The sequence below is a fragment of the Stomoxys calcitrans genome, chromosome 3 (assembly GCF_963082655.1).
Source record: "Stomoxys calcitrans chromosome 3, idStoCalc2.1, whole genome shotgun sequence".
Lineage (NCBI taxonomy): Eukaryota > Metazoa > Arthropoda > Insecta > Diptera > Muscidae > Stomoxys > Stomoxys calcitrans.
Window position 1 is genome coordinate 120,420,606 of NC_081554.1, and position 144,179 is coordinate 120,564,784.

At 36.3% G+C, this 144,179-nt stretch overlaps 1 protein-coding gene and 2 long non-coding RNA genes across 6 annotated transcripts; 2 read left to right on the top strand and 1 right to left on the bottom strand.

The window, feature by feature from the left end:
• Positions 1-282: 282 nt before the first annotated feature.
• On the bottom strand, positions 283-96,696 carry LOC106086902 (ATP-binding cassette sub-family G member 4). Of its 2 annotated transcripts, none has more exons than XM_059366124.1 (10): positions 96,468-96,696; positions 40,665-41,040; positions 24,464-24,634; positions 24,266-24,402; positions 24,055-24,200; positions 8,839-9,077; positions 8,357-8,767; positions 1,218-1,318; positions 787-1,148; positions 283-721 (listed from the first exon to the last, which is right to left on the bottom strand). In XM_059366124.1, the coding sequence occupies exons 2-10, from the start codon at positions 40,981-40,983 to the stop codon at positions 580-582; spliced, it is 2,028 nt and encodes a 675-aa protein (XP_059222107.1). In that variant the 5' UTR covers positions 40,984-41,040; positions 96,468-96,696; the 3' UTR covers positions 283-579. The 2 variants fall into 2 exon arrangements, with proteins under 2 accessions (XP_059222107.1, XP_059222108.1); XM_059366125.1 differs by lacking the exon at positions 96,468-96,696 and adding an exon at positions 96,211-96,444.
• LOC106088738 (uncharacterized) lies at positions 64,823-66,198 on the top strand. The gene is made up of 2 exons (XR_001221496.2): positions 64,823-65,364; positions 65,447-66,198. It is a non-coding gene; the product is annotated as an uncharacterized LOC106088738 (long non-coding RNA).
• A 32,649-nt stretch (positions 96,697-129,345) lies between the features above and the next one.
• LOC106088739 (uncharacterized) lies at positions 129,346-131,449 on the top strand. 3 transcript variants are annotated; one of them, XR_009397858.1, is made up of 3 exons: positions 129,346-129,410; positions 129,467-130,176; positions 130,239-131,449. It is a non-coding gene; the product is annotated as an uncharacterized LOC106088739 (long non-coding RNA). The 3 variants fall into 3 exon arrangements; XR_009397859.1 differs by having other exon boundaries at positions 129,467-129,854; positions 129,921-131,449; XR_001221497.2 differs by having other exon boundaries at positions 129,467-131,449.
• The last annotated feature ends 12,730 nt before the right edge of the window (positions 131,450-144,179 follow it).

A 144,179-nucleotide genomic window follows, 5' to 3' on the forward strand; every position in this document is an offset into this window, starting at 1 on the left:
GCCTCACAAATATTGCCAGCATTAGGAAGGGAAAACTACCGCTGAACATTTTTTCTGATGGTCCCGCCAGGATTCGAATCCAGGCGTTCAGCGTCATAGGCGGACTGCTAACCTAACGAAGTCAGCCTACCAAACCACATAGAGAAAAAACCCACCGGTTTGGGTATGAAGCTACAAAACCGGCATCACTGATCGTGCTCTTGTTCCATTTATGTAAAAATTTATAAAGAATTGTATTGAATTGTTTGCATATCGGATCACCAATGTATTTACATATGCATATTAAATTATATATATTTATTGTCCCAGAAATTAAATAGAGAACATAGTTTTCATATCTTAGGAATGCAATTCCTTATATTACATACATTAGACATATTTTTATAAGAGTTGGAATGTAAAAAGTGTTCAGCATACCAACGAAAAAAGCAATTTGGCATTAAAAATAAAAACTACTAAATACAGAAAAATACATGTTGTAAACTATTAACTTAGTTAAAAGAAAATTAATTACTCGTAGTACTAATACAACTTGAAATGGTTACTATTGCACAAAGATGAGGATCAATACTTTCTAAACTATTTCACAGACTTGATCTTAGCTTTTAGAATAACGTACGCAGCTATTCTGAAGATTAAGATTATTATGACCAAGGCTATAACATCATTCCAGAATTGATCCCCGGTCATGGTAATTTCCTCCAAAAATTTCTTTGGGTATCTATGGGAATTAAGGTGGTATTAGACATCTGAAAACAAATCTATCATATCGAAGAAATTACTTACCTGTAGTGGCAGTAGGGAGCTTCTTCACATTCTAAGGTACCGCGATCATTTCCGTATATAGCTGCGACGAAGCCTTCTAGGCCGTAGCGCAGGTATGATATGTGACTTCCCCATTTCAAATAAACAGGCAAGTCACGCAACGTTACTCCGAAACCTGCAAACATCATCATTGGAATAGTTAATACCGGTGCCAAAAATGTACCATTGACCACGTTGAACCAAGCCCCAATCATTAAACCGAAACTCTGGCCAACAAATACAGTTAATACACTAATGGCGAAGAACATCCAGAAACGACTCCACTCCATGGGCTGATAACTCCACAAATATATAATTATGGTAAAAATAAGACTTCCTAAAATCTAAAATGATGCAAAAAACATTTAACTAAGGTTTATTTTATTAGCTACAATATAATGCCTTATTCTTACCGATAATGGAAGATCAAGGAGTGTAATTGATGTGTAATACGCCTTCAGTGAATACCATCGATTGAAATGTTCTTTCAACAGTATGGACATTTCTATGGGGACTACAAGTAAAAAGAGAGGTATACAAAAATAATTATTTCTGTAGTGTTTACACAGAACGAAAGGTGTTTTAGGACATTTTATCCTTTAATTTTAAGCGTACATAGCATAGATCATTGCGAATTTTCGATAGTTTTTTTTTCAATGAATTCATTACATGAATTATGCTTTACAATAAAAAATTCAAACAAGAAAAAGCCTTCACCATAGATCGCATTTGTCGAGTTCTTTTCTTTTTAGGCTAACAAAGGATAAAAGGAGAGAATTGATTTAATATTGGAGCTATATCAAGTTATGGATTGAATTGAATGTTGGAGACCATAGTTGTTGAAGTCATTGTGTAAAATTTCAGCCAATTCGAGTAAGAAATGCGACCTTTAGGGGCTCAAGAAGTAAAATAGAGAGATCGGTTTTTATAGGAGCTATATCAGGCTATAGACCGATTCGGACCATATTTAGCACGTATGTTGAAGGTCATAGGAGAAGCCATTGTATAAGATCTCAGCCAAATCGGATAATAATTGCGCCCTCTGAAGGCTCAAGAAGTCAAGATCCCAGATCGGTTTAAATGGCAGCTATATCAAGTTATTGATTGATTTGAACCATATTTAGCGCAGTTGTTTACAATTATAATAAAATACGTCATGCAAAATTTCAGCCAAATTGGATAGGAATTGCGCCCTCTAGAAGCTTAAGAAGTCAAGTCCTCAGATCGGTTTTTATGACAGCTATATCAGGTAATGTTCCGATTTGAACCAAACGTGGCACAGTTGTAGTATATCATAACAAAATATTATGTGCAAAATTTCAGTCAAATCAGATAAGAATTGCGCCCTCTAGTGGCTCAAGAAGTCAAGATTCAAGATCGGTTTATATGGCAGCTATATCAGGTTATTGACCGATTTCAACCATATTTGACACAGTTGTTGGATATCATAACAAATCATGCCGTGCAAAATTTCATTCAAATCGGATAAAAATTGCGCCCTCTAGAGGCTCAAGAAGTCAAGACATAAGATCGGTTTATATGGCAACAATATCAAAACATGGACCGATATGGCCCATTTACAATCCCAACCGACCTACACTAATAAGAAATATTTGTGCAAAATTTCGAGCGGCTAGCTTTACTCCTTCGAAAGTTAGCGTGCTTTCGACAGACAGACGGACGGACATGGCTAGAACGACATAAAATGTCACGACGATCAAGAATAGTAGTTACAGGCATATATAAAGTAGTTACAAACAGACTGACGAATTTAGTATACCCGCACCCTATGGTGGAGGGTATAAAAATGCCATTCTAAAACTGGCGTCATTTGTGAGATACTATTCTGTGCATAGAAGCCATGTAAAACTTCTTCCCAAACAGGTGTTGCGCTGCACTGCCGTTCGGACTCGGCTATAAAAAGGAGATCCCTTATCAGTTGAATCGGAGAGCACTCATTGATATATGAGACGTTTACCCCTGTCGCTAAAATGAATGTTCTGGGAAAATTTGCAAGGCATCACATTAACATTATTTTGTTATTTACTACAATGTATTTCTATTACCAAACTATCAAAGGCAAAAAATTTACATAAGTTACATTAAGGATAGTATACCGATCGACTCAGATTTACTTCCTAGTTCTATCTAACCATGTTCGTATTTGTCCGTGTCCGTGTTTTGTAATCAAGGTAGGGACAAACGCTATGAATTTTGGTGAAAATCGGTTCAGATTTAGATATAGCTCCCACATATATATCGTCTGATTTTCACTTAACAGTTCGCAATGGCCCCAATTTTTTAACCGATTTCCATGAAATTTGTTTTGGAGTGGTCTACTACCCATCTGAAAATCTCTGTTAAATTTCATCCAAATCGGTTCAAATTTAGATATAGCTCCCATATATACACCTCTGCTCAATTTTATCAAAATCGGTTCAGATGAGCATATAGTTCCCATATATACAATAATATAGTTCGGGTTTCACTCATGTGACGATAGTTACTAAAAATATCCTAAATTTGTTTAGTGTGTGCGAAGTGATCGTTCAGTTAACATTTCAATGGAGTTACGTAGTTCAGAAACGGAAATATTTTTAATTAGGCACCCAAAGCATCAAATAAATGGGTCGAAGCCCCTCTAATGGCGAAGTATTAGCCGTTCTATTTCATAATATTTGCATAGTGAATTCAAATTTAAAAAAGTGCAAATCTAACCATTCGTGATTGCATTATTTTTTGGGAAAAAGCTAGAAAATCCACAAAATCTTTTCCAAATTGTGTTAAGAAGTTAAACAGAAGAAAATTTATCCAGTTGTAATGCAGCAGATATTGAGCGACTGATCGAATCTTACCGACTTGAATAAACCAAAGATATTACAAGGGGGGGGGGGGGGGGGGGGGGGGGGGGGGGGGGGGGCTATCGAGAATTAATTGAACTTTCGATAATATTTCTTGGAGGAGACTCAGATAATACATTCAAGATAAGACCACCAAATGTCATAAGGCGCGGTGGATGGCAAGAGCAATTTACTACTTAAAAGTATCACTACTCAACTCTCAGTTCGAAATTAGTGACACAGTGATGTGGACCATGAAACTAGGAAGCAAGGATGGTTGCGAATTTAAGCTTAGAAAATGATTCACCCAACTGCAAACGTTACATTTCTACGAAAGGAGAACTCTTTAAGTCACTTTATGGTGTCTGAGAAATTTATATATTTTGTGGATTATTTTTATACCCTCCACCAAAGGATGAGGGTATACTAATTTCGTCATTCTGTTTGTAACACCTCGAAATATGCGTCTCAGACCCCATAAAGTATATAAAGTCCCGTCGTTCATCCGTCCGTCTGTCTGTTGAAAGCACGCCAACTTTCGAAGAAGTAAAGCTAGCCGCTTGAAGTTTTCCACAAATACTTTTTATTAGTATAGGTCAGTTGGGATTGTAATTGGGCCAAATCGGTCCATGTTTTGATATAGCTGCCATATAAACCGATCTAGGGTCTTTACTTCTTGAGCCTCTAGAGGGCGCAATTCTCATCCGATTGACTGAAATTTTGCACGTGGTGTTTTGGTATCACTTCCAACAACTTCGCTAAGTATGGTTCAAATCGGTCCATGTTTTGATATAGCTGCCAATAAACCGATCTTGGGTCCTGACTTCTTGAGCCGCTGGAGGGCGCAATTCTCATCCGATTTGGCAATTTTGTGCCACGGCTTCTCCCATGATCTTCAATATACGTGCCCAATATGGTCTGCATCGATCTATAGCTTGATAGGGCTCCCATATAAACCGATCTCCCGATTTTGATTTTTGAGCCCCTACGAGGCGCAGGAGGCCACCGTAGCGCATAGATTATCATGTCCGCCTATGATGCTAAACGCCTGGGTTCGAGTCCTGGCGAGACCATCAGAAACATTTTCAGCGGTGGTTTTCCCCTCCTAATGCTGGCAATATTTGTGAGGTACTATGCCATGTAAAACTTCTCTCCAAAGAGGTTTCGCACTGTGGCACGCCGTTCGGACTCGGCTATAAAAAGGAGGCCCCTCATCATTGAGCTTAAACTTGAATCGGACTGCACTGTGAGATATGTGAGAAGTTTGCCCCTGTTCCTTAGTGGAATGTTCATGGGCAAAATTTGCATTTGCATTTTACAAGGCGCAATTCTTATCCGAATGAACTGAAATATTACACAATGACTTCTACAATGTTCAGCATTCAATTCATTTATGATCCGAATCGGACTATAACTTGATATTGCTCCAATAGCATAGCAGTTCTTATTCAATATTCTTTGTTTGCCTAAAAAGAGATACCGCGCATAGAACTCGACAAATGCGATCTATGGTGGAGGGTACATAAGATTCGGCTCGGCCGAACTTAGCACGCATCATCCCTTTTATAATGAAGCAGCAGTCATTTTCAGCAAACAACAGACTTTTCAGCAATACGCTTACTACTCCGAAATTGCAGTTCTACTGCTACAATAGCAGCAAAATTAACAACTATTATTCAACAGACAGTGTTTGCTATTTTCAGCAAACTTTTCTCTATGAATGCAGAAAAAATTAGGATGTGAATAAGTGCAAATTCAAATTTCCACATGAACATTCCATTAAGGAAGAGGGCCCACTTCTCACATATAAATGAATGCTGTCCGATTCAAGTTTAAGCTCAATTATAAGGGGCCTCCTTTTTTAGCCGAGTCCGAACGGCGATTTTGAAAAAATATGGGGAGCCCCCCAACCAAATTAAAATCCTTGCTACGTCCCTGATCAGTAGATATGACTTCTTTTGCTAGTAGAGAGCGCAATTTTTATCCGATATTGCTGAAATTTGGCACAACGAATTCTACTACGACCTCCAACATTCGTGCCAAATATAATGTTGTAGAACTAAAAATCAGAAGAGATTTCTATGTTATTGCAGTTGTAAACTTTTTTCTTTCTTTGTGAATTTTATTATACCCTCCACCATAAGATGGGGGGTATACTAATTTCGTCATTCTGTTTGTAACTACTCGAAATATTCGTCTGAGACCCCATAAAGTATATATATTCTTGATCGTCGTGAAATTTTATGTCGATCTAGCCATGTCCGTCCGTCTGTCCGTCCGTCCGTCCGTCCGTCTGTCTGTCGAAAGCACGCTAACTTCCGAAGAAGTAAAGTTAGCCGCTTGAAATTTTGCACAAATACTTCTTATTAGTGTAGGTCGGTTGGTTTTGTAAATGGGCCATATCGGTCCATCACCTGATATAGCTGCCATATAAACCGATCTTGGGTCTTGACTTCTTGAGCCTCTAGAGGGCGCAATTCTTATCCGAATGGAATGGAATTTCGCACGACGTGTTTTGTTATGATACCCAACAACTGTGCCAAGTATGGTTCAAATCGGTCCATAACCTGATATAGCTGCCATATAAGCCGATCTTGGGTCTTGACTTCTTGAGCCTCTAGAGAGCACAATTCTTATCCGATTTGAATGAATATTTGCACCAAGTATTTCGTTATGATATCCAACAACTGTGCCAAGTATGGTTGAAATCGGTCCATAACCTGTTATAGCTCTCATATAAACAGATCTGGGGATTTGACTTCTTGAGCTTCTAGAGGGCGCAATTCCTATCCGATTTGGCTGAAATTTTGCATGACGTATTTTATTTTTACTTTCAACAACTGTGTCAAATAAGGTTCAAATCGGTTCATAACCTGATATAGATGCCATATAAACCGATCTGGGATCTTGACTTCTTGACCGCTAGAAGTCGCAATTATTATCCGATATGCCTGAAATTTTGTACGACGGATCCTGTCATGACCATCAACAAACGTGTTTATTATGGTCTGAATCGGTCTATAGCCCGATACAGATCCCATATAAATCGTTCTCTCTATTTTATTTCGTGAGCCCCAATGGGCGCAATTCTTATATGAATTGGCTGAAATTTTACACAGGTCTCCAACATATAATTTAATTGTGGTCCGAACCGGACCATATCTTGATATCGTTTTAATAGCAGAGCAACTCTTTTCTTATATCCTTTTTTGCCTAAGAAGAGATGCCGGGAAAAGAAGTCGACAAATGCGATCCATGGTGGAGGGTATATAAGATTCGGCCCGGCCGAACTTAGCACGCTTTTACTTGTTAGATTTATTTTCGTCAACTAATATATAATTTATGTCCTCCTCAACAATGATAATTTTCAAATATTCTCAAAACGACGCCCAAGGTGCCCAGTAATTGATGTTAAATATCCTAGTGGCAAAAATAGGTGTTATATAAAACTAGCGCATGCGGAGATGATGATGAGACGTTGGAGCATTTACTTTGTCATTGTCCGGCTTTTGCGTCTAACAGATGCCGGCACTTAGGTGGGGACGCAATACCACACATGAAGCAACTTAGGGGCGTGGCATGAAAAACATTTATGGATTTTGAAAGTAGCACGGAATTCCTTACTTAGATTTTCTTTACGGGGTTACCTACCTACCTTAGGTGATAGCCCATAGTGGCATGGAGCGGATTAATATCCGCACCCTCGTTCAACCTAACCTAAATTCAATTAGCTTTAATACTGATACCGTTGGTAAATCTCCATTTGATTTTCAAAACCACATGTCATTAACATGACATTTTTTGGTAATATTTGGGAATATATTGGGTTGCCCAAAAAGTAATTGTCGGTAATATAGTAGTAATATAGTCGGCGTTGACAAATTTTTTCAACGGCTTGTGACTCTGTAATTGCATTCTTTCTTCTGTCAGTTATCTGCTGTTACTTTTAGCTTGCTTTAAAAAAAAAGTTCGTGAAATTTTGTTTACATTTGTTTGTTTGGCGTCAATTTTAATATGGGTACCACATATATTGAAAGAAATTCATTTAACAAACCGAATCAACGCTTGTGATATGCACCTTAAACGCAATGAATTCGATCCGTTTTTAAAACGAATCATAACTGGAGATGAAAAATGGATTGTTTACAACAACGTTAGTCGAAAACGATCATGGCCCAAGCATGGTGAACCAGCTCAAACCACTTCAAAGGCTGATATCCACCAAAAGAAGGTTATGCTGTCTGTTTGGTGGGATTGGATGGGTGTGGTATATTTTGAGCTGCTTCCAAGGAACCAAACGATTAATTCGAATGTTTACTGTCAAAAATTGGACAAATTGAATACAGCCATCAAGGAGAAGCGACCAGAATTGGTCAATCGTAAAGGTGTCAAATTCCACCAGTACAACGCTAGACCGCACACATCTTTGGTCACTCGCCAAAAACTGAGTGAGCTTGGCTGGGAACTTTTGATGCATCCACCATATAGCCCTGACCTTGCACCATCAGACTACCATTTATTTCGATCTTTGCAGAACTCCTTAAATGGTTAAACTTTCTGCAATGATGAGGCTATAAAATCGTACTTGGTTCAGTTTTTTGCAGATAAAGGCCAGAAGTTATATGAGCGTGGAATACTAAATTTGCCAGGAAGATGGCAAAAGGTTATCGAACGAACAATTACTTTTTAGGCAACCAATAACTATAACTTACATGTGAGCACAGTTAACATCATTGTCGTCATGGAGTGATGCATAAGAATGGCAAATAATAAATTGTAGTTATCTATAACACGGGAACCTTCTTTGCCCGAGTTAGCATAGACTGCTCCCAAAACAACGGCCACGAACACATTGACGCCTATGCGCAAATGTGTCAGTGTTGTATCACGTTTGGCTTTGAGGTATCCTCGATGCATTAGAACAGACAGTTGGTTCATGTAGCTGGTATCTTCCAAGGAACGTTTGTTTGTTTTCTTTGCAACGGGATATTTTCGCATCAGTTCGGATGCTTTGAGTATACTTTCTGGATTATTGAACCATGTCAAACTGCTACCATTTTCCGAAGCCGATTTCAGAGTGTCCACCTTATCTTGACCATATTCGCCGCATGCTAATTCAATAACTAGAAACAACATCGAAAAATATATAATGAATAATGTTATGTACGAGTTTTGTTTCTGCATATTTGCTTACTGTAATCGGCGGGATTGTGATACATCGGACAAGGCAAATCAACTGCCTGTAGAAAGGGAACCAGTTTCTGCGTACTTCCCTGATAGACACAATTGCCAGCTGCTAAGACATAGACTTGATCGAATATTTGGAAAAGTTTTGCTGTTGGTTGATGTATAGTGCAGATGATGGTACGTCCTTGTTGGGCAAGCATTTTGCACAATTCTAGTACTTTGGTACATGAACTGCTGTCAAGACCCCTGTAAGAAAATATGAATACAGAACAGTGCTATGAAATATACATTAAAAATATCACATTTGGACAACATCTTAAAATGTAGTAAACTTGAACTTATGTTCTCCAAAGAAATATGAACCTTTTCCCGAAATCGTGTTTCGATCTATTCAAAAAACCCGGTTTATGTTGAGATTTTTAAGGAGCTGGTTAAACCCTTCGTTATAAAAGAAAACCTTTATACTATGTTCAGACCAAAGTTGTTATGAGCAAACGACTCGTTTTCCCCTTAAAATGAATAAGGGCAAAACGACTCGTTTGACATAAAAACGAAATAAAACAAGAAAAAATAAATCTTAACCATTGTGCATCATAACATTTATGTTGGAGTGTGAAAAAATGCAATAACCAAAACATCTCAACAAATGGGAACGGTTGAGATGATTTGCAAAACGATATAAGCGAGTCAATGTAGACATAGCGTTTGATGCAGTCAAACGTCGAACATTGGGATGGGTAAAAGTTAGTGGAAATGAGTCTGCCATTGGTGAACGGATAGAGATATCTTCACAAGATGTTATATGTTTATAGCTGAGGTGTTATCCAAACTATGTGCAAAACAGTCCTAGAAGACCCTTCAAAATTTTGTTCAGTTTGCACTCAGCAAAATGTGCATATATAATGAAGTAAAAAACGTAGTACAAATAAGTTAGCCAATTTTAAGGTAATTTGGTTAAATATTGATTAACTCAAGGAAAAATTGCAAGTTTTTAGTAAGTTTTACTCATCTGTAATTTTTGCCAAATAGTTCATAAATTTGGATTTGGGAAGTTATTTTATTTAACCAAGTTTTTATTTAAGCAATATAGACATTTTGTTATTTTTAGTTACAAGCCTATTTTCTGCAAATTGAATAAATATTCGTTCTAAATAGTTAACGAAATTCCCACATTTGAGTATAATTTAATAAATTTAAGTCAAATACCAGTTTTAACATAAAGCGTTTTTAAAAATAAACTAAGGTTGACAAATGTTATAACACAGATTATTAAAACCATTACCTTCTCAGTAATACAAACAAAACAGTCGTACAAACAGTCATTCCAGCGCTCAGTCTGATGTATGCATTCTCCGAGAGAAGTCGAGGTCGGCAACAAGCAAAACGAGTGAAAAGGCATTGGGTTCGTCCGGACCTAACTTTGGATACCCACCACCTCGGGTATATATATAAACCACCTTTCGTCAAAATCCGGTGAAAAATGCATACCTTATGCCCCATAGCTGCTATATCGAAATATGTTCCGATTTGGATCAAATACTAATAAGTACAAGTTAGTGTTCAATTGTGTATAACAAAATATTGATCTTTTAGTAGCTATATCTAAAAATAAACCGATCTGATCCGAGTGAAATCGGATTATAAATGCGCCTTTAATGGGGCCAATATGAGCCAAGCTATAACCCAATATGGACCGATTTGGGCCAAGTTGCAGAAAAATGTCGAAGAGCATAACACAACTATCTGTTCCAAATTTCGGCGAAATCGGACAATAAATGCGTCTTTTATGGTCACAAAACCTTTAATCGAGATATCAGTCAATATGACAGCTATTTCCAAATCTGTACTGATATGAGCCAAATTGAACAAGAATGTCGAAGGGCCCAACACAACTCACTGTCCCAAATTTCGGCTACATCAGACAATAAATGCGCCGTTTATGGGCCCAAAGCTTTAAATCGAGAGATCGGTCTATATGCCAGTTATATCCAAATCTGGACCGATCTGTGCCATCTTGCTGAAATATGTCAACGGGCTTAACTGAACTCACTGTCCCAAATTTCGGCTACATCGGACAATAAATGCGCCTTTTATGGTCCCAAAACCTTTAATCGAGAGATCAGTCTATATGGCAGCTATATCCAAATCTGGACCGATCTGGGCCAATTGAAGAAGGTTTTCGAGTGGCCTAACACAACTCACTCGCCCAAATTTCAGCAAAATCGGATTATAAATGTGGCTTTTATGGGCCTAAGACCCCTAATTCGGCGGATCGGTCTATATGACAGCTACATCCATTTCTGGACCGATCTGGGCCAAACTAAAAAATAATATCGAAGGGCCTAACGCAACTGACTGTCTCAAATTTTAGCCAAATCGGATAATAAATGTGGCTTTTATGGGCCTAAGACCCTAAATCGGAGGATCGGTCATTTATCAAGATATAGTCCGATATAGCCCATCTTCGAGTTTAACTTGCTTATGGGCAAAAACTTGTGCAAAGTTTCAGCTCAATATCTCTATTTTTAAAGACTGTAGCGTGATTTCAACAGACAGACGGACGGACGGACATGGCTAGATCGTCTTAGATTTTTATGAATATCAAGAATACATATACTTTATAGGGTCGGAAATGGATATTTCGATGTGTTGCAAACGGAATGACAAAATGAATATACCCCCATCCTTCGATGGTGGGTATAATAATATAAAAGTGCAGAAATGTGAAATAAAATTAGCAAGTTAAATTTTCTTTCTGTTCAAATAATGTTTTTCTTTGCCGTCTCAAAGAAATTCAATATGCAGCAACTAAATTGGTATAGCATAAATTAGTTATCATCGATACTGTTCAGCGCGAACATACAGATGAAACGTACCACGGCCCGATATGTTGGTAAGCATTCGAAATTAAAAGAAACCAAAATTATTCTGTTATTTTTTTTCTATTTATTTAACTTTGTTTGCAGGAATTTTTAAAATTGAAATACTAACTACGATGTATGCAGTGATGTATATTTTAACGCTTGTGCTTTCGCAAAGGATTTGTACTACTGATTATCGACAGCCGTGCACCGTTTTTGGTAAGTATTAGACTGAAAATAAAACTATGTACTCGTATCTATACTTAACACCTTAATTTCTTTTTTAACAATCTATAAAAGATTGTGGATATGGCGTAACGGAAATTCTATGATACGAGGGTTGCCTCTTATACTTCCCGATTAGAGAACACAAAAACAAATGTTAATCATCAAAAATCGCTTTAATATTTTTCAAAATATTCCCCATTTAGATCTATACACTTTTGCATGCGTTTGAACCAATTGTCGAAGCACTTTTGCCACTCTGATTGAGGTATCTCCATTTTGAACGCATCGACCGCATCTTCAGGTGTCGAAAAACGTTGACCTCTCATATTATTTTGATGTACGGTGCCATTGGCGGATCACTCATCAAATCGATATTTTGAGTGCTCAAAAACGCAGTTGTTTCGTATTTTTGGAGCACTTTTTCGACCAATCGACCCGAGCCTTTTTTTGAGGGATTGAAAAATTCATGCAATATTGAATGTATGCTGGTCCCACTAATGCCTAAGGTTGTCTCAACCTCACGATAGGTCACATGACGATCTTGCAATATCATTTGGAGCACAGCATCAATGGTTTTTTGGAACAAAAACTGATTTTGGACGACCTTTACGAAATTCATCTAGGAGTGAACTACGACTTCGGTTGAATTCACCATACTATTGATACCATTGATAAACATCGATTGAATTCACCATACCTTGATGGAGCTTCATCGCCAAAAATTGAATTAAGTTCACTGTTGTTGAGTTAATCCACATCGAAAGTTGTAAAAAATAATCGCACGAAAATGTTGATATGAGAAGGCGAGTTATTGGCGCCTTTAATTAACCAATGACCAAATTGTTTCCGCGGCGATTCCGGAACGATCTTGCTCATCTATGGAGCTTGACGAGGATCGCCACCTCCACGTACAGACATGTGGCTACAACAATAACAACCACGAGGCACAAATGAACAATTTTTACTTTTGGAGCTCCTGGAAGCTCTAATTTGCATCGTATCAAACCGGTACGTACAACTAACCGGCTGCCATGGGATTGCCATAAATTGGTATAGACAATCTTTTTTGGTCCCATATTTCTATCATATGTAGAATCATTGGTGGGCACCTAACCAAGGTTCTTTAATGCTAAAATTTGTATAATTTTATAGTTTCACACGTTTTTTTGCTTTGCATTTTTGTTAAAAAATCTCGCTCGAAAGCAAATTGTCAAAGACATTTGCTTCGTATTGTTCACAACTGTTACGATATACATGAACCCATTTTTGTATGGGAATGCTTACGTTTTTGTTCGGCTTGTCGTTCAATAAAGTCTTTGTTAAAAATGAGATACACAAACCGAAATTAGTTTTTTTTGTTTGCATTCCGACAAACGCCTGCGATCGACGACAATACAAAAATGGGTTCATGTATATCGTAACAGTTGTCAACATTGCGATGCAAATGTCAAAACCAGTCACTTGATAATTTGCTTTCGAGCGAGCATTTTTTTAACAAAAGAGGAAAGCAAAACAATTTATATTAAAAATTGTACATATATTAACATTTAAGATCCTTAGATGCCCACCACGGATTCTATGATTTTATCAAGGGACCAAAAAAGGTGGTTTATAAAAATTTACTCATATTTTTCTTAACAGTACTTCTGCAAATTTGGACACAAATTAGAGCTTCTAGGAGCTCCAAAAGTAAAGATTGTTCGTTTGTGCCTCCAGATGTTGTTGTAGCCACATGTCTGTATGTGGAGGTGGCCATCCTCGTCAAGCTCCATAGAAGAGCCAGCTCGCTCCGGGATTGCAGCGGCGCCAAAAACTCTCCTTTCATAACGAATATTATTGGCACTCAGTATTTATGCAAGAGCCGGTGCCGTCAAGTTTCTCACTAAGAATCTTCATTCGAAACCGCTGATTGTCCACGACTGTAGTTGCAGCTACTCCGTATGGAGCACTCCACTATCCGCAACCTGTGGACGCACCCGGTAACTCGCAGCTAAGCTTCTCGTGACAACGAGGAACACTACACAGTTTGGAGCTCGAAGTTCTAGCTTGTATGAAGCTAATTGTTACCCCGTGCCCGGTTGCCCCAAAAAAGTAAACGCCAATGGATGAATCCATTTGTTATACCTTCCACCATACGATGGGGGTATTCTAATATCATCAATCTGTTTGTAACACCTCGAAATATGCGTCTATGACCCCATAAAGTATATATATTCTTGGTCGTCATGACTTTTTAAGTCGAACTAGCCATGTCCGTCCGTCCCATTGTCTGTCGAAAGCACGCTAACTTTCGAAGAAGTATAGCTAGACGCTTGAAATTTTGCACAAATACTTTCAATTAGTGTAGGTCGGTTGGAGTTGTAAATGGGCCAAATCTGTCCATGTTTTGATATAGCTGACATATAAACCGATCTTGGATCTTGACTTCTTAAGCCACTAGAGAACGCAATTCTTATCCGATTTGGCTGTAATTTCGCACGTAGCGTTTTGGTATCACTTCCAACAACTGTGCATGGTTCAAATCGGCTCATAACCTGATATAGCTGTCATATAAACCGATCTGGGATTTTGATTTCTTGAGCCTCTAAGGGGCGCAATTCTTATCCGCAGAAATTTTGTACCATGGCTTCTGCCATGACCTCCAATATACATGTCCAATATGGTCTGAATCGATCTAAGCTTGATAAGGCTCCCATATGAACCGATGTCCCGGTTTCGATTCTTGAGCCCCTACAAGGCGCAATTCTTATCCGAAGGGACTGAAATATAACATAATGACTTCCTCAACTCATTTATGGTCCGGATCGGACTATAACTTAATATAGCTCCAATAGCATAACAGTTCTTATTCATTATTCTTTGTTTGCCTAAAAAGAGATATCGCACAAAGAACCCGTTAATGCGATCCATGTGGGGGTATATAAGATTCGGCCCGGCCGAACTTAACACCCTCTTACATGTTTTTTATTAAACACATCACAATTTTTATTCCCACCACCGAAGGATGGGGATATAATAATTTTGTCATTCCGTTTGCAACACATTGAGATATCCATTTTCGACCCTATAAAGTATATATATTCTTGATCAGCGTAAAAATCTAAGACGATCTACTGTTGAAATCACGCTACAGTCTTTGAAAATAGAGATATTGAGCTGAAACTTTGCACAGATTCTTTCTTTGTACACAAGGCAGGTTAAATTCGAAGATGGGCTATATCGGACTATATATTGATATAGCCCCCATATAGACCGATTCTCCGATTTAATGCCTTAGGCCCATAAAAGCCATATTTATTACCCGATTTCGCCGAAATTTGAGACATTGAGTTGTGTTAGAACCTTCGACATCCTTCTTCAATTTGGCTCAGATCGGTTCAGATTTGGATATAACTGCCATATAGACCGATCCGCCGATTTAGGGTCTTAGGCCCATAAATGCCACATTTATTATCCGATTTTTTTAAATTTGGGACAGTGAGTTGTGTTAGACCTTTCGGCATATTTCTTCCATTTGGCCTAGATCGGTTCAGATTTGGATATAGCTAGCGTATAGACCGATTTCAAGATTTAAGGTTTTGGGCCCATAAAAGGCGCATTTAATGTCCGATTGTACCAAAGTATAGGGCAGTGAGTTGTGTTTGGCCCTTCGAAATCCTTCTTCAATATGGCCCAGATCGGTCCAGATTTGGATATAGCTGCCATATAGACCGATCTCTCGATTTAATGTTTTGGGCTTATTTATTGTCCAATGTCACCGAAATTTTGAACAGTGAGTTAAGTTAAGCCCCTCGACAAATTTCTGCAATTTGTCTCAGATCGATCAAGATTTGGATATAGCTGACATTAGACCGATCTATCGATTTAAAGGTTTGTGGCCATAAAAGACGCATTTACTGTCCGATTTCGCCGAAATTTGGGACAGTGAGTTGTGTTAGGCTCTTCGACATTTTTCTGTAACTTGGGTCAAATCGGTCCAGATTTGGGTATAGCGACATCCGTGTCGTAAATGGTTCAGATCGGTTTGATGTTAGATATAGCTATTAAGAAGACCAATATTTTGTCATATACAATTGAACAATGACTTGTACTTATTAGTATTTGGTCCAAATCGCAACATATTTCGATAAAGCTGCATTGGGGCATAAGGTATGCATTTTTCACCGGATTTTGGCGGAAGGTGGTTTACATATATACCCGGGGTGGTGGGTATCCAAAGTTCGGCCCGGCTGAACTTTTGAATTTATGTATGTGAATTGAAATAACGAAAATCACAACTTAGTTGCACAATCGTATATAGAAATTGGTAGCAGTTTAGAAGGAATCGAAAAAAATCCTTATGGTAATCCGAAAATCGTAACCATGTGAAAATTAAAACATTGACTTACGTATGTGCAAGCGAAAACTTGAATTCGATATACACAAACCGAAAAGATTCGATTTCGACCGATTGTTGTTTGTTTGTCTGGGTTATAGTTCGTCATTCAAAATCAAGCTATTAGTTTTGTGAATAAGACCATAAAAGTGTGAACATTTCTATTTTAATAGATAATATTTATATGTGAAATGTATTTTAGCAACTGAAATATATTAATAAAAATGGATTATTATGAGATTAATTAGTATATCTACAATTAAATGAATTATTTTATACGTTTTAGTTAAAACTAAACGAAATAGAAGCAGAGAATCTGCAAAAATTTTGTATTAACACGCAGTAAAAATTTCAATCATTTTCTTTCATCAGTTCTTTTGCTTTCAGTTGAAAGTGTCTTTCACGATTGGTCGTGATATGCACTCAATAAAGAATAATTTAGTTCCATCTAGTTAACGCTGGACCACAAGGAAGTTCATTTGATGAAATTCTATTTTAGATCTGCGTTAACTAAAAACGAATAAAATGTCTTTAGCGCGAAGTTCAACTTTAGTTTAATTCAACCATTGGGTATTTTTTTTTTGTGTGCCAAAAGCACATTTATGAAATTCAAAATTCATAAAGACAAGCCCAATTAGGATATCGTTCTAGTTTTTCAGTATTTTTTATAATTTTTGGATGGCGCAAAATTTTTTTGTATGTATTTAGGTACCACCTGGGGCAATAAAATATGTTATCAAGTTGGGGGTTTCAGATTTGCGTTTTGAGAACTCAAAGGGTTTTCGACTTTTTTTTCCGTACAAAATTCTAATATTGTACTTTACATGTCTCCTATTAGAGTCAACACAAATTATTAAAATTTCATTTAAACGCATCTACGTTAAACCACGTTTACAATAGAGCCTAAATCCGCTTGATTTGAGATAATCTCAAACCCCCATTTACACTAAAGTGCTTTGTATTTGAACCAGGGATGTTTTTGACAGCGTTTTTTTACAGTGATCGACATTTTTATTGTGTTCAGCATATACCGTGGTCAGCATTATTTATAGTTTCAATAAGAAATTTTCAGATGTTGAGAAAATGTGCTTTAGAAAATACGGAAAGTAACCGGTATTCAATAGAAAGGCAGGGTTGCATTTGAATTTCGAAGGAGATTTGCTGCAAATCTCCTCAAATAAATAGATTTGCTCACACTGAAAATGTATGTGAAACCTCGTTGCAAATCTAGATTTGCTCCAAGTTCAAAACACTGTTTACACTGCTCCTTAAATCCGGATTGAAAGGCTCTCGTCAACTCTAAAGGGAAAACAGATGATCGAGAAATTAAATCCGGATTAAAAGAGCAGTGTAAACGGGGTTTAAACATGGTTTTGTGTTTTCTTTGCAGTATAATAAGCTGAATTGAAAGCATTAGGTGAAGTTTTCTTTATAGAGACGAAACAATGATATTACCTTTTTTCACCAAATATGCCAAAAATATCCCTTTTCACATTTTTTGATTCGTAACTTTCATAACTTTTGACTGAAGAATCAAACCATGGCATATGTAAAGCAAAAATATAGTAAACTTTCTGTTTGTTTCTCTTTCGAGACGAGCTGAATGATCGAAGATGCAAATGGAAAAGCAAAGCCAAAGGTAGCAACACCCACCAACCACTATGGGACGCGTTTCGTCTTTGGTTAGAAGACTTTTCAACCATATTAGGTGTGTTGACTTCAAGGGCCGTGCGTTGGTATGTTGTATTTAAATCGTATTTAATTGCGAAAACGCATCTATGATACAATTACCACATTAACCAAGTTCGACAACCCTGCTTATTAGCTGTACCTTTTCCAATGCATTTATATTTGTGTAATGTAACATTCTGTCTGTGGTAAATTACACTTTCTTCCGTACCACACATGATTTTGTGCATCTGTTGGAAGTTGTATTGATGGTTTCGAACGCTAAGACAATGGCAATGGCTCTCGCCATTGCTCCGTGGTCGCAGGTTTGAATCCTGGCAGGGATCTTCCGAATTTTTAATTTTTCAAGTTTTTTTGCCTGTTAGGCTATCTCAATCAGTTGACAAATTGGAAGTCAGTTCAAAATGCCTTCACAGACAATAAATTAATAAATTAGCCTCTGCGAAAATTAAAAAAAAAAAATGTTTGTTCGTCGAATTTCTTGGGCACTTTCAAAGATTTCCCGCACATCAAAGCATGTTTTTGGTAGGGTTTTTCGAGAACTTTTCAGCAAATAATTTTGAGAAAATATTGAAAATTGGAAATCAGTTCAAAATGACTTCAAATGCAAATTTTTGCCCATGAACATTTTGCCCATGAACATTCCAGGAACAGGAGCACATTTCTCACTTTTAAGCTCAATTACAAGGGGCCTCCTTTATACAGGCGAGTCCGAACGGCGTGCCGCAGTGCGACACCTCTATGGAGAGAAGTTTTACAAGGCATAGTACCTCACAAATGTTTCCAGCATTAGGAGGGGAAAACCACCGCTGCAAATTTTTTCTGATGATCTCGCCAGGATTCGAACCTAGGTATTCAGCGTCATAGGTGGACATGCTAACCTCTGCACTACGGTAGCCTCAAAATCCCTTCACAGACAATAAATTAAGAGATTAGCCTCTGCGAAAATTAAAAAAAAATTTTTGTTAGTCGAATTTCTTGGGCACTTTCAAAGATTTCCCGCACATCAAAGCATGTTTTTTGTAGGGCTTTTCAAGAACTTTTCAGCAAATAATTTTGAGAAAATATTGAAAATAGGATAATAAATGCGCTTTTGGCTTTTCTGAAGAAAAAAATAGTATAACATTTGCAGCAAAGACAACATTTTGAATTAAATTTCTCTTAAGACAAAATTTCAGTGAATATTTGTCTTAAGACTAAATCGATCAAGTTTAGTTATAATTTTTTTTCTTCAAATTTTCAAGGAAAAGAATTCATAAAATTTTTCTTAAAGCAAAATTTTTTAAAGGAAATTTTTTCATAACCTTCTGAATTGAAAAAATTCGATGTAACTTTTAAGGCAATATTTCGACAAAAATTTTTAAAGGTAAAAATTAAAATTCGATAACAATTTTAAAAGGAAAAAGATTTAATGGAATTTTCCTTAAAGACAGAATTTTCATAAATTTTTTAAGGCATTTCCTTTAAAGGCGAAACCCCAAGTAAATATTTTCACAAAACAAAATTTTAATGAAAATTAGTAATATAGCTATATATTAAAAACAGCAAAATGGGAATTTCCAAGAAACCGTTTATAAAAACCTGTAAGAATAATAAACGACGAAATAAAATGTTTAAACGAATCTAACAAAATTGAGTTTCTTTATTCAACCACTATCCGCATCCTGTGCACGCGACCGGTAGCTCGCAGTTAAGCTTCTCGGGACAGCAATGAACACCACACAGATCGGACCTTAATGTTCCAGCCTGTTTGGTGCTCACAATTATCCCGCACGGGTGTATCTTCCATGAAATCTGGTTTAAAAAAAATTATCTTCCATTAAATCTGGGTTAAAAATATATGCTGGCTTGAGTCCATCGATAGATATAACTTTTTTCTGTGCATTTATATTAAGTGTAAATAATTTGTCTGATCTTTTTAAGACTCGAAAATGTCCATCTTATGGTGGTTGTAAACTTTTTCTTACAGCATCCTGTCGAACAAATACTTATACGCATTTTTCCATGTCTTGAGATACGAACACCGACAGATTGGATTTGTATTTTGTGAGTACAGGTTTTAGTGAGTTCATTTTGTTTTTTAAAGATTGCACATATTCATCCGTTGACATATTTTCAGGCTGATCTTAATAAGTCGCCTGGCAGTCGTAATGATGTGCCGTAAACAAGTTCTGCAGGAGTACATTTCGAGGTTTCTATGAAGCTTGCCATCTTTCAATTATTCTATTTGCTGGTGGGTGATATGGAGATGTGCGTATATGCTGAGCTCCCATAATATTCGGTAATTGCTTAAATAGATGGGATTCAAATTGCCTTCTTGATCTGTTGATATTTTTAAAGATATTCCAACTCTCGATATCCATTCACGATAAATAGCCCCCGGCAATGTTACAACCCTACAATCCTTAAATGAAATGGCCTCCGTCCTTCGTGTAAATCGATCAATGCAGGTTAAAAGGTATGTGTTTCCATTGGATGGCGGAAGTGGCCCAACCAAGTCGGTATTGATGTGGCTGAATCTGTCAGTTGGTAGAGGATATGGACGTAATTCGCTATATGTCTTTATATTTTGGATCGCTGACAAGGAATGCATAGTTTTATCCATTTTTTAATATCCTTACTCATTTTGGGCCATCGTGTTGTAGGTTGAGTTGAATCCACCGTGTGAAAGTCCATGTAACGTGTTGAAAATATCTTCACGCATGATTTTAGGAACGAATGAACGAACATTTGATGTATCACAAAAGATAGGTTTTGAGTCTTGCTCGATTTTAATGGGCTCCAAAAGAAGTGAAGTTTTATCTTTATTTTCCAAGAAATGTTTTAGTTCTTAATCGTAGTAGTGTATGTTGTTGTAGTAGTGTGTTGTTCTTCGTAGTGCATAGTGTTCTTCTGCCAACTTGTCATAATTTATGCTTGATTTCCCGGATATAGAAGAAATGCGTGAAAGTGTGTCTGTTGTATTATTGTCGCTATCTTTTATGTGACGAATATCCGTTAAAAAATGTGATAGAAAATCCAATTGTCTAAACTGACGAGGGTTAGCCTTACCATGATTTTGTTTGGAAGCGAAGTTCAGCGGTTTGTGATCCGTAAATATTATGAAATGCCTTCCTTTTATTACAGGCCGATAATATTTCACCACTGTATACACAGCTAATAGTTCCCTTTCGTATTTAGTGTACCTTTTTTTGTCTCTCAATTAGCTTCCACGAGAAAAAGGATAATGGTTGCCATCCGTTTCTTATTTTCTGTTACAGTACCCCTTCAATGGCGACATCAGATGAATTTACGCATATGGGCAAAGAGTCACACGGGTGCGCGAGAAAAGCTAAGTTTGACAGATCTGTTTTACATATTTCGAATATCGCAATGCTCTCCGGTGTCCATGTAGTTGGAGTACGATCATATTTCTTGTTTCTTTTTGTAAAGCTATAAGTGGTATTTGAGCTGTAGCCACATTTTTAATAAATCGCCTGTAAAAGTTAACCATTGCGAGCGATAAAGCGACGTAGTTGTTTGACCATTTCAGGTCTTAGGACATTTCTTGTAGAAGAGAATTTTTTCAGGTATGGGACTGATACGAAATGAAAATTAACGCTTGATTGGGCAAAAATTCATTTGTCAATGTTTATCACGACACCATATTCTGGGAGACGTTGAGATTCTTGATTTAAAGGATGGAAGTGCATTTATTTAGTTTCTGATGCAATAAGGATATCGTCGATATAAACAAAACAAAAATCAAGGCCTCGTAGCACTTCATGAATAAACCGTTGAGAAGTTTTATCAGCGTTGCATAAACCAAAGGCCATGAATTGAAATTCATAGAGATTAAATATTGGGTTGCCCAAAAATAATTGCGGATTTTTCATATAGTTGGCGTTGACAAATTTTTTCACAGCTTATGACTCTGTAATTGCATTCTTTCTTCTGTCAGTTATCAGCTGTTACTTTTAGCTTGCTTTAGAAAAAAAGTGTAAAAATGTATATTTGATTAAAGTTCATTCTAAGTTTTATTAAAAATGCATTTACTTTCTTTTAAAAAATCCGCATTTACTTTTTGGGCAACCCAATAGTTTTACCAATAAGACCATGCGTAAAGTCGTGAATATGAGGAATTGGATACTTATCCGGAATTGTTTGAACGGTGATAATTGATAAACGGTGATAACGGTGTCTTCTTTGACACCATGTGCAACGGGCTCGACCAACAACTGTTAGATGTGCACAGAGTCCATGTTGCATCACAAACTCAAACGCTCGCTTCCCAATTTCAAGTTTTTCCGGTGTTTGACGACGTGGTTTAGATATCACAGGTTGTCCTCTGGTTTCAATTACATATTGGATGTTGTGGCCTTTTTTACCACAGCCTGTTGATGGATTTGTGTTTTCAGGGTATCCCGAAAGTATTTCGTGATATGGTGTTGATGTATTAACAATTTTCAATTCCAAATAGTTAGGAAGATAACCTGGTTTTCCTTTTGCTGTTAAGCCAGTTGTTGAATCGAATAGTTGGGCGTTTTTAATATCAACAATGAGACCGAATTCATTAAAAAATCAGCACCGATTATTGGGTGTGAAATGTCTTCAATTAAAAATTACCATGGAAAATTTCTATGGAGACCGAACGATGGCGTTAACATTTTTTCTTCTTATATATGAATAGGAGAGTTATTAGCCGCAAAAAGTTGATATTTCGAACTTTTATTTTTTTTTGGTTTTCTGATCATGCATGACAGAAATATCCGCGCCAGTATTCACAAGAAAAAACTTACCTATTGACTTGTCGTATATGAAGAGGCGATTTGCTTTGCATTCCCGATCGCATGACGCCTCTAGTTAGAAGAAGAGTGGCTTGCATATGAGCATGGAGATAGGCACTTGCGTGCTTTTTTTTAAATCTGCGGTGGTAGTAGCATATTCTATTCTCTCTTGAGGCTCTACTCGAATGTGAGTCAGCAGATCTACTTCGGGGCCTACTTTTTGAAAACCTTTTGTGTTTCTCAAGTTTTCGTTATTTAAAATTGATGCCTTTGCTTCAAAGCGTGATTTAGAGTAAAAACTTCGGATATTGACGAATTCTTTGTTGACAGGATGTATGCAATTTTGTCTGCCATTTTAATTAGGTTGTGCGGCGTTTCTGATGATGCAGCTAGAATTGCCTGCGTTTGATGTGGCAACTGTTGCCCCGTTTGCAAGGATTTTCATTTGGCGGAAAAGAACGCTTGTTTTGGTACCTCTTATTTTCGAGTTGGAAAAAAGAGGTTTCATCAAGTGCTCTTTAGAAATGGAAAATTGATCGATGAATCGGGCTTTTAACTGTGGAGGAGGATTCGTAACTACGTTGCTTACGTGAGTAAGGATTTCATGGCCCAGCTCAGCAAAAACGATGAAAAATTTTGATTTTTCATTTCCGATTCGGTGGAGTTGAAATTGGGCTTCAAGTTGTTCAAACTTTATTTTCGGATTAACCTTCCAAACTTTCCGAATTTTGATTGCTATTGTTGGATTAGAGACAAATTTATTGCCTGTTGTAGCACTCGCATTCGGCTGAAGAATCAGACCTTAGCATATATGCCGACAAAAAATAGTAACTTTTAAAAGCTTTCTAAATCAGTTAAAATATTTGAAATCGGTTCAGAAATACTTTGACAAGCAACAAAATAAGAGACCAACAGCTGCGAATTTCAAAACAAAAAAACTTGTTAGTCAAATTTCTTGGATACTATAAAAGATATCCCGCACATTTAAGTCTGTTTCTTGTAGGGCTTTTTAAACACTTTCCAGCATCGGACCATAAATGCGCTTTTGACAGCCCTTACAAAATTTTGTAGGGCCGAGGGGACCAACTTTGAAGACCCACCAATGGGCTCCTGGAACTTTTAGGACCCTGCATATAAACTGGATAACACCTCAGCTATAACCATGTAAAATTTTATGAAGATATCTCTATCCGCTCCAAAATTGCAGACTTATTTCCACTTATTTTTTTCCCATCCCACTGTGGTAAACATGGTGCTATCTTAATACGCGTACTGTAATATCTGAATAAAACAAAATCACTTACGTAGTTGGCTCATCTAAAAACATCACAGTAGGATTATTAATCAGTTCCATAGCAATAGAAAGACGCTTCTTTTGGCCGCCAGATAAACGATTAGTCATGGTTTGGTCATGGTCGTAGAGACCCAACATTAATAGAATATCTTCGATCTGTTGAAAAACAAGTTAATGAAGTAGTTACGAAGCGTTCTCATAATATTAGGTAAATTACTTACTCTTGATTCTTTTTCCTCAAATGACACATTTGGTCCTAACTTTAGGTCGGCGGCAATATGCATATTTTCATTTACTGTCAAAAGTGGTTGCAAACGATCGTCTTGTGTAATGTAGCAGGACATACGCCTGAAAGCAGCTGCAAAAAATATAAATCATTTTTAGAAAGTTGAAAAAGCTGTTATTCTGCTGGTACCTACTCAAATCTCTGCGTCTTCCATTGAGTAAAATTGAACCATCCACACCGGTTGTTTTGAAACCTGATAATGCGTCTAAAAGTGTAGATTTGCCTGCTCCTGAGGGACCCATTATGGCAATCAATTGGCTACCAGAAAATTTGCCACTTATATCGTGTAAAATTTCTTTGCTGCCTGCAAATAAAGGTAGTAAAACGTAGAACTCTCAATTATTTTAAGAAAAACACTTGAAATTCTCCTAAAGTCTTAGGGCCTGTTTCACAAAGCTGAATATGGGTTTCACTATCTAATGTATAATTATTCGCATCGCCTTACGTTTCGTGTATGTTTACAGTTTAAAAAAAGTACATTTGGCAAAGAAAATCGCTAAAATACGCAAAAAACCGAAAGGCGAAATGCTAATTTGCCCATGAACGCTAAATTTGGAAAAATTCACATATCAATGAGTGCTGCCCGATTTATGTTTAAGCTCAATGATAAGAAGCCTTCTTTTTATAGTCGAGTCCGAAGGGCGTGCCGCGACACCTCGGTAGAAGATCGATCGGTATATATGGCAGCTGTATACAAATATAGGCCGTATTGAACAGGGGTGTCGAGAAGCCTAAAACAACTCGCTATACCAAATTTCTGCGAAATCGGACAATAAATGCGCCTATTGTGGGGCCAAGACCTTAAATCTAGAGATCGGGCTATATGGCAGCTATATTTAAATCTGGACCGATCTGGGCTGTATTGAGGAAAGGTGTTGAAAGGCCTATCACAACTCACTGACCCAAATGTCAGAGAAATCGGATAATAAATGTGGCTTTAATGGGCCTAAGACCCTAAACCGAAAGATCGGTCTATATTGCAGCTATATCTAAATCTGCACCGATTTGGGACAAATTAAACAAGGATGTCGAGGGGCCTAACATAAGTTACTGCCACAAATTTCAGCGAAATCGGACAACAAATGCGCCTATTGTGGGCCCAAAACCTCAAATCTAGAGATCGGTTTATATGGCAGCTATATCCAAATCTGGACCGATCTGGGACATATTAAAGAAGGATGTCAAGGGGACCAACAGAACTTATTGCCACAAATTTCAGCGAAATCGGACAACAAATGCGCTTTTAATGGGCCCAAGACCTTAAATCGAGAGATCGGCCTATATGGCTGCTATATCTAAATCTGGACCAATAAGGGCCGTATTGAGGAAGGATATTGCAAGGCCTAACACAACTCACTGTTCCAAATTTCAGTGAAATCGGCTAATAAGTGTGGCTTTAATGGGCATAAGACCTTAAATCGGCAGATCCCTCTATATGGGATCAAGATATAGTCCGCTATATCAAGACATAGTCCGCTTTAGCCCATCTTCGAACTTAGCCTGCATATGGACAAAAAAAAGAATCTGTGTAAAGTTTGAGCTCAAGATCTCTATTTTTAGTGACTGTAGCATGATTTCAATAGACAGTCGAATAGACGGACTGACATGGCTAGATCGTCTTAGATTTTTGCGTTGACCAAGAATATATATACTTTAAAGGGTAGCAAATGGATATTTCGATGTGTTGCAAACGGAATGACACCATCCTTCGGTGGTGGGTATAAAAAAATAAACAAACCCCAACCCATTTGTTTTATTTACGAGTCTATCGGAAGCGCACAAATAGGTAAAATACATAGTAACCGACAAAATGCTAAGGATTTTAAAAAAACCACTATTATGAACTCCGAGGAAATGCCAAAGTTAAAGTACGGGAAGAGCGTTTTATTTATCCATAAGCTAGGATAAAAAAACGCTCTTCCCGTACTTTAGCTTTGGCATTTTCTCGGAGTTCATAATAGTGATTTTATTAAAATCCTTAGCATTTTGCCGGTTCCTATGTATATTACCTATTTGTGGATATATTTGGAGAAAGATTTTGATGCTTTGGTCGACTTGTGGCATGGTAGTGGGTCTGGGTGCGTTTGGAGCATATATCTTTTACGCAAAAACTATTGACCTGCCCAAATATTCATTTGTGCCCCTGCTACAAATGATGTCTGTGGTTTTTGTTGGTAATTTGGGTCTGATCGCTTTAACTATCGCTTTAAATTCATAAAGATTATATTTCTTAAGCCTCCAGAGTGCAAAATTCATATCCTATTTGGCTGAAATTTTGCATAATGATTTCTGCTATACGTATGCAAAGTTTCATCAAAATTTAATCAGATTTAAATAAAACTCCCATATATATCTTTTATGCGTTTCGACTTTTAAGGCTGTAGGAGCCACAATTTTCGTACCATCGTAAGAAAATCGTAAAAGGTTCTATTCGATATTTCAAAAGGAATGCAAAACTTAAGTCTGACTAGTTTAAGCTTAGTTTTGTTTTAATCGAATAAAACACTCTAATCTGCATCTTATATTAAAAAAAAATAATTTCGTCGATAAAGAGGCCTTTTTCATGTGCTTTTCATAATTTACTTTCTATAAATGTTGCCCGCGTCTGCGGTTCCAATGGTCCATTCGGTCTTATTTTGTATCAATGCTAGTGACGGTAACGTTCTTCCGCGGTCATCACTAAAGAATAATAAACCTAAGAACCACACCATACTGTCGGTTTTTCGGGATGCATCGGTAACTCTTGTATGGTATGTGATTGTTTTTCACGCCAGATGTATCCATTTATCCAGAAATGACTATCATCGCTGAACAAATTTTTCCGATTAAATAGTGGATATCCATTAAGCTGTGGCCACAGAGCACGAATTTTCACAAAAAATTTTGGTGATTTGCAGTCGTTGTTTATTTATGAGTTTGTCCACGTTGAAATGGCAGAGTATGCTGAATATTTTTCATTTTCACAGATGACGTCTGGGCACAATTATTAACCATTAATGCCACCCCTTAAAACTTAACTCATTAAACATCACCCTCTATGTAGATGATGCATAAAGTGAGCACAGTCAATTGGATGCCTTGATTTGACTTCTTAATATTTCAATATCATGTATGTATAAAAGCGTAAAAAGCCTCGAATGAAAGCATCTATTGTGTTTAAGCCCAAAGTGTGGAATCTATCTTTAATTCTTTGCAAACAGTTCGTGTAAGGAAGATTACATTTTCTGCACACAAAAAAGAAAAATTTTTGGAAGATTTTTTTTTTCAAGTCAATTAAATTAAATGTTTTGAACTTTTCAATAAATCCATTCGAAATGTTTGAACTTCGAAATAACAATTGAGGTATTTGCTATATATTAGTAAAAAAAATTGGCAATTTTGGAAGTTATTTTATTTTTAAAGCATATATTAACAAGTAAAAAGGCGTTAAGTTCTTTAACTTTAGATACCCACCACCTCGGGTATATACATAAACCACCTTTCCGGTGCTAAATGCATACCTTATGCCCCATAGTAGCTACATCGAAATATGTCATTGATTCATTGTGTATAACAGAATATTGACCTTTTTAGAAGCTATATCTAAAAATAAACCGATCTAAACCATATACGGTACGGATGTCGAGATGGCTAATATAAGTCACTGTGTCAAATTTCAGTGAAATCGGTTTATAAATGCGCCTATTATGGGGCCAAGACTTTAAATCGAGATATAGGTCAACATGGCTGCTATATCCAAATCTGGATCGATCTAGACCAAATTGCAGATATGTGTGGATGAGCTTAATTTAACTCTCTGTCCCAAATTTCATCAACATCGGACAATAAATGCATGTTTTATGGGTCAAAAATCTTAAATCGAGAGATTGGTCCATACGGCAGCTACATCCAAAGCTGAACCGATCAGGGCCAAATTGAAGAAAGATATCGAGGGGCCTAAGACAACTTACTGTCCCAAATTTCAGGAAAATCGGATAGTTAATGCGGCTTTTATGGGCCTATGACTCTAAATCGGAGGATCGGTCTATATGGCAGCTATATCCAAATCTGTACCAATCTGTGCCATATTGCAGAAGTATGTCAAGGGACTTAACCTAACTCAACGGCCCAAATTTCGGCGACATCGGACAATAAATGCGCCTTTTATGGGTCCAAAACCTTAAGTCGAGAGATTGGCCTAAATGGCAGCTATATCCAAATCTGAACCGATCACGGCCAAATTGAGGAAATATATCGAAGGCCCTAAGACAATTGACTTCCCCAAATTCCAGCAAAATCAGATGATGAATGTGGCTTTTATGGTCCTCAGACCCTAAATCGGGGGATCGGTCTATATGGCAACTATATCCAAATCTAGACCGATCTAGGCAAAATTGACGAAGGATGTCGAAGAGCCTAACACAACTCACTGTCCCAAATTTCAGCAAAATCAAATAATAAATGTAGTTTTTATGGGCCTCAAACCCTAAATCGGGGGATCGGTCTATATGGCAGCTACATCCTAAGCTGAACCGATCAGGGCCAAATTGAAGAAAGATATCGAGGGGCCTAAGACAACTTACTGTCCCAAATTTCAGGAAAATCGGATAGTTAATGCGGCTTTTATGGGCCTATGACCCTAAATCGGAGCATCGGTCTATATGGCAGCTATATCCAAATCTGAACCGATCTGGGCAAAATTGACGAAAGATGTCGAAGGGCCTAACACAACTCACTGTCCAAAATTTCAGCAAAATCGGATAATAAATGTGGCTTTAATTGGCCTAAGACCCTAAATCGGCGGATCGGTCTATATGGGGGCGATATCAAGATATAGTCCGATATAGCCCATTTTCGAACTTAACTTGCTTATGGACAAAAAAAGAATCTGTGCAAAATTTCAGCTCAATATCTCTATTTTTGAAGACTGTAGCGAGATTTCAACAGACAGACGGACGGACATGTCTAGATCGTTTTAGATTTTTACGCTGATCAAGAATATATATACTTTATAGGGTCGGAAATGGATATTTCGATGTGTTGCAAACGCAATGACAAAATGAATATACCCCCATCCTTCGGTGGTGGGTATAAAAAGGTGTTATTTTGTCCGATGTTAATTAAATTCGTTCGAAAATTAGCAAATTGTAGAAAATTTGAAAAAGTGGTTAGTTATATGCTTGTAAAATAGTAAAATAAGTTGGAATATATATATATTTTTTAATATTTATAACATGTTTGAACTTTTTTTTAACTTTTCAAAATTGAAAAACAGCAGAAAATGTTTGCAACAAATTACTGCTTTTCCATTTTCAGCAGACTTTATGCTTTTTCAGCAAACATTTTTGCTATTTTTAGCATTACGTGTTTCGTTATGACTTCCAATAACTGTGCCAAGTATTGTTCAAATCGGTCCATAACCTGATATAGCTTCCCACTAGAGGGCGCAATTCCTTTCCGATGTGGCTGAAATTTTGCATGAGTTGTTTTATTATTACTTCCAACCGCTGTGCCAAATATGGTTCAAATCGGTCGATAACCTGATATAGCTGCCATATAAACCGATCTGGGATCTTGACTTCTTGTTTTTTAAATTAATAATGGTCGGAGCTACCGTGCCGCAGAGTTCAGCATGTACTTCTATGCCGCTGAACGACTGGACTCGAATACTGGCGAGAACTTTGCAATAATTTTCTGCGGTTGTTATCCCCTCCTAATTATCCATTGGTGAGGAACTTCTCCCCATGGAGATGTCGCCAGGCGGCACGCCGTGGTCGCGGGATAATTTGCAATTTGGCAATACCTTGTTAATGGTTGTTTTTTATACCCTCCACCATAGGATGGGGGGTATACTAATTTCGTCATTCGTATTGTAACTACTCGAAATATTCGTCTGAGACCCCATAAAGTATATATATTCTTGATCGTCGTGAAATTTTATGTCGATCTAGCCATGTCCGTCCGTCTGTCTGTCTGTCTGTCGAAAGCACGCTAACTTCCGAAGGAGTAAAGCTAGCCGCTTGAAATTTTGCACAAATACTTCTTATTAGTGTAGGTCGGTTGGTATTATAAATGGGCCATATCGGTCCATGTTTTGATATAGCCGCCATATAAACCGATCATGGGTCTTGACTTCTTGAGCCTCTAGAGTGCGCAATTCTTATCCGATTGTAATAAAATTTTGCACGACGTGTTTTGTTATGATATCCAACAACTGTGCCACGTATGGTTCAAATCGGTCCTTAATCTGATATAGCTGCCATGTAAACCGATCTGGGGTCTTGACTTCTTGAGCCTCTAGAGTGCGCAATTCTTATCCGATTGGAATGAAATTTTGGACGACGTGTTTTGTTGCGATATCCAACAACTGTGCCAAATATGGTTCAAATCGGTTCATAACCGGATATAGCTACCATATAAACCGATCTTGGGTCTTGACTTCTTGAGCCTCTGGAGGGCGCAATTCTTATCCAATTTGAATTAATTTTGGCACGTAGTATTTTGTTATGATATCCAACAACTGTGCCAAGTATGGTTCAAATCGGTTCATAACCTGATATAGCTGTCATACAAACAGATCTGGGGACTTGACTTCTTGAGCTTCTAGAGGGCGCAATTCCTATCCGATTTGGCTGAAATTTTGCAAGACGTTTTTTATTGTTACTTTCAACAACTATGTCAAATAAGGTACAAGTCGGTTCACAACCTGATATAGCTGCCATATAAACCGATCTGGGATCTTGACTTCTTGAGCCTCTAGAGGTCGCAATTATTATCCGATTTGCCTGAAATTTTGTACGACGGATTCTCTCATGACCATTAACATACGTGTTTATTATGGTCTAAATCGGTCTATAGCCCGATACAGCTCCCATATAAATCGATCTCTCTATTTTACTTTTTGAGAACACAAAGGGCGCAATTCTTATTGGAATTGGCAGACATTTTTCACAGGTCTCCAAAATATAATTTAATTGTGGTCCAAACGGGACTTTATCTTGATATCGCTCTAATGGCAGAGAGAGAAATCTTTTCTTATATCCTTTTTTTTGCCTAAGAAGAGATGCCGGGAAAAGAACTCGACAAATGCGATCCATGGTGGAGGGTATATAAGATTCGGCCCGGCCGAACTTAGCACGCTTTTACTTGTTATAACTTAGCACATTCGATTGAAGAGAGACAGACCTACTTGCAAGTATACGGTTCGTTTCTAATTACATTTAGCTATATTCTTCCGTCTGTGAGTCCGGCTTTCTGTCCATTTTAGTTTGTGTGTGAATGAAATCGGCTCAAATTTGCATATAACTCCAATATATATGTTCTTCTGAATTTGAGTAATTATGCAGTAATGTGGTTCCTCACGAAATTTGACTTTTGACAAATTTTGGCCGATATTGACATTTGCTTTTGTTCAACTTATGTCCTTATCTTTTAGTATTAAATTGTGTTTTTTCCACAATTTAACAACATTTTCATTTAAATGAACTTTGTTGTATGAATATAAAGAGAAGCGGAATCCCTCGATCTAATAAAAGAGACTTCGACCTCTAATTAAGTATAATTTAATTTGTTTAACTTTGCCTGATAAATTACCACTTGTTTGTTTTTCTTATCAGCTATCAATTTATGAAGCACAATTTAAACTAAGATTAGTAAAAAATATTTATTATTGGCTGGTTTCACTCAATGCTAACAAAATTTCAGGTGACCATGAATGACAGTGTGTATGTCAGTAAATTTTAAGAAGATAAGATATAAATTCATAACATTGTTATAACGCATCGATACACATGTCGCATATCATTTTAACATGAATAAAATGTTGCTATAGTGGATGACTGATTTAGTGTATAGAGTGTTCAAATGTAAACGTAGTTCAAGTAAAGTCAGAGTTTTAGGGAACTCCCATAACGGGTTTTGAGATGTAAAATCTAGGCTGTGGTTAGGATATATCTTACCCCAATCGTACACGCAAAAAATAAGACGTTTGGAATATTTTTCCGACAAAAAATCCATTTTATTAGAGGAGTACTATTTTTATAGCAACTGTGTAACATTTCCCGCCAAAATGAAACTCTAGCCGTTAATTTGCAACTTCTCGATATAAACGACACTTCGTTTATGGTAAAACCTTTAGGAACTTTTTCAGTTGTTAAGCATTGCTCTATTACGCGAAAATTCAAAACTTCTTTTAAGACAATTTTTTTTTACAAAAAAAAAGATGCTATGTTATTAAAAAAGATGAATCGCCAGCTTTGTTTATCTCTTGTATCTGTTTCGTTTGGCAGAGAGTTCGAATTGGCTGACATTTTACACAGGTTTCCAACATATAATTTAATTGTGGTCCAAACCGGACCATATCTTGATATCGCTCTAATAGCAGAGCCAATCTTTTCTTATATTTTGTTTTGCCTAAGAAAAGATGCCGGGAAAAGAACTCGACAAATGCGATCTATGGTGGAGGGTATATAAGATTCGGCCCGGCCGAACTTAGCACGCTTTTACTTGTTTGAGTTATAGTCAGTGTTGCCGTTTTTGGTAGGTTCCTACCAAAATTGGTAGGTTCCTACCAAAATTGGTAGGTTTTTATTTTCTTGGTGGTTGGTAGGCTGACCTCAATTTGTGCTAGATTTTTCATGATATAAATTCCAAGTTAATTACTGAAAAAATTATCGATGATAACTCGAAATTCGTTCCTGTGTAATAGTTAAGAGTGCAGAACAAAACCGTGGATGGGGGCCAAATACTGTTACAAGGGGTGTCACTGGGTAGGAAATGCGACTTTGTGCGTTGAATGCCTCCAATCGGAAAGCAGGGCTATGTGGCAGCTACATACAAATATGGTCAGATCTAGTCCATACTCAGATGTTGAGGTGTCCATGCAACTCACTGTAACAGCGAATGTGGGAAGTAAAGCGAATTTTTGGGCCCAAGCATTTATATCGGGAGATCGCTTTATCCAAACTCGTTGTGGTTGTTCATTGAAATCGGTACAAAACTACGACTTTATAAACTCAAGATTTCTTACCGGGAGATTGGTGGAAAGGGTGCTTTATCAAAATATAGGCCGCCTTTGAATATAAGGCTATAGAGTGATTTCGACAAAAAGAACGACGGACATGTCTAGATCCTATGTGAATATCGCCGATCTAGTACTATGTAGCATTGAAAATGTGTGATTGAATGTGTTCCAAATGGTATAAAAACGTTTGCCACATTTTTGGCTTGTATAACATTTGGTAGGTTTTGGTCGCGTTTGATAGGATTTTTCTTAAATTTTGGTAGGAAATAATTTTCTTGATTAGCAATATTGGTAACGGTCGGTGTCAGTTTGTCCATGATAATTTGTATGAAAAGTACAGATTGCAATTGTCATTCAATCATTAAATTTGGCAAGGCATTTTTTAAGCCTAGAGACGAGTAACATTGGGATAAAGTGAAATTTTTTTAAACGATCCTACAAAATTTGAAATATATGACATTTTGCCCTTCATTTGAACATCTGAGCAAAAAAAAATTTGTAATCGGCACAAATTCTTGCATGAATTAATCATAAAGTTCTAGCAATTTGTCGTAAACAAAGTCCCAACGTATTTATAAAATTTCGTTTATTGCTAATGATTTTTTTATCTTTTGCGTGTGCGACATTTTACTGGGAACTTAAGAAGTCAAAGAGCTAAATCAAATAACTTGCTTTTCAAGACCGAACTTCAAAGTGTAAGGCAATACTTAAGCCCCTCATTGGCTTAAATGGGAGCTAGTCCCCAAAAAACTACATTGCGAAATTTACTAGGAGGCTATGGTAACTTCGACAGTCGGAAAGCCTTGCCTAGAGCCACTAAAAATATCAAAGCAATAATATTTTAATTTCCACAACCAAAGGTATATATACAGTGAAGAACAAAACAAAAGCACGGACTTTTGCCAGCGAACATTTCCTACAGTAAAAATTGAATATTGTTAAAATCTATTTTTTGTTACCTATATATAGCATAAGCACTTCACTCTATAAATTTTTATTTTTTGTATTTGGAAGAGTAGACGAGATCTTAAACTGGAACGACAAACCAAAAGCACATCCTGTCCTTTCCTTTTTTATTGTTTCGTAATTTTAAACAACAAGAACGAACGATTAAGGACAGATTGTTGATGATAGTTGTCGACAAGAGAGAAGGGATGCATACGTAGGACCAATTGGAGTGGAATAGTCAATGGACTATCATCTGTAATCCCAATCTTTCAACCACCAACTGGAAGATCGGTAGATTGGATGCGGCTGACGGCGATCGGAGACATCCAGTATTCGTACTAAACTCCGGATGTCTCGCAGACCTCAACAAGTATGAAGGAGTTGTATTCCACGGATTAAACAAGTTGAGACTGAAGGTGTATAAAATCGGTGTGGTTGGGGAATCAGGAGGCGACTCAGTAATTATTCATCAACACTTGTCTGATAAACTATCGACCACTTCTCTAAAGCCTGGCGGATTGGAGAAGACTGAAAATTCCTCTGCCACGATTGAAACAGGAGGGGAAGGTGTCGAAACGCGCCCCGACAAGTACTGTGTGGGGGTGTGTTATTCGCACGTCAGGGGAGAAGGACTGAACTCCAAAGGTTCATCGACAACAGCAGCTAGTGAAGCATCTAAGGAGGAATCGTCCACACCGCAAGTGTTCACTGTCCTGAGGAAGAGTGGTTCTCAACTGCCCCTGGATGCGTAAGGATGCTCATCATGATAACATCGAACGAATCTTGTGGGGATGAAATCCTGGCGGACTCAGAAGACGAGGCTAACGCAACAGTTGTGGAAATTCTGAATCCTGGCTAAGGTCCGGTTTCAGCAGGTAAATCTCCACCATTGTAAGGCCGTTTCGGTGGCACTAAACCTTCTGATGGCAGGAGGATTTGACGTGTTTCTTATCCGGGAACCATGTGGAAGAATGGTTCGTAGATTAAGTAGTCCTGGATTTAAACTACTCAAGGTCACAGGGAATGTAAGATACAGATCCTTTATTCTTGCAAATAATAGTCGAAATGTTTTTCTTCTTCCGTCGCTAAGCACTGAAATTTTTTTTCATCGTTGTATTAGTTTCAGTATTGAAGAGGATGCTGCAGAAGTGGTCCCTCGGCTAACCAGAAGAATGGCGGATTGAGATAAATTTCGGCACACATTATGCTAGACTATCCCTTCTAGAGTAAAAAAGGAAGTGGAAACTGCGGAGGATATACACATAACGCTCAAGCGGATCACGAAGGCCCCGAACGACTCGCTCTAGGCTAGGATATATACAGAAGTCGGAGAATGAATGGACAATGTCTAGTGAAGAAATACTAGAAGTAGAGGTTATCAATGGTATGCATTCATCGGAGGTAATTGAGAAAATTGTGTCTGAGTCGAAAATCTTTTGGGCGATACAAAATTTCGACTCCTTTAAGGCCCCAGGCTCTGATAATGTAATACCGGTTGAAATGCAAGCTGAGTCCAACAGACTGGTTCCTTGGCTTAGGGAAATATTCTCTGCTTGTACCAGGAAGTCGTATATATCTGTGGAATGGAAGGACACAAGGTAATTTTCAAAAATAGTAAACCTTACCAAGATTTTCGTCCTACTAGTCTGTCATACTTTATGCTAAAGACTCTAGAGAGGTTGATATAAACATATCTTAGGGTAAAGATTCCTGAAAATCACCTGTCCCGGCAACGGAATTCATGTAATAAGAGCAAGTTCACTGAAACAGCTCTTCTCGACCTAATCGCCTACATAGAGGGTTTTCTCGCTGTCAAGGAATATACAATGGTAGCAATTCTTGATATTGAAGTTGCTTTCAATAATGTAAAGCCGATGTCAATATTAAAGGAGCTGGAGTTTTTAGGCATCAACACTACCGTGAGAAAGTTTATTAATAACTTAGTTACTAAACCATGCATTACGGCAGACAGGGATCTGCGGATCTAAAAAGATGGGTCAGGTGCCATTTACTGAAAGCGCAAAATACCTGGGTGTTCTGCTGGACGGAAATTGAAATACAACATTTTGGAAAGGGCAAAAAAGGGAACTCTTTGGGGCTTAAACCCCAAATGCTATATTGTGTTGTGGTCTGTTGGATGGCGCCCAACTGTTTAATACTAAGTCGAAACCAACGGCTAGCTTATTTGTGCTTCACGACACCATCTGATGCACTGAATTTAATGCCACACGTAATACCTCTGGACATTGTGGCTAGACAAATTGCTGCAACCACTGCTGTGAGGCTAAGGGAACTTTCCCTTTGGTCATGCGGCACCTACGGACATTGTTTTATCCTTGATACAATGCTCGATGTTCCAGGCAGTGTGGATTTCATATTTTTTCTGAGCCCCTTTGTAATAAAAGGTACTGTACGCACTATTCCTCATAGAAAGCATTGGAACTACAATATCCATGGAAATAGAAGTTACATAGACTTCTATACTGATGGTTCTAAACTAGACGACCGGGTAGGCTTTGGGGTGTACTCTGAAGAGCTAGGACTGGTCATATCGATAAGGATAACCGACCACTGCAATGTGTATCAAGCGAGATAAAGAAGTGGTGAAATGGCTCATGCCAGTTATCGTTATGATCTTCTCAGACAGCCGGTATTTCTGAATTCAAAAACCGCCCTCGACTCTCACAGATCTCTCAACGAGATGGATGAACAGTTCAATATTCACCTGTTCTAGGTGCCGGGCCACGGAGATATTCCAGGACGAACTTGCGACACTGGGAACTACCTTACACATTCCAGGTGATCTCCCAGCAGTCAAAAGGAGTTCCGCTTTAGGTTCTAATTTCTTTGAGAACTTGTCTTATTTAGATTGTCTTATTCCTTCTTCTGATCGTGTGGTATTACAATGGACAAAAACGTCTAATTGAGTCTGATGGCAGACTGCCACTTAAATCTACCTAACAACATTTTATACATTTAGAGTTTCTAAGTGAAGAATAAAATGTTTTTATTCTTATTCAATAAAAACAACTAACAACATGTTTTGTTACCATATAATGTCATATTCTGTGGAAAAATTGGATCGTCAAAAACCAGTAATTCTACATAATTTTAAAAATTCAACAAAAAATGTTTTGAAAATTTTGGTAAGTGAAATTTCTGTCAACCATTTCAGTGTTTAGTACCATTTGAAGCTGTCTTCAAAAAAAAAAAAAAAAAAAAAAACTATGGCGCTTAATCCACTGTTGTGGTACGATTTTATGTCATGAGTACTAAAATTCGATAAATGGTAACATAATGCCAATATTTTGCAGTAAAAACTTTGTAGCTAAAAAAATTTAAATATTTTTTCCGTTTTTTTTTCAATTAATTTAAACAAAAATTATCAACAAAATTAAAATGATACTACGTCACTATAAATGCCTTAAATAGCAAATATATGAAATTTCATCAAAATTGGACAATAGAATCGATGGGTTGATATTAATGGGTTAACTTTTTCTTTAATTTTAAACCAATTTATTTGGACAGAGACTAACTTTGAGCATATTTGTAATACAATTACAAACCTAAAAAACTACTACCGTTTTTAAATACATGGCTAGTTGTAATAGATGAAAAACACGCACAGATTCTACATCAATATGGGCCATAATATAGTACCATAAATACCGAACAAATTTGTAATTGTTTCTTAACAGCTATTTGCAGTGCCATAAAAATCCTTAATTACAGAATAGGGATCAGGGTTTTATGATGTATTCACCCTTTTTGTCAAATATTCGTTTGACGCCATCATATAACAGACAAACTAATATCTTTAAGATTTTTCTTAACTCAAAATAAATGCGATCCATGGTGGGGTATATAAAGGGTGATTTTTTTGAGGTTAGGATTTTCATGCATTAGTATTTGACAGATCACGTGGGATTTCAGACATGGTGTCAAAGAGAAAGATGCTCAGTATGCTTTGACATTTCATCATGAATAGACTTACTAACGAGCAACGCTTGCAAATCATTGAATTTTATTACCAAAATCAGTGTTCGGTTCGAAATGTGTTCAAATTTTGACAAATTTTGTTCAGCGATGAGGCTCATTTCTGGTTGAATGGCTACGTACATAAGCAAAATTACCGCATTTGGAGTGAAGAGCAACCAGAAGCCGTTCAAGAACTGCCCATGCATCCCGAAAAATGCACTGTTTGGTGTGGTTTGTACGCTGGTGGAATCATTGGACCGTATTTTTTCAAAGATGCTGTTGGACGCAACGTTACGGTGAATGAACACATTTCGAACCGAACACTGATTTTGGTAATAAAATTCAATGATTTGCAAGCGTTGCTCGTTAGTAAGTCTATTCATGATGAAATGTCAAAGCATACTGAGCATCTTTCTCTTTGACACCATGTCTGAAATCCCACGTGATCTGTCAAATACTAATGCATGAAAATCCTAACCTCAAAAAAATCACCCTTTATATGTCTCGGTACGGCCAAACTTAACCCTTTTTTACTTGTTATTATTGTTCATTAATCTCATATCGCTCGTAATTATTATAACTCAATAATGTTTGTTTACAGAATTGCCAAAATTTTAATTTAGTAGATTACACAAATATTAATTTTTCTCTGAAGGAACAGGTGGAGGGGGATACTTCTCTCATATCCAATAGTGCAAGTTTTAGCTGAATGATAGGGGGGCCTCTTTTTTATGCCGAGTTCGAAGTTTCAACGGGGCTGGATACCTTACCGCTGTTTTTATACCCTCCACCATAAGATGGGGGGTATACTAATTTCGTCATTCTGTTTGTAACTACTCGAAATATTCGTCTGAGACCCCATAAAGTATATATATTCTTGATCGTCGTGACATTTTATGTTGATCTAGCCATGTCCGTCCGTCCGTCCGTCTGTCTGTCGAAAGCACGCTAACTTTCGAAGGAGTAAAGCTAGCCGCTTGAAATTTTGCACAAATACTTCTTATTAGTGTAGGTCGGTTGGTATTGTAAATGGGCCATATCGGTCCATGTTTTGATATAGCTGCCATATAAACCGATCTTGGGACTTGACTTCTTGAGCCTCTAGCGTGCGCAATTCTTGTCCGATCAGAATGAAATTTTGCACAACGTGTTTTGTTATGATATCCAACAACTGTGCCACGTATGGTTCAAATCGGTGCATAACCTGATATAGCTGCCATATAAACCGATCTTGGGTCTTGACTTCTTGAGCCTCTAGAGTGCGCAATTCTTATCCGATTGGAATGAAATTTTGCACGACGTGTTTTGTTATTATATTCAACAACAGTGCCAAGTAGGGTTCAAATCGGTCCATAACCCGATATAGCTGCCATATAAACCGATCTTGGGTCTTGACTTCTTGACCCTCTAGAGGGCGCAATTCTTATCTGAATGGAATGGAATTTCCCACGACGTGTTTTGTTATGATACCCAACAACTGTGCCAGGTATGGTTCAAATCGGTCCATAACCTGATATAGCTACCATATAAACCGATCTTGGGTCTTGACTTCTTGACCCTCTAGAGGGCACAATTCTTATCCGATTTGAATGAATTTTTGCACGAAGTATTTCGTTATGATATCCAACAACTGTGCCAAGTATGGTTGAAATCGGTCCATAATCTGATATAGCTGTCATATAAACAGATCTGGGGATTTGACTTCTTGAGCTTCTAGAGGCCGCAATTCCTATCCGATTTGGCTGAAATTTTTGCATGACGTATTTTATTTTTACTTTCAACAACTGTGTCAAAAAAGGTTCAAATCGGTTCATAACCTGATTTAGCTGCCATATAAACCGATCTGGGATCTTGACTTCTTGACCCCTAGAGGTCGCAATTATTATCCGATATGCCTGAAATTTTGTACGATGAATCCTCTCATGACCATCAACAAACGTGTTTATTATGGTCTGAATCGGTCTATAGCCCGATACAGATCCCATATAAATCGTTCTCTCTATTTTACTTCGTGAGCCCCAAAGGGCGCAATTCTTATACGAATTGGCTGAAATTTTACACAGGTCTCCAACATATAATTTAATTGTGGTCCGAACCGGACCATATTTTGATATCGTTTTAATAGCAGAGCAACTCTTTTCTTATATCATTTTTTGCCTAAGAAGAGATGCCGGGAAAAGAACTCGACAAATGCGATCCATGGTGGAGGGTATATAAGATTCGGCCCGGCCGAACTTAGCACGCTTTTACTTGTTGATATTCACGCCGGGATTTGAACCCCGGAAGTAGACTATAAATTTGAAATATTAAAAGTCCGCCCAAGCGTCGGAAGCGGATCCTACGATATTGAATATATTTATGAAGTTTTCATATTTCGCAATGCGTGGTCGTTCAGAAAACTTACCCTTTCTAAAGCCCAAATTCACTGTTAATGACAAATTGTTGAATTCCATGTCTACTGGTTCACGTGAAGGCAAATTTGAAAAACGCTCCATATCCTTTTCTCTCAACGATTTGCCATTCAATGCAGGTACATGTGAGTCATTTGTGGAATTTGGGGTTGTCTTACTTTCGCGCCTGCTGTCATATCCGTTTGTGGCCGTCAGCGGCATAGTTGTTGAATGGTAAACCGGCTGCATTTCACCCACAACTTCGATGCCAAGGCCAACAGCAGCTGCAGGAGAAGCTGCATTGCTGTAGAACTGATCTCTTGCCGATAGCATGGAGGAAAATGTAGGTTTCTATAAGGCGTTAATCGTGCAAGATTAGGAGTCCAAATTCTAAAAATAGAATATAAAAAATTTTTATTTGATTAAATTATTACAAGCATTAAAGTTTCCTATTGTTTCGAAATTCAGTAGGAAATAATGTGGACGTAGGCATACATATATATGTACATATCAACCGTTTGTCGTTGTATGACATCGAAATCATTTTATATAGTAATCGACGAATAATGCATGTTGTCCTGTTTGTCGTTCTAGTTGGATGCTATTCAGTTTCTACGACATTGGAAGCTGATATGGGGTTAATGATCTTTTCCTATTGTTATTGCTAACGCAGCACTGACAACAATTGAGTAATTTTTAATACATTGGCGATGGTTGCAATCACGTTCTTGATAAGCATTTGATTGAAATGAGATGTGACAGACAGGACAAATTTTTGAAATTCAGTCAAAGTCATGGAAAAAAGTGAAATAGTACCATATAAATCACGTGTGACATAAAGGTACTCTAATCTTTCGTATAAGGTTAATAATTTGAAGGCGTGATTGCAACGCCCAATTATATATTGAACATTTATAAAATCCATGTTGTATTTGCAAAACACATGAAGCACAATAAAAATGTTAAGTATCTACTTCAATAAATGTCTGTCTCGACAATTCTGAAGGAATGCAATTTCCAAATTATAAAATTTCAGAAAATCGTTTGTTTTTGTTACTTTATTCATTAACCATTATTTTTTTTTTAACAATAAATAAGTGTGTATTGATATGCCCATTGTGATAATTATTTATTTCGATATTTAAAATGTTGCCTGTTAGCTAAACCAAACGTCGAATGGTTCGTACATTACAAGGGGATGATTCGCAATTTTCTACTTGTTTGTTGTCAGAACCAGGATTCGAACTTTGTAATTATCCTTTTTGACATTAAAATTGTGGATTTCATTTATTTAATTAGCATTTTAGCTTAGCATTTTTATGCTATTACGTTAAAATATGATTAGAATTTCCCCCTAGTATATATAATAAATATATTCTAACTAGTTGAATCCGGCCCGCTGCGCTGCGATTTTTTTTTACAGGAAATATAGTTTTCTTATCATATCTGAAATTACGCTTCTCTGCATTCACTAGGTGCCTATATATTTTCTCGGTCAACTTTATTATAAGTAATTCCCATGGTGGGTAGCGCAGAGGTTAGCATGTACGTAGAGCATATGTACGTATGAGGCTGAACGCTTCATGCTGGCAACATTTGTGAGGTACTATGCCGTGTAAAAAATGCCATGTGTCGCACTGCCGCACTCCGTTTGGACTTGGCTATTAAAACGAGGCCCCTTCTCATTGAGCTTAAACTTGAATCGGACTACACTCATTGATATGTAAAAAGTTTGCCCCTGTTCCTTAGTAGAATTTTCATGGGCAAAATTTGCAATTTAACACTTTGGTCTCTTTTGTTTATAGATTTGTATACCCTCCACCATAGGATGGGGGTAAACTAATTTCGTCATTCTGTTTGAAACACCTCGAAATATGCGTCTGAGACCCCATAAAGTATATGTAATCTTGATCGTCATGTCATTTTAAGTCGATCCAGCCATGTCCGTTCGTCGGTCTGTCTGTTGAAAGCACGCTAACTTTCGAAGGAGTAAAGCTAGCCGCTCGAAATTTTGCACAAATACTTTTATTAGTACAATGTTCAGCATTCATTTATGGTCCGAATCGGACTATAACTTGTTATAGCTCCTTATTCTCATTCAATATTCTATGTTTGCCTAAAAAAAATACAGCGCATAGAACTCGACAAATGCGATCCATGGTGGAGGGTATATAAGATTCGACCCGACCGAACTTAGCACGCTCTTACTTGTTTTTTTCTTTTCCCAATACTTTTATTTATAGATTTTGTTTCAAAATGTATCGCATGTTTGCCCCTTCTTAAAGTTCGACCTAGAGTGGGAGGGTTAAAAAAATACAACTGCAAATAACTGAACTATAATATCTGTTATTTAATTTATTCGAAGGACGGACAACTTGCCAAAACATAGCATATGATCAACTTTGAGCACTATTTTCTATTCCCCAATAGATGGCGCTGATGTTACTATTAGTGATGCTCGCTGTTGATTCCAATCACAATGTCATTATTTAGCCTATTTTTAAATCCAGCAAATACCCACAAGGATCTTTGTGAATAAATAAGACATGTAAGACTTCAGTGCAAAATAAGACATGTAAGACTTCAGTGCAGCAGTTCACCAAGGAGCCTTTTTATGGTTTCCACATAACTGTTTGCAGCCCGTTCCACTACGGTTTCAATTTCACAACGCGGGAAAAATTTCGCTTACAAACATACATGTGAATTTTTGGCTGCTCTTCTTCCCACCATAAGCACAAACTTGGGTTTTAGGTTCGTACTCTAAAACTGTCTACTAAAAACTGTCATGGTCGGTCAATTAACCCATTTGGGGTGGTTTTGGACAGAGGGCCACCTACCAGATCGTTGCTACAAAAATTGAATGTCATACCCTAAGTCTTCTCACATATACTTTTCATTTAACATTCTTGTATTTCTTTGTCCAGCTGAAGCCAATAGGCTTTGATTTCGCAACTTTCATTGAAGTACCAAAATGTTATAATCGGCCAATAAGTCTGCTGAGGACTTTTTTGGGGTTGAGGTAGCCGCCTATACACTCGGAGCCAAAATTTACTTACAGATTCGTACTTTACTACTAAAAACCTTCCACTTGAGTCCCATATTGTCATGATGGGTCAATATACCAGTTTGGAGGTTTTTTGCGGAATGGGACGACTCCCCCGATGTTTGGACCCCATTTTTACTTCTACTAAGACATCCAACACAATTATGATCCAAAATGGTCGTTAATCTGATATAGCTCTCATATAAACCGATCTCACGTTTGACTTCTTGGGAACTTGTACAATGGTACAATTCTTACCCGATATGGTTAGATTTTTAGTTGCGTTCTATAAATATTAAATAGAAATCGTTCAATGAAATTGACAAATGCGATCCTTGATGGAAGGAAAACATTGGGTGCACTTTACCAAATCTCTCAAATGATTCGGATGAAATGTAAATCCTTTTGATATTCTCACCAGGAATTCTGTTTGCAAATTGTACAGAACAAAACTATATCAAAACGATTTGTTTGGCTTCAAAGCTAAAACGAGAAGTTTATGTCCTTGTCTGCAAGAGTCAATGGTTTTTGATTCGTATGTAATATTGACTCAAAAGAAAATTTGATGGGACGTTTCTTAATTTATAGAGAAGTAGGCTTACATTAAAAATACTCTTTCCTAATGTTTAAATGAAATTTTTGATATTTAAAAATATAAATTTTTTAAGTATTTATACATATTAAGGGGTTATCACACGGCATGTATATGTCTGTGTCCACATTACTTTCCTTATGTACGCTAACAAGAGCTAGCTTAAATCGAAAAAAATTGCATATTTATTAAAAAATTCGTTTTTCGTATTAAATGTTTCCTACATATCACCATCGTGTACAACTTTCACATATACTAAATTTGACATATCTTACGATAAATTTTTGCATTTATGTGGTGTGATAGCACTAAAGTCAAATTGTGAACATCTGAAAGCACGGAATATTTGTATTCCCTTTTGATATCCACCACCATAGGGTGGGGGTATACTAATCCAGTCATTCCGTTTGTAACACACCGATATATTCGTTTAAGACCCCATTCGACGTTCTGATTCCCTCTAGCCATGTCCGTCCGTCCTTAGGTCGAAATCCCGATAGCGGGCGAACGCGTAAAGCTAGCCGCTTGAAATTTTTTACATATACTTAATATTGATGTAGCTATTTAGAAATAGCTCCGATTTAAACCGATCTCCCAAATTATTTCCTTGAGCCCTTACAAGCCGCACTTTTTGTCCGATTTGGCTGAATTTGGGAATGTAGTGTTTTGTTATGACTTTCAACAACTGTGCCAAGTAATGTCCAAATCGGTGTATAACCGAATATAGCTGCGATAAAGAACCGATCTTCCGATTTGACTTCTTAAGTTCCTATAAGCCACAATTTTTGTCCGATTTGCACGCGGTGTTATGTTACGACTTCCAACAACTGTGCCAAATACGGTCCAAATCATTCTATGACCTGATATAGCTCCCGTATAAACCGTTATCCCTATCATCCTTGTTCGGTTCCTAGAAGCTTTAATTTTGCTGGTTTAACACAAGCTTGGTATGCCCTTCAACTAAATTTATTTTGTATACATTTTTAGCGGAATCCATGGAGGTGGGTTCCCAAGATTCGGCCCGGCCTAACTTAGCACGCTTTTACTTGTTGTATTCTGCTTTTAAGCCGATTTTCTTATTTTTATGCAAACATTTTTGTTGTTTATGTTTATTAGCACACTTCGATGAGTACATTTAGTCAACCAAACTGCTTCACTCAACCGTCATTTTTAGCCAAAAATTTTCGTAGAATCAACAATAACTGAGCATTTCCTCCACTGAAGCCATTATCTCTCAAATCCAATAGCATATACTAGCTCTAGCTACTAGTTCCAAACTTCTAGATCGCCTGTATCAAATTTTACAGAACTCGTTCTATTCTCGATTATTGTACTTTCAACGTTAATTACAGGCAAATTTAACTCATACTTGTCATTAATTGACCTTTCATAGCAGTTCCTTAGTAACCAATTACACACGTGTGTTAGTACAGTCAAGAATAAAACTACCTATGGTTTATACTATTGTATTGTAGTTTATTGAATTTAATGGTTAATTATTATATATTTGACATTTTTAAAATGCTCATAGAATTTTTTAATCACTATGACTATTGAACAAGCATGATATAAGTCTTTTGAAAGCTTTTTGCTCTATTACAACCCGGTTGTCTTAATGAATACTTTAAAATAATTATTAATTTAAGGTTCTAGAAAAGCATGGGCTCGTTGATAAAAAACATCAATTTGGAATACTTCTTTGTCTTAAAAAGCGCTTACAACGTTTGCGAAGAGGACTCAATTCTGCAAAGAATTTCTCGATGAGTATTTGCTACGTTCAAAAATGGATTTAAGCCTCCATCAACTTCGGAAATTTTTGAAAAAGCACAGGCCTCAAACTGACCCCTCGGCGGTAAAAAATACACAACGATCAGAAGAGAAGCTCCAGCTATTCTACTTCCATTGGACTGGGAGCTTGGATGCGGAAGTGATATTTTTACTTACATACATATATTGGTTATGGCAGAACATTTTGTACCATTAGCCGAACGTAGAATAGCGTTCCAAGAGCCTCGATCTTCTGTGTTCCTTCTAAAATTTTCGACAACAAGTTTCTAGGTGTCTGACGTCACATGGTCTTTCCATCGGGTAATTAGTCGTCCCGGTTTGTGTATACCACCGTGATCGCCTTCAAAAGACTTCATCGCTGGGGCTTCTTCATCCATTCTGACATCATGACCTAGCCAAGGCAATCGTGGCCTTTTGATGCGTTTAACTATGCTATCGTCGTCATACAGCTCGTGGTTCATACGACGCCTATATTATCCAAACTTAACGAAGGATTTTTCTCTCAAACACTCCAAGTTCTTACTCATCTGCTTTCGCAAGTGCCCATGCTTCGGAACCATATAACAGCACGGCCACACTGATAGAAAAATGACGATACTTTGCCAATATAGCCTGGTTCTATTTTGTCTGAGTCATTGGCAAAGATTTTTAATTCCATTTGGTATCAATTCAATACTAGACAAAGGAGGCAAAGTGTTGATGAGCTTTGTACTTAAAATATTGACGCCATTATAAAATATTTGTTTAATAAGTAAATAAAATGTTTTAATACAATTTGAGCGCGTAAAAACCTGCCCAAATACTCAAAAGCGGCGGAAATGGAAATAGTTCAAATTCTAAGGACATTCTACATCAAAAACATGATAGTCTCTTGTGTGAAAAACGATGGTGTGTTGGTGTATTCATATGAAAACCACTTCTATGAATAAATGGATATGGAATCAATTGCTGAATACAAAAAATTGAGGTTAGTCACGGTGAAACATTACTTTCTGTAATTATTAACATAAATAATCAAAATAAAATTAGATTCAATTTATTTCCAATGGATTTTTTTTATTCATTAGGGGGCGGAATAATCAATAACGGTTTGGTACTAAATCCAATAACGGTCTGGTGCTAAAACCAATAACAGATTGGTATTAAAACCAATACCAAACGGTACTAATCATTTTATGTTTCATCCATACCATCCGGTATTATTTTTGTACCATACTATGTTGCTTTACTATCAATACCTTATTTTACTGTAATGAGCACGTTTGGTATCAACTCATATAGTGTTATTAGTGTCCAGAGGCGGATTTGCTCCTCTGCTGCTTGCTCAATCCAAAGTAGCATCTGTTAATCAGTATTATCCTTCGTTTTATTTCTAAACTGTTGTCATTTGTTTCGGTTTCGGTACAATTGCTTCTATCGGTGACCGACCCATAATATCGATGTCGTCGATATTATATTCTCTTGTGAGTAGTGTGCCATGCCTATTCATCTGCACCTGCATCTCGTAAAGTCTTCTCCAGCAGGATATTAAAGAAATCTGAAACCTAGTTTGGTATTGAACGGTTTGAAGAGAATCTTTCCTATTTTAACTGAGGAGCGTGTCAAGTGTCATCCTCCAAAGTTGTATCAGTTTTGCAGGGATACCAAACTCAGACATGGCCTGAAATACCTTTGAACGTATACGGCTGTCGAAGTCGGCTTTGTAGTCAACGAAAAGATGGTAGGTGTTGATTTGTCCTTCTCGGGTCTTTTCCAGGATTTGGCGTTGTGTAAATACCTGCGCCAAATCCTGTCTAAGGCCACACTGATAGGACTCAATTATTTCGTTAAGTTTAGACTTGAATCTTTCACTAAGTACTTCCGATAGTATCTTGTACGCGATGGGGGGAGACTTTCTCCTCTGTAGTTGACACATACCATCTTGTATCCTTTCTTGTGTACGGAACATAGTATGCTGAGGATTCAATCATCGGGTATGCGTTCTTCTAGTTAAATTACGCAGACGAGCTGATGCATACGCCTGATCAATATGTTGCCTCCGGTCTTAAACAATGCAGCCGGCAACCTACTTATTGGTTTTCAGCCTAGTTACTGCTACGTGGACCTCGTTTTGACTAGGTGGTACACATTCTACACCATTATCAGGGATTGGTTCTATGGTATACTCATGGCCGCCATCATCGGATACCATCTGTATCTGTATCAGTTACCAGATTTCCTTCTTTGTCTCTGCAGGAGGATTTGGCTGTACCAAAGCCATCGGTTTGATGGCTAATTTTTTTGGTAGGATTTTTGGACTTCATTCTAGCTCCTGAATAACTTAATTCGCTAACAGTTTCCATTTTCCTCTTTTTTCTGCGGAAGAGACGTTTCTCCTCTCTCCTTTTCTCCCGATATCTCTCCTTCATCTGGCTCATTGCTACTGACTGTAATGTTGCCCTGTATGCCGCATTCTCGGCTTCAGTTGTTTTTTGGCACTCCTGGTCATACCATGAGTTCCTTGGGGGAGGCCTTTGGTACGCAAGTACGGATGTAGCGGCTTTTTCAATGGAGTGAGCAATGGTATGGAGTATGCCGTTGCCACCTGTTGTGTTTGCATCTTCCGTGGAGTGTCAGATCGTACTTTTCTCGCCACGCTTAGACGTGTGCGAACCTTTGCTGCATCAATGTAATGATTCGAATCGATGTTCGCCCCTCGGTTTGATCGTACATCTAACACTCTGTTTGAATTCCTTCCATCCATTATGGTATGGTAGCAAATAGGGCTGATGTTGAAGAATTTGATTTTTATACGGATTGTGGCTAGCCTCTCGGTCACCGTAGCGCAAAGGTTAGCATGTCCAACTATGACGCTGGACGCCTGGGTTCGAATCCTGGCGAGACCATCAGAAAAAAAATTTTCAGCGGTGGTTTTCCCCTCTCCAAAGAGATGTCGCAGTGCGGCACGCCGTTCGGACTAGGCTAAAAAAGGGAGGCCCCTTATCATTGAGCTTAAACTTGAATCGGACTGCACTCATTGATATGTGATATGTTTGCACTTGTGCCTTAGTGGAATGTTCATGGGAAAAATTTGCATTTTTGGCTAGCCTCTCGTCCACCGGAGTAAAATTGAGACAAGGTGTTTCAGTCTCCGGCTTCCCACAAATCCACAGCCAAATTCCTGTCTCGTTGCATGGCAGCTACAAAATAGGACGTCATCTTTCGGTTGTGGAGCCCTTCCCGAGCCATCGCACTTCCTGTATGGTAGTAATGTCTTCTCTGTATTTCTCCAATACATCCGCCAGTGCGTATACTCCACCCTCTCTATAAACAGTGCGGATCTTCCACGTGCAGATGCGCAAATCATGGTCTTTAAAACTTTTGCGGGGGTCCTCATCATAGTCGTTTTAATCTTCTTCGTTTTTCAAAGTAATATCTTCAAGTTTTACGGGTGATGGGCTACTAACCCGACGCTTCAACCAATCTTTTCATCGTTCTGCACATTTTAGCTTACTACCTTAAACGGTTGTTAATGGTAGCTACCCAGGTGCCACCGCGGGGAGAATTGTGTCCACATTTGAGATGAAGGAAGATCAAGATAAGTCTGGATTTTTCAAAATCAAAACCAATCAGAACCGTTGCTTGGTTTCCAATATTCCCAGGTCACCCCGTTTGCTTATTTTCACTTTGATGGGCTATATGGGACTATATCTTGATATAGCCCCCATACAAACCGATCCACCGATTTAGGGTCTTAGGCCCATAAAAGCCACATTTATTATCCGACATTTTTCTGCAACTTGGCTCAAATCGATCCAGATTTGGATATAGCTGCCATATAGACCGATATCTCGACTTAAGGTGTTGGCCCCATAAAAAACACATTCATAATCCGATTTCACTGAAATTTGACACAGTGACTTATGTTAGGCTTTTCGACATCCTTGTCGTATATGGTTCAGATCGGTTTATTTTTAGATGTAGCTACTAAAAAGAGCAATAATTTGTTATATACAATTGAACAATGACTTGTACTTATTAGTGTTTGGCCCAAATCGGAACATATTTCGATATAGCTGCTATGGGGCATAAGGTATGCATTTTTCACCGGATTTTGACGAAAAGTGGTTTACATATATACCTGAGGTGGTGGGTATCCAAAGTTCGGCCTGGCCGAACTTAACGCCTTTTAACTTGTTTCATAAAGGGTTATTTCATTTTTGCTTTGAAATAATGAAATAATTGGGGCTTGTATCGTAGCGCTCAAATATTTTATTATTAGAAAATGGTCAAAACACCCTATGGACCTTGCGACTGCTATATGGGCGGTGTTAACACTCAATTACATTTGGATGGTATGAGCGGTTCGTTACTTTCGAAATCCTTTTCTGTACTGTTCTTTGAATAGAAAGCATTGCAACTAGTTTGGTTGGTATATAAAGCACCATGATCCATTTGACAAATTCTGCAGATGAAGATTCTTGTCAAATATGAGATCGCGATACAGATAGACGGTCAAATACATTTAAGCGACATTACACATTTTGCCTTACTTTTGAAAGTTCTTTGCTGTGCTATTCTTTGAATAGAAAGTATTAAACGAAATGATCTATAGCCGGACAATATCCCGCATTGAAATCTGAATAAGATTTTAAAACCAAAAGAAGAAGGCACGAACAAACTTAAATAAGATATTTATTCCTAAATGAGTTTTTCAAATAAAGTGTTTCATATGTATCAGACGATGTACAATTGACAAGACATACGACAAATACATAATGCTTGTCAGATAACAGCATTATTTTATCATGCTCAAAACCTAAAATGTCCAGTAAAAATTTTTAACCTTCTCTGTTTCGTAAATTATTTGCACAAAAAAGTTAATTTTTATAAAACAACTAGCTGACCCGAGCCCGCTCCGCTGCGCCTTCTTTTACTTTATATTGAACAAAAGTTTCCTTAGAATATTTACTTTCGACAATTAAGGAGCTTTTAGTGAAATACCATGCTACGAAAATAGTATATCACGATGAGGCGTCCCCCAAACACATGGACCCAAAATAGGTTATCAAATTCGTTTTCTAATCTCAAATACCTTTCATTTGAGCCACATATTGGCATGGTCGAAAAATGTTTACCCTTTGGGGGTGTTTTGGGGAAGGGGTGATGCCCTAAATATTGTACATGGTCCTACATTTGGATATCAAATTCGTATTCTACTCCCAAATACCTTTGTTTAAGCCCCAACATTGCGATGGTCAGTAAAAAATTGTTGTTTGTGGGGTATTTTGGGAAAGGGGTAGACCACCAGAAAATTGGTTCCGAAAGTGGGTATTAATTCTTACTCCACCCCTCAATATCTTCCATTTAAGCTCCACTTTGAAATGGTCGGTAAATATGCCCGATTTAGGGGTGTTTTGGGGATTGGGGTGGTCTCCCAAACACTAAGCCCTGAAAATATATCAGCAACGTGCTCCATTCTCATATAACTATATATCATTTATTTGAACCGCATATTGCAATTGGCCTCAAAATTGGATATTAAATTCGTTTTTTAGTCCCATTTAAACTCCTTATGTAAAAGTCACCAAATATGTTCTTTTTGGGGTATTGGCCCTAAAAACTATAAATATATAGTTCCACTCTCTTTAAGACCCAAATTGTCTTGGTGAGCAAATACGTCCTATTTGGGGGTTGTTATGGTGGTGGTACGTTCCCTTGACAGTTGGTTCCTAATGTTGATATCAGATACGTGGTCTACTCCCAAATACCTTTAATTTGAGCCCCATATTTCCATAGTCGGCAATCATGACCGGCTAAGGGGGTGTTTTTGGGGATGGGCGGCCACTCAATGAGTTGGCCTTGAAAATATATATCGGATTCGTGTTCTACTCTAAAAACCATATTATTTGAGCCTAATATTGCAATAGTTAGCAAAAACTTCCTATTTGGGTGGTGTTGTGGGGGTGAGGTGGCCCCATAGACACTTTTCCCGAATATTCATATCAGATTCGTGCTTTACTCCCAAAGACCTTTCATTTGAGCCCTATATTCTTATGGTCGTAAATTTGTCCCCTTGGGGGATATATTCGGGGAGAGGCGGCACCCCAAACACTTGGTCCCATATTTGGATATTAGATTCGTATTCTACATTCAAATACCTTTTATTTAAGCCCCAAATTCCCATGGTCAGTAAATAAGTCCTGTTTGGGGGGTGTTTTGGGGAAGGGGTGGACACCCAGAAACGTGGTCCCACATTTGGATATCAGATTCGTATTCCACTCGCAAATACCTTTCATTTGACTCCCATATTGCCATGGTCGGTAAATATGTCTGATTTAGGGGTGTTTTGGGGGTTGGGTGGTCCCCCTAGCACTTGGTTCGACAAATGGATATCAGATACGTTTTTTTATCCTAAATTCCTTTCATTTGAGTCCCATATTGTCGTGATTGGTCTAAATATGTGTTTGGTAGGTTTTAGGGTGGGGCGGCGCCCCTAGGTACCCCATCCGCAATTTGGATACCAAATTTTTATTCCTGGGGTACTATATGAGAGCACACAAAATTTCGCTTAAATCGCACCACTCATCTTCGAGATCTGGCGTTTCTGAAAATTAGGGTAAGGGGGAGGGTCCGCCCCCCCTTCAGATATCAAAAAATTTAGTACCCTATTATCACCACGTGGTCGGTTCAGCCGTTTCTGAGTCTATAAGGAACACACAAACATACAAACAAACAAACCTACAAACAAACACAAATTGATTTTTATATATAAGAAGAAAGATTAGTATAGGCTACAAATTGTTGGCGGTAAAAAAACCTTGAGAAGAAATTTTCAGCCTTCGTCATATTGAACACACTGTGCATTAGGGTCCCATACCAACTATCAAAAGAACCGAGCTCTACCAAATTTGGTAGGTGCTATCGAAAACGCCAACACTGATTACGACAATCAGAATCAAGAAATTTGTATCGTATTGGAAAATGAATTAAACTCTGTGACAAAGAATTGGTTGGTTGCTCTGCACAATCTTTAGCAACATAATTAGATATGAGCAAAATACAATAGATTTTGCAAACTGTGTCTCGTAAACACTACCAGTTTTTGTAGTCACCATTGTAATTGCATACATTTAAATGCAAAATTTAAATAAGTGTGTGAATTCTTATCGCTTATTTCAAAACCAAAGTGTATTTATAATTCTAGCTGGTTAATAAATTGGCAAGATTACAATTCTGTCCGTCCTGTTCAGAAAGTGTAAATGTTTAAATTGAAAATAAATATTACCCTCGTACTCAAGATGAATTTTTTTGCGAAAAAAAATTAAAAAAGCATCTCTTAAGTAGATGCATTCAATTACATTCATTTCCATAATTTACCCGAAGCTTATTTTCATTCCTTTCTCTCATTCTTTTCAAATGAATATATTTAATGACTTTTTACTATTAGCAACACATATTTTATTTATCTTTGATGCGGTCGAAAAGAAACAGCATTACAATTTTGGGGAATGGTTGGAAATTGCACAATATTTTTTTTGGATTATTGATACATTTTCATAACGTACTGAAGTCATTGTACAATATTTCAGCATAGATCAGGATTTTTAAATTAAAAGATCGGAATTAATTACAACGATCTCCGCTTGATACACACTGCAGTGGTCGGGTAACCTTCTCGATAGGACCATTCCAAATTCTTCAAAACCAACCTGGTTGCCTAGTTTGGAATCATCCGTATAGAAGTCTATGTAACTTCTATTACCAGGGGTATTGTATTGGGTTGCCCAAAAAGTAATTACGGATTTTTTAAAAGAAAGTAAATGCATTTTTAATATAACTTAGAATAAACTTTAATCAAATATACATTTTTTACACTTTTTTTCTAAAGCAAGCTAAAAGTAACAGCTGATAACTGACAGAAGAAAGAATGCAATTACAGAGTCACAAGCTGTGAACAAATTTGTCAATGCCGACTATATGAAAAATCCGCAATTACTTTTTGGGCAACCCAATAGTTCCAATAGGTTCTATCAGGAATAGTTGTATAGTATTTTTTATCAAAAAGAGGCTCAGGCATTGTGTAATCCACACTGCCTGGCATTGTATCATGGACAATTCAGTGTCCGTAGGTGCCGCATAACCAAAGAGAAAGCTCCCTAAGCCTCACAGCAGTGGCCGCAATTTGTCTAACCACAATGTCCAGAGGAATTAGTTGTGGCATTAAATTCATTGCATCATATGGTGTCGTCCTCAGTGCGGCTGCTATACACAAACAAGCCATTCTTTGGATCCGGCTGAGTTTCGAACAGTAGTAGCGCCGTCCACCAGACCAAAACACCATATAGCATTATGGGTCTGACAACTGCAGTATACACATGCGGTTTAAACCAGTACTCCGGAGTCGAGCAATTTTTACTCGGGAAGATTGCTCGACTCCGGAGACGTCTCCGAGCACTTAATTTTTTCAATTACTTTTTTCAACAAAATTTAAAAAAAATAGTAAAAATTTTTGAAAATAAATTACAAAGAAAATTCTTCTTATTTCCTAAGCTTATTTGCTTACATAACAAAAAATTTTTTTTCATATAATTTTATAACCATTTCGCACCTGCTTTTCAAGGGCCACTAAGTTATTGTTTTTAGTAAAGGCACCATCAAAGGCAACAAGACCCTAAAATTGGTTTCCATAAATCTCACTCCTAAGAATTTTGAGAACTATTTTTGTTGATTTTTTGAGAATGTACCCTCCACCATGGATCACATTTATCAAGTTCTTTGAATGATCTTTTCAATATATATATGAGCTACATCAATAACTTGACCGATATGGACTAACTCAAAAATTGCCAGTAAATCGAGTAAAAGTGGCTCAGAGTGTCAAATTGGGAGATCAGTTTCTATGGCAGGTATATCTGGTTATCAACCAACTTTAACCATACTTGGCACAGTTGTTGGAAGTCATATCAAAACGACGTATGCAACCAAATTGGAGAAAAATTGCGCCCTCTAGAAGCTCAAGAAGTCTAATCGGGAGATCGGTTTATATGGCGGCTATATCAGGTTATGGACTGATTTAGACCACACTTAGCACAGTTGTTGCGATATATGGAACATTTCAGACAAATGTGATTAGAATTGCCCCCTTTAGGAGCTCAAGAAGTCTAATCGGGAGATCGGTTTATAGGGCGGCTATGGACTGATTTAGACCATACTTGGCGCAGTTGTTGAAAGTCATTCCTCAACGCCATGTAAAAAATTTTAGCGAAATCAGATAAGAATTGCGCTCTCTAGAAGCTGAAGAAGTCTAATCAGTAGATTAGTTTATATGGCGGCTATTTGAGGTTATGGACTGATTTAGACCACACTTAGCACAGCTATTGCAAGTCGCCCCTCAAGAGAAATGCGCCCTCTAGAAGCTCAAGAAGTCTAATCTGAAGATCGTTTTAAATCAGTCCATAGCCGCCATATAGGCTATGGACTGATTTAGACCATATTTGTCGAAGTTGTTGGAAGTCATTCCTCAACGCCATGTAAAAAAATTTAGCCCAATCAGATAAGAATTGCGCTCTCTAGAAGCTCAAGAAATCTAATCGGAAGATTAGTTTATATGGCAGCTATATGGGGTTATGGATTGATTTAAATCATATTTGGCACACTTGTTGTTGGAAGTCATATCAAAACAGCACGTGCAAAATTTTAGTCAAAAAGTCAAGATCCAAGATCGGTTGATATGGTAACTATATAAATGAGCCGATTTTTCCCATCTACAATCCCAACCGACCTACACTAATAAGAAGTATTTGTGTAAAATTTCAAGCGCCTAGCTTTACTCCTTCGAAAGTTAGATTGACTTGACAGACAGACGAACGGACATGGCTAGATCGACTTAAAATCTCATGACGATCAAGAATATGTATATTTTATTTTGAGGAGTTACAAACGGAATGACGAAATTAGTATACCTATGGTGGACGGTATACAAATTGCTGACTTTCGACAAGCCAAATTTTCCCCCAAAAACATAACCTTATATGACAGGAAAAAGTTTTTAACTAGTTTCATTCGTCCACTTTACCCCAATTCAAGTTTCGTTAGATTACTCGAGCGAGACATTTTCTTGGGTATTTTTCTACCCATTCGTCGTTATTGGGTTAAGTAAGTCTATTCGTTGGTCGGTCTCCCGTCCGTCTGTCTGTCTGTCTCTCTTTCTGTCCATGTTAATTTTTGTACAAATTCGTTACAGGCATTTTTTTTTGGCCAGGAGAAAGAAAATGAAAGAAATCGGTTCAGATGTACAATAGATATAGCTCCCATACATATGCTAGTCCGATTTGGACTAATTCTGCAATAATATCGTCATTAAATAACCAATCTTCGTCATTAATTAATTGATTATCCAATCTGACTCTTCTGATATCTAATTAATTTCAAAGAAATCGGTTCAGATTTAAATATAACTCCAATGTATATGTGCCGCCAGATTTTCACTTTTAGGGCGTTTTCAAGTGCATTTATCAACCGATCTTATCATAATTTTTAATCATAATATGTTATTTTTTTAAAGAGAAAACTTTAATGCAATTTTTTCTAAAAACAAAATTTCAATTAAATTTTTTTCTAAAGACAAAATTTGAATGAAATTTTTTCTGACAAAATTTTAAAAGAACTTATTTCTATTAAATTACAATGACATTTTTGTGAAAAAATTATTGAAAGTTTCTTTAAAAACAACACATCAATAACATTTTCTCTAAAAACAATATTTTGATAAAAGTTTCTTAAATAACAATTTCTCGGAAATTTTGACAGTTTTATTTTTTCAATTCAAGCTCGGGGTCTTTCTGTTTTTTATTTAATTTATTTATTAATATTTCAATGGAATGAATGCATTTTCAAGATATGATATATCCAAGTGAAAAACAAAACACGATTTTTATTTACGTAATATTGACAAAAATTTAAATAAAAACAAAAAGACCTCGAATAAAACAGCAAAACTGAATATAACGGTCTTCTATTAAAATAATAAAAATTAAATTCTAAAAAGTTTTTAGAATTTAATTTTTTTTGTTGAAACCTTTTTTACTACTTTGTGAGATAATTTTCTCGAATTCTACTCCAGGCAAAATTACTCGACTCCGCAGCCCTGGTTTAAACCACCAATTTTTGCTCTTGCAGTCGTCTTTCAATCTCTTTCAATCGTCGTAATTACATTACATCTTAGTCATTCCACCACTTCCTTAATTTCAAGGATCTCCGCTTGATACACACTGCAGTGGTCGGGTAGTCTTTTCTATATGACCAGTTCTATCCCGATAAGTATTGAGCAGTAGGTGGACTTCAATTTCCAGTCCAGCAAAACACCCAGGTATTTTGCGCTTTCTGTAAATGCAACATTGCCTCCTTCTAAGGATGCAGGTTCCACTGTGGTTAATTTGTATCTCCTGCTGCAAGGTACTACCTCTGTCTTGCGCGGATTTACGCCTAGTCCATTTTCGGTAGCCCACTTAGCAATCGCACGTAGAGCTCCCTGAAGTATATCACTAAGAGTGCTTGGAAACATTCCCCTAACCGCTACAGCCACGTTATCACCTCGTTTACAATTTTTTCTTCCGGAGACAATAATATATTGTTAATGGCTATATTCCAAAGTAGAGAAGACAGTACAAATCGTTGAGGAGTTGCTCTGCTGGCCCATCTTTTTAGATCTACAGATCCAAGCCTGCCGTAATGCATCTTTTAGTAAGTAAGTTAAAAAACTTGGTTACGATAGTGTTGATGCCTAAAAACTCCAGCTCCTTCATGATTGACGGCGGTTTTACAATATTGCAAGCACATTCTATGTCAAGAAATGGTACCACTGTGTATACCTTGACAGCGAGAGAACGCTCTATGTAGTCGACTAGATCGCGAAGAGCTGTTTCAGTGGACTTGCGCTTACTATATGCATGCTGTTGCGAAGACAGGCGATCTCTTTGCAATAAGATATATGATATGCAGATACAAGCAAGGTACATTTCCCTAATCAATGTGCCAGTCTATCGTGCACAGCTTTTAATTCAACCGGCGATACATCATCAGGGCCTGGAGTCAAAACTTTTTATCGCTCAAACGATTTTCGACTCAGACACAATTTAACCAATAACATCCGACGAACGCATATCAATTACCTCTTCTGGCGGGCCACCGTGGCGCAGAGGTTTACATGTCCGCCGAACGCCAGGGTTCAAATCCAGGCGTGATCATCAACAAAATTGTCAGTGGTGCTTATCCCCTTACTAATGCTGGCTATATTTGTAAGGAAGCCCCTTATCATTGAGCTTAAACTTTAATCGAGAGATTAAATGGGATGTTCATGGGAAATTTAGTATTTACACCTCTTCGGGCGCCACGTTGGCCGTTGGAGAGTTTGCAGGGAAATGTGTATCAACGAGTGGTTCTTGTGTTTCCTCACTAGACAATGTCCATTCTCTGACTTCTGAATATATCCCACTGTAATATATCCTCCGATGCAAAGGTAACGTCTGGTACCTCCTGTCTGTTCCTGGGAATAAATGCCGGTTTTTTTCTTTTATTACAAATCGCCATATTGCATCTTGTAATATTTTCGATAAGCAGCTCACATGGGTGATTTTGTTACGAAAATAAATACCTATTACGAGTTACAGACTATTCTCGCGGAGCGAAATAACAAAACGTCTACTGCACTCAACGGATCGAACACAATCAAGGCTTACCACAAACAAATGTGTACAATTTCATACCACAGCTGGACGTCAATAGTAAATTTGCCACTTTTTGGTTTAAAAGCTTCGTTTGCTAGAAACTTAAAAATATTTATAGTGTGTATCAGAAATGATAAGCGTGGATCACATTCTAAATTTCAAGTCAATCGAATAAAAATCGAGGATCGAACGATTTAGAATGTCGAGATTATTAAAACATTATATACTTCTTTGAGTCGCAGTTGGATAACAACCGACCATTTTACCAGGTTACATAAAAAGACAGACGGAGGGATGGCTTAACCGAATTAGGAAGTGTTTCCGTGTCGATCGACACACTACAATTACACGATACCAGTCGACGCCTATGCCAAATATGCTGTTGCTTGGACTTCATTTAGCAGTCATACTGGCCCATCTCCCAATTTAAGACCTCGAGCCCATATTTAATTAAATGTTTAACAGGGACTTGCACTAGAACCTTGTCTTTATTGCCGACTTTGGTTCAGATTAAACTATATTTGAGGGTATCTATCAAATGGATCGATCGGCCGTAAAGGATTTTTGTGTGATTTCTATGAAACTTGGAAGAGCATGTTTCTCTTTGGGAGAATATTGGAATATAGCTACTTTATGGACCCATCTCCCAATTTAAGGCCATGAATTTTTGTGGCTCCTCGATATCCGTGTCCGACATAATTAATACCGTTTTATAAAGATCAATTTATTGAGTTCAAAAAGGGCATACTTTGTATTCGATTGTAATGCCTTGTAACTTGTTTGATTTCCATCAATGCCAATCGTTTTCCCGGAACTTGCAATGACTTTTCTAATATCGTCATTAGAGTTTAATTCTATACGTCGCTTGGTCATTTTGGTATAATTCATCTCAACAATGTTATTAATAATCAAAAACAATGTCTACTGTCATAAAAATGACTTTTATAGACTCACTTGCGATTTTCGTAACGAAACTAAATGCTTGTTAAATCTAATGCTTGCAACGTCAATGCTCTATCATATAATCTGAGTGAACTGACAAATAAATAAGACAATTAATCACTATAGACAACAGCATGAAATGTGGAAAATGGAGGAATATTTAAGGTTTGAACTTTGGCAAACTCATATCTCTTACGTATTTGTCAAAACCATAAATTAAATGTTGTAATTAGTCATTAAACTTGATACTTTTACAAACTTAGTAAAAATTTACTGAACTTTTTTAAGTATGCTTTAAAATACGGCCGGTATTGTTCCTATATTTATATAAAGATTCGAGTATGGAAAATATTTTGCTTATTTTTATACCCACCACCGAAGGATGGGGGTATATTCATTTTGTCATTCCGTTTGCAACACATCGAAATATCCATTTCCGACCCTATAAAGTATATGTATTCTTGATCAGCGTAAAAATCTAAGACGATCTAGGCATGTCCGTCCGTCTGTCCGTCTGTCTGTTGAAATCACGCTACAGTCTTTAAAAATTGAGATATTGAGCTGAAATTTTGCACAGATTCTTTTTTTGTCCATAAGCAGGTTAAGTTCGAAGATGGGCTATATCGGACTATATCTTCATATAGCCCCCATATAGACCGATCCGCCGATTTAGGGTCTTAGGCCCATAAAAGCCACATTTATTATCCGATTTTGCTGAAATTCGGGACAGTGAGTTGTGTTAGGCCCTTCGACATCCTTCGCCAATTTGGCTCAGATCGGTTCAGATTTGGATATAGCTGCCATATAGACCGACCCTCCGATTTAGGGTATAAGGACCATAAAAGCCACATCTTTTATCCGATTCCACTGAAACTCGGGACAGTAAGTTGTGTTAGGCCCTTCGACATCCTTTGTCAATTTGGCCCAGATCGGTTCAGATTTGGATATAGCTGCCATATAGACCGATCCTCCGATTTATGGTGTTAGGCCCATAAAAGCCACATTTATTACCCGATTTTGCTGAAATTTGGGACAGTGAGTTTTGTTAGGCCCTTCGACATCCTTTGTCAATTTGGCCCAGATCGGTTCAGATTTGGATATAGCTGCCATATAGACCGATCCTCCGATTTATGGTGTTAGGCCCATAAAAGCCACATTTATTACCCGATTTTGCTGAAATTTGGGACAGTGAGTTTTGTTAGGCCCTTCGACATCCTTCGTCAATTTGGCTCAGATCGGTTCAGATTTGGATATAGCTGCCATATAGACCGATCCTCCGATTTATGGTGTAAGGCCCATAAAAGCCACATTTATAACCCGATTTTGCTGAAATTTGGGACAGTGAGTTGCGTTAGGCCCCTCGACATCTTACTTCAATTTGGCCCAGATCGGTTCAGATTTGGATATAGCTGCCATATAGACCGATTTCTTGATTTAAGGTTTTGGGCCCATAAAATGCTCATTTATTGTCCATGTCGCCGAAATTTGGGACAGTGAGTTAAGTTAAGCTCCTTGACATACATCTGCAATATCGCACAGATCGGTCCAAATTTAGATATAGCTGCCATATAGACCGATATCTAGGTTTTAGGTTTTGGGGCCATAAAGACGCATTTATTGTCCGATGTCGCTGAAATTTGAGACAGTGAGTTTAGTTAGGCTCTTCGACGTCCTTCTTCAATTTTGCCCAGATCGATCCAGATTTGAATATAGCTGCCATGTAGACCGATCTCTCGATTTAAAGTCTTTGCCCCATAAAAAGCGCATTTATAATCCAATTTCAATGAAATTTTACATAGTAACTTATGTTAGGCTTTTCAACATCCGTGTCGTATATGGTTCAGATCGGTTAATTTTTAGATATAGGTACTGTACTTATTAGTATTTGGTCCAAATCGGAACATGTTTTGATATAACTCATATGGGTCATAAGGTGTGAAATTTTCACTGAATTTTGATGAAAGGTGGTTTACATATATACCCGAGGTGGTGGGTATCCAAAGTTCGGCCCGGCCGAACTTAACGCCTTTTTACTTGTTATAATTGGCATATTAAAAATCGGTAATGTAAATAAGTCATTTGTGAAAGGTGCACTGTCCTTGTTCAATGTAAAATACAAATGTGGAACTTGAGAGTCAATTAAGTAATTCATTTCCTGTTGGTGATAGAGAGGCTTTGTTGGCCATTTGTTCAAACCACGTGTTAATTATAGGGTATGTTAGGAATGCTTGGTATGTCGTTGGCTATGTTCCAGTCGAAAAAGTTGTAACTCCCATAATTTGGCGAGAATCTCTGACATGGCATTAACCAATGTAGTCCAAAGCCTACCTGGGGGGTCAATTTCATAATAAGGAGGAAACTATAAATTATTTTTAAAAATCAATATGTGCAAAATGGTCCCATGGTGAAATTGGGATATTCCATTTGTAGATATCTGAAGATGGGCGGATCCTCTTTACCCCAATTGCCAGTAAAAAAGCAACCGTTTTTAACCGTTTCAATATAAATAATCCGAAAGAATCATTGAGATTATAAAAAATCTAGCTGCCACTCTGCGACTAAATTAAAGCATGAAAAAGAACTGACTCATTATTATAAACCACATCTATATAATGACCGATTTAGACGAAATTTGACACATAATGAAATTTTGACAACACAAAATTGTGTATTTAATTTCGTTGATATCAGTTTGGAGTTGCAGGTTTTATGATACATTTTCCAAATTGAGTGATACATATGTATTGAACATATGTATAAAATAACTCGCGAAAAAAGTGCTGAATTTCATATATGTTAATCGATGAAGTTACAACATAAGCCCAAACTGTTCTTTGTTGGATCTAAATCTTAATGTAAACCAAGTTGAGAATATGAGAATTACACACAAATTATAAATTTATTAATTTTATTAGTAAAATTGAAGGTGACTATACAAAACTTAGAACAGTTTAGGCTTTTTCAAAGCTCGCATGATGAACAATCATTCAAATCAGCTGTTTTGAATGCTTTAAGCAATTTTGACGATCTTCAGCTTCCAAATAAAGTAAATATAAATGAATATGAAACGATTAAAAACTTATTTTTGAAAAAAGCCGTAAATGGCTGAATTAATGCACAAAATTTTAAAACACTTCGAAACCATTGAAAACAATGAACCCAATCGCAGGAAGATCTTCAAAACCTAGAAGAGTGTTCAACATACACAAAAAAGCGCAAACTTCTAGAGCTTACTAATACCATTCTTCTCAATCAATTAGCTGAAGCATTATCGGCCAAGTAAGTAAAAATCCATGAAAAGGCAAAAGGCTACAGAAAGTCCAGCTAGCCTGCTAAGATTTAAAGAAAGTATTTCAACACTACCAGATAAATTTCCAAAAAAAAGTACATGGCAGACAAGGCTTTTGCACATTTTGTGGGTTTGGAATTATCTAATACTATGTTCAAACCAAACGACTCGCCGTTTCTTTACAATTTATAAAGGCAAAATGACTCGTTTTCCACAAAAACTAGTCATTCAAAGAATGTGAACTTAAATTGCAAATTTTGCCTATTAACATTCAAAAATTCTAAATAAACCAAAATTTTACAGATATAGCAAAAGAAAATAAATCTTAACAATAATACTATGTTCAGACAAGAGCTGTTGTCTGAGCAAACGACTCGTTTTCCCTTTATGATGCTCTGAAAACCACTCGTTTTTCCTTTACAATTTATTTAGGTTAGGTTAGGTTGAAAAGAGGGTGCAGATAGTAATCCCCCCCATGCCACTATGGACATACCCCTAGCCAGTAATCGGCTTGTTGTGCGCCTAACCTCTCTAACCTCTAAAAAGAAGATTTTAAGTTAGGATTTCGTGCTACTTACAAAATCCAAGTAATCGGCTTGTTGTGCGCTCTAAAAAATAGAAAGTAACCTATAAAAAGAAAATCTTAAGTTAGGATTTCGTGCTACTTACAAAATCCTTAATTGTTTTCAATACCACTCCCCTAAGTTGGTGGTTACAATTTATTAAGAATGAAAAAAATTTACAGATAAATCATGAAAAATCATAATAATCATAATCATCATAAGTTTAATTTTCGAGGGTGGAAAAATTCATTTTACTAAACATCTCAACTAGCTTAGAAATTGCATTTTTTCGCACAGCAACATAAATGTTATGATGCACTATTGTTAAGATTAATTTTTTCTTGCTTTCTCTGTAAAATTTTGTATATATTATACATTTTTTTTTGGAAAAATAGAATTTTTATTTTTTTACTAAAGACTGTGTTTATTAAGCACAATTTAGGCATTTGTTTGGGCTCACATGCTTTTAATGACCCGTTTTTGTGGCAGACGAGTCGTTTTGCCTTATAAAATGTATTGGGTTGCCCAAAAAGTAATTGCGGATTTTTTAAAAGAAAGTAAATGCATTTTTAATAAAACTTAGAATGAACTTTAATCAAATAAACCTTTTTACACTTTTTTTCTAAAGCAAGCTAAAAGTAACAGCTGATAACTGACAGAAGAAAGAGTGCAATTACAGAGTCACAAGTTGTGAAAAAATTTGTCAACGCCGACTATATGAAAAATTCGCAATTACTTTTTGGGCAACCCAATAAAAGAACAACGAGTCGTTTCCAGAGCATTATAAAGGGAAAACGAGTCATTTGCTCAAAACAGGTTTGGTCTGAACATAGTATAAGCCACCATAAAATTTAAATTGGATTGTCAAAAAATAAAATTATCCAAACCCATTGAAGCAAAACAAGTCAGTACAGACATAGCACAAGTGAAAATATAATATTGTGAGAAACTCCTTAAAGTGTCATACATAACATTAACATATTGCCACCATAGAACAAAGTTACCTCTGCAAAGAAAGGAACAATTCCAATTGACTTAGACGTGACTGAAGTATCGGTGGAGGTATATCTTGGAAATACCATGGATCATACTACAAAGAGTCTAATAAAGAGTTTGCCTACAGGCCAGAAAAGACTGCTTTAGGGTAATCTAACATTTATTGAGCAAATGTGGATGCGATGGTTCATCAGGTTACAATGCTTATAAATAGAAAATATATAGTTATGATTTAAATACCAGTGTGCAAATATATGTATGGCTTCAGTGGTACCTTTAAGAGTGAGAAGTGAAAACTTGGAGTAGTATTGAAAAAATCCTCGACCATCTTCAGTTCACTTTTGTCGCCCTATAATGTTTAAATATTCAAAGGAATCGTTCCAAGTGATACAATCTGTAATACGGCCTGGTTATGCTCTCGTAAATGTAGAATAAATATATCGTAAATGTAAAGTGGCAATTATGCTCATTATAAAACGTAGCATTTGACATTAAAATCGAAATAATTTTGTTAACAAACAATAATTGATGGTGAGGGAGGGTCTGACGTCGTAAAACTTCAGGTATACTTTAAGGGTAGGTCGGAGTAAACGCCCCTCCATGAAGTGGTGCGACAAATCGAGACGTCTCTCCTGCTGAAGGAGTACACGATGGCGGCTTTCCTGAATATTGAGAGGTCAGGACGACAGTTTCCGTCCTGAACCGCACGGGGTCCAACTTAGTTTCTCCTTGTGTGAATGTATGCTACGTGACAGGGCTATCAAAGCGAACATCGGAGATAATGTAGTCAGAAGGTGAGTGATAAGGGGAACGCGTCAAGGGTGGGGTGTTCTCGGGATTCTGTGTTTGAAGAGAATGATACCTCGGTCTTTATAGATAGCTCTATGATGGAGACAGGAACTGGATTGGGCCCATACTCCGACTCACAAAATATCGGTGCTTCGGTGAGACTTCCGGATGAGCGTATTTTTTTCGGGCATAACTCTGTGCCATAACGTTATCCGTAAAGGAAATTTTAGGAAGGGATTTACAGGCCTCAAGACCGTGGCTTCTAGGACAGTGAGGTCGAAGTTCTTGACGGAGTGTATGGAATCCCTGAATAGATTACAGTTTCACGACATAGTGCTAACATGAATTAGCGCATACGACGGTGCTGTATTGGCGCTTACCCCCTACTCTCTTGTAATTTCTTTTTATCACATATTTTAAATTTTTTCATTTTCTTATCACCACAGGTCAGGCTGGCCACCGAGTGAACTCACCTTCTCATGATGAGCAATCCTTTCCACCTAAACCTAAACTATTAACAATAAATTGTGATAAATTCCACAGAGAAATCATAACATAGGAGAAAAGCTGTTTTATAAATTTTTGGTTTTGAAATTTATTCAAACTTTAAAATTTGTCATCTGAGACGAAAACGGAACGTTAAATTTTGTTTTTACTGAGTTCTACTTTCCGGTTACGTTCGACTGGCGTTCGGTAATCATTTGTTTTCCTATATTTACGGTATGTTAATGAGAGTATAACCAGGTCTATAGTTTATAGAATTTATTGTAGATTTGGTCCCTTGTCAAATCAATAGAAATAAACCATACATTATGGAATGAGAAAGTTACCATTCTTTACACGTTCTTCTTTACAATGACTGTAGGAAATGCCTTGAATGAAGTAATAAACACTGCGTCAAGCTTAAATGCCCAATTTGCAAGAGAACATGGACATGGACTTTCTCCATTCTCCAAGAATAATATTTATGGAATTCATTTTGAAGCCGTCATACACACTTCTACGGAAAGGAGAAAATTATATATCACGTTCTACTAAGGAAATAAAAAAACACATAAAAACATTATTTAAAACAATTTTGTTCAAAAACTGGGACTTAAACCAGATTGCCCAAAGCAAGAAAATTGCAACACCAACGATGGCAATATGTCACGAACATCTTTTTACAATGTCGAAACTGTTGTGGAAGTTTCTGGTGTCGATGTAAACATCATTAGACGATTTTCTGTTATTCTCAACATTTTGAATTGTTAGGAACCTTTTGATGGAGACAAATTTAACGATTACTCATTGAAGACAAAGAAAATTTTCTAAGAACTTTATCCAGAGAAGAAACTGAAACCCACTCTACATTAGATTTCTGCCCATGGAATAGAAATAATCAAATTTCAATATTTGCGATAGGGGAACTATCAGAGGAGGTACAAGAATCCAAAAATAAGGATTACAGCAGTCGTATGTTGGGGGGTATAAAAATTAGATATGTAAGTAAATAAAAAAATTTAAGCAAATAAAATATGCTATTTTTATGCAGAAAAAAAACTTGAGTTGTTTTATTAATTCTTAAGGTAAGATACATCGTAAGACTTTAAATGGTATGTTGTTTGTGAACATTGAACTCAAATATACATAAACAACATACCATTTGATGTCTTAATATATCTTCTCTCAGGCAAATTTAAAATTGTTAAAATCCTAACGCAAGTTCAAGTGTTATTAAATTTGCAACGAAAAAAGCCACTGTGGGCCCTCCATCCCAGAAACAACCCCCAACTGATCTTATTTACTGACTACGTCAATATGATGCTCAAATAAAAGGAGACTCACGGTACAGCACGTAACTGACATCTATTTCCATAGCCAAGTATTTGAACAGCAACCCCACCCCCTAAGAACCCCAAAATGGGATATATTTACCGACCATGACAATATGGAGGTCAAATGAAAGCCTTTTGGGAGTAGTTCACAAATTTGATAGCCGCATTCGGGATGAAATGTCTGAAGGGGAGTCCCAACCCAAAAATATCACCAAACTATACATATTTCCCGACCATGGCAATTAAGCACTCTAATAAAAGCTATTAGAGAAAGAAGGAAGACTTTGCGGAGTGGGCCCGATTCGCCTAGTTTATAATACAATGGGAATCGAAAGTGATTCTTAATGGCTCTATGACATAATTTTGTCTGTAATGGAAAAGTCAAACATTGAGGGACATTGAACCCATTCCGGTTTGAAGTATATTAACTTTTACCTCAAACTGGAATGGATTTAAGTATACAAAATAACTATATATAGTATAAATGTAACTAAATATATTTTCATGCTATGCGGATATAATACCAATTGAAGAATAATACCAATTGGTCAGAAATAGGCAGATGCCTTTGGGCAACATTAACTTTTCGTTTGGTATTAAGTTTTCTCTGTGTGTATACTCGAACGTTGCCATGATCGGTATTGGGCAAATGTTAAGCAAAAATACCTGTACTTATCACTAAGTGCCATATCATCTACCCATTCAATTTATGATAGCAGTTTCAAATTTCATTTTTAAGCTGGCATAAACTATATGTTAGTCATATTTGTACGATAACAGGACTTTGAGGTAGTTTAAAAGTATTTATACTTTGATAATGATAATGATTTTTTTATGACTATCATGATTAATCGTTCTCTAGTCAGATATGTGTCTATCAATTTGTTAACTTAAAAACATGGAAGATAATTATAGTAGCAAGTTTGTATAGATCTTTCACCTGAGACATACATTTAGAAGGCAATTTGCGTGTAATACAAAGTAGCGGAGAATATGTAGCATGCATGACGAGTTAGCAAAAGGGGTATGTAAAGATTAGGTTTTAAACTTTATTAGTTCTTATTCTAATAACATGTGTTCTAGATGCGACAGTTTGAAATAAGATATAAATCGAATAACTCTAATCGATTATTTCGCAATTGATTTATCAATTACGAGGTATAATAATAATAATAAATATAAAATGCATTAAATTTGGAGTAGAATTTTGCTAAGTATCAAGAGTACCAAATATGGGAACATGTACTGACTTGATAGATTAGCATGCTCTTTTTTTGTCAAAGAGATAGGGTGTAGTCCAGATTCCAATGAAGCTTAGAACATGAACCTATAGTGCGGGAACATGAATCCCTAGTCCGGTATTTAAAAGAAAATTGTCCAAACCTTTCTAATATGGTTATCAAATAAACGGCATTGGCGAGTAGATTATACAAGAAAAACAAATTTTAAGTCGGTAAGAACTTGTAAAAGTCTTGAAATTTTTGGACCCCTCAAACTTGGGCAGTATCTGTAACAAATGAATGGATTAATAGGACAACACTAAAGTCGGGCTGATCTGAGCAGCCAAGTTTACCTATTACATTTAAGCAGTTTCGTGAGCATACCAAATTTACGATGGCAATAATGTGTATTGTATATGTCAATTCTATGCTGCATGGCAGTAAGGGCCAGAAGACTACCGTCAATAAACTTGGTTAACTCAAAGCCTTTCGGGTCTGCGCTGTCCGAGTTAAGAGAGTGGGCGACGCATGCGCATGCAACCCTCTGGAACAGCGAAACGGTCGGTAGGACGGCGAAAATCCTATGGGGGGATCTAGATCGTGAGAAGACGAGGCTATTACTGAAAGGAAGTAAAAAGAAGCCCAGTATAGCTATTGGTATCATAACGCGACACATAGGACTACGAGCTCACTTATGTAAAATCGGTGCGGCAAGTGATGGCATGTGTTGGGCATGCGGGGAAGATGATGTGACGTTAGAGAATTTCCTATGTCATTGCCCGACTTTCGCGTCTAACAGATACCGGCACTTAGGGCACACAATACCAGACATGAAATAACTAAGGGGCGTGGCCAAGTAGCACGGAATTCCTGACTTAAATTTTTTTTCGAGGTTACACTTTTTTTAGTATTTAGAGCACACAGCGAGCCGATTACTGGGTCAGGTGTATGTCCATAGTGACATGGGGCCGATTAACATCCGCACCCACTTTTAAACCTAGCCTATATGTTTCATCTCTAGGGTACAGACGTGACGTCACCATGACGATTATTTAGCCAAAATGTATACTTATTGTAGATTTGAAATAGGTTTTTTCACAGTTCTATGAAGAAAATCTGTCAAATAAACTTATTTCACATCAACATTAGCTTTTGTGAATACCAGTGTATATATATCGTCATAAAGAGCTAAAACGATCTAGCCGTGTCCGTCCGTCTGTCTGTTGAAATCACGCTACAGTAGAGGTGTTGAGCTGAAACTTCGTACAGGGTTCTTCTTGGTTCATAGGTAGCTTAAGCTCGTAGATGATCTGCAAATGTAAATTTTTCCCATGAATATTCCACTTAGGAACAAGGGCAAATTTCTCACATATCAATGAGTGCAGTCCAATTCAAGTTTAAGCTCAATGACAAGGGGCCTCCTTTTTATTGCCGAGTCCGAACGGCGTGTCGCAGTGCGACACCTCTTTGGAGAAAGGTTTTACATGGCAAATTACCTCACAAATGTTGCCAGCATTTGGAGTTGAAAACCACCGCTGAGAATTTTTTCTGATGGTTTTGCTAGGATTCAAACCCAGGCGTTCAGCGTCATAGGCGGACATGCTAACCTCTGCGCTACGATGGCCTTCCAAGATGGTCTACATCGGACAATATCTTGATATAGACCGATCTGCCGATTTAAAGTCATAGGTCCATAAAAGCCACATTTATTACCCGATTTTGATGAAATTTGAAACAGTGAGTTGGGTTAGGTCACTCGATATTCTTCTTCAATTTTGACCAGATTTGAATATAGCTGCCAAAGGAGGCGCATTTATTGTCCGATTTCGATGAAATTTAGGACAGTGAGTTGTGTTAGACTATTAGACATCGGTGTCCTATATGGTTAAAATCGATATATATATTTGTATATAGCTGCCAAAAAAGACCAATATTGAACCAAAATTGAACAGTCCGTACCGAATTTGGTCCAAATCGGACCATATTTCGACATTGCTGGTGTGGGTGAATAAATAATGTATTTTTCATCGAATTATGACAAAAGGAGGTTTACATATATACCGGAGGTAATGGTATCCAAAGTTTGGTCCGGTCGAACTTAACGGCTTTTTACTTGTTTTTTTTTTTTAATTTTTGAAGTTTCGTCCCTAACATACTTGTTATTAAACTTTTTTACAGAAAAATTCACTGAATTTTTGTAGTTTTTGTTATTCAAAACAGCAAAATGTTTGCTAAAATAACAGTTTTGTTTGCTGAAAAAGAGGAAGCAGATAATACTGCTGTTTCAGCAAACATAGTGCTGCTGTTCTAGCAAACTTTTCGTACTGCTATTTCAACTTATAAAAAACTGATGTTTAAATACAAAAATGTGCTGAAATATTGGAAAAAAGTCTGCTTATACGATTTTTTCTATTTTCATTAAATGCTATTATTTTTGTTTGCATTTTACGGCCTGTCATGTGATTACTTAGCTCATTTTTTCCACAATTTAATGACCATGTGGAATGTTTATGGGCAAAATTTGCAATTTATAATGACCACGACAAACTATGTTGGAAGAAAAGATTTTATCTTGAGGAATATTACTAAAAGAAAATTACCTGATCAGCAGATCCTTGTGCTGCCATTGGAATGAAGGTATCGAAATGTCCATCGCCAATTATATTGCTCTGCTTATATCGTTATTAAATGGAAAAAAAACCGAATGGAATGTAAACAGCCCCTGAGACACACATCTGCATTTGGCTACTGGCCAATAAATTATTGAAAAACTTCCATAAAGCTGGCTGTGCCAACCCTTTTTTTTGGTCTACTACACTCATAGAAAAAATTTTGCTGAAAATAGCTAACACTGTCTGCTGAAAATTAGTGGTTCATTTTGCTTCTATGGTAGCAGTAGTTCTGCTATTACAGCAGTAGTTCTACAATTTTAGAACAGCATGCTAACTACTGCAAATCTGTTCTTTGCTGAAAATGACTGCTGCTTAATTATGAAGGAGTTGTTAGATGAAAAAATAAAAAAAGTAAATGTGTGTCTCAGTGGATGTTTATAATCACCACTGAATGTATTACTTACAGTAAGTAATATTCTACAAATTAAAATCATCTCTTTCCACAAAATTTCTAAAAAATATGCCTAAAGCTATCAAAATAAGTAACAGGCAAACATAAAAAATAGCATAACATTTTTTCAGGTATTGCCCTTTCTTACTTTCTTTCAAATTCGTTGTGTTTCTTTTGAACATTTTGATGTTGATTTTTTTAATGTTTGTCCTTTTTTCTTTATGAAATCTGAGGGGTCCTTTATATTGTTATTGGGAAAATCATTTAAATAGATTCCACTAGAAAAGTCCGGCCCGTTACGCCTTCTATGTATCATATATATTCACTTTGTATCATATATAATTGCCAACTATCATTTGTGTGTCCGGGATTGTTCGTTTTATTCTATCTTCAGTCGCCTTGAAATTAAACGTCATGTGGGTTCAGCGTTCACAAGTTCGGCGAAAACGGTAACCAATGAATGGTATTGTGCAGGCCTTTGTTTCGTACTCTACTCCCAAATATCTTTCATTTGTGACCCATATTGTCTAGATCGGTCCACTTTTGTTTTTTGGCGGTGCTGTTGGATAAGGAGGAAGGTCCGCCCTGTTTCCGATATCAATAAATTATACAGCCTATTGCTCCTTCCGAACCGACCTACACAAAAGGTATAGATTTCAAGCAAATCAGTTCGTCCTTTTCGAGTTTATACGGACCAAAAGCATAAATTAATTTTTATATATAGGGGGCCACCGTGGCGCATAGGTTAGCAGGTCCGCCTATGGCGCCCAACGCCTTTCATTTGCATTAATTTGTATCCCTCTTAGATTGTTCGAGTAATAATTAATTAATCTCCCAGATGTTGTCCTTTTTGGTAAAGGACGCCCATGACCAAATTTCTTCTTCCTGTAAATCTGTGCGTTCTAACATTCTGTGAACCTTTATTAAATATTCTTGTTTCGTTCCGAAGCGAACCAGTTCCAATGAACTAGTTCCATCCCTTTCACTCTTATGATTCCATAATTCCTTTTCCCTTTTAACTTCATTCCATCAGTTTTACTCACTCTTTCAGCTGTTTCGCCACTTAAAATATCGATAGCTCTTTTGATATTCAAGTTAACTATAGTTTTTATTAAACACAAGTAAAAGCGTGTACACCCTCCACCATGGATCGCATTTGTTGAGTTCTTTTCACGGTATCTCTTTTTAGGCAAACAAAGGATAACAAAAACGAGTTGCTATGCTGTTGGAGGTATTGTATATCAAGTTATGGTCCGATTCGGATCATAATTTAATTAAATGTTGGAGACCACACATCGATACGAATTGCGCCCTTAAAGGGCTCAAGGAGTAATATAGGGAGATCGGTTTATAGGAGAGCCGTATCAGGCCATAGACCGATTCAGACCAAACCAAAACAAAAAAAAAACATTTTGTTTTGAACCTTAAATGAGTGGTTTTATTTGTACATACAGATACAAACGTTCAGACTGTACTAGTAATGGGATGCCACCACATTTCTTTAATTGTGGTACCACATTCATTTAATGTGGTTGCCACAAGTAATTTTTTTTCAGTTCACCTAATTAACAACGAAAACAATTGTTGCCTATTGAAAAAGTTGACGCTTTTTTTGAGTTGTTGTATGAAAACTATGGCTGTCAATCAGCAGGTCTACAAATTAACAAAAGGGAGTTAAAGTGTACATGCAATAAAAAGAAACTATGGAGCTGTAAGAAAGAAAGAGATATAACTATTCCAGCAGTTCCTTACTTGAATAAATTTCAATTAACTAGTTTCATCCGGAACTACACAACTTTATGGTTGTGTATCAGATTCGGCTGAAATTTGCACAACGACTTCTACTAAGGCCTCCAACATCCAAACCATGTATGATCAAAATCGGTCTATAACCTGATAGCTCCAATAGCATGGACATTTTTATCCACCATACTTTGTATACATATAAAGAGATACCAAGCAAAGAACTTGACCAATTCGATACATGGTGGAAGGTAGGTAATCATCGGCTCGGCTGAACTTAACACACTTTTACTTGTCCATATTTCACACCCATTCTTCTAACAATCCAATTTTTACCTATAATAAACAAATTTCTTGCAAGGTGGAGGAAGTTTCTTACTCTCCGTCAATTGTGTTTGTGTTGTTTAAAATTTTCTTGCTTTGGCATAAGAAATAATGGAACAAAAGGCGATTTTTAAGAGCTATAGGAAAGTTAAAAAGAAAACAAATAAAATTTAGAAAATGCATGAAATCTTTATTTGAATCGATAGTTCGGTCCTTATAATTTAATGTTTGAACATAATTTCATGCAAATGTTGACCGTGACTGCGCCGCAAATGGTTCATCCTTCCAATTTCGTCATACTCTTTCCAACATTTCGGCCGGTATCTCACGAATAAATGAATAAATGTCTTCCAATGCGTCAATTGAAGGGGGCTTGTCTGTATAGACATGAGCTTAAACATAGCCCCACAAAAAATAGTTTAAAGGCGTTAAACCGCACGATCTAGGCGGCCAATTGACCAGTCCCGAATGTGAAACAAAATGTTCATCGAACTCGCCTCTCTATAAGTCCATTGTTACGCGTGCTGTGTGGCATGTGGCACCGTCTTGTTGAAACCACATGCCAAGCAAGTCAAGATCTTGCATTTCGGCAAAAAAAGTTGGTTACGATTCGCATCATCTTTGAAGAAGTATGGCCCAATAACGCCACCAGATCATAAAACGCACTAAACTGTGACTTTTTCCGAATTTATTGGTAGCTCTTGCAATGCTTCTGGCTGATCTTCACTCCAAATGCCACAATTCTGCTTATTAACGTACCCATTGAGCCAAAAATGGGCATCGTTGATGGAATGGAAGATACGCGCTATAAACTTTCTTAACAGAGCAAGCATTTTGATAATAAAATTCTATACTTTGCAAGTGTTGTTCGTTTGTAAGACGATTCATGGTAAAATTATAGACCATACTGAAGATGTTTAACAGTGAACCAAAACTCGAAACGTGCATGAGCTGTTTAAACCAGTGTTGCCAAAAAGATAATAGCAAAAAAAAATCACCCTATATGTTGTTATTGTAGCAATGTGTTGTATACTGTGGCGGCAGCTTTTGCTGATGAAGGGTTAGTTCGGTACGTACAACCGGATCCCATGGGATTGATGGAACGATAAATTGCAACTAGTTCCTCTATCGAAACGAACTGAAAGGGATCGATAACCGATTTTACCCAAGACTATTATTAAATCACTAGTGCAACGTCTTGTAGAGGCAGTAATATTTCCTTATTGGAAGTTGGATTACTCGTTCACAGGTGTGTTTTAAATATATATTTTAGTTGAATATGTTTGATTAGTGTGTACCTCAACATAGCATAACGATCAATGTTTATTTTGTAATTAGATCTCAATAAAGTAGATCCCAAACCAGTCGAATAACATTTAGGCTGTATAATACCAAAATAGAATTAAATTTTATCCAAGGAGGAAAAAAAGACAAGTTGGCTTAGTTTTCGCTAAGCTCTTTATTCAAAGGCAGTTTTTTTTCGAATGGCATGCCTATGACGCTGAACGCCTGGGTGCGAGAACATCAGAAAAAATTTCAGCGGTGGTTATACCCTCCTAATGCTGGCGACATGTGGGAGGTACTATGCAATGTTCAAACTTCTCACAGAGGTGTCGCACTGTGGCACGCCGTTCGGACTCGGCTATCAGAAGGAGGCCCCTTGCCATTGAGCTTAAAATCTGAAAAGGACAGCACTCAGTGATATATGATAAGCTTGCCCCGGGTCCAGATTTGAATGTTCATGAGCAAATTTGCATTTGCTGTGCCTTCTCGAATGGCACAAATGATAATTTGGTTCTTATATTTAAACCGTTTCAATTGAGTTCAAAACATTTTTGAGTATTTTGAGTGTTACAATGACAATTGAGCGTGAGAGTACACGCTACATTTATGAAAAATAATTAAATCAAATGCGTTAAACATGTAAATTAGTACTAAAATTAACAAATAATGACGATCAAAAAATTTATCTGCTACAATCTACCTAAGAAGGTGCGTAGAACTTGCTTCTTGCTTGGCCTGTTGCATTTTATTTCATCTGTTCTTTTTCAATCAATTCGGGAGCATTCCTAAAACCTATACTCCACTTACAGCCAATTTGTACGTGCTAAATTTCGCCGGGCCGAATCTTAGAAACCCATCACCATTGATTCTGCGTAAAACTGGTACAAAATAAAATTAATTTTACTCTACGTATCAAATTTTTGTCAAACCTGGTAACCATGAAAGCATCTAGGAACCGAACAAGGATAATGAAGAGATCGGTTTATATGGGAGCTACATCAGGCTATAGACCGATTTCAACCGTACTTTGAACGGTTATTGGACGTTGTAACACTACGTGCAAAATTTCAGCCCTATCGGATAACAAGTGCAGCTTCTAGGGTCTAAATATGTCAAATCGGGAGATCGGTTTATATGGGAGCTATATCCAAATCTGAACAGTTATGGCCCATTTGCAATATTCAATGACCTACATCAATAAAATGTATATGTGCAAAATTTATGCGTTCGACCGCTACCGTGATTTCGACGGACTGTCGGATGGTCGGACGGACATGGCTAGATCGAATCAACGTGTTCAGACGATCGAGAATATATATACTTTATGGGGTCGCAGATCAATATTTCGAGGTGTTTCAAGCGGAATGATTAGCTAGTATACCCCCATCCTGCGGTGGTGAGTATAAAGCGGCCATAGAAATCTATATCAATGTGTGGTTTATAGCAGATTATAAGTGATCTTAGGGTGGATGAAATTAGCGCTTTGGGATGGTTAGGATGGTTAGAAACGCATTTCATTTTAAAAGATAAAATTAAGCAATGGAATATTAATTTTAAACTGTTGCCCTATACCCAATTGAGTACAAGGTATTGTTTCATATTCATTCATTTTAAATTCTTATCACTAAATAGGTAAATATTATAGGGATTTGCAGAATGTTCCTTTTAATTTTAAGACTTTTACTTTCGTTATAGCACATCAATTTTCCTAAGTGCTGTACATGTATTAATTATTGCCTTACAAAAAAATTATTGCAAATATTTGGCTTTTAATTAGCACTTCATATTTACATGCATAACATTTTATTGCTTTCGTCGTTCTACAAACAAAGCATCTGCTAAGATTGTTTCGAATCACTTTATTAGTAGTTTTGCATTCGGTTTCGTCAAGAGATTAATCAGCTGCTGGGGAAGGCGGGAGTTCACCAATGCACATTGATTGTAGATTACTTCAATGACGGATTGTACCTTGATCTCTATTTACCCCATATCGTGGCGGCAATAAATCAAGTCGGTAATTTCAATTGCCGCAAATGAGAAGATGGCCTTTGGACTCTTAGGCTTGCCGTGGTAGAAAGACATTACATTTTATGAATGCCATTTTGCAATTGCTTTTGCTGATTTGTTTCTAAGTTTTTTTTTTTGTTTTGCTGTAAGATGTATCAACATTTCTTTTTTTTTGTTCTGCCTCGGCAATGCCTTAACAATCTAATTAACAGTAATTTTTGTAGTTGTGTGACAGACTTCCATATTTTTTAGCAGAAGTAGTACTAGCTGGTAAATTTGTTTGATATAAACAAGGATTCGAATTTAATTTAAAATATATTTAAGAAAAAATCAAAGTCTATTTGCGCTTTCTTTTTTGGTCTTAAGCTCACATTGAGATTCCATTGCAGGATATTGTCCGGCTTTAGACCATTGTTTAATGCTTTCTATTCTGTTCTATTCTGTTTCTGTTCAAATTCAGATATGTGCTTTACAACTTACTCAAGTTGGAATGGTTGTAAAGCACCACGATCCATTTGACATCTCCTTCTGATGATTTTCCTTGGTTGAAAATGAAATCGCGATAAAGGAAACCATTCAAATGCTTCTAGCAACAACACACTTTTTGCAGACTTTTTAAATGTTTGTTTTCTATACTATTCTTTGAATAGAAAGCATTAAACAATGGTCTAAAGCCGGACAATGTCCTGCAATGAAATCTCAATAAGAAAAAAAGCAGTCCTAATATTATTTCTGGACATGAATGGTAATAGTCAAAAATTCCATTTATAAAATACGCTGCCCCTTCTTTCACTCTCTTATTTTATCTGAGCCCTATACTGACACGAGTAGGAAATAAGTCCTGTTTTGGGGTGCTTGGACGACCTTTCAGATATTTCACCCCAATGTGGATATCATGTTCGTGCTCTACTCCCAAATACTTTTCATTTGAGCCTTATATTGCTGTGGTCGGTAAATAATGGATACCGGTATCCATATATCAGATTTGCGATCTAGTCTCAAATACCTTTCATTTGAGCCCCATATTGTCATTATTGGTTTATATTTCCATTTGGCAGGTTTTGGAGGTGACGCGGCCTTCCTAGATATTCCACCCTAAATAAAGATACAGAATTTCTGTTTTTGAGTTTTTATAAACAAACTGAATTTGGCGTAAATCGCCCCACCGATCTCCGAGATGTGATGTTTTTGAAAACTTTACCCCGAAAGTGGATATCAGATTCATACTCTACTCCCAAGACCACATTTAACCTACATATTGCAATAGTCGGTATATATGCATGGTTTAGGGGGAGTTTATGAGGCGAGAAGTCCTTGAAACATTTGGCCATAAAACAGATACCAGATTAGAGCCCATTTTTGCCATAATCCACAAATATGTCCAGTTTGAGGGGTATGTAGGGTGCGGCGGCCACCCACGCACTTAGCCCTGAAAAAATATCAGCATCGTGCTCTACTCCAAAATTTCTTTTATTTGACCCCCAATTGCCATTGGTTTAGGGGGAGTTTATGGGGTGAGACGACCCCCAAACACTTGGCCTCAAAATTAGATATCAAATTCGTTTTCTACTATCAAATACTTTTCAACTATCAAATTTATTGCCATAGTAGTCAAACCTGGCCGTTTTGAACGGAGTTTAGTAGGCGGACTTAAAATAATATCAGCATCGTGCTAGAGTACGATTTTGTTTGGCCAAGATATTCAGGGCAACGAATCTCGTTCAGATCCACACTAATTAATTTTTTTTGTTTTGGTTATCTACATTCAAAATCGTATTGTAAAGCTACCACTAGGGATACCACATTTTTAAAGATCCACAGGTCCTCCTGTGTCTATTCCAATTTGAGGGTAAATAGTGTACTCTACTACCAAAGACCTTTTATTGCTGCCCTATTCTATCCTGATCGGCCTTCATATATTATTTTTAATTTAATTTTGTGCCAAGTATGGGTGAAATCGGTGCATAACCTGATATAGCTGTCATATAAACCGATCTGGGGGCTTAACTTCTTGAGCTTTTAGAGAGCGCAATTTCCATCCGATTTCGTTCGAATTTTGCATGACGCGTTTCGTTATGACTTTCAACAACTGTGCAAAGTAAGGTTTAAATTGGTCCATAACCTGATATAGCGCCCATATAAAGCGATCTGAGATCTTGACTTCTTGAGCCTCTATAGGGCGCAGTTATTATCTGATTTGGGTGAAATTTTGCACAACGGCTTCTCCCGTGACCTTCAACATGACCTGAATCGGTCTATCGCCTTATACAGCTCCCCCATAAAACGATCTCCCTATTTTACTTTTTGAGCCCCCAAAGGGCGCAATTCTTATTCGATTTGGTTCAAATTTTATACAGTGACTTCTACTATGTTCTCCAACATTCATTCCATTATGGTCCGAATCGAACCATAATTCGGTATAGTTCAAATAGCATAGCAATTATTTTCTTTTATACTTTCCTTTCCTTTCGGCCCGGCCGAACTTAGCACGCTTTTACTTATTTTTGGGTAAGATAGAGGGAGGGGGCTGCCTTCTGACACATCCTTTTGTATGAGTACAATATATTCTCAGTCGTCCTTTATGACAGTTTGGTGTTTTTTTTATCGAACTACACGTCTTATTGAAGGGTATTTAGAGGGTGGGCCGGTCCCAGACTCTATACCAAATATGTATACCAGATTCATAGTCAACTCCCAAAAACCTTTGATTTGATACCCATTTTCTATACATGAGATATTGTTAAAGTATTCACAAATAGATGTGTTATTATTAATTAATAATTATCTACAAACTTAGTACCTTCTTTGTATTGTCAAATGAATTACACAATCATCATACATACTATAATTATCCATTTAGATAACGAGTTGGGAAATGCGGTGTAATAATAAAAAATTGTACGCTTAATTTAAACGATGAATAAGGAGTTTGTAAAAGAAATATAGCATGATTTTCAATATCCACAACAATTTTTGTGAGCTTAAAAAAAACATCCAAAACTTTTTTTCAATTCATTCATTTTATTAAGTGACGGTGAGCACTGAATGCTTTTTTAAGATTTAAAAATACCTAAGCATTGAGGTTAGCTTAGCAGAGTCCTGCATAACCATCACCTCGTATAGCTAGTTTCCCGCAGTATGACTGTCCTTTGGATGTAGAGTTGCTTTGTTGAAGTCCGATAAGCATTGCGTTTGCTTGTATTAAGCGATGTTTAATATAAACAAGATTTTGGCTTCCATTAAATATGGATCCACTAGACCAAAAAAAGGCAAAGATGGCCCAAATAACCAAAGAGCTTGGATTGGTAAAAAAAACATAGGACGTCCTGCAAACAAGAAACTTGAGCCTCAGTACACTTCATAGGCCATAAATCAAGATGGAGCCCACATATTATATTTGGGTGATTTTTCGTATTATGGTGTAGTTTCGAAACGTAAAAATACTCATGGAAGATGTAATGGAAAATGCTCTTTAGAGATGCAATGGAAAATGCAATAAAAGCATTTGCGGATCACATGCCCACTCCATTTTTTTATGCACAATAATGATCCAAAGCATGCCTCCAGTGACATTAAACCCTATTTTGTGTACTACAATAAAAACTTACACCCAGAAAAATTAGTCTGCTGATATCAGCAAACACTGCTAAGTTTAGTAAATCAGACATTTTTCACTTTTGAATAAATCCATTCGAAATTTTTTAACTTCTAAACCACAACTGGGCATTTGCTATATATTAATAAAAAATTTGCAAATTTGAGGAGTTATTTTATGTTAAAAAGCGTAAACATGATAGATCAAAAATTAGCAAATTGTAAAAAAATTGGACTAATTTTACGTTACATGCTTGTAAAATTGAAAGATAAGATGAAGTATAAAATTTTTTGAAAAATGTAGGACAATGTGGATCTTTTTTTAAATGTTTAAAATTTAAAAAGAGCTAAAAATGTTTGCTGTTTTAACAACAAGTTAGTGCTGTCCTATTTTCAGCAGACTTTCTGCTGCTTCAGCAAATATTATCCTGTTTTTTGGATAATATTTGGAAAATGCAATAAAAGCATTTGCGGATCACATGCCCACTCCATTTTTTTATGCACAATAATGATCCAAAGCATGCCTCCAGTGACATTAAACCCTATTTTGTGTACTACAATAAAAACTTACACCCAGAAAAATTAGTCTGCTGATATCAGCAAACACTGCTAAGTTTAGTAAATCAGACATTTTTCACTTTTGAATAAATCCATTCGAAATTTTTTAACTTCTAAACCACAACTGAGCATTTGCTATATATTAATAAAAAATTTGCAAATTTGAGGAGTTATTTTATGTTAAAAAGCGTAAACATGATAGATCAAAAATTAGCAAATTGTAAAAAAATTGGACTAATTTTACGTTACATGCTTGTAAAATTGAAAGATAAGATGAAGTATAAAATTTTTTGAAAAATGTAGGACAATGTGGATCTTTTTTTAAATGTTTAAAATTTAAAAAGAGCTAAAAATGTTTGCTGTTTTAACAACAAGTTAGTGCTGTCCTATTTTCAGCAGACTTTCTGCTGCTTCAGCAAATATTATCCTGTTTTTTCTAACAAATTTCCTCGAGTGTAGTTTTATTGGTATGTTTCTCTCCGATCATCCCACTATAAATCCCATAAAAAACAATCGGAAGATGTCGAGAGAGCTTTAGGGAGGAGAACAAGTTGAATTTCAAACGAGTTATAAGCTAAAAAAGTTAGTTGCAAACCTTCCCTCAAGTTGACTAATTATTAGCTTTAAGAATCTGAAGAACAATCCGAAAAACTTATATTAGTTTTTCTTTATCATTAGTCACACACATTATCACACACTTTTATTTTAGTCACACACATTATCCCCTTTTTAACTTAATACATGGAAACACAAGTGCCTTTAATTAGTTGCCCCAGCAAATATTAGATGGAAGATTACCATACATTTTTATGTCGAACTCAGCAGTTTTCTTCGTATATTTTTTGTTGTATACATTAGGGTGCTGACTTTTTATAATCTTATATCCCTCTATCATATCTTGATGAGTTTTTATTTAAGATAAGAACTTTAAACCTTACATTTAGTGTGATTCGATAAAAAAAACCCTCACGCACAAAATGATTATAAAATTTTTATTTCGGTATTTTGGACAATTTTTAAGTGAGTGTAGACAGTTATATAATGGAAAACTAGGTTTAGAGCCACATATATGTAACATCATCAAACACTCCAGAAAGTTAAATATTTACGTTGCCATTGGAGAGGATGAATCTTAGTGGGAGGTTGTCATTGCTGAGGCAAGCGTTATATAAGTCTTGCACAACTTTGATCGCACGCTCTGGTTGCTTCGGGCAATGTTGATGGGATGTTCACCTTTTTTCCAGAGTGTCTTCATGCATTACACAGAGGTTTTGGGTAGTCATTCAAAGCTACGTACAGTTCTTCAAAATCTTAAGCGCGAAACAATTGACTACTAAACCAATAAGTAGCCCATACGTAAGAAATGAATGAACAGATTTTACGCAACCTATTCCGAGTTTCAGACATCAAAATAAAAGCAAGAAGAGCTAGAATGGCACGAGAGTTCCAGCGTGCATTGCAAATGTTTGGGATCTGGTTAAACTAAACCGGTTTTCACCCACACAGGTTGATTGACATGGGGTTGGGATTTCAATGCACTAGAGGAAAGATGAAGGCTGCCCAGCGGGACGACAGCTTTGAGCTTGTTTCGTTGTATATTACGTTACATTTCTGTGGAAATGTTTATCCATTCTTTGAGAATTCTTAGTTTTAGAAATCACAGCATACCATACCATCAGGATTTATGACCTTTAAAATATACTGAGTGTCAAGTTTCTTGTTTGACTTTTACCAGTCATTACATCATTTACATACGACTTCCTCCAATCAAAAAACTTGACCCTGGAGGCAACAAATGGGGTGCTTTTTCATTTTGTGGTTCTTAAACGTAAGAATACTCAAAGAATGATTCATCATTTCCATGGAGATGTAACTGCTAAGCAATGAAAGCATTTGTGATTCATGCCAACATAATTCGCTGTTATGGATTATAATACTCCAGAGGAGTTAAACTCTTATTTTTCTAATAAAACATAGATTTATTGCACTAATGTCTGATCCTCTCAGATCACCGTATTCAAGCCCATCAAAAAACTCTCGGAAGCTTTGGGGAGCAGAAAAAGTTGAAATTCGGATGAGTTATTACAAAATACACAAGAATTTTGGTTAAATATCTCTCAAGTTCGATATAAAAGTTAGTTGCTACCCTTCCCCCAAGTTGAAGAGCAATACTTCTGCGAAAGGAGACCACCGTAGCACAGAGGTGAGCATGTTCGCCTGTGACACTGAACGCCTGGGTTCAAATCCTGGCGAGAAAATCAAAAAAATTGTTCAACGGTGGTTATCTCCTAGTGCTGGCGACATTTGCGAGGTACTATGCCACGTTTAAACTTTTCCCCAAAGAGGTGTCGCAATGTGGCACGCCGTTCGGACTCGGCTTTAAGAAGTAAGCCCCTTATCATTGAGCTAAAAATTTGAATCGGACAGCACTCATTGATATGTGAAAAGTTTGCTCCAGTTCCTTAGTGGAATGTTCATGGGGAAATATTCACTTACTTCCATGATAGGGTTACCCAACTAGTTATTAGAGTTAACTGAGCCCTAAGAACCTTTTAAGAACAATCCGAAGAACCAAATTAAGTTACACAAATAAAGCCTCTATTTACTTAATACATGAAAAACAAAAGTGTCCCAAATTCGTTGTGCAAGCAAAAATTCGATGAAATATTTCCATGCCTTTTTCGCCTATATTTTTTTTATATAAACGTTTTCCTGATCATGATTGATGAGATTGCTAATGAAAAATTATAATTTTTGTCATTTAATTTCAATAAAACGTAAATTTTTCAAAACTAAGAGCCTAATTAATGTGGATCCCACTGTTTTTTACGATCAATATCTCATTTTTTTCATAGGTTATGGTGCTTTTCGTGAAAGTTATAAGACATGACGCAATTTTCCGTTTTGGACTTGTATGATTAAAAAAGAAAGACAAATTTTAAATTTTCACAAAAATATAGTTTCAAAGTTTTAGTCGTTAATAGGCACTAATTCGTGCCAAAGGAAATAATTTTTAAGGAAAAAAGTCAAAAAGCCATTCCCATGATATACATGTTATGTTATGATTAGGAAACATAAAATAAGGGATTACTAATGAAACATAATGTGTTCAATTTGTACCTAATTAAATGACCACCACTGTAGGTGCAGGCGTTCACAAATAGGCAAAAAAGGTTGGAAAATGCAACTTCATGCCTAGGGCACTTATTGATCCATCAACCCTGCACCTTTGTTTGTAAAACTTCCATAAACACTATTCAAAAATTTGTCATATACCACAACATATTTTATTCCACAGTTCTTTTTAGTAATGCGAAGTGACGCATTTTTAACTTTTCTTTTAACAGTTACTTTTTTTTTTTGTGTTAACAATACGACTTTGGGATAAACCATAAAGCTCTATTCTAAATTACGAAAACTTAGAGATAACGATCCCTTGATTGAAACGTTTATGCCAGCAGCTTGGTGATCTACGATAATTAACCCAACATTTAACCAGAAGGGCGCGTTCCTAACTTTGTAATAGTAAAATTCTCTTTAACCTAGCAAAATTAAAAAAAAGTAAAATAAATTCTTAGGTGTAGTTTATTGTAACTGCAAATGCAAATTTTGCCCATGAACATTCCACTAAGGAATAGGGGCAAACTTCTCACATATCAATGAGTGCAGTCCGATTCAAGTTGAGGCTCAATGATTGGGGCCTCCTTTTTATAGCCGAGTCCGAACGGCGTGCCGCAGTGCGACACCTGTTTGGAGAGAAGTTTTACATGGTATAGTATCTCACAAATGTTGCCAGCATTAGGAGGGGAAAACCACCGCTGAAAATTTTTCTGGTCTCGCCTGGATTCGAACCCAGGCATTCAGCGTCATAGGCGGACATGCTTACCTCTGCGCTACGGTGGCCTTGTAACTAAACTTTGCAAATCACTTCGTTTCTTCATAAAGAGCTTGACATAGTAGTTTGCCCAAGTCTTGGCTTTGTATTTAACAAAAATAAAGTTTATTTACAACTGGAATTGTAAAGCGAGGCTTATGTAAATAAACCCAGTAAGGAAACGCAAAAGTCGGGCGGTGCCGACTTTATAATACCCTACACTAACTCTATAGGTTTAAAGTGGGAGCTATGTCTAATTCTGAAACAATTTTGATGGGCCTCGCCGGATGTTTTCAGGTGGGTTATTAAACAAACCGTATCACATTTCGAGCAAACATGATCAAACTGTAATAACTACGGTTCACAAATGACAACATTATTGGAAATTACCCAAAATTTGACGAACATATATCAAGGAGCTACATCTAATTCCAAACCGATTTCGAGCAAACTTCTCAGATAATGTCGTACTTGTCAAAAAAAGCGTTGTGGAAAATTTTGGCAAGATTGATCAAAAAATGCGCTTGCAGTGGCTTTAGGAGTGAATATAGCTATATCTAAATCTGAACCGATTTCTATGAAATTCACCAGTATTGTCGAGAGTCTTGAGAAAATCCTTCCTTACAAATTTCAAGAGAATCTGTTAACAAATGACCATTTTCTTGCATTATAATAGCAAATCGGAAAAACATATATATGGGAGCTATATCCAAATCTGAACCGATTTTTCCAATTTCAATAGGCTTCGTCTCTAGGCTGAAAAACATGCCCATACCAAATTTGAAGATGATCGGATGAAAATTGCGACCTGTAGTTGGTATACAAATTAACATGGACAGACAGACAGACGGGCATAGCTAAATCGAATCAGAAAGTGATTCTGAGTCGATCGGTATACATATCAATGGATCTATCTCTCTTTCTTTTGAGTGTTACAAACTAATTCACTAAGTTATAATACCCTGTACCACAGTAATGGTGTAGGGTATAAATATAATAACATTCACATGCTATGATATTGTGATGTTGAGATATGGCCGTCCTAAAGCGACTTCAAAGCTTAAAAATTAATAATGAAACATTTTAAGCACGCTATCACACTTCAAGTGCGGAAATTCACAAATCAGTTTTATTACAGTTTCAATCCTACTTAAGGTGCTAAATACATCTGAAAGTAATCATATCGCTCATTTGTGTTTACATATATACATACATTCACACATTCAATACAATATGCGAGTATTTTTATAATATATGCGTATATTATGTATTGTTTTAATTTTTCCAATTGATTTAAAGCAATCAATTCAGAACTCTCGTATTAAATAAATAATAAGTGTAAACATCGCTTATTGGCGCATTTTTACAATCTCTTTGGAACAGTATTCCGTTTTTATTATATGTTAATATATGCGACCCTTTACAGTGGCTCAAATATATGTGTCATCTGCCGTATTGATGACTAGACGAAAATGATGGGTGATGAAACTTACACAAATGATATATGTAATTCACTTTACATCTAGTATAGAGATTGGGATTAGGCATTGGAAAAAATTAAATTAGATACATATGGGTTGTGTTCAAATATTTACCAATGTAGCGGATTCGCCAGCTTATGGATATATAAAACGCTTTTCCGCTGAATGCGTTGTATTTAGACGTTGGCAACACTTACACACATCCAAAATATTTTAATGTCAACAAAACAAAAAATAAATCATGTTAACTTCAAATAAATGTTTCTTGGAGTTCACGAATGTGATTCTATCGAAATCCTTACCAATTTCGCATTCCAAAACGTTTAGTCATTGAACAAATATGTTGCGTTCTTCCTCTGTTTTCTAAGTTTTGTCATTCCGATTGAATTTTGACACCATATGTTTTAATAAACGGCGATATAGGCGGGGATAAGCCAAGCCGCTAAGTAAGCATTTTTCTCCATACAGACTAAGCGAGAAAATCCTCTTAATGGATAAATAAAACACCTCTATAGTGTCGTATCGATATACTGCGGGTTTTCCCATTTTTCACTAGTAAGGTAAGTACTGCTATGTTCGGCATGTGCCAATAGTCGGAGCGTATTAACTTTACCAGATCGCAATGCCCTCTTTAAGCATGTTCGTGCTATGTTCACTTTTCGCGAAATATTTTTTTACTTGTTTGGATAATAGATCTTGATAAAGATGTGTTTTCCACTGTCAAAAATAAACATAGGACGAGCCATTACACGGATGATTTGAAAGTTTTTCTATAGTCTGATCTAAATAATTTAAACAAATGGCGCATGTTTTCATATTTCATATCACAAATCGCGCCATTCTATTTCATCTAATTTCAAACTTGGTGAATATATTCAGCTAAATGCTGAAACTATAATAAACTTCAATAAATTGGAATCCATTAGATATGGGCTAACTTTTCGTATAGAACATATTCAATGTGCTTTTGGCAAAAATTCTTTAAAATCGTTCCCGTTACTAGTTTGTGCACATACATAACTAAATGTTTATTGAAATAACAAACCCTAGAGAGCAAAGACGAAAAGTTCATTCTGTCCTCTTAATATTTGAATTAATTAATAATGCCATTAATTCTCCAGAATTATTACTTCACCGAACTTACTATGCTTGTCATAATCTACAATATTTACACAGGTTTATTGTTATGTAAATTCAATTAAGTCAAACATGTAGAATTCTGCACTTAAAATTATCTTAAATTGCAAAAAAAATTAAGCCACATATAGAATTCTGCACTTCAAAAATTAACTTTAAATTATACTTTACAACAAGATTTGATTGAAATTTTCAATAATTAGTGTATATTTTCTTAAAGGAGACCACCGTGGCACAGAGGTTAGCATGTACCGGCGTGAACATCAGAAAAAAAATTTTAATCGGTGGTTATCCACTTGCAATTGCTGGCGACATTTGTAAGGTATCCAGCCATGTTAAAACTTTTTTAACAAGTGCAGTTGCTAAGCGGCACGCCTTTCGGACTTGGCATATAAAAGAGGCCCCATATCATTGAGCAACATTTGAATAGACTTTCCTTTTCGAGGTTACTTTTTAGTATTTAGAGCGCACAACAGGTCGATTACTGGCTTAAGTGTATGCCACAGTGGCATGGACGGATTAATATGCGCACCCTCTTTTCAACCTAACCTTACTCTACCTAGTCTGTAAGGAAATTATATGCCAAAGAAACCAATAATAAATGAATTAATATAAAATGTGTATATTCTTGGGGGTCTTAAGAATTCAAGACAATCTAGCTATGTTCGGCTGTCTGTCTGTTGAAATCACGCTACAGTCTTCAACAATTAAGATAATGAGCAGTTTTTTAGTCCCCTATACATAGCTGCAATTCATATATATCTCTCTCGATTAAGGGTCTTGGTCCTATATAAGGCCCATAGACCAATATATCTATATACAGCAATCTTCCGATTGAAGATTTTTCACCTATGATTAATTGAAGATTAATCACCCGTAATATATATATAATAATAATATATAGTATTATAAAAACGCAATCTGGCTAAGACATTGAAGTACACCTTTGGACTTATTTCACTACGCAATAAGCCCAGAATGTATGGAACTAGTTTCGGGGTATGTTTTACTATTTCTTTAGGGGTTTATTTCGTATAGACTGCAAATTTACCCATGCACATTCCATTAAGGAACATCTAGGAGACTTCTCTTATATCAATGACTGCTGTCTGACAAAAGTTTAAGCTCAATAATAAGGGACCTTCTGAACATTGCTGGATACCTTACAAATGTCGTCAGCATTTGTAAGGGAATAACAACCACTGAAAATTTTTTCTGATGTTTTTGCCGTGTTTTGAACCCAGTTTTGAACCAGTCAAAGGCGGGCATGCTAACCTCTGAGCTACGGTCATATTACGTACTTATATATATTTGTCAAAATCTATCATAGCATCCATTACGAGCGTCACAGACATCAATGAAATCCTTATCTACCATGCATATTGTTGCACATTCCCCTTTAAATGAAAAATTATATGGTTTAGGAAGAATATTAAAAACGCATATGCGACTCATGCTAACATCTAATTTGAAAAAGTCAAATAACAACGTTATCACCAAAATTATTTCCATTATCACGTTACTTATTTGGTTGCTTATTTTGGTCTATGGATTTTCGATAAAGTTAACATCAAGAATATTATCGATGTGTTCAATATCTTGAAATGTGCCTCCCTTCAGACCCTTCAATATGTGGTTTGGAAATTAGGTGATATTATTTTTCTTTCTTCTATTTTGTGGGTATACAGGGTGGCTGATGAAAGCCGCTACCAAAAAAAAATGTAATAACTTTTTTTCTATTTAATAATAATAATTTAATAATTAATTTAATTAATTAATTAATTAATTTAATTAATAATAATTTAATAATTAATTTAATAATTTAATTTAACATGAATAAAAGAAAAATGTATTCCATACACCGAAAAAAAAATGTAGCAATATTCATCATTGTAGCAATATTCATCAGCCACCCTGTATAAGGGAATTTTTTTAAACTATTTTGAATTTTTTCTATCTGACTTGCTTGATTATCCCAACTTCAACAGATATTATTGCGTGTAGTTTATTAAAGTATTGGGTTGCCAAAAAGGTAATTGCGGATTTTTCATATAGTCGGCGTTGACAAATTTTTTGACTCTGTAATTGCATTCTTTATTTCTTTTAAAAACTTCCGCAATTACTTTTTGGGCAAATATTATCAACTAAATGTACCGCATTTTTTTTTATTAATTTTGGTTTATTTAAAAAAACATATTTACAAAATCTATATAAATGCATCTCAATATATAATTGGCTTGCAAACCTTATATCAATGTCTTTATAGTTATTATTGTATGTTATCGTTGATACTTTGGCACTAAAGGGAAGAGTAAATTAGAACGAAAATGTTGAAATAACAAAAAACCTTCAAAAGTTAATAGTAAATAAAAAACCTATCCGTGAAAAAAGGTTTGAAAGAAGGGCATGGCTAAAATATTTCTAAAACATGGATTCTCTGCATAAGCACAGTTAAGTTGACATTTTAGACTCATGTCATCGATTCTTATTCGCATCGTATATATATCACATAATCCATGTAGTCTTCTGGTTGAATAGTGTCGGAGTAAATTCGTCATCATTTTCAATAATTTATTCTGGGAAACCTGTATTTTTGGGACATGGGATTCAGCACAAACTCCCCATACTGGATTGGCGTACAGTACTATGGATTGGAAAAGGGTTTTCACAACAATCAGTTTGTTTTCGGAGCTTAGGTACGAATTTATGTTGATAATAGGGTATAGCATCCTTACTGGAACATTAAATTTCTTTCTTATGTTGGAAGTATGATTGATCCCTCAAAAGTCAAGCTTTTGTGCAATGGGACATCCAAATATTTTACACTGTCTGACCATGGAATAGCGATGCCATTCGTTTCTAAGTTTCTGCTTAGAAGCGTTCTCTTTCTTGTGAAAAAAATTTCTTGAGATTTCCCTGTGTTTAGTTTAATTTTCCATTTCTTAAAGAACCTGTAGATGCCATCAAGGGACTGTTGCAGTCCAATCAAAATATGATGCGGTTCGACGCCCCAAGAATAAATAGCGGTGTCGTCTGCGTAAAAGACATAATTAGATTAATTCAATAAGGAGATGTCTGAGCAGTGCGTTATGCATAACTTGTGCAAATGCAAATGAAAATTCGAACCCATAATTTATATTATTATTAAAACTGCACACGACGACATTAAAAATTTATTAATAGAGTTTTCTTTGAGATGTTTGTTTCATATATTTTCTTAAATCCAAATTTTATTTAGAAGTCTTATAAACGTAATCCCAATAAAATGAATCAAAGCCTGTTACGACCACATTTTACAGGTGAAGTGGTGGACAAAGAAAAGATATCATTGTGAAAAATTTTGAGAATATCGGTTTATTTCTGCTACAGCTTCGGAAGTGAAAATCGGGCGATTCCTATATATGGGATAAATATATCTAAATCAGTATCGTTTCCGCAATATTCATCCATGATGATAAGAGTCATACGAAAATGCTACGCAGAAAATTTAAAATTTTAAGCCAATTTTCGAAAATGAGATCAGTACTTTGTGCACAAAAAATATGAACTACTATTGTGATACCCTTAGTAAATTGAAAATTCGGGACGAATTTGGGATCAAATTTTACAGAATTCTATCTCCTTTATATAATTAGATATAAATTGATCCAATTATATCTGATGCCAGATGTGATTGGATCTGACCATATCTATTTTTTGCTCTACTCCGGGTTCTTAAAAATGCTATGTTTTATACCCACCACTAAAGAATGGGGGTGAGGTGCTCCAATATAGGCAATATGGGTATCAAATGAAGTATATTAGTGAGTAAATTACGAATATGTAAAAAGAAGTCTAAAAATTGGACCCGGGAAGGACCTACGAAGTATTGAGGGTTTGTAACCCCACAAATCCTAGGCAATATAGGGATCAAATGAAAGGTGTAAAAGAGTAGATCACCTGCAGCGTCACCTTGCGACAACCACGGGGTAAACCCGGGATAGCGCCAACGTCAGCAATAGGGAGCACGCATTTTTGGTCCCTAGGGGGGTCCAGATGCTTTTGCCCCAGAAATGGACTTCAGATTCGTACTCATAGGCTGAAAACTAGGTGGGTGCCCCCTATAATGTGCTTTTCCCCAAATCTCATAACTTCCTTAACAATACCTTTAAATATTTATCTTCAACCGTACAAAGCATAAATGATTCGACTCTACAAAGCATAAACATTCTAAGTCAATCTAACAACTCTAACCGGTCGGTCGTTCAATAGGTGGTCGAAATCACGATACTGTGTACGAATGAGATACTTCTTATTAATGTGGGTCGTTTGCTGCCTAGTGGCCATATTGGGTAAAATTGATTTTAAAATATCCAAAAAAAAATCCTGACCTATGAACTTATAAATTATTTCATACTATACGTACGTTTCTAAGATGATGGACCAGCTTTCTCATAAACTGGGCTTTCAAACTGTTCGAAAACTGAGCTTATTCAAAAAGAGTATGCAAGTTTTTAATATTTGCAAATATGGAAAAACTAAAAGTGAAATTTTCACTAAAATAATTAAACAATTTTTGTCCTGAGATACAAAATTCAATGAAATTTTTTTCTTGACAAAATTTGAATGCAATTTTTCCAAATACATAATTTCAATGAAATGTTTTATTAAGAAAAATCTTAATGATATTTTTTATGGAATTTTTCAATCAAATCTTTTAAAGACGAAATAAATTTTTTATTTTGTTTTTTCAAAGCACAAAATTACACTTTTACATTTTTAAAGGCAAAAATTTCGATGAAATTTTCTTTAAAGACAAAATTTCAATGAGGTCTTTTTTAAGGATGAAATTTCAATGGAACTTTTTCTAAAGAAAAAATTTTGACAAATTTTCTCAAAAGACAAAATTTCAATAAAATATTTCTAAATATAAAATTTCAGACTTAACTTCAATCAAATCCTTTCGGAAAACGAATTTAAAAAGAAATTTCTCTAGAAACATAATTGCAATAAAATTCTTTCTAACGTCATAATTTCAATGAAATTTTTCTAAAGACAAAATTTTAATGAAATCTTTTTTAAAAACAAAATTTTAATGAACTTTTCATAAGACAATATTTCAATAAAATTTTTCCAGAGATAAAGTTTCAATGACACTTTTCTAAAATAAAATATCAAAGAAAATTATTGTTTTTTGTTTTCTTTGAATATAATTTTTTTGCTGAAACAATTTTTAAAACCTCCACCGTAGGATGGGGGTATACTAATTTCGTCATTCTGTTTGTAACTACTCGAAATATTCATAAATATAAAGTATATATATTCTATATTCCATAAAGTATATATATTCTTGATCATCTTGACATTTTATGTCGATCTAGCCATCTAGCTTGAAAATTTGCACAAATACTTCTTATTTGTGTAGGTCGGTTGGGAATGGGCCATATCCGTCCATGTTTTTATATAGCTGTCATATAAACCCATCTTGAGTCTTAACTTCTGGAGCATCTAGATGGCGCAATTCTTATCCGATTGGAATGAAATTTTGCGCGACGTGTTTCGCTATGACTTCCAGCAACTGTGCTAAATTAGGTTCAAATCGGTCAATAACCTGATATAGCTGCCATATAAACCTTCAGCTTCTAGAGGGCGCAATTCCTATCCGATTTGGCTGAAATTTTGCATGACGTATTTTATTATTGTGACTTTCAAAACAGTGCTAAATCGGTTCATAACCTGATATAGTTGCCATATAAACCGATCTGGGATCTTGACTTCTTGAGCCTCTAGAGATCACAATTATTATCCGATTTGCCTGAAATTTTACGAAGGATCCTCTCATGACCATGAACATACGTGTTTATTATGGTCTGAATCGGTCCAAGACTGATACAGCTCCCATATAAATCCATCTCTCTATTTTACTTCTTGAGCCCCCAAAGGGCGCAATTCTTATTCGAATTGGCTGACATTTAAAACAGGTCTCCAATATATACTTTAATTGTGGTCCGAACCGGACCATATCTTGATATCGCTCTAAAAGCAGAGCAAATCTTTTCTTTTATCCTTTTTTGCCGAAAAAGAGACGCCGGGAAAGGAACTCGACAAATTCGGCCCGGCCGAACTTAGCACGCTTTTACTTGTTTCTATTTTATCCGGAGTCGAAGTCGATGTAATTTTCTCGGGACGGAGCATTTTGTTTGCAACCACAAGAAGGAGAAGAGCTAGACCCATTGTTACGAATACTTCTAGCCCTTCCTGATTCTATTTAGCCATGTCCGTCCATCATTCCATCTGTGGAAAGCACGCTAGCTTTCGAAGGAAAAAAGCTAGGCGCTTGAAATTTTGCGCAAATACTTCTTATTAGTGTAGGTCAGTTCGGATTGCAAATGGGCCATATTGGTGCATATTTAGATATAGCCCCTAATAAACCGATCTCGGATCTTGAATTCTTGAGCCTCTAGAGAGCGCAATTATTATGCGATTTGTCTGCAATTTTTCACATACATGTTAAGTATCGATCCATTACCTATCGGTCCAACATCGACGATGTTTCGGAATATTGGAAAATCAAGAGATAGATATTATAAAGAATTATAAAACAAAAACATCAGATTTTTAATTTCTACACATATGAACTCAAGCCGAGCTAACTCCAACAAATAATAATTAAAAATCTTAAATTTTCGGCCAACTTTTTTTTTCAGTGTACCATAATATAGTTAACTGCGACATAGTTTTGCTTTACCTTACCAATTTTTCAATGACGTTCTTGAATATGGTTGTCTCAGAAGTTTTCAAAAATTTAAAATAATTTTAGAAATCTGAGTGAGTCAGTGGAACTGAAATTCAGTCAAATTTTTCAGCGCGAATAGACTTTGTAAATTAATTTCTATGAAAATTAATGTGCAACTCAAACACTTAAAAAGGCCGAAAATATCTGGGTTTTTTGATTTTTATTCAGATATGATTGCCTCACGTGGTGATAACATATTTCTTTATTTTTAAGAATGCTTATCCGGCATGAATCATTACAAAAATAAATTCTACCCAGCCGACTCTTATATACCCTTTAGTATGAATTTCTCAAGGTTGCATTTATATAAACAAAGGCTACATAAATATGCTTTAACTTACATATATGCAAACTTATTGAGCAAACATAGTGCGGAGGTCGAATCTGGGCGAAAGTATCAAAGAAGTTTTTGCGATGGTTTTCAACTTTTAAAGCTGGCAATATTTGTGAGGTACTATGCCAAGTTTACATGCCTAAAAAGGTGACGCCCTGCAATACAACGTTCGGACTCGGATATAGAAAGGAGGTCCTTTATCATTGAGCTTAAATCTTGAATTGATAAGTAAGAAGTTTGCCCCTTGTTCAGTAATGAAATCTTCAAGGGAGAACATGTATTTTATAAACTTCTGGGCAATTTTTTCATATTCTGTCATTTACTGCCTCTTTGATGTTGAGGTTTGCTGGGAAAGATACTGAGACCAACATGATCTAAATTCAATATTTCGTGTTGTTGCTAACGATTGAGGGTGTCAACCATTTTCTTCAAATACTTTCTTAATTGTTTGCTATGTTTAATAACTGCATTGTATTCCTTAAAAGTCTATCCATAAAGGTCTTCTATTGTATTTGCAAGGGTTAATAAAATTGAGTTATGACTATCTTTGTGAAATATACCTGTAATAAATATGTATGTATTTTGAATTCTTTGAATAAGTGTTTTTTTACGAAGTTTTAGAATTTTTTTGTATACTTGTACATATTAATGTAACTATTTTTGCAAATTTTGCAACGCAGTGTAGTTAATGTACATTTAATCGCGATTATTTAATAATAAAACTCAAATGGTCTCCGTTAGCTCTTTATAGTATCAACGTTTATTTATGTTCTAATATATGGACTTTGAGCACCAACCAAGCATTCTGCAATAAATTAGTTCATTGTTGTTTTTTTTTTTTTTTGTTTCACAATTCTTGTAATGGGATTCCTAGACAGAGGAAATCCATTTTGCCGCTTGCGTTAGACTAGAAAGGTGTAATGAACTTAATGGGTATGGAGAATGACACCTGCTTTTGTTTCAATGAGTTCTTAACAATTACGAGTATCCAACCACTTCTGGAAACGATTTTTAAAATGCATTGATATATATTTTTTTTTGCTGCAAGTGCAGCCCAAATTCTTTTGTTTTCAAATCGCTGACAATAACAGAATCTGTTGCATTGTGCAGTGTTGTCATATGTACGTACATACATACATTCACACGGCACACATTTCAAAGTACAATGTACTTCTACTCTAAGTAGGTATGTTCACAATATTTGTATGAATAAGCATGGGCATCGATCATACATACATACATATGAGTATGTGTGTTACAAATAGCACTTTGACAAAATTTTTATTGTTTTTTTTTTAACTAATTTTCAAATCAAACAGCTGACTGGCTGTTACTGTCCCCATAGTTGGGGTTTGGCTTAGTATTTGTGTTATAGTTATGGGTTTATAAGTATGAGTACTTTTTGGCTTTATTGCATTATTATTATTATTATTTATTGCGTGATCAACAACGGCTTGATATACATCCGAGTCCAAACTGAATTCGTTGGTAGTGATGTTACGAGGTAATAGCACACATAATTACGATGTTGGCACAAAACAAAGCTATTTCTGGACAAAAGTCTCTAAACCGGTTTAAGATGCAATTCCACTTTGACCAGGAACAAAACGAATGCTTAAAATCAACTGATGTTGCCGTACCTTAACGTATGGTGGTAACAAAAAGAGATAAACAACAACCTTAAGCGATCTGTCGAAAAAGACCGTTGTTCACTTCCCTTATAGCAGATTTATCACAAGACCACGCACAATGCCGTTCAATCAAACGCATACGCACTCACTTGGAGATTAATTCACAATGTTGCACATGTAAGCCACCGATGATCAATCAATCAGTTTTTCAAACCTGACTTGTGTTTTGTTTTCTTTTTCTTTCATTTAAATTTAATTTCACTCACTTTGTTGGATTTTGTTGTTGTATTTATATTCGTTGGTATTGCTATACGATTCAGCTGTTATTTAATTTTGTGTGTTTGGTGGCTTCGTCCCTTTGCAGTTGCAAAGCAAAAAGGCTTGTTCATGCAAAGGCTTTTTCGTTTGACAAGAATTACGGAAGAAGGGACTAAAAAGCAACCTCACCGATCGAGAGTAGCAAGCACTTTGCTATTTCTTTTGTCAAAAGAAAATATGGAAGTGCTATTCTACGTTGTCGCTTGCCTTTGCACTACTCACGATTACAATGGAGTGCTAAGCGAGCGTAAGTGGTTTGGTATTGGTAGAACATAAAGCATCTGGTCATTGAATTATGACCCAATATTAATTTGGTAAAAAATCAGCGCTTATGAAAAAAAAACAGTATTTTTCGACACTCTAATTTAAGAAAACGGAACATTTGTGTAACAAACAAGTAAGAACGTGCTAAATTCGGCCGGGTCGAATCTTGAGAATCCACCACCATGGATTCTGCTAAAAATAATACAAAAATTAATTTAGTTGAAGGGCATAAGATTATTCTACAAACCAAACTTCTGCCTACCAGCAAAAATTAAAGCTTCTGGGAACCGAATAAGGATGATCGAAAGACCAGTGTACCTGGGAGCTACATCAGGTTATAGAATGATTTGAACCGTATTTGGCACAGTTGTTGGAAGTAGTAACATCGCATCCAAAATGTCAGCCTAATCGAACAAAAATTGAGGCTTCTAGGGTCTCAAGAAGTCAAATCGGGGGATCGGATTATATGGGAGCTATATCAGGTTCTTGACCGATTTGGATCGTACTTGACACAGTTGTTGGAAGACCACATGCAAAATTTCAGCCAAATCGGATAAAAATTGCAGCTTCAAGGGGCTCAAGAAGTCATATCGGGAGATCGGTTTATATGGGAGCTACTTGCTGGACCGGGCCCGCTCGGCTGCGCCTTCTTTGACTTTATATGGAACAAAATTTTCCTTTGAATATCGCATGACAAACAGTTTAACAATATAAGTGCCTTTATCTGAATCCCATATGATCTTTATTGGTCTACGAATAAAGATTTTTATTCATACTTTATTTCAGCCCGATATTCTCATGATGTCTGATTTAGGGATGTTTTCGGTGGTGAGGTGGTCCCCTAGACATTTGGCACTGGAAAATATCATTGGTTTTGAGGGGGAGTTTACAGGATGAAGCGTCCCCCAAACACATGGTCCCGAAATTGGTCACCAAATTCGTTTTCTGATCTCAAATACCTTTCGTTTGAGCCACATATTGCGATGGTCAGTAAAAAAAAGCTGTTTGTGGGGTATTTTGGGAAAGGTGTGGACCTCCAGAAAATTGGTCCCAAAATCGGTTATCAATTCTTGCTCTACCTCGAATTCCTTTCATTTAAGCCCCACATTGATTTAGTGGCATATATGCCCGATTTAGGTGTGTTTTGAGGTGTGGGGTGGTTCCCCAATCACTAAGCCCAGAAAATATATCAGCAACGTGCTCTATTCTCATATATTAGATATCAAATTCGTTTTCTAATCTCAAATACCTTTCATATAAATCCAGCCAGAAAATATGTCCGGTTTGGGGTATGAGGCCTAAAAACTATGAATATCGAGCTCCACTGTCTTGAAGGCCCAAATAGTGAGCAAATACGTCCTACTTGGGGGTTGTTATGTGGTGAGACGTCCCCTAGACAGTTGGTCTCGAATGTTGATGTAAGATTCATGGTCTACTCCCAAATACGCTTCATTTGAGCCGCATTAGAAGATAATTTTATTGCTTATTTATAATTATACCCTTCACTATAGGAGGGGGGGTATACTAATTTCGTCATTCTGTTTGTAACTACTCGAAATATTCGTCTGAGACCCCAGAAAGTATATATTCTTGATCGTCGCGACATTTTATATCGATTTTGCCATGTCCGTCCGTCCGTCTGTCTGTCGAAATCACGCTAACTTCCGAAGGAGTAAAGCTAGCCGCCTGAAATTTTGCACAAATACTTCTTATTAGTGTAGGTCGGTTGGTATTGTAAATGGGCCATATCGGTCCATGTTTTGATATAGCTGCCATATAAACCGATCTTGGGTCTTGACTTCTTGAGCCTCTAGAGTGCGCAATTCTTGTCTGATTGGGATGAAATTTTGCACGACGTGTTTTGCTATAATATCCAACAACTGTGCTATGATATCCAACAACTTGGGTCTTGACTTCTTGAGCCTCTAGAGTGCGCAATTCTTATCCGATTGGAGTGAAATTTTGCACGACGTGTTTTGTTATGATGTCCAATAACTGTGGTAAGTATGGTCCTAATCGGTCCATAACCTGATATAGCTGCCATATAAACCGATATTGGGTCTTGTTTTATATTAATTTGTTTCTACCGATAAAATTTCAATCGATTTATAAAATCCGACTTAACAGAACATTCATTTATAATTAGGTCTTAAGAGAAGATTTAGTTTATTTTTCAAGAAATATTTATATTCTTTCGTTTTGAATAAAATTTGAAAAACTTTATCTTTAAGAAAATTTTATTGTAATTTGATATTTAGATACAATTTTATTAAAATATAGTTTTTAGAAAAAATCATTGAAAATATTAGAGGGGGCCCAGACCTTTTGCAAATTTTGGCTATAGAGAATTTTCCCTGAAATTTTGTCTTTGGGAAGAATTTTGTCCTTAGAAAAAAGAATTCGAGGAGAACCGGGCCTGAGCCAAATTTCGTCTTTAGAAAATAATTAATTGAAATTTTGTTTCTACATTACTTAAGTTGGCCATTACAGAACATTTATTCCTCTAGCCGAACGTAGAGTAGATTTCCAAGCGGCTCGATCTTCTGCACTACTTCTCCAATCTCTTACCCCCAAGTTATAATCTTCCTCTTTTGCGTGTTCTATTATGGTCGCCATCAAAAGACTTCTTCGGTGGAGCTTCTTCATTCGTTCTGACAACATGACCCAGACAAAGCAACCGTTGTATTTTGATGCGTTTAACTATGCTACGATATCGTTGTCATACAGTTTGGTGTTCATGGACGCCTATATTCTCCATTAACGCAGACTGGTCGATATATTTTATTAAAGATCCTTCTCTTAAACACTCACAGTACCTACTTATCTGCTTTCGCAAGTACCCATGCGCGGTAAGTATCAGTGTCTTCTATAGAGTGATCTACGTATGCCAAGCGGTGGCTTTCCTCCCAAACTTCTTACTTAATCTAAAGTAGCATCTGTTAGCCAGTATCATTTCAAAACTGCTGTCATTTGTTTCGGTAGATAAAGTTTCTGACTCCCTCGAAAATTCAGGATATTACAGAGATCAAGATTAACTGGGGAGCGTGTATCAGCAAGCGTCATCCTGCAAGGTCGTATCAGTTTTGGAGGGATACCAAACTCAGACATGGCAGGAAATACCTTTGAACGGCTGTCGAAGGCGGCTTTGAAGCCAACGAAAATATGGTATTTGTTTACTTGGCCTTCCAGGAGTTGGCGTAGTGTAAATATCTGGTCTATGGTGTTTTTACCAGGTCTAAATCCGCACTGATAGGGCCCAATTAATTCATTAAATTTAGACATCAATCATTCATACAGTACACTCGATAGTATCTTGTATGCGATGGGGAGGAGACTTATTCCTCTGTAGTTGCCACATACCGTCTTTTCACCTTTCTTGTGTATAGGACATAGAATGCTGGGGCTCCATCCAATCATCGGGTATTCGATCTTCTAGTCAGTTTGCGCAGACGCGCTGATGCATACGCCTTATCAGCGTGTCGCCTGCGTTCTTGACTTCAGTAGCTTTTTGACACTCCTGTTCGTAACATAGGTCCGTGGTATCCAAGTACGGTTGTTTGCGGCTGTTATCATGTAGTTAGCAACGGTTAGCCACTGCGCTGCTATTCTATCGGAACAGGGAGTGCTTCTTCGAGCAATTGGGTGGAGTATGCCGTTGCCGTTTCTCGCCACACTAAGACGGGTGCGAACCTTTGCTGCAACAAGGTAATGATCCGAATCGATGTTTGCCCCTTGGATCGATCGCACATCTAACACTCTGGTTGAATGTCCTCCATCTATCACAACATTATCTATTTGATTTCTCATGTTTTGATCGGGTGACAGCCATGTGGCAGTGTGAACCAGGGACTGGTAACTATGATGTTCTTTGCCCCAGCGAAGTTTATATGCCTCAATCAATTATAGAAAATTTTGTCTTTGAAGAAAATTTCATTAAAAGTTTTGTCTTTAGAAAAATATTCATTGAATTTTAAAGATTTATTTCGGGAAAGATCCAATTTGTCTCATAATAATAACTCCATAGCTCCATCTGAAAATGATAGTTATCCTAATTCAATACTATGTGTATTGGTACACGTTTCTTCCACGTAGAGCAAAATTTCAATAATGGTCAAAATTTCAATAAAAGTGTTCATATGGAACAAAATAGCAATTAACTATTTTTAGAAAGCTTTAATTCCTCGATGGGAAAAGCTTCAACATTTAAGGGAACATTCTTTAAAAACTTATGAATATGGCAACATAAACAAGTAAAAGCGTGCTAAGTTCGGCCGTACCAAATCTTATATACCCTCCACCATGGATCGCATTTGTCGAGTTATTTTCCCGGTATCTCTTCTTAGGCAAAAACAAGCAAGAGCGTGCTAAGTTCGGCCGGGCCGAATCTTATATACCCTCCACCATGGATCGCATTTGTCGAGTTCTATGAGCGGTATCTCTTTTTAGGCAAACAAAGAATATTGAATGAGATCTGTTATGCTATTGGAGCTATATCAAGTTGTAGACTGATTTGGACCATAAATGAATGCTGAACATTGTCGAAGTCATTGTGTAATATTTCAGTACATTCGTATAAGAATTGCGCTTTGTAGGGGCTCAAGAAGCAAAATCGGGAGATAGGTTTATAAGGGAGCTGTATCAAGCTATTAATCGATTCAGACCATATTAGACACGTATGTTGAAGGTCATGAAGAAAATCGAATGAGAATTGCGCACCCATTTTTTCAAAATCGAAAATTGTTTAAATTCTTCTGTTACTGCGAAATTGGTACAGATACCTCAATTTTTTTTTATTTTTGAAAATTGTGGTCGCTATTAGGTGCATCAACTAACCCACCAGCAGTGACATTTGGTCATAAAGTTAGAGCACATTGCCAACACAGCATTTATAGGCCGATCCTAATCTTTCAAAGATTTTAAAGTGTTGTCTTTGCGAATATCTTAGTTTTATAGTAAAAATTTCGCCGAATCAGCTGCAGTATTTTGATGAAATTTTTTTTATTCGCTCTCATTTTTGCTCTCAAACTAGTTTTATGATTTCAACAGGTTATTCTTTGTGTTGGACTATTAGTTTTAAATGAAAACATTTTAAATAAAACATTATTTCAAAAAAAAATTCCATCAATTTTTACGAAGAACCATCTACATTCTGCTTACATCCTACCTGAGCCGCTTTTTGATAAAAATTACTGTACCATTATTCCTGATAGGAGAAGATAGAATTGGAACTATGATATCCCTGATAACAGAAGTTACATAGACTTCTATACGGATGGTTCCAAACTAAACGACCAGGTGGGCTTTTTGTGCACTCTAAAGATCTAGAATTAAGGAAGTGGTGAAATGACATTACGACGATTGGTATAAATATCTTCTCAGACAGAATGTATTTCTGAACACAAAAACCGTCCTCGACAATCGCAGTTCTCTCAACAAGATGGCTGAACAGTTCAAAATTCACCTGTTCTGGTTGCCGGGCCACAGAGATATCCCAGGGATATACATTCCAGGGATACTGAAATCTGTGGGAATGCCTCTAGCGACATGTAAGCTAAGTTTTCAGGACCAGGCCCGAAGAGCAACGAATGATAGATGGTCATAAAGAGGGGGCTGTGAGCATTCGAAAACTATGTGGCCTACTCTAGACTTGAAGAGGTCTACTGCTTTGCTGTCATTGGCTAGAACAGATGTCTCTGTCATTGTGTCCGTGTTGACCAGAGATGGCCTGTCAGAAACAGTGACGTATATGACATACATTTCCGACGTATATTACATACGTCGAAAACGTCGTAAACCTAGCCAAAAAACTAGGTTTCTGATCTGATTAACTAAAAATTTTGGCTTAAGTATTAACACTCCATGTACCGTTTCACTTGACACTTCCTCAGATGTCATGCATTTTTAACATATGTCGTTTACAACAGCTTTCAAAAAGCAAATTAAAACGGGAGAAGCAAATAATTTTGCAAAAGGATACAAAATAATTGCAATTTCTAAATATAATTGATGAAAACTAATAATTTATTGATTTTTTGCTTCACAAAAAAATCTTTAAACGTTACTTTATAAATTGACTTGAAATTTGCGTATATTTCCAATTTATTGTGTGAAAAATGTAAATGCAAAAATTAAAAAAAAAACTTAATATTACTTTTATTGCGAAATTTTTTTACATATAAATTCTTCTATATACAACAAATAAGTGACAATAATATTTGTTAAAAATCAAACTTTTACACTGAGTTATTAAGGTTTATGACGTTTGCGACTTTTTCTACGTTTTATACAAGTATACGACGTTTTCGACTTTTACAACTTTTTGACAGTCGGAAACCTAAAAAATCGTCTCTCTGGTGATGACAGGTCACAGTCTAATGGGAAAACATTCTGACAGACTGAAGGTTGCCAGCAACGGCTTTTGCAGAAGCTGCGAGGACGTCGAAGAAGAAGAGACTATAGAGCACCTTCTGTGTGTGTGTCCCGCACTAGCAGTTAGAAGGAGTTCCACTTTAGGTTCTCATTTCTTTGAGAACCTGTCTGATTATGCGGATGTGAACATTCGCAAGTTATTGGGCTTGCTACGGCGTTAGGTTGAAAAATAGAGTGCAGATACTAATCCACTCCATGCCACATACACCTAAGCCAGTAATCGGCTTGTTGTGCGCTCTAAAAACTATAAAGTAACCTCTAAAAAGAAAATTTTAAATTAGGAATTCCGTGCTACTTACAAAATCCTTAATTGTTTTCAATGCCACTCCCCTAAGTCATTTCATGTCTGGTATTGTGTGCCTACATAAGTGCCGGTATCTGTTAGACGCGAAAGCTGAGCAATGGCATAGGAAATGCTCCAACGCCACACCATCTTCCCGGCATGCCCTACACATGCTATCACTTGCCGCACCGATTTTACATAAGTGAGCTCGTAGTCCTATGTGGCACGTTGTGATACCAATAGCTATACTGACCTCCTTCTTGCTTCCTTTCAGTAATATCGTCGTCTTTTCACGATCAGGATCCACAATGTTGCATGCGCATTCGTCGCCCACTCCCTTAACTCGGACTGCGTTGACCCGAAAGGCTTCGGGTTAACCAAGTTTATTGACGGCAGTCCTCCGGCCATCAACTCCAAATCGTCTGCCCTTTCATTTCCCCTTACTCCGTTAGGCCCGGCTCCCAAACGATGCGGATTTTGCCATCCTCAGAGAAGGTGCTAATCTCCTTCTTACACTGCAAGACTGTTTGTGACCTTACCGTCCTGGTTGTTATTGCCCTATTGGAAATTTTACTGTCGGTAAAGATGCTCACACTCGACGTCCTCGCGTAGGTACCACACCACCTCACGCATTCCGTGATCGCCAGGATCGTCTTATTGAGGAAACGTGGAGCGTTAAATTGGCCCACCTTCGTCTTCTTCGTGAACAGACATACTTCAGTCTTCTCTGGTTTAACATTGAGAGCTCTGGGTCCAACCCGGTCATATGCCACATGCAAGACCCTTTCGGCCCTTCTCCATAGCTCGTTCGGATCCTTACCCCTTAGAAGTATTATAACATCGTCTTCGTAACAGACGGGTTCAAATCCTCCTCAGTCAGCATCCGTAATAGCATTTATGGTGATCACCCATAGGAGTAGCGATAAAATGCAACCTGTGGCGTGCCTTGTACCACTTCCTACCCCATATTTATGCCATTGGACACAAATTTATTCACCTGCTCCTTAGCGTATGATTTATCCAGCCTCTAAGGACCGGATCCACCCGGTACTGGTCTAAGGATTGGATCAATGTGTCGGTCCGCACATTGTTAAAAGCCCCCTCGATGTCAATGCATACCGCCAGGGTGTACGTTTTGGCATCGAAGGATTCTTCTATTTTATGCACAACCTCGAGCAGGGCAGTCTTCACCGACCCTCGCTTGACATAGGCATGCTGTTTGTATTTGAGCAGTTCGCTGGATGCCATACTCTTTATCATGGTGTCCACAATACGTTCCATGGTTTTGAGTAGAAAGGACGTAAGGCTTAGGGGTCTGTAGGCCTTTGGTGTCGCATAACTTGCCTTGCCGGGCTTGGGTATAAACACCACCCTTGCCTCCTTCCAGGCTTTCGGAGTTTATGAAAATCCTAGGCACTCTGTGAAAATTTTGGCTAGACGAGGCGCCAGATAGTCTGCCTCTTTCTGTAGTAACGGCGAAAATATTCCTAGCTCCTCAAGGATTCCTTCATCATAAATTCAGTTATTATAAACCTTCAATCAACGTCATTATTCCAAGATTCCAGTGTCTCCGTGAGTCCCTTCGTATCCGGTGGAAAAATGGTTTTCATCAAAAGCCTCAACATGTCCTCCGTTGTCTCTGCTCTTACTCCCATGTCGCCATGGGTTTTTGAGAGAAACCTTTTTATCTTGGCGGCGTCATTAACGCTATCGACCTGTTCGCAGAAAAGCTTTCAGGAGGCACGTTTTACCGCTCTGGTAATCTTATTGTATTCCTTGAGCCGTGTGTAATACACATCCCAATAAACTTCCGCTTTTTTAAGGACGTGCTCTGTTAAAAAGTCTGCGGACCTCTTTCCCAATATTGCGAATCTCCCAGTAAACCAGGGTTTTTCTTGAGCTGATTTCCTTTCCCGAAGAGGACAACTATCTTCGAAGGACACTACCAGTGCAGTCGTAGTTCTGTTGACATTTTCGTCAATGCCTTCTATGCTTGGACAATCTAAATTATCTTGCCCAAGTCTTCTTCTGAGAAGCCTTCCGAATTTTGTCCAGTTAGTTTTCAACTTATTCCGGAAGCTTATCGAATTCGGCGCTGGCCGTGCTATTCTAAACCTAATGTAGCGATGATCAGAGAAAGAGTGTTCATGTAGCATTTTTATGACAAATAACGCAGGTCCTCGGCCGAGTACCACTGTTAGCATAGATTAATTGGTAGTTAATATGGTTCAGTCAAGAAACTTTGTTCCGGGTCAACCATGGCTCCTGAATTAAGGCAATATGAATCTTGCTCTTGCTGATTTTCTCCATCAGAGCGTGTGTTTCAGTCTCGCCCCGGTGGAGGTTTATCTGGATTACTTCAATCATTGGTCCTCCAGTAATTGGGCACCTTGGGAGTAGGTGATGATCTCATCGTCTGCTCGCTGTTCTTTAGACTGCATTGACTTTCCTGTCACTGCACTGCCGGAGGTCATCGTTTTAGGTTCTTCGCCTAGTCTAGTCTTCCGACCCTTTATAAAGTCGCCGGGTCCCTGTTCGTTAAGGTGTATTGGATTTCCATTCCATGTACTGCCTGATGTTTCAATACTAGGATCTTAGCCTTCCAAATCCTAAGTAAATGGGCTTCTTGGGAGTAGATGATGGTATCATCATCGGTTCCCTGTTTGTTGGGTTGCATCGAGACTCCTGTAGTTGCGCTGCCTTATGTTTCAATATTAGGATCTTTACCTATTCCAGTATTCCGAATCTTTAAGTCGGTGATGGGTCCGTCGTCGGGTTCCTGTGTGTTATATTTTTGTATGAGGATCTTTGCTTCTCCAAGTCTTCCAATATTGAGAGATGCCGTGATTGTCTGGTTGTCTGCCCCTTGTTCGTTGGGCGGTGTTGAGTCACCTGCCACTCCACTGCCTGATGTCTCAAGAAGAGAATTTCTGCCTATCCTAGTCGTCCCAATCTTGAAAAAGACAGCTTTGCTCCCGTAGTGCGCCATGCCTTTAGTCTTAGCCAATCTCGTCACGGACACTTGATCAATGCCAACCACAAGGATAGTTCCTTCCTCCTTCACCTCCCTGTGGAAGACCTCCCACTTCTCTGCGACCAAACCTTGGTTTTGCTTGCCCAAGAATCCCAACATGCGTTACGTCACAAATTTACTGCCCCATCCCTTGATGAAGACCGTCGCCTTTGTGAGCTGGGGGATATCCATCTTTCTCACCAGGTCGAGCTTTGCGCCCTCCCGGGGAGCGTGAATACATCTGACGAGCTGTTTGAAGGTATCAATACATTCCGCCGACGCTTGGTTTTCCCAGAGTACTTGAAAGCGGGGAGCTCTTTCTCTTTTTCACCATTTTAGCAGTGCTATGCTCTTTGGGAGATCTGATTCTTTTTTCAGCTTCCGTAGAAGTTCTTGGAATGTCAGTTGTATCCCTTCCAGCAACCTGCACTTTCGCTCGATTACGCTGCCGGTACATACTCCTTTGTCGTGCACCGGATCGCTTTCTCGGTCTGCTTGTGAGCTTAGCAAAGCCATCGCTCACTTCTGCCGTCATTCCAATGCCCTCATCTCTCGATTTGGCTGCGATGACTGTTTCATTGATACAGTCGCTGTCTGAATCCGTGTCAGAAACGCCACCTTTACTTAAAGGCAGGGGACGAACTGTGCATCCCTCTGGTTTATCCCTCTCTTCCCCATTAATTAGTCTGAGGACTAGTTGTGCGCTTGAAGCATTACTCTCGACTACAAATGCCAAGACACCCACACCTATAGGAGGGGAGGACAACACGCTACGGTATGACGCCACCACCTCAGATGTTGAGTCTTTGGAGTCCATTTCTTGCCTACTCCAAAACGCTTTAAAATTCTTTCGTAATATGTAGTACATATTCCGACGTACGGATATGTATATTTTTTTTTTCCTTTGAGGAGAGAAATAAAAACACCTCCGCTTTACTCAACGGCTACAATAAGAATGGTTCAACGGTAGGAACTAAAGACATCTTCCTTCTTCTGCTCCTGCGGTATCATAATGGACGAAAACGTCTGAGTGAGTCTGATGGCAGACTGCCACCTACCTAACCTAACCTATTTACATTCTGCTTTACTTATTTAAAAGTTTCGAACTTATTTAAAAATCATCGAAAATCCGTTTTCGATGGAAAATATGTCCGGTAAAAACTGCATCCAACTATTGTCGTATATGCTTATAATTTCCACCGTGTCTTTCTAAGTCCTTAAGTCGCTTGACTCCGCAACCCTAGTCCAAACGGCGTGCCGAAGAGCAGCACCTCTTTGTGGAGAAGTTTTTACATGGCTACCATACCGAATGGTACAGTACCTCACAAATGCCGCACGCATTAGGAGGGGAAACCACCGTTGAAAAATTTTCTGATGTTTTCGACAGGATTCTAACCCAGGCATTTCGCGTCATAGGCGGCCATGCTAACCTCTGCGCTACTGTGGTTTCGTAACCAGTGCTGCGGAGTCGAGCAATTTTTACTCGACTCCGACTCCGGAAAGATTGCACGACCGATTCCGACTCCGGAGTCGACTCCGAGCAGTTAAATTTTTTAAATAAATAAATTTTTTTTAATTAAAATTTTTAAAATAAAATTTTAAAAAGAAAATTAATAATTTAAAAAAAAAATTATTTCCTAAGCTAATATGCTTTTATATATAAAAAAATAAATTTATGTAAGGTCGAACGCGTAAATCTAGCCGCATGAAATTTCGAACAGATACTTTATATTGATGTAGGACATTGGGGATTGCAAATAGGTCATATCGGTTCAGATTTAGATATAGCTCCCATATAAACCGAACTCCCGATTTGATTTCTAGAGACCCTGGAAGCCGCAATTTTAGTTCGATTTGGCTGAAATTGTGCATGTGAAGTTCCGTTCTGACTTTTAACAATCGTGTCAAATACGGCCCAAATCGGTCTATAACCTCATATAGCGCTCATATAAACCGATCTCCCGACATGACTTCTTGAGCCACTTGAAGCTGCAATTTTTATCCGATTTGGCTGAAACTTTGCATGTGGTGTTCTGTTATGACTTCCAACAACTGTGTTAAGTACGGTCCAAATTGGTCAAGAGCTTGCTATAGCTCCCATATAAACCGATCTCCCGATTTGGGTTCTTGAGACCCTACAAGACCCACAATTTTTGTCCGATTATGCTGACATTTTGAATGCGATGTTTTGTTACGACTCACAGTGGGCCAAATGGCAAAAAAATTGGAAATAAGTCTACAACTTTTTATCTGTTGATTTTAGCCATACAAAATGTTCTAGACATTTGTAGAGGAGGACATAGGCTTTCAGAAAAGTGCTGTTGTTGGTCCATATCTTTAATACAGGGTGAGCTACAGGGTGTCAAAGTTGACCACTTTTGACTTCTCCAAGCTTCTGGGGGCCATAACTTTTGATCTACTCAACCGATTTACATGATTTAGGACTCTAGAGAAAGAGCTTGACAAGATCTAAAAAACTTATGCATAAAGTACCATGCCATCGTGTACTGTTAAGGAGTTATGAATTGTTTAATTTTAAAATATGAAAATTTGGCCTTGGTTTTTTTCAGTGTTTTTTTAATAACTCCGTCAATTTTAAAGCTATAAACTTCATACTTCACACAAATTATGCCAGCATATGTGTGCATAAAATACAAAAGGAATCACGTGAATATCTTTGGCGGTTTAAAAATGGCATCGTTTTCAATATGAAAAATATTTTTTTTGTCAAAAAATTGCAAAATTTTTCAAAAAAGATACTCCCATTTCCTTTAAGTTTTCGCAAACTTTGGCCGTCAAAGCATTATCATTTCTTTCCATTTTCACAAAGTCGAGGTATTAAGAAAAGTTTTAAGTGCTAATTTGGCTAATTTCGATATCAAACAACACCGTTATCTTAAGACCAAAATGGCCAATTTTTTTACTAAACTTCAAAAGTTTCTCACTGGAAAAAAAGTTCCACGGGGATTTTTTCGCTTTTTTTGAACTTAAATGAAAGCTTAAAATGTTCCCAACATTTTAAGGTATGTCTCGCCATATCCTAGCCATAAATGAGATCGTAGCGATCAAAATACTGAAAAAAGTCAATTTTCAAGTAGTGCTATATTCATTGCTAAAAAACAAGTATTACGTCACATTTTATTGCAAAGATGTTAAATAAACTTTTATTTGGTAACACTTCTTCTACAAAACACAAAAAGAATCATGGAAATATCTCTATTCTATTCCATTTTATGGAACCGGCAATAAAAAAGTCAATTTTTCAAAAAAGTCGAATTTCCCAAATTTTGTTTTTGTTGTCCTAATTGCACATGACACACTATAGCCATATTTACGCAACATACCTTATCGTAAAGGAAATTTTCATACCTTTCCAACGATGTATAAAACATTTCTCAACTCGGATTCTATCTACTCTAAAATTCATTTACACTTCATTAAACTCTATATAAAAATGTCTATTTGTGAAATGGAACCTTATATGGGGCCTACACTAAAACATTGATAGATTTGCCCAGGGTTTACAATACAAATGTGTTAGAATAAAAAAAGGTCTCCTGCCAAAGTTTAAAAAAATTGGAATAAAAATATGTGTTTTAGAGCGAAAACACTTCGCATCGGCGTGCGTTTGTATAGTACCTACATCTATTTTTAATGTAAGCTGATGATTTTTGAATAAAAAGTAACCTAGAAATATACCTGCATATATATATATATTTGTGTTAAGATTTGATGCAGACAAATGTTACCTGTTTCGCTATGTCGAATTCCCAGGAAATCCACCGTATCAATGAATGTGAAAAAACCTACCCATAAAAAATTCATTGTCATTTTTTTTAACCAAATTCGAGTCCAGGTAAATAATTATAGAAGAGTAAGTAAAAAGAGGCACTTTGGACCCCTTTTTACGATTGCGTCTGATACCTGAAATGGGTCATTAATTGTGAATATATTGCATAAATATTTGAACAAAATCCAAATTTTCTTCATTATATTTTGTAGAGGCGTAAAGGACATTTATAAGTTATGGAAGTCATACTGAAGTATTCCACTCTTTCGAAAATTGTATGGGACATCAAAAATGATTCCAAATCATACACGGAGTCATTTAAGGAACTTGTTTACACTTTGGACCACATATATGGAATAAGGCTAAATAAAGACGCTTTAGACAAACTTGAAAAATTCTACAAATCATTTGAGAGAAGGTTGCCAGAATGTTCATTCGCAAAAATCAAGTTTTTCAAAATGTATGAGAAGTGGCTGAAATCGGATCTACTTATTGAAATTAAACCGCTGATTCCCGGCCGGCCTAGCAAAGCATACGACGAAGTTACGGAGAAAACCAAAAAGAAAAAACAAGAGGAACTATTGGCGGCACATCCGCCAAATTTAATAAAAGATACGTTCAAAACAGCATTGTTAAAAACACAACCAAAAAATGTTGGACGAATTGTCGATGTTTTACCATTAGCATCTCCGAAAAGGGTAAAGAGAATGGTAGAAAGTATTCCAACTCCAAAATCGACTACAGAATTCACGGAGGAAGATGCACTGGCCCTGATTTTGAACCTAGGCCTCTCAAGAAACAAATACTCAACAATGAGGAAGGCTCTTCGTGAAAAAGGATGGGGTTGTTTACCCTCAAAACATAAATTGTACAACACCAGGACGAAAATGGTGCCATCAAATATATACGTGGACGAATTAAAAGCAAGAGTGAAACTTGCTGATCTTGTTGAAAATACAGCTGTTAGAATTATTTCTAATTTTACTGAAGAACAGTTGAACACATGTAATAATTCCGAAGTGGTTTTGATCAGCAAATGGGGTTGTGATGGATCATCTGGATTTTCCGAATATAAGCAACAAACAGAAATAGATACCAACTTCGCATCAATTTTCATGGCATCATTAGTACCATTGAGAATGAGATTGTACAAGGACCAATCTTCATCATCGAAAGAAAATGCATTTCAAGATATATGGATAAATAGAACACCTGGGTCAAAATATTTATGTCGCCCAATTCGGTTTGAGTATACAAAGGAAGACCGGAACACAACACGATCTTTGGTGAACGAAATAAAGGAAGAAATTGCTGCATTACCCATGATTGTTATAAACCAATTGGGAAGAAATATAAAAGTTTCGTTTCAACTACAACTCACTATGATCGATGGAAAGGTGGCAAACGCATTAACTGGCGTTATGTCCAATTGGAGATGCAATATTTGTGGCAAGAAGAATGGGCAATTCGAGGACAAGTCTGATGAAAATTTAGTAAACGAAAATGCGCTCAATTTCGGTATTTCGCCCCTGCACTGTAGAATTCGATTCATGGAGTATTGTTTGCATTTATCGTATGACCTTAAATATCGGACTAGCCCTGGAAACCGCGATGTCTCTGCTAGAAACAACCAAGATCTTCACAAAATGAGGCAGGAAGAGAAGAATCGAATCCAGTTGGAGTTTAAACAAAAGGGACTTATAATAGATAAACCTCTTTACGGATACGGAAGCACAAATGATGGCAACTCGGCAAGGCGGTTTTTTGAGGACCCCGTATCGACATCTAAAATAACCGGTCTTGATGAACACTTGCTAAGACGATTCAAAGTGATTTTGGCTGTAATCAATAGCAAAAAGATGATAAATTCAACCAAATTTGAAGCTTATAGTAATGACACAAAAAACATTTTATCTGATTTATATTCGTGGAAAGCTTTAACACCGACAGTACATAAAGTCTTACATCATGGCAAGGAAATTGTGGAATACAACATACTTCCGTTAGGAGAACTTACAGAAGAAGCTCAGGAATCCCGTAATAGAGATGTTAAACAGTTCCGGCTTTTCAATACCCGAAAGAGCACCAAATTTAACCAAAATTATGATTTACTTCAATATTTATTGTTATCGTCTGATCCGGTACTATACAGCATCAGAACTAAATGGCTACCAAAAATATGTGACGATATAGATAAGGACGATCCCGATGCCATTCAAATTAAAGAGCTTTTAAATTTTGATACCTTAGATTATTTGGTAGAGAATAAAATCAAATAATACAAAACTAAAATGCTTTTTTATTTTGGGAGTAGCTAATATACATATAAACGCACGCCGATGCGAAGTGTTTTCGCTCTAAAACACATATTTTTATTCCAATTTTTTTAAACTTTGGCAGGAGACCTTTTTTTATTCTAACACATTTGTATTGTAAACCCTGGGCAAATCTATCAATGTTTTAGTGTAGGCCCCATATAAGGTTCCATTTCACAAATAGACATTTTTATATAGAGTTTAATGAAGTGTAAATGAATTTTAGAGTAGATAGAATCCGAGTTGAGAAATGTTTTATACATCGTTGGAAAGGTATGAAAATTTCCTTTACGATAAGGTATGTTGCGTAAATATGGCTATAGTGTGTCATGTGCAATTAGGACAACAAAAACAAAATTTGGGAAATTCGACTTTTTTGAAAAATTGACTTTTTTATTGCCGGTTCCATAAAATGGAATAGAATAGAGATATTTCCATGATTCTTTTTGTGTTTTGTAGAAGAAGTGTTACCAAATAAAAGTTTATTTAACATCTTTGCAATAAAATGTGACGTAATACTTGTTTTTTAGCAATGAATATAGCACTACTTGAAAATTGACTTTTTTCAGTATTTTGATCGCTACGATCTCATTTATGGCTAGGATATGGCGAGACATACCTTAAAATGTTGGGAACATTTTAAGCTTTCATTTAAGTTCAAAAAAAGCGAAAAAATCCCCGTGGAACTTTTTTTCCAGTGAGAAACTTTTGAAGTTTAGTAAAAAAATTGGCCATTTTGGTCTTAAGATAACGGTGTTGTTTGATATCGAAATTAGCCAAATTAGCACTTAAAACTTTTCTTAATACCTCGACTTTGTGAAAATGGAAAGAAATGATAATGCTTTGACGGCCAAAGTTTGCGAAAACTTAAAGGAAATGGGAGTATCTTTTTTGAAAAATTTTGCAATTTTTTGACAAAAAAAATATTTTTCATATTGAAAACGATGCCATTTTTAAACCGCCAAAGATATTTACGTGATTCCTTTTGTATTTTATGCACACATATGCTGGCATAATTTGTGTGAAGTATGAAGTTTATAGCTTTAAAATTGACGGAGTTATTAAAAAAACACTGAAAAAAACCAAGGCCAAATTTTCATATTTTAAAATTAAACAATTCATAACTCCTTAACAGTACACGATGGCATGGTACTTTATGCATAAGTTTTTTAGATCTTGTCAAGCTCTTTCTCTAGAGTCCTAAATCATGTAAATCGGTTGAGTAGATCAAAAGTTATGGCCCCCAGAAGCTTGGAGAAGTCAAAAGTGGTCAACTTTGACACCCTGTAGCTCACCCTGTATTAAAGATATGGACCAACAACAGCACTTTTCTGAAAGCCTATGTCCTCCTCTACAAATGTCTAGAACATTTTGTATGGCTAAAATCAACAGATAAAAAGTTGTAGACTTATTTCCAATTTTTTTGCCATTTGGCCCACTGTGCGACTTCCAACAACTGTGCCAAATACGGCCAAAATCAGTCTATAACCTGATATAGCTCCCATGTAATCAGTTTCGTCTAGTTTTCTTTTATTTTCGCCTTTTTACGCCAATACAAATGTCATTGGAATATCTCTTTCCTAACTCGAACTGAATTTTCTAAGACTATTCTTGGGTATTTTTCTACCCATTTGTCATTAATGGGTTAAGTCAGTCTACCCATATTCGTCCATCCGATCAACAGGTAGCTGAAATCACGATAGCGTTTGAACGAATGAGGCTATCCGCATGAAATTTTTCATAGATACTTCTTATTGATGTGGGTCGTTGGCCATTGCAAATGGGTCATTTTGTCCAGATTGATTTTAGTTTATAATACGAAACAAAGTTAAAATACTTAACAATTGATTCGTACGGACTTTTCAAAAACTGAGCTTATTCAAGAAACGGGTGCAAGTTTTTAATATTTGTCGTACAAGGAAGAGAGATTGACCCATAAACATTCATACCGATTCAGCAGAATCACTTTCTTGATGACTCTAGTGAATTTCAATGAAATCGGTTCAAATTTAGATATAGCTCTCATTTATATGCGTCGCTAGATTTTCACTTCAAGAACTTTTGCCGACGTATTTATCACCCGATCTTCTTAAAATTTTGCACAACTATTTCCACTATGACTCGTAAAATATGTACGGATTTTGATCGATATTTTACATACATTTTTTTTTAATTTGATCTATATTGAGACAGAATATGTACGCAATGGAATTTAAATGTGTATGCTTTATTTAAATTCAGTATACAGAGTGATATGGAAAATGAAAATTATTTTTTCAATACACAACAATTAATACTAAGGTAACTTAATCAAATTAATTATGTTGAACTAAAGTAGAATAACATAAAGTATTTTCAACATGCCTCCTCAACATTATTAATTTAACAATTAAGTTTAATGCCCATATTATTAGAACAATAAATATGTTTTGGTTTCGGTACTGGTTTTGTTAGAACATCCGCCAACATATCTTGTGTAGGCAAGTACCGCAGCTCAACAACTCCATTTTGTATTGTGTCCTTAATATAATGATACTTGTAGTGGATATGTTTTGTTCGAGAATGATGAGAACCGAACTCTGCCATTTTCTGCGCACTTTGAGAATCAGTATGTATTTTTATTGGTTTGCCATTGAATAATCCAAGTTCTTCAAGTATGTAACTTAAATATGAGGCTTCTTTAGCTGATTCAGTCAAAGCTATATATTCCGCTTCAGCACTAGAATGTGCAACCACCTTTTGTTTTTTGGATTCCCAGGTGACCGCTCCACCTGCTAGGAGAAAACAGAACCCAGTTTGAGATTTCCTATCATTGATATCTTGAGCCCAATTGGCGTCACAGAATCCCATGAGAGGTGCCGAATTCTTTTTATATATTATTGCTGCATTCCTTGTTGTACTCAAGTACCTTATTACTTGCAAAGCAGCATTATAATGTTGTTTCCGGGGGTCTTTTGAAAATTGCGATAACATGTTAACTGCACATGCAATATCTGGTCTACTATGCAATGCTACGTACAATAAATAACCAATTAATTCTTGATAGACTTTTTCATCCACTTTTTCCCTTTCTTCTTCATTGTTTGGGTCCTTTTCTAGTTTCACATTTGCAGACATAGGAATTTTCACAGGTTTGCAGTTTTCTAGCCCGTATTTCTTTACTAACAGCTTTATATATCCTGACTGCGAAATCGATACTTCATTTGGCTTTACATTTACTTCAAGACCAATACAATGTTGTGGTACGCCTAAGTCTTGAATATCAAATTTAGATTGCAGTGCCTTCACAAATTTTTTGGTCATCATTTGGTTATTACTTGCGATTACTATATCGTCTACATATAGTGCAACAATCATAAGTGTATCTTCACTTTGGACATAATAAATGCACTGGTCATAGTTTGATCGATGTAATCCAAACTCTAAAATTATAGCATCAATGCATTTAAACCATTGTCGTCCTGATTGTTTGAGTCCATAGATGGCTTTTTGCAATTTACACACTTTATGTTTTGTTGCCTCCTGAACAAACATCTCTGGTTGTTCCATGTATATTTCTTCGTCCAGTGTGCCATTTAGAAAAGCAGTTGATACATCCAATTGTCTTAATTGAAGATTATGCTCCACTGACAAAGCATAAATCAATCGCAATGAAGTTTGCCTTACAACTGGGGCAAATGTATCAACGTAGTCTAAGCCCATGACTTGAGTATAGCCTTTTGCTACAAGTCTCGCTTTTCGTTTTTCAACTGTCCCGTCGGGTTTTATTTTCGACTTGAAAACCCATTTGCAACCGACAGCTTTTCTTCCTTCAGGCAAGTTTGTCAAAGTCCAGGTATTATTCTTCATCAATGACGCGTATTCTGATTCAATTGCTTTACGCCATTCATCTGCACGAATTGATGATAAAGCCTCATTTATTGATCTTGGGTCCATACATTTTTCATCAACCATATTAGACGACTCATCTTTTTTTTTAAACGTCCACGATCTAAGCCTCTGCTTTATGGATTCAAACTGGTCTTGGTTATTACTTCCAGCATCTCTGACATTCTCGTTTGGAATTTCATTGGAACTCTCACCACTTTGACAGTCTTCATTTGAAAATTCCGAGTTGTCACACTCAGAAAACTCGTCATCCGTCTCATGGTCAACATCATCGGATGACCGATCATCATCGAATCGTTGATCATCATTAACAATTTTTGGAGATTTGATTTCAAATTCATAAAACAATTCTTTGTTTGTTTTGTTCACATTCTTGTACAATTCATTCTCAATGAATCTTACGTCACGACTTTTTACAACTTGTTTAGTGCCTGGTCTCCATAATCGATATGCCTTTGATTCAACGGAATAGCCCACTAATATATGTTCATCACTCCTGGCTTCCCATTTGGATTTGGACTTCTTGTTTAAAACGAAAGCCTTACATCCTATTTGGCGTAAATGTTTCACGCAAGGTTTCTTACCAGTCCATATTTCTTCAGGAGTTTTTTCATTGTTTAGATTTGTCGGACATCTATTTCTTATATACACTGACGTGTTAATCAGTTCCGCCCACAAGGAAGTTGGTAAATCAGCATCTAACATACAGGAACGACCCATTTCCACCAAAGTACGATTCATACGTTCGGAAACGCCGTTCTGTTGAGGGGTGTGCTCCACTGTTAGCTGACGTTTAATTCCATTTTTCTTCAAAAAATTCGAAAAATCTGCCCCAACCAACTCTTTTGCGTTGTCACTTCGAAGTATTTTTATCCTTTTTCCAGTTTCATTTTCAACAGCCTGTTTAAATTCTTTAAATTTCTCTAAATATTCGTTCTTTTGTCTCAGAAAATAGACATACACTTTACGAGAGAAATCGTCAATGAAAGTTGCAAAATAAATACTTCGTCCCATAGACTCACACTTCATAGGACCACATAAGTCTGTGTGAATAAGTTGCAATATTTCCGTGGAAGATTTTTCATTTTTATGTGGGAAGGATAATCTAGTCTGCTTTCCACGAATACAAGCTTCGCAATCAATTTGCATCGCATTCAAATTTGGCAATCCATTTACCATAGAAAAAGACGAAAGTCGGCTTAAGTCCTTACAATTTAAGTGCCCATATCGCCGATGCCACAAATTAAAATTCTTTTCGTTGCTTTGATGCACTGTATTTGCAGCCTTTTTATCTTCAAACAAATTGACGAAATATACATTGTTTCTCTTGTGGCCTTCAATCAAAATTTCATTTTTTCTCAAAATTAAAGCCTTTTTGCCCTCCATGATTACTTTACAACCGGAGTCTGTAGCTTTACTGGTCGACACAAGATTACATTTCAAATGAGGTACATATAGTGCGTTATCAAAGTGTATGGTCTTCTTTTTTCCTTGTACATTTACAAAAATCGAAACTTTACCAATACCTTTGATACATACCTCTTTGTCGTCTGCCAGTTTTACTTTACCATTATAGCCTTTGTTGAGTTGGATAAATAGAGATTCCTCATTACACATATGGGAAGTCGCTCCACTATCTATTATCCATTCGCGATTAGATTTCACGATCATAGCAGTTTCTGTTGCACCCATGCAATTTGCTTTTTCCTCAACACCGCGAGAGTTTTCCTCAAATGACAATTTTTCTCTACATTTGCTGGCTTTATGTCCTTTCTTTTTACAACGAAAACATTTAAAAGTCTTTTTGAACATACCTTCAGCTTGAGTTTTGTTGTAATTTGAACCATATTGATGTTGCTTTCTTGCGTAATGTTTAGCTTTCATTGCAGAATCTTGATCTAACGCATTTTTATCACCAATTTCCAACAAACGCGCCTTCAACACCTCAACTTTCGGAAATTCGTTTGCAGTATCCACGGCAGCCTTAATAGCTGAAAATTTCTCTGGCAATGCATCTACAATTATAACCGCAAGAAGGTCTTCATCCAATTCAACACCCATTTCACGAATCGAAGCAGCACAAACGTCGAATTCAATTAAAAATTCCGACACGCTCTGGTTTTCAGACATTTTGAAGTTTAGCAGCTTCCTGTAGCACTCTATCTTCTTTCTGATAGTCTTTCGATCAAAAGTATCTTCCAGATGCTTCCACATTTCACTTGATGACTTGATATGTCTCACCATACTCACTATGTTTGCTTCCAAGGATATCAAAATTTCGGCTCTTGCATCCATATCCTTTTCCTTGAATTTTTTCAGGGTCTCCATCTTGGTTTCAAATTGAGTTCTCTGCTCACTCGTTGTATTTTGAGGTAAAATTGGAACTTCCGGACATTTTTCTTCACCCATCACAATATTCAGCAATCTATTTTTATGCAAAATAGCCTCCATTTGCGTTTTCCATGTCAAAAAATTGTTGCCGTTGAACAACGGAATGCGTCCATTAAACGTAGACATTTTTCAACAGATCAGGATACACAGCTTACCAATTCCAAAAAATTTTTCTGACCTACAGAAAATTTCAGCCTTTGAATCGCTTTTCCAGGTATACACAGCTTCCCAATTTAACAATTTTTCTGTCCAACAGAAAATTTCACCTTTTGAATTTCTGTTCCCGGTACACAAAGCTCGCCAATACAATATTTTTCTGACCAACAGAAACAACGGCCTTTGAATTGCTAGTCCAGATTATGTAGTTTGAATTATTCTTATTTGCTCAAAATTCGCGTTATGAGTTCTGGGCCCATAACCTATTGAGACAGAATATGTACGCAATGGAATTTAAATGTGTATGCTTTATTTAAATTCAGTATACAGAGTGATATGGAAAATGAAAATTATTTTTTCAATACACAACAATTAATACTAAGGTAACTTAATCAAATTAATTATGTTGAACTAAAGTAGAATAACATAAAGTATTTTCAACAATCTAAAGCATAAAACTTAATGAAAATTTTTTTCAAATACAAAATTTTAATGATTTTTTCAAACAAAATTTAAATTTAAGTACATTTTTTAAACAAATCTTTAACAACATTTTTCAATAAAAACTTTTTTAAAGACAAATTTTTGGAAAAAAATTCCTTAACACAAAATTTCGAAGACAGCTTTTAAGCTATTATTTCAAAAAAAATGTTGAATAGAAAGCATTAAACAATGGTCTAAAGCCGGGCACTATCCTGCAATGGAATCTCAATATGACAAAATTCTAATGAAGTTTTTTCTTGAGACAAAAATGTACTAAAAATTTTCCTTAATAGAATTAATGAAATTTTGTTTACATTTCCATTACATATCTGCGAAATTTTTTTGAAAATTTCTTTAAAGACAACACCTCAATTTTTTAATTTTGCTGTTTTTCAACTCAAGCTCGGCGTTTTTCTTTTATTTGTCAATGTTTCAATGGAATACATTTTCAGGATATGACATATCTAAATGAAAAACAAAACACGATTTTGATATACGAAATATGGACAACAAATTTAAATAAAGGCAAAAGTCAGACGGAGTCGACTATATAATTACCCACACCACCTGGTGTACGTGGTACATTTTGTATGTAGAATTTTTCTCGAAATCTAAGCAGACTTTAATTTGGATACCTATTGAAATATCAAACAGAACCTTTCAAAATTTTCCTACGATAGGACAACAAATTTGGATTTCCGCATCCTTAAAAGGAAATATCGGATATAAGATTATATGGGAGTTATATCGAAACCTGTGCCAATTTTAATGACACATTCTGGGACGTCAAATAGAACACGCCCTATATTGTAGAGATGTGACCAAAATTGAGCCGTTAACTTCCTTAAAAATCCATATCGGATAAAATATATACATTGCAGCTATATCTAAATCAGGACCGATTTTAATGAAATTTTGCGCATGTATTGGAACGTCTAATAAAACGTGGTTTCTACAGGCTAAAGTCTATTTCGGATGAAAGATATGTCGGGGGCCTATATCTAAATCTAAACCGAATTTTATGAAATTTTGCACACGTATTAAGACGTCAAATAAAACATATCGTACTACATTTTGTTAAGATCGGAAAAAATAGTGGCTTCTACAGCCATAAAAGACCATATCGAACAAAAGATTTATATGGGAGCTATGTCTTAATCTAGGCCGATTTATATGAAATTTCGCACTCGCATTGGGACTTTAAATAAAACAACTCACGCTAAATTTTGTAGAAATTTTGCCAAAATTGTGCCTACTACATCGTTTAAAGTCCAAATTGGATGAAATATATGGGAGGTATATCTAAATCTGAACCGATTTTTATGAAATTTTGCATACATATGAAAACGTCAAATAAAGTACCCCTTGTCAAATTTTGTAAAGATCGGACCAAAATTGTGGCTTCTAAGCCTTAAAACACCATATCGGATGAAAGATATATATGGGAACTATATCTAAATCTGAACCGATTTCGTTCAAAATCAATAGTGTTCGTCCTTGGGCCAAAAAAGGGACTTCATGACAATCGGACAATAAATGCGACCAGTAACTTGATCACAAGAATACATGGACAGACAGACGGACATAGCTAAATCGAATCAGGAAGTGATTCTAAGCCGATTGGTAAACTTATCAATGGGTCTAGCTCTTCTCCTTCTAAGCGTTACAAACAAATGCACAAAGTTATAATACCCTGTACCACAGTGGTGGTGTAGGGTATAAACAGAGATACCTCGAGCTTGAATTTAAAAACAGCAAAATTGAATACAACAGTTCACTATAAAAATAACAACATTTTATATTATTATTTTGAAAATTTTATAAAATATATAATTTTGTTTTTTGTTGAAAAATTTTTTACTACTTTGTCGAGAAATCTATCTCGACTCCGACTCGGGAGATCGTTTTATTTGGGAGCTACATCCGAATGTAGGTCGATATTGTTCATTTGCAATCCTCAACGACCTACAAGAATAAAAAATATCTGTGCAATATTTTTTCGTTCGACATGACTAGACTAAGAAATACTTATAGGCTCTCAGGTCAATATTTGGAGGCGTTACTAACGCTTTGTATTTTAAAATTGATCAACACTAACACTTTTCCGATGAAATCACATATCAAAAAATCAAAAAACAACTCTTTCTTTTTAGATATGTTTCTCAGAGTTCATAATTATTTTATTTTTATATATTTTATATATTCTTTATATGGAACAAAATTTTTCTTGGAATATTTATTATCGGCAATTTAAGAGCTTTAAGTGAAATACCATGCTACGAAAATAGTATATCGCTTGACAAACAGTTTAACAATATAAATGCCTTTATCTGAACCCCATTGGATCTTTATTGGTCTCCATTCTCAAAATACTTTATTTCAGCCCGATATTCTCATGATGTCTGATTTAGGGATGTTTTCGGGGGTGAGGTGGTCACCCAGACACTTGGCCCTGAAAAAATATGAGCATCGTGCTCTTCTCCCAAATACCATTTATTTAAACCCCATATTGCCATTGGTTTTGAGGGGGAGTTTACAGGATGAGGCGTCACCCAAACACATGGTCCCAAAATTGGTTATCAAATTCGTTTTCTAATCTCAAATACATTTCATTTGAGCCACATATTGGCATGGTCGAAAAATTTTTACCCTTTGGGGGGTGTTTTGTAGGACCTAAATACATGGTCCTACATTTGGATATCAAATTCGTTTTCTACTCCTAAATACCTTTATTTGAGCTCCATATTGCGATGGTCAGTGAAAATAGCTGTTTGTGGGGTATTTTTGGAAAGGAGTGGACCCCCAGAAAATTGGTCCCAAAAGTGGATATCAATTCTTGCTCTACCTTCAATTCCTTTCATTTAAGCCCCACATAGATTTAGTCGGTAAATATGCCCGATTTAGGGGTGTTTTGATGAGTTTTTTCGAACATTGATATCAGATTTGTGCTTTACTTCCAAAGAATAAATATTTTACGTTCTTCCTTTCTTTGTAACATTCATTGAATGATCACACCATATGTTTGCTATTTTACATGCTTCCGACAATTGGCTCGTTTTAATTACAAGCCGAACAGATTCGCTAGCCTATGGATAAATAAAACGCTCTTCCCGCTAAATGCCTTAAACGTTGGCAGCACTGACACGCATCCAAAATAGTCAAATATCAATAAAACAAACGAATTGAGTCATTTTAATTTTAAATAAATGTATCTCGGAGTGCATACATATGATTTTATTAAATTTCGAAGCAATTTTTGTATTCCAGAACGTTTAATCATTGAATAAATATGTTGCGTTCTTCCTCTTTTAGTTTTGTCATTTCCATTGAATGATAACACCATATGTTTTAATAAAGGGAGATAAGATTAGCTGCTTTGCTAATCAAGGATAGCTTTTTATATACACAAACTAAACGAGAAAATCCGCTTACTGGGTAAATAAAACACGGCAAACGTCATTAATAATCGGCGATAATTAACTGGTATAGCCGTTTACTAACTATTTTCCTCCGCACAAAATAAGCGAGAAAATCCACTAATTGGATGAATAAAACAACCCCAGTATTGCAATATTAGTTCATATCGGAGGTATATCCAAATCTGAACCGATTTTTTCCAGATTCAATAGGTAAAAACAAGTAAAAGCGTGCTGAGTTCGGCCGGGCCGAATCTTATATACCCTCCACCATGGATCGCATTTGTCGAGTTCTTTTCCCGGCATCTCTTCTTAGGCAAAAAAAGGATAGAAGAAAAGATTTGCTCTACTCTATCAAGATATGGTCCGATTTGGACCACAATTAAATTATATGTTGGAGACCTGTGTAAAATGTCAGTCAATTCGGATAAGAATTGCACCCTTTGGGGGCTCACGAAGTAAAATAGAGAGAATGATTTATATGGGAGCTGTATCGGGCTATAGACCGATTCAGACCATAATAAACACGTATGTTGATGGTCATGAGAGAATCCGTCGTAAATTTCAGGCAAATCGGATAATAATTCCGCCTTCTAGAGGCTCAAGAAGTCAATACCCAAGATCGGTTTATATGGCATCTATATCAGGTTATGAACCGATTTGAACCTTATTTGACACAGTTGTTGAAAGTAAGAATAAAATACGTCTTGCAAAATTTCAGCCAAATCGGATAAGAATTGCTCCCTCTAGAAGCTCAAGAAGTCAAGTCCCAAGATCTGTTTATATGACAGCTATGTCAGGTTATGAACCGATTTGAACCATACTTGGCACAGTTGTTGTGTTGTTGGATATAATAACAAAACATGTCGTGCAAAATTTCATTCCAATCGGATAAGCGCACTCTAGAGGCTCAAGAAGTCAAGACCCAAGATCGGTTTATATGGCAGCGATATCAGGTTATGATCCGATTTGAACCTTATTTGACACAGTTGTTGAAAGTAAGAATAAAATACGTCTTGCAAAATTTCATTCCAATCGGATAAGAATTGCGCACTCTAGAGGCTCAAGAAGTCAAGACCCAAGATCGGTTTATATGACAGCTATATCAGGTTATGGACTGATTTGGGCAATTTACAATACCAACCGACCTACACTAATACAAAATTTCAAGCGGCTAGCTTTACTCCTTCGGAAGTTAGAGTGCTTTCGACAGACAGACGGACGGACGGACAGACGGGCGGACAGACGGACGGATGGACGGACGGACATGGCTAGATCGACATAAAATGTCGCGACGACCAAGAATATATATACTTTATGGGGTCTCAGACGAATGATTCGAGTAGTTACAAACAGAATGACGAAATTAGTATTATCCACCATCCTATGGTGGAGGGTATTAAAAACAAACCTGTGCCAAAATTAAAGACGATTGGATGAAAAATCCGCACTTTGTAGCAAATCAACATGGAAAGACTAACGGATCCTCGAATCAGAAAATGATTAGAGCCGATCCGTTTGCTTATCAATGCACAGAAAAATATTGACTTAAATTTGATCAATTAAACTTGGATTGTCTAAGTCTCCTTTCCATCGCATACAAGATAAAGGGTGATTTTTTTGAGGTTAGGATTTTCATGCATTAGTATTTGACAGATCACGTGGGATTTCAGACATGGTGTCAAAGAGAAAGATGCTCAGTATGCTTTGACATTTCATCATGAATAGACTTACTAACGAGCAACGCTTGCAAATCATTGAATTTTATTACCAAAATCAGTGTTCGGTTCGAAATGTGTTCAAATTTTGACAAATTTTGTTCAGCGATGAGGCTCATTTCTGGTTGAATGGCTACGTAAATAAGCAAAATTGCCGCATTTGGAGTGAAGAGCAACCAGAAGCCGTTCAAGAACTGCCCATGCATCCCGAAAAATGCACTGTTTGGTGTGGTTTGTACGCTGGTGGAATCATTGGACCGTATTTTTTCAAAGATGCTGTTGGACGCAACGTTACGGTGAATGAACACATTTCGAACCGAACACTGATTTTGGTAATAAAATTCAATGATTTGCAAGCGTTGCTCGTTAGTAAGTCTATTCATGATGAAATGTCAAAGCATACTGAGCATCTTTCTCTTTGACACCATGTCTGAAATCCCACGTGATCTGTCAAATACTAATGCATGAAAATCCTAACCTCAAAAAAATCACCCTTTACTTTTGAGCGTACTGTGTGGAAGCTTAACACCTAAAGTCAATAAGAGAATTGGGCCCTATCAAACGGCTTTAGACCTGGTAAATCCACCATAGACCAGATATTCACACTGCGCGAAATGGAAAAGACCCGATAAGCAGTCTTTGTTGACTACAAAGCCGCTTTCGACAGCCCTATACGTTAAAAAGTATTTCAATTCATGACTGAGTTTGGTATCTCTGCAAAATTAATAACACTCTGCAGGATGACGCTTGTTGATACACGTTCCTCAGTAAAAATAGGAACGAATCTCTTCCAACCATTCAATACCAAACAAGGCTTCAGACAAGGAGACAGCCAATCGTGTGATCTCTTTAATATCCTGCTGGAGAAGATTGTACGAAATGCAGATGTGAATAGATATGGCACACTACTCACAAGAGAACACATGCTAAATACCTATGCCGACGACATCGATGTCATAGGTCGATCACCTTTGAAAGAATCGAAAGTGAATCAGTGAAAATGGATCTGGCAGTAAATGGAGACATGAAAAAATAGCCAATTTTGAAATAAAGCGAAGAATAGTACTGGCGAACAGATGCTACTTGGGATTGAGTAAGCAGTTTAGAAACAAAATCACTAGAGTTGTTATATGGTTCCGAGGAATGGGTACTTGTGAAAGCAGTGCTTGGAGTATTTGAGAGAGAGATTCTTCGTAAAAAATTGATAGAGAGTATCGGCGACTTATGAACCACTAACTGTAGACAACGTTGATGTTATCAGAATGAATAAAAAAGCTCCAGCAAAGAAGTCTTTTGAAGGCAAACACGGTACAAAAAAAATATAAATAAAATAAAAAAATTTTATAAAAATATAAAAATTTTTGTTTTGTTTAAATTTAATCACAAATTGGTTTTATTGTTTCAAAAGGACATTGTCCAGATTTTGACAATCGGTTTCAAACGCTTTTTATTCTCAAAAAATTCTACGCATAAAAACTGAAAACATTAGCAATTATAAATTTTAGACATTTAGAAAGACATCATTTTTGGCCATTTTTAGGAAAAAATGATTTCCTAAAATTATCCATCGAACTTCATTAAAATCGACTTATGGTAATGAAACCTTGGTAAAAATTTAATCGAACAATTGCTCAATATGCCCATACCCAGAAAACAAATTTGTTGCCTCAACCAATTTTTTTGCCAACCGCAACATTGCTGTTGTGACAACCAATTTTGGTGTTGAGGTTATTTTCTATTTTATATTATACTACCAAAAATAAAAATTGCTTTAAGCATGCGTCGTCTCACCCGAACGCGCTGCGCTTATTCATTCTTTTCTGCTTGCTCCTCCTCTCCCTCGGGGTTTTCTCTCTCCATTAATTACGCTTTAAAATTAATTCTATTAGTTTTTTCGGTGGTCGAGGGGAGATTTGAACTCATTATGTCATGTTTGGTAGTCTTTCACGGTTCCTCTAGCCTACTGACATTATTTTCTTAATGATGATACAGGGCAATAAGCTTTACTGTACAGTAATAAGTTTCTCAGTTAAATTAAAAAAAGTGTTGAAACCAATTTTTAAACAAATGTTTAATAAGAAATACATATTTTTTTAAGCCGAATTTTCTTAAATAAATTTAAAGAAAAAATAACAAAAACAAATTTGGCCGGTCGGGGGACTCGAACCTCGGTTTTCGAATTCTTCAGTGGTAAGTGAAGATTTTATATGCAGAAATAACTGCCGGAAGGATAGTTAGCACAACTACCGGTAAGGGGCTAATACAACTCCGGTATGGTAGTTAGCGCAACTACCGGTAGGGTAACTAGCAAATCTACCGTAAGGGTGTTGTGCTAACTCTTTGGTGGTACTGAAGAAAATTAAACGTTGTTGATACAATAGACAGAAGCAAAATAAATTACATTTTTATGGAAATGATTGATGGAACTAAGTAATATCTTCTTTTTATCCAATTTAATGTATCGTAGTTAAAATAGCAACTGAACTATGAAAATAACCAAACTGTGGTGAAAACCATTGAAATTGTTTTGACATTATTATCTTTTTGTTCTTATAATCGAATTCCAAACAATGATTGCTCTGGGTGCTTATTTTCATTGATGTTTTTAAATTATGCTATTTGTTGTAGGAGAAATAGGAAGGTGTTGGAATAGAAAATCTGAAATTTACTTGTCAAAAAGATATTTGCGTTCTTGCTGTCATAAGTTTTTTTTTTAATTTTTTCGTCAATTTTATTAGCGTTTTAAATATTATTGGATTTATTTTCATCATTAGTTAAATATGATTTATAATATTGAGAAGAAAAATGCCTTTCAAAAAATTTCAAATAGCAAAAATACGACAGAAATCTTGTTCTAACCCGATTTCCCCACTACTGTCCTAGCGATAAAGATAAAAATAATATAAAAATTACCTTGCATACTTATTGGGAGAGCTACCGGAACCTTGGAAGTGCAGCGGTTATCCCCTCTTAGTGCTGGGGACATCGGTAATCATATGTGTGAACTTCTCTAATTTGTGTCGCTCTGCTGCAAGGCGTTCAGACTTGCCAAAAAAATAGAGGTCCCTTATCATTGACCTCAAACTTGTATCGGACAGCACTCAATGATAATAGAAAAGTATCCCTCCTGTTCCTTAATGGAATGTATAAGCTTTAATTTGTATTTTTGCTAATTGGTTGTACATAATAAAAATCTCAACAATTTTAGTACATTTCCTTTTTTTTTATACCCACCACCGAAGGATGGGGGTATATTCATTTTGTCATTCCGTTTGCAACACATCGAAATATCCATTTCCAACACTATAAAGTATATATATTCTTGATCAGCGTAAAAATCTAAGACGATCTAGACATGTCCGCCAGTCTGTCTGTTGATCTTTTTTTGTCCATAAGCAGGTTAAGTTCGAAGATGTACAATATCGGACTATATTGCTGAAATTTAGGACAGTGAGTTGTGTTAGGCTCTTCGACATCCTGCGTTATTTGGCTCATATCGGTTCAGATTTGGATATAGCTGCCCTATAGACCGATACTCCGATTTAGGGTCTAAGGCCCATAAAAGACACATTTATTATCCGATTTGATGAATTGTGTTAAGCCCTTTGATATCCCTCATCAATTTGGTGCAGATCGGTCCAGTTTTGGATATAGCTGCCATATAGACCGAACCCTCGATATAAGGTTTTGGGTCCATAAAAGGAGCATTTATTGTCCGATTTCGCCGAAAATTGGGACAGTGAGTTGAGTTAGGCCCTTCGACATTTTTCTGAAACTTAGCCCAAATCGGTTCAGATTTGGATATAGCTGGCATATACACCCATATCTTGATTTAAGGTCTGTTAGGCTTTTCGAAATCCGTGTCGTATGTAGCTCAGATCGGTTTATTTTTTGATAATGCTACTTAAAAGACCAGCATTTTGTTATACACAATTGAACAATGACTTGTACTTATAAGTATTTGGTCCAAATCGGAACATATTTCAATATAACTGCTTTGGGACGAAAGGTATACAATTTTCACCGGATTTTGATGAAAGGTGGTTTACGTATATTCCCGAGGTGGTGGGTATCCAAAGTTCGGTCCGGCCGAACTTAACGCCTTTTTACTTGTTTGCGAATATTTTGGGAATTTGCCTTATCAATTTTCACCACAATTTTTGCTACATAACGTTAAAGGAATTCATTATTCGCAAAATTTGTCTTATGCATAAACTTTTTGTACAAATTCGGGCTAGTTGTTTTAAATGCAATGGACTGTATTTTGGATAAGACTTAGAGGTGTGTAAAAGAATCAGAACGAAAATAACTGCATAAAAGCCAAATTCTTCAACATCACCATTTTTTGCGCCCATGCCTCGACGGAAGACAAGGACAAACAGATCAATGATATTTTCTACGAGCGCCTAGAAAGCGAATGGGACCGCTGTTCCACCCCTGATATTAAAATCGTTCTGAGAGATTTTAATGGGAAAATAGGGAAGGAAAGCATCTTTGATCCAACAGTCGGAAAATTTAGCCTACACGAAGAAACTTCCGATAATGGACTGAGTTCGCCGTGTTAAATACAATGATGGTAAACAGCACCAGACTCTATCATAGAAGGATTCACACGGCCACATGGCTGTCAGTCACATTATATATGAAGTTTTGATAGAATTTTGTTATACATACTTATTTTTTTTTTATTCTGTTATCTGACTTCTCATTTTAAACATTCAAATATAATTTTAATTTATTTATTGGTAAACTGCACTGCTTTATTATTAATCCGAAAGGATAATAATATATTTTCCAATAGGTTATGGGCCAAGTGTAGCGACAGAATTTGTGAACTACAAAGAAAATTTAGTCAAAAATGGAAGATTTTAAATCCTGTACCAAAAATTGAATGGAGAGAATTATCAAATCTGGAAGTATAAATTGGAGCTTTTGCTAATGAAAGAGGATTTGTGGGATACAATCTTTTGTGAAAAACCGGACAATGCACCAGCACCATGGATATGGCAAATGGTAAGAAAATCAAGGCTCAAGGTTCAGCTGAAGGATTTCTATCTTGATATGTTAATAAAGTGACCATCAAAAATGTGCTGTATGTTCCGGAACTAGAAGGTAATCAGTGTCCACATTTTTAATGAAAAACGAATCCTAGTAACTGCGATACATCTGAAAAACTTATACGTACTGGAGTAAGACCAACATTCAAATTTTGCAACCAATAAAGCAGTTGAATGTATTCATACATTTAATCGTAGATCGTGACGTTAACGCCTTAAAGTTCGCCATTAAAGAAAATTTGATTGGAAATGTCAAATTGAAACCCTGCAATTGTTCAGATAATTGCGGATCGTGTTTGAAGGGAAAAATTTCAAGACAGAAATTTTCCAAAATTACTCAAAACATAGCGAATGAGATTTTGGATCTAGTTCTTGCTGATTTGTGCGGACCTATGCAATAAACAAAACCAAGCGGAAACAAATATTTACTGTCTATGATTGGTTTTCATACAAGGTAATGTATGTATTTTTCAGCAGCTAAGGATCAATCATTTGAGAAAATCAATGAATTCGTAGAAAATACTGACAATTTTTTCGGAAAGGGAGTAAAGATTCTAAGAACTGACAGAGGTAGAGAATTCAAAAGTACACCGGAGCAAAATGGTGTCGCTGAGCGAAAGAACAGTAGTTTGGTTGAAATAGCTAGGACTACGCTCATACATGTGGGACTACAGGTAAAGTACTTGGCTGAAGCTATCATTGCGGCTAATTATTTTCAAAGCCGTCTGCCCTCTAAAGCTGTTAGTAAAACGCCCTACGGTATAAACCTTCTACCATATAAAAAAAAGCTTTTGCCAGAAATTTGATGAAGTACCCAAAACGTGTATATTTCTGAAAAATCGAAAGGTTATCGAATTTTAGACCCAGATACAAGCAAAGTTACAATATCAAGGGAAGTAAAATTTTTGGATGAAGTTTGTCAAGTTATACTGGAGTGTAACGAGGTGCCGCTTGCGTTATCACAATCAGATCAGCAAAACATTATGGTAACAGATGAACCAAGTCAAGATGACAGTGAAGACTATAATACAGCTGATGAAGTTCAAGAGATAGAAGAAAATAATTTTTTGGTGGAAGATTCATCGACTGATATTGATTGGAAACTAATGCAATCGAGCAAACGAACAATAAAGACGAACAATTGGATCTTGTCAAATAATATAAGAACTTGTCAAATAATACAAGACCTGACTTAACTGTCGCGACATCAATTTAAGTCGAAAAGCAAACTAGAATGACTAGAATTCCAACGCGGAGGCGGCACAATATCATAGGCAAGTCCTAAGCAGAATCTTAAACTTCAAGGATCTTAAACTTCAAGCTAATGATGTCTGTATGAAAGGAGATAACCAAAGCTGCCTCAAACTATTAGATGGGGCGAAAATAAATTCACGTACAAAGCACATTGATGTGACATATTATATTGTTCGAGAACTTATACAATCTAAGGAAGTGATCTTTAAATACTGTACAAGTAACGAAATGTTAGCAGAAAGCCGCTACAGCACATCGTATAGAAATAACGAAATTCAATAATATGATTGGGCATATTTTGGGGAATATTGTTCTATTTGTAGTAGAATCACTTTTTAGAAAAGAACTAAGTTTCAGTCACATTATCTATGAAATTGTAATTGAATTTTTTTATACATATTGTTTTATTCTGTTATCTGACTTCTCATTTCAAACATTCAAATATAATTTTCCTTTTTTATATTATTCATAAACTGCACTGCTTTGTCATTAACCCGAAAGGATAATAATAGATTTTCCAATAGAGGTATCCTGAGAAAAGAAGAGAGGAGAAACGTCTCTTTCGCAGAAAGAAGAGGGAAATAGAAGGACGTACGTGTGATCGAATCGAAATGTTCAGGAGCCAGAATGAAGTCGGAAAATTTGACCAAAAAAATTAAACATCAAACCGATAGCTTTGGTACAGGCACATCCTCCTGCAGAGACAAAGAAGCAAATCTGGTAACTGATACAGATACAGGCAGTGTGCTGAGGATATGGAAAGAACACTATTCCCAGCCCTATACGTTCAAAGGTATTTCAAGCCATGTCTTAATTTGATATCCATACAAAACTGAGACTTTGCAAGGTGCCGCTTACTGATACACGCTCCGCAGTAAAAATGGGAAAGAACCTCTACAAACCGAGGTTCGAGACAGGAAGAAAGTCTATCGTGTGATCTTTTTAATATACTACTGGAGAAGATTGTACGAGTTGCAGGTGTGAGGCATGGCACACTACTCGCCCATGCCGACGACATCGATATTATGGGTCCGTCGCCGGAAGAAGCAATAGCAACCTTGAAAGGGAATAAACGAAAATGGGTCTGGCAATAAATGGAGATAAAACATAGTGGATGATATCAACTCCCACAAAACCCTGTAAACTCGAGCAGATAAAGAAAATGGAAAAAGTTTAAAACTTCAACTTTGAGATAGTCTGTAACTTTATCTACATCGTCACCGCCGTAACCAAAAAAAAATTAAACCAGTTTTGAAATAAAAAGAAGGATAATACTGGTTAACAAATGCTACTTTGGATTGAGCAGCAGAGAAGCAAAGCCAACTCTCGACAGACAAAGATTACACTACACAAGACACTGATATTACCCGTGCCCCAGCAAAGAAGTCGTTTGAAGGCTTTTACCGGGAAGACCAAGAGCCTGATGGAAAGATCAAGCATTGGGAGAAACCTCGAAACTTAGTGTTAGAGATTTTAGAAGGATCGCAGAAGATCGAGGCGCACGGAACGCTATTCAACATTCGCCTAATGGGACAAATGTTCCTGTCTAGTCAGTTTGAGTAAGTAAGTAAAAAAGGTATTCAGTTACAGTGTGTGAATTTTATTGTGGAAGTCAGCAGCTTACCAGTTCGTATGATTTGGCAGAAATAATGTTAGAATTCAAAGCTCCAGCCAGACATTACGATTTATTACATACAACAATTATTTTAATTTTATTCAGCAAAAGAAAGGACAATTATATTCAGATTGAGTGAAAGCATTCTCTGAGTGCCATATTTATATATATTTCAAGTATTTCGAACTTATTTTTATATTGTCAATAATTTTTTTTAAAGTTTTACTATTATTAGTTCATTACCCACCATATTTATAAGTAATTAAACTATCCAAATTTGGGAACTATGCTTAATTTTATGAAAATTTTTGAAAACATTTTTTGCAGATGAAATTTCATGAAACTTAAATTACGAGAATTTTTATAAAAATCTTAAAAATTTTTCTTAATAAGAAATTTTATTATGTTTTTCGAGTAAGTTTCATTTAATTTTTATTTAGAAAAAGTTCTTTTTTTCGAAATTTTGTCCTAAGAAAAAAATTTCGATGAAATTTTGTCTTTTAGTATTTTTGTTGGATTTACTTGTCTAGCTGAAACCAAAATGGGGTTTGTTTTTATTTCTATCTAAAATAGAAAGTAAAATAAAAACCCTTTTTTAAAGTTTTAGGCAAAATGTGATTGCGATTAATGCATTATTGGGCGGGCTACAGAGATTGCGATTTCGAAACTAACCAAGCCAAATCATCAGTCTACTCTGCTCCAAACGGATTACATGCTTTCACCACTCACTAATTTTTTAAATTTAACTAAAAAATTTAATTCAATATTGTCTTAAGAAAAAAGTTTCATTGAAATTTCGTCCTTAGAATAGTTTCCTGCAGTAAATTTTTCTTTTAAAAAAATTCATTGAAATTTTGTCTTACGAGAAATTTCATTTGAATGTTGCCTTTAGAAAAACTTTATTTTGTCTATCAAAACAATTTCATTGAAATTCTGTTTGCAAAATTAAAATCATAAAATGTTGTCTTTAGAAAAAATGTCATTGCAATTTTATCTTTAGAAACAATTGAGGCGCATAATCAATGTTCTTAGAAAAAAAACAATGAATTGAAGTTTTTTCCAGAAAAAAAAAAATTCATTGAAATTTTGTCGTTAAATATATGTAAAGATAAACCGTTCAAAAACATTGACAAATGCGATCAATGGTGGACTTGAAGAAAGTAATACCCTGTACCACAGTGGTGGTGTAGGGTATAATGACTTGAATAGCAAGAAAGTCATCAATTACGGAATTTAACACAAAATTTTATATACATATATCCTGTTTATTCTTATTAATTCGAATTGAAAAATGATTACATATTTTTATACCCTTAACCATAGCATGGGGTATACTTATTTCGTCACTCTGTTTGTTACCCCTCCAAACATTCGTCTAAGACCCCATAAAGCTAATAAATTTTTGATCGTCATGACATTTTTAATCCATCTATCCACGTCCGTCTGTCTATCGAAAGCACGCTAACTTTCGAAGGAGTAAAGCTTGCCGTTTGAAATTTTGCACAAATTTGCTCTGTAAATAAAAAACCAAACAAGCATACTGTTATGAAGTTAGTTTGTAAAAGTAAATTAAGAATTAAAATTCAAATTTAATTTTATAAAAAACACCGAAACATTTACAACGCTGAACATAAAAAATTTAATGTTGCAAAGAAGCAAATAATATACGTACCTTAAAATTCTGAATTTGTATTTGTTGGAGTAATTATGGATAAAGAGTTTGTGTTTGAAGTCGTTGTGGTGTCTTGTGTTTTGCTGATAATGGAATTTGGGACTTTTTTTTGCATAGTCCTGGCGGCTGTGTTAACGTTGTATTAACATCAACTGCATTTGCGACCTGGATGTGTCCATACTTCTTGAATAAATAACGCATTATACAAACAGATATGTTTATTGTCCCCAACGTTGAGTTACAACGAGGTCCTCATCGATCGCGTTTTTTTTACGTGTGTTTGATTGTGCTTTCCTTGGGCGTTGCTAATGTTAAATTTTCAATAGTTGAAAAAACGAGTTATGGTGAAATGAAAACATTTCGGCAATTTGTTTTTGTATGGATTTTCATAGCGAAAAGCGAATGTACGATAGTACCAACCTTTAGTTCGTATTGAGAAAATTGCTATCCTCGTTCAGCTAAGCTGCTAATTTTATCGCCGGATATTAAAAGATATGGTGTCATCATTCAATTTGATTGACAAAACTAAAGGAGAAGGAACGCAACATATTTATTCACTGATTAAACGTTCTGAAGTGGCGAAATTGCTAAGGGTTTTAATAAAATCACATTTAAGAACTCAAAGAAACATTTATTTAAAATTTAAATGATTTATTTTGTTTGTTTTGTTGATATTTGATTATTATTTTCGATGTGGTGTCAGCGCTGCCAACGTTAAAGTATAAAGCATTTAGCGGGCGTTTTATTTATCGATAAAGCTGCTATTACACGATAAGACATGTCATATGTAATTTCAAAGACAGCAACTCTGAAAGTTGTACACATAGTGTTATATGTACGAAAAATATAATATGACAAATGGATTTTGGAATAAATATGCAACTTTAATTTCATCGAACATACATGTTGATACATGTATATAAATAAAAGTACAATACATATGACAATACATGCCGTTTTGAGCGCTCTCTATTCGTATTCCAAGTACATAAAATAAGTTTTATAAATAAAGAAAGTGACAGCTCATATGACATGTCTTATCGTCTAATGGTAGCTTAAGCTAGCGAATCCGCTGGGATGGTAAATAAAACACAGCAACTTACGTCCGTTTACTTCCGCGATCGAAACTGAAATATTTTTTTTTTTTGAGTTGCAGCGGAATAGTAATTGGTCAAGGTCTATTTAATTTTTTTTTTCAAATATTTCGAAACTAGCATAGAAAAGTTTTTTTTTAACATATTGTTGCACTTTATTTGTGAATAAATGTTGGCACTGGTATTAAATAAACATAACAATAAAATGAGAACTATAAAACATTTTCTTCCTTTGTGAATTTACATTTAACTATTATTCTAAATCTATTTAAATTTGACGACAATGGAAAGCGGGCAAATTTTTTCAAAACTTTCAAGCCCACAAAACTCGTTTGCAAAAAACTCAGTCTGACCAAATGTCTCAAAAGTGAACACAAAGTTTTAAAGATCATTATCTTGATCTCCATTTGCCCAAAGGATCTATAAAAAATACGACATATTCTTCGAGGCGATGCATCATTGAGTTAGGGTCGGTATAAACAGTTTTTGAAGAATCTCGACACGACTTTTCAGCCGTGAAATGATACCTTACTACATGTGAACAATATGAGTTCAGGTATATGCTGATAGCAGAATCGCTACGAATCGTCCTTTTCCTCAACCAACTACTGAAATCAGAAAAAAATACTTATTTTACTTTGTAAATAAGAGCTCTTTTTAGAAGAAGTATATCCATTCTACTTCTAACTTCAAGTCATAAACCAAACTTACCTGTTTTTATCAAATTTTGATATTTTAATCGAGAGATGATTAGATGAACGCTATAAAAAATACTAAATGGCATATTGAAAACAAATTAAGCAATGTTTTTAAATTGTAATGTATTGGGTTGCCCAAAAAGTAATTGCGGATTTTTCATATAGTCGGCGTTGACAAATTTTTTTACAGCTTGTGACTCTGTAATTGCATTCTTTCTTCTGTCAGTTATCAGCTGTTACTTTTAGCTTGCTTTAGAAAAAAAGTGTAAAAAAAGTATATTTGATTAAAGTTCATTCTAAGTTTTATTAAAAATGCATTTACTTTCTTTTAAAAAATCCGCAATTACTTTTTGGACAACCCAATATATAAATGTGCATAATGAAAACATTTCCCAACTGCATATAACGATTTAATTAAGAATTTTTATATTCAACTAGCTGGCCCGCTCCGCTGCGCCTCCTTTTACTTAATATGGAACAAAAGTTTCCTTGGAATATTTATTTTCGACAATTAAAGAGCTTTTAGTGAAATACCGTGCTACGAAAATAGTATATCGCTTGACTAACAATTTAACAATATAAGTGCCTTTGTCCGAATCCCATATGATTTTTATTGGTCTACGAATTTAAGTTTGGATGTAAAGTGTACTCCATTCTTTAAATACTTTATTTCAGCCCTCATATGATGTCTGATTTAGGGGTGTTTTCGGGGGTGAGGTGGTCTCCCAAGCACTTCCTCTTCTTTCAAAAACCATTTATTTAAACCCCATATTGCCATTGGTTTAGGGGAGTTTACACGATGAGGCGCCCCGCAAACGCATGGCCCAAAATAGGTTATCAAATTCGTTTTCTAATCTTAAATACCACATATTGGCATGGTCGAAAATTTTTTACCCTTTGCGGGGTGATTCCCTAAATACATGGTCCTACATTTGGATATCAAATTCTTATTCTACTCCCAAATACCTTTATTTGAGCCCCATTTTGCGAAGGTCACAAAAAAATTGCTGCTTGTGGGGTATTTTGGGAAAGGGGTTGACCTCCAGAAAATTCGTCCCGAAAGTGGGTATCAATTCTTGCTCTACCCCCCAATACCTTTCATTTAATCTCCACATTGACATGGTCAGTAAATATGGCCGATTTAGGGGTGTTTTGGGGATTGGCGTGGTCCCCCAAACACCATGCCCGGAAAATATATCAGCAACGTGCTTTATTCTCATATATCTATATATCATTTATTTGAACTCCATTTTGCCATTGGTCACAAAATTGGATATCAAATTCGTTTTCTATTTCTATTCAAATATGTCCAGTTTGGGGTATTCGCCCTAACAACTATGAATATTAAGTTCCACTCTCTTTAAGACCCAAATTGCCTTGGTGACCAAATACGTCCTATTTGGGGGTTGTTATGGTGGTAGGACGTCCCCTACACAGTTGGTCCATAATGTTGATATCAGATACGTGGTCTACTCCCAAATACCTTTAATTTGAGAACCATATTTCAATAGTCGGCAAACATGGCCGGCTTGGGGAGTGTTTTGGGGGATGGGCGGCCACTCAGTGAGTTGCCCTTGAAAATATATATCGGATTCGTGTTCCACTCTAAAAACCCTCGTATTTGAGCCTCATATTGCAAAAATCAGCAAATACTTACTATTTGGGTGGTGTTGTGGGGGTGGGGTGACCCCATAGACACTTTTCCCAAATATTGATATCAGATTCGTGCTTTACTCACAAAGACCTTTAATTTGAGCCCCATATAGTTATGGTCGTAAATTTGTTCCCTTTGGGAAGAGGCGGCCCCCCAAACACTTGGTCCCACATTTGGATATCGGATTCGTATTCTACACTCAAATACCTTTTATTTAAGCCCCATATTCCCATGGCCAGTAAATAAGTCCTGTTTGGGGGTGTTTTGGGGAAGGGGTGGACCCCCAGAAACGTGGTCCCACATTTGGATATCAGATTCGTATTCTACTCGCAAATACCTTTCATTTGACTCCCATATTGCCATGGTCGGTGAATATGTCCGATTTAGGGGTGTTTTGGGGGTTGCGGTGGTCCCCCTAGCAGTTGGTTCGACAAATGGATATCAGATACGTTTTCTTATCCTAAATACCTTTCATTTGAGTCCCATATTGTCGTGATTGGTTTAAATATATGTTTGGCAGATTTTAGGGTGGGGCGGCCGCCCTAGGTACCCCATCCACAATTTGGATAGCAAATTTTTATTTTTAGGGTACTATATGAGAGCACACAAAATTTCGCTTAAATCGCACCACCCATCTCCGAGATCTGGCGTTTCTGAAAATTGGGGTAAAGGGGTGGGTCCGCCCCCCCCCCCCCCCCCCCCCCCCCCCCTTCATTTTCACCCCGGGATCATTATGCACCATCTGTGAAAATTTCAAGAAAATCGGTTCAGCCGTTTCTGAGTCTTTAAGGAACACACAAACATACAAACAAACAATTGATTTTTATATATAATATTAACAATTTTGATGAAATTGGTCCTTTAAATAAATTTGTATTATTAATAAACGATTTTGTAATTTGCATTTATGACAAGCGGAATAATTCAGACGGTTATCGACTTTATTAACTTATAAAATTTATTGATAAACTGTTTATTTGCGAATATGCTTAATGTATATTTCGGTTGTTGGAAATTGCAAATTAAGCATATCGGTTCAGATAAAGTGATCTCCCGATTTGACTTCTTGAGCCACTGCAAGCTGCTATTTACGACTTCCAAAAACTGTGCCAAGTATAGTCCAAATCCGTCTTAACCTGGTATAGCTTCTTGAGTCTTACCAGCCGCAATTTTTATCCGATTTGGCTGAAGTTTTTCACGTAGTATTCTGTTAAGAGTTCCAACAACTGTGCTAAGTACGGTCCAAATCGGTCATAAATCTGATATAGCTCCCATATAAACGGATCATTTGAATTATTGAACCCTTACAAGTCGCAATTTTTGCCAGATATGGCTGAAATTTTGCATGTGGTGTTCCATTATGACTTTCAACAACTATTTAAATATATAATAGAAAGGTGGAATTTTTTCATATTTTAAGTAATTCTGTAAAAAACTCGGTCTGAACAAATAAATTACTGCAAAAAATAAGTTATGTCAATTATTTTCTAACATGTTTTAAAAGTGAACACAAAGTTTTAAAGACCGTTAAATTTCCTTTTTATTAACATATTATTTTGTTAAAACTATACCGCAGTTCTGTAACTTATAATGAAAAATGTTTAGTTAAATTAGTCGACAAAAAATCGTTTGCACTAACGATTATGCTATTATCTCATTTACAGAAAATTTCGTTATAATTAAAAATTTCCCCATAGCCTGAAATTCTTGTTTTTGTTATTGTTTTCGATACTTTTTTTATACCCACCCCCTATGATGGGGTATAATAATCTAGTCATTCCGTTTTAACACATCGAAATATTGATCTGCAACTCCATCAAGTATATATATTTTGGATCCTCTCGACATTCTGATTTGATCTGGCCATGTCCGTCCGTCTGGTGAAATCACGACACAGATACTTAGTACTGATGTAGGTCGTTGGGAATTACTATTGGGCCATATCGGTTCAGATTTGGATATAGCTCCCATATAAACCGATCTCCCGATTTGACTTCTTGTGACCCTGGAAGCCACAATTTTCATCCGATTTGGCTAAAATTTTGCCAAGTACGGTCCAAATATCCTATAATCTGATATAGCTCCCATATAAACCGATCTCCCGATTTCCGTTCTTGAGCCCGCATTTTTTGTCCGATTTGGCTCTAAAACCTGATATAGCTCCCATAAAAACCGGTCTCTCGATTTGCCTTGATCGGTCCCTAAAAGCTTAAATTTTTGCTGGTTTGATATGTAGAAATAAATTATGCCCTTCAACTAAATTTATTTTGTATAAATTTTTAGCAGAATCCATTGTGGTGGGTTCCCGGCCCGGCCGAACTTAGCACGCTTTTACTTGTTTAAATGCACGTGTTTTAATTTACATTCGTGGGGACACCATCTTCCGAAGTATAACCTTTCATATAGAGTCGTACTCTTCTATTTTAATTAAATTAAAAAACAACATTACAAATCTAAATAAAATGCACACAATTATTTAGGAAGAGTGTTATCAATACCAATTTATTCATATAAAACATTTGCCGCAATTTTTGTTACGAAAAGCAACGCGCTACCGCGCTTTTAAATTGATTGTGAATACATGTTTGGAATGTTTTAACAAAAAACAAGAGAAAAATACTCTAAACCCACTGTAAATAATGATATTTATTTCTCGTCGTTAAAGTAAACACAAAATAATTGTCTGTCGTTTAGTACACGATTTTCTTTTCGTGAACGAAAACAGCTGATTCTAATGATGTTGACTACTGAGGTTACTGAATACCAAATTCGATACTGTTATCGTTAAAACAATTTACAGAATTCCACTGCTTATCTCCATTTGCCCGTTTAAAGACAAAAAAAAATTGAAGAATCTCGGCATAACTTTTCAGCTGTGATATCATACCCAACTCCACGTGAACAATATGAGTTCAGGTAGTTGCCAATAACAGTATCGCTACGAACCGTCCTGTTCCCCAAACATTCAAATTTGCTGCAAATTGCCACCTACTGAAATTTGTTTCACATCACAGATAAAAATGTGTCGAGAATTCAGAATCTTAACGGATTTTGCGTTGTGAATAAGAGATCGTTTTAGAATGAGTATACAAATATCAATTCTCCTTCATAATTTCAAGTCATTAACCATACTTTCGAATCTTTTCAAATTTTAATCAAGAGATGATTGCATGCATGCCATAAAAATGTATGTGAAAACAAATTAATCATCGTTTTAAATATTTTATGTTAATAAATGTGCATAACAATTTAAGAAAAAATGTTTTCAAGTACACATGACTTTTTGATTAATAAATTTCTAATTACATTATGCAAATCTTTATATTTATTAGAAATAAGTGGTTTCACTAAGTTCAGTTAAAAAACAATCCAAGTTAATTTTTAACACAATTTTAAGTTGAAACTTGTAGTTTCTTTAAGTTGCACTAAACTATTCAAATTTAGGAAATTTTACAATCTATTATTTAAAAATGCATACTCAACTTGAAGAAAATTGATTTTATGGATCGTTGAACTGAAAACAACCAAATTTTTATCATAAGCTAAAAAAAAAATTTGTCTACCATAGGAATATATTACTTGTTCAATAGAATTTTGATTTAGTAAAATTACTCACCAAATTTAAGTTTATGTACGTATTGTAACTAACTTAAGATGTGTACAATTTATTTAAAATTTTCTTTTTTTTCTTTGTTTTATTAATTGGAATAAGTTTTTTAGATAATTCTATGAACCAATTTTTCTGAATGTACTGGTGTGAGTCCTAGAAAATGTTATATCCCTGGCGAACCCCCTTCCTTCAGGGATAAGAAGATGTATCTCTGCGGACAAACACCATGATGGATCGATAAAACAGCACCAACAGCAGGATTTTGAAGCCCCCGCCCATACATGGGAGTTATATTCTATCTTAGGCCTGATGAAGGTTGTATAAATATTGAAAAGATAAGAGGAAGTCAAATACTTTTTGCACCGCTTAAGAAAGCCCAAGTAATTGAATGTTTGTTTTGAAACTTCGAATATATGTTTTTACCAACGGACATCACATTGTATCCTTATTGCTAGAACTCATTCAGTCAGTGAATAGAATTTTGGTTTGTGTAATGTGTAAAAGTTGTTTAACTCTTGCAATTATTCCTTGATTTATTCACAATTCAACCAATTTACATTAAATTTTACTTATTTATTTTGAATAAGCTTTTTTCTTAATTCTATGAACCACCTTTATCTGAGTGTGGGGGTATATAAGAATCGGCCGGCCGCACTTAGCACGTTTTTACTTGTTTTTGTATCAAAGTCGTATTGTACACCCAAATACAGTTAATTTAAGTCCCATATTGTATCGATTGTAACCCGTTTCAGCGGGTTTTTGTTTTTGGTAGGGTGTTCTCCGCCCTAGGCACTTTACCCAAATTTGAAGATCAGATTTGTCTTTTTGGTTATTATAAGGGTACGAACAAAAATCCTCTTAAATCCGTACACCCATCTCTGTTATATCTTTGGTCTGAAAACTCAAACGCTTTTAAGGTTTTGCTCTACTGACCCAGTACTTTCATCTCCATTTGAAAAATCCCATGCTCGTGAAATTGTCCCACACTGTTATAAGACGTCGGTATTACCTAAATGAAAAATAAAGCATTTTTATCATATTAACAACAAATTTATTTAAAAAATTGCTGGCGGAAATCAATTTTTTGACGTCTGCTATCATATATGTAATGTAACATTTTCATGGAGCTGCCCATAGGAGCGATTTAGTGTGAATATTTTACGACATAAGTCTACTTCTCGTACAGTTTCCGACAATTTGGATGAAAAATAAAGCGTTTATGGGCTTAGGAGGTCATACAAAGGAATTGGTGTGGGTGAAAGTGATAAAATTGAATTCACTTCCCGAAATTCAGCCCAATAGGAAAAACAAAGAAGGCATCTAGGGCCTCAAGAAGTTAAAGCATAGATTAATATGGAAGCTGTGTCCAATTCTGTTTCATTTGAGCGACCGTGACTTCGACAGAGGGTCTTAAACCTGTCGGTTAAATTTAATTTTTTTTTGTTTTCGAATATACACTTCTTTGACCAAAATTATTGGATTTACCAACAATTCCATATTTTATAAGCCAAAAGTGAGGTTTCAATAGACAGCTTTCAAAATAAAGACAAAAACACAAGAAGGCATAGCATAGCACTCGATCGGTCGAGGATAATTCTAAAAAGAGTTTGGAATTCTCAGACAAAACTTTTATAAGGCGCCAATAACTCAAAAAGAGCTGGAATAAAGTTGATTCGCTGTTGCACACGTATCCATAGCGACCCGGTCGAATTAATGCGGTTTTACGTGTTTTATTTCAAAAAAAATATGTATATTTTATAATACGAGGGTTCCATTTTAGATTTCGGGATTAGAGAACACAAAAACAAATATTAATCCACGAAGATCACTTTAGTGTTTTCCAAAATATTCTCCATTTAGATCTATACACTTTTGCAGGCGTTTGAACCAATTGTCGAAACATTTTTGCCTCTCTGATTGAGGTATCTTCAAAACATGTATTCTGAACGCATCAACCGCATTTTCAGGTGAAAAAAACGTTGACCTCTCATATTATTTTTTACGTATGAATTCTTTCATTCGGTGCCAAGTCAGGATTGTACGGCGGATTACTCATCAAATCGATGTTTTGAGGTCTCAAAAATGCAGTTGTTTCGTATTTTTGAAGCATTTCTTTCAACCAACCAATCGACACAATTTGTGTGGGATCCAACGCGAAGAAATTTTTTTGACGGTCAAATGTTCATGCAATATTAAATGTATGCTGGTCCCACTAATGCCTAAGGTTGTCTAAATCTCACAACAGGTCACATGACGATCTTGCATTATCAGTTGGCGCACAGCATTAATAGTTTTTGGAACAACAACTGATTTTGGACGACGTTCTCGAAATTCGTCTTGGAGTGAACTACGACCTCGGTTGAATTCACCATACCATCGACAAACACTGGTCCTTGATGGAGCTTCATTGTCAAAAATGTATGAAAATTATGAAGTGATGCACTGTTATTGAGTTATTCCACATCGAAAGTTGTTGTTTATATGGCCCATTTGCAATCCCCAAATACCTACATCAATACTTAGTACGTGTGCAAAATTTCAAGCGGCTAGCTTTACGCCTCGACCTCTATCGTGGCAGACGAACGGACGGGCATGGCTAGATCGATTCAGAATGACGAGACGATCAAGAATACATATAGTTTATGGGGTCTTAAACGAATATTTCGAGGTGTACAAACGGAATGACTAGTTTAGTATACCCCCATCCTATGGTGGTGGATATAAAATTTTTGTCCGATTTGGCTGAAATTTTGCACGCGGTGTTCCTTTATGAGTTCCAACAACTGGTTTACGGTTTATATAAATCGATCTCTCGATTTGACTTCTTGATTTGGTTGAAGTTTCGCATGTAGTGTTTTGT

Excerpts from the sequence above, each read along its gene's own strand:
- LOC106086902 (XM_059366124.1), bottom strand. The coding sequence starts at position 40,983 with ATGCTATCGGCAAGAGATCAGTTCTACAGCAATGCAGCTTCTCCTGCA. Across the intron at positions 24,635-40,664 it reads GAATTTGGGCTTTAGAAAGG|GCAGCAAAGAAATTTTACAC; the intron begins GTAAGTTTTCTG and ends CTTTATTTGCAG. Across the intron at positions 1,149-1,217 it reads TCCTTGATCTTCCATTATCG|ATTTTAGGAAGTCTTATTTT; the intron begins GTAAGAATAAGG and ends GCATCATTTTAG.